This window comes from Bubalus kerabau, chromosome 2, assembly GCF_029407905.1.
Source record: "Bubalus kerabau isolate K-KA32 ecotype Philippines breed swamp buffalo chromosome 2, PCC_UOA_SB_1v2, whole genome shotgun sequence".
Classification (NCBI taxonomy): Eukaryota; Metazoa; Chordata; class Mammalia; order Artiodactyla; family Bovidae; genus Bubalus; species Bubalus kerabau.
The window spans coordinates 48,509,156-48,611,006 of record NC_073625.1 but is presented as its reverse complement, the minus strand read 5'-3'; the positions used below and the strand labels follow the sequence as shown (position 1 = coordinate 48,611,006).

The window sequence follows — 101,851 nt, the reverse complement described above, 5'->3', positions numbered from 1 at the left end:
GGACTGGGGCTTTTGGTAGAAGTAGAAATGGAGAAGGTGTCAGCTTTCTATTCACATTACGCTCTATCTTAACTGGATTCCCCCCAGAAGAAGATCCTAAGGTGATGATTGACAGCATGTAGTTTTCCTGGCAGGTGCAAAGACAAGAGCAGTGAGAACATGACACAGGGAAATGAAGATTTTCAATGAACCAGCTTTCAAAGTGGATGAGCAAATCTTAATCCCATGGAGAAGCTCAAGAAAATGGTGTAGAACACATTCCTCAGAAGTATCCTGTCTAAGGGATTAGGGAGCTGGGGTATTTGTACCCCCATGTATCATTCCTGACAACTTCTAGACTGGATCCAACAAAGGTATAGATGCGTTTCCCAATAGTAGATGTACACAGACAGGTAAAAGGATCCCCAAGGGTCATGGTTTACCAACAGCATCAGTATACTCAAGGCCAGGCAATAATGTCCGGTCCCAACTCTAAGATGGAAAAATAGGACTCAGGCCCTCTTAGGATGGAGTGCTATTTTAGTTTATTCCTGAAGCAGCAAATAAGCATTGCAAATGATCGAAATAAAAAACAGGTGGGTACACATGGCTCTCAGTGGCTTCCCTTATGAATCACTTTCATAATTCTGTGGTCTCAGCAGTTGCACTGAAAAGGGCCTACTGTTGTGGATTCATAACCTTTTATTACCTCCAACCCAGACACAACATATTCTATTAAATAACACATCAGTTATAATGCTCAACAACCATTTTTGGTGCGTTTTGAAAGAAAAAAACAACTTTTGATCAGTTAAATATATGCCCAAAGATTACCAGACAATGAGAAAAGCTAGTGGCATAAAAGAAAAGTATAAAGATAAGCAAATAGAGCAAATTGACTCGCGACAAAACAGACTATTGGAACAGAAAAGAATGTCACAAAAACCCAAGTTCAAAAGATTTGAGATGCTTGTGGATCCATAAAACAAGAAAAGGTGCTACTTAAAAAAAAAAAATCAGAATAATAACGTGCTTTTAAAGTTAAACACACAATTGCAGAAATAAAAATTTCATTAGAAGTCAAATAAGTCCTCCAAAATCAAGCACAGAAGTACAAAGAAATTTAAAAATAGATAGAACGAGCAGATTGAGAGACACTAAGGGTCAATGAAGAAAGTAAAATGTCCTAATAATAAGAAAGCAGAGAAAATGGAGAGGAGAAAGTAGCTGAAAAACAGTACAATGGTGGGACTTCCGGTTCTGATGATCACAGAACTTCTGGTTCTGATCACAGTCAGGACAGCGATCCTTGAGAGAAGAGAAACAACTGAGATAAGCTCTGTGATTGCCCAAGCTGATTTTCCAGAGAGAACTGCCAGGCATCAGCAAAGAGAGGAGGAAGAGGAACCCAAAGCCCCTATGGGTTGAAGAGATGGAACTAGGAGCCCACAAAGACTGAGGCAGCTGGATTTCACAGGGCAGGATAACAGGGAGGAGAATTCTGACAGAGAGAAAGCTCTAGATATCTGCAAAGGGGCTCCCTCAGATGTTTCCTTAAGTATTGATCAGAGCATGTGTTATGAGAAAACTTGAGGCTATGGGAAGACCCACCCAAAGAAACAGTGAGGTCAATACCTCGGACTCGTACAGAGTAGGGATAGTTCTCCCACCAGAGCGGAAAACCTCATGACTCATGGGACATCAGGCAGTCGGGCAAATTTAGGACATACTGAATACTTCTCCACTCCCACCTAACAAAACCAAGCCTCAGAACAACCAAGCTCTTTCAAAATGCCTCAACTGCATCTCAGAAGAAAACTCAAGCATACTTACAGGAACACAGAAATTTCAAGCACCAAACAATATAAAATTTACAATCTATGTCATCTGATCAAAAATTACCAGGCATGCAAAGAAGCAGGAAAATATAACCCATAATGAGGAAGGAAATCAATTTTTTAAAAAGCATGAATAGAATTCATAGGTTGCAACATTAAAACCATTCAAGAAAGTAGAAGGAAGCATTCTTATGTTAAAAAAAAAAAAGAGAGATATGAAAGCTATAAAAATTCAGACTCATGATGATGAAAAATACAATGTCTGAGATGAAAAATATACTAAATTAATATTAACAGCATATTAGACTCTGCAGAAAAAAAAAAAAGATCTGTGAACTTGATGACATAGCAACAGAAACTATCTAAAATGAGAGAGAGAGAGAGAAAAGATTGGAAGAAAAGTGAAAAGAATATCAGTATACTGTGGCACAACTTCAAGCAACCTAATATATGTGTGTTTAGAAAGAGGGAGCAGTAAAGAAAAAAAAATCTTTGAAAAAAATCATGCCAAATAATTTCCCAGGCTTGACAAAAATTATAAATACACAAAGACCTAGAAACTCAACAACTCTATTTCCTTAAGCCAAAGAGAGATACAGTTTTCAAATCGAAAGGGCCCAGTGAATGATGTCAAGCAATCAAAGTGTCCAGGTAGTCCATTAGGGCAAGAGCCAAACTGAAAGTGACAAGCAAGCCTTTAATCATTTAATTCTATGAGCCTGCCAGAGAGGCACCATGGAGGCTCTCCTGTGTTCCCTTTCCCCACAGCACTGCTCAGGCCAGTCAGTTTCCTGACCCAGGGATCGAACCCAGGTCTCCTGCATGGCAGGTGGATTCTCTACCATCTAAGCCACCAGGGAAGTCCCAGATACAGCACAGACAGGAGAAATGTCTCACTGCCAAGGACCCCTGAACAAAGGAGGTCAGGGAGGGAGAGAAGGTCTGGGAGAGAAAAGGTACTAAATCAAAGCAGAGAAAAGCTGACTTCCCAGGTGGTCCAGGGGCTAAGACTCCACACTCCCATGGGGGCCCAGGTTCAATGCCTGGTCAGGGAACTAGATCCCGCATGTCGCTACTCAGAGTTCCAGTGCTGCAACTAAAGATCGCGCGTGTCACAACTAAAAAGACCCACGTGCCGTAACTAAAGAACCTGCATACTGACACAAAGGTCAAAGATCCATGTGCCAAAACTAAGACCCAGCACAGCCAAATCAATCAAACAAACAAAGTAGACAGAAGTACCTCAGCTGAGACCTCTGAACAGACATCCCTAGAATGTAGATATGCCTTTGAACTCAGCTAGCCTTGCTGGAGGTGGGGGGCTGGTATATGGGACTTAGCTTCCCTTTACTGAGGACCCCTGCCAGGCAAAGCTTTATTCTTGCCTGTGGTCTGGACTGAAAAGTCACACAAGGATTTTGGCCTGGAAGCAGAATCCTCAAATGGGACGCAGAACGACTGAGAAATATTTCTGATACGCTGCTGGGTATCAAATCTGGAAATCAGGAGAGAGATCTAAGCTAATGACAATTTGGGGAGCTATAAGTGTATATGACAGTCAATAAACTCATGGAGGGGAAGAGATCATGAGGGGAGATCGTTTAAAATGAGTAAAAGAAGGCCCAGGACAAAGCAGTTGAGGACATTTATATTAAGTAAAAAGCAGTGGTGTGAGTTTGCAATGGAGATTGAGAGTGGCCAGAGGGATGGAAGAAACAACAAAAGAGTGTGAAATAAAATGAGGCCTGAGAAGAAGGGAAGAGGGAAAGATAGACAATGCTATTGAGAAGTCAGATAAGATAAAGCCTGGAAAGAGTCTTAATAGGTTTGAAGAAACTAGCTGGGTGATCTTGCTGAGAACAAGGTAAGCACAATGGTAGGAAGGGAAAGCCAGACTTAGCACATGGAGGAATACATGGGAAGTAAGGAAACAAAGAGAGTGTGGATAAACGTATCTAAGTTCAGTTCAGCCACTCAGTCAAGTCTGACTCTTTGCGACCATGGATTGCAGCACACCAGGCATTCCCTGTCTATCATCAACTTCCAGAGCCTGCTCAAACTCATGTCCATCCAGTCGGTGATGCCATCCAACCATCTCATCCTCTGTTGTCCCCTTCTCCTCTCACCTTCAATCTTTCCCAGCATCAGGGTCTTTTCCAATGAGTCAGCCCTTCACATCAGGTGGCCAAAGTATTGGAGTTTCAGCTTCAGCATCAGTCCTTCCAATGAACACTCAGGACTGATTTCCTTTAGGATGGACTGATTGGATCTCCTTGCAGTCCAAGGGACCCTCAAGAGTCTTCTCCAACACCACGGTTCAAAAGCATCAATTCTTCAGTGCTCAGCTTTCTTCATGGTCCAACTCTCACATCCATACATGACTACTAGAAAAACCATAGCCTTGACTAGATGGACCTTTGTTGGTAAAGTAATGTCTCTGCTTTTTAATATGCTGTCTGGTTGGTCATAAGTTTTCTTCCAAGGAGCAAGTGTCTTAATTTTATGGCTGCAGTCACCATCTGCAGTGATTTTGGAGTCCAAGAAAATAAAGTCTGTCACTGTTTCCATCTTTTCCCCATCTGTTTGCCATGAAGTGATGGGATCGGATGCCATGATCTTTGGTTTTTGAACGCTGAGTTTTAAGCCAGCTTTTTTACTCTCCTCTTTCACTTTCATCAAGAGGCTATTCAATTACTCTTCATTTTCTTCCATAAGGGTTGTGTCATCTGCATATCTGAGGTTATTGATATTTCTCCTAGAAATCTTGATTCTAGCTTGTGCTTCATCCAGCCCAGTGTTTCTCATGATGCACTCTGCATATAAGTTAAACAAGCAGGGTGAAAATATACAGCTTTGCCCTACTCCTTTCCCAATTTGGAACCAGTCCATGATACCATGTCTGGTTCTAACTGCTGCTTCCTGACCTGTGTACAGATTTCTCAAGAGGCAGGTAAGGTAGTCCGGTATTGCCATCTCTTGAAGAATTTCCCACAGTTTTTTGTGATCCACACAGTCACAGGCTTTGGCATAGTCAATAAGGCAGAAGTAGATGTTTTTCTGGAACTCTCTTGCTTTTTTAATGATCCAACGGATGCTGGCAATTTGATCTCTGGTTCCTCTGCCTTTCCTAAATCCAGCTTGCACATCTGGAAGTTCTTGGTTCACGTACTGTTGAAGTCTAGCTTGGAGAATTTTGAACATCACTTAGCTTGCATGTGAGATGAGTGCAATTGTGCAGTAGTCTGAACATTCTTTGGCATTGACTTTCTTTGGGATTGGAATGAAAACTGACCTTTTCCAGTCCTGTGGCCACTGCTGACTTTCCCAAATTTGCTGGCATATTGAGTGCAACACTTTCACAGCATCATCTTCCAGGATTTCAAATAGCTCAACTGGAATTCCATCACCTCCACTAGCTTTGTTCATAATGGTACTTCCTGAGGCCCACTTGACTTTGCATTCCAGGATGTCTGGCTCTGACTGAGTGATCACACCATTGTGGTTATCTGGGTCATGAAGATTTTTTTTTGTATAGTTCTTCTGTATATTCTTGCCATCCCTTCTTAATATCTTCTGCTTCTGTTAGGTCCATACCATTTCTGTCCTTTATTGTGCCCATCTTTGCATGAAATATTGCCTTGGTATCTCTAATTTTCTTGAAGAGATCTCTAGTCTTTCCCATTCTATTGTTTTCCTCTTTGCATTGATCACTGAGGAAGGCTTTCTTATCTCTCCTTGCTATTCTTTGGAACTCTGCATTCCAATGGGTATAGCTTTCCTTTTCTCCTTTGCCTTTAGCTTCTCTTCTTTTCTCAGCTATTTGTAAGGCCTCCTCGGACAACTATTTTGCCTTCTTGCATTTCTTTTTCTTGGGGATGCTCTTGACCCCTGCCTCCGGTACAATGTCACGAACCTCTGTCCATAGTTTTTCAGGCACTCTGTCTATCAAATCTAATCCTTTATATCTATTTGTCACTTCTACTGTATAATCTTAAGGGATTTGATTTAGGTTATACCTGAATGAAAACCCCGTAGTTTTCCCTACTTTCTTCAATGTAAGTCTGAATTTGGCAATAAGGAGTTCATGATCTGAGCTACAGTCAGCTCGCGGTCTTGTTTTTGCTTTATAGAGCTTCTCCATCTTCAGCTGCAAATAATGTAATCAGTCTGATTTTAGTGTTAACCATCTGGTGATGTCCATGTGTAGAGTCTTCTCTTGTGTTGTTGGAAGAGGGTGTTTGCTATGACCAGTGTGTTCTCTTGGCAAAACTCTGTTAGCCTTTGCCCTGCTTCATTTTGTACTCCAAGGCCAAATTTGCCTGTTACTCCAAGTGTCTCTTGACTTCCTACTTTTGCATTCCAGTCCCCTATGATGAAAATGACATCTTTTTTGGGTGTTAGTTCTAGAAGGTCTTGTAGATCATCATAGAACCATTCAACTTCAGCTTCTTCAGCATTAGTGGTTGGGGCATAGACTTGGATTACTGTGATATTGAATGGTTTGCCTTGAAAACAGAGATCATTCTGTCATTTTTGAGATTGCATCCAAGCACTGTATTTCTGACTTTTTTGTTGACTATGAGGGCTACTCCATTTCTTTTAAGTGATTCTTGCCCACAATAGTAGATATAATGGTAATCTGAATTAAATTCACCCATTCCGTTCCATTTTAGTTCACTGATTCCTAAAATATTGATATTCACTCTTGCCATCTCCTGTTTGACCACTTCCAATTTACGCTGATTCATGGACCTAACATTCCAGGTTTCTATGCAGTATTGTTTTTTACAGCATAAGACTTTACTTCTATCACCAGTCACATCCACAGCTGGGCATTGTTTTCACTTTGGCTCAGTCTCTTCATTCTTCTCTGAGCTACTTCTCCAGTCTTCTCCAGTAGCATATTGGGCACCTACCCATCTGCGGAATTCATCTTTCAGTGTCACATCTTTTTGCCTTTTCATACTGTTCATAGGTAGCTAAACTTGGCTGTAAATGACAGGAAAGAAAAACAACTTCTGGGGAAGTAAAGGATACATACTTTTTGAAGATGAGAGAGACTTGGGAACAGTTTTACTGTTGATGAGAAGGAGTCAAGGAGAGAAAATGGAAGTCATGGAACTGCTGTTGTTCAGTTGTTATGTTGTGTCTGACTCTTTGTGACCTCATGGATGGTAGCATATTGGGCTCCTCTGTCCACCTGTCTCCTGGAGTTTGCTCAAATTCATGTCCACTGAGCCAGTGATGCTATCTAACCATCTCATCCTCTCAGATAAGCCCCAAATTTCTTACTTTTCTTACTAGAAACTCAGCCTGATTTAAATTTATTTGAGGAAGATAAATCTTGAAAATATATCCAAGTTATTCTCTGGGCCATACATGCAAATAAAGTTGGATTAATACTCAGTGCAGACATGAAAATATGCTCAACATTGCTAAATATTAGGGAAAATGCAAATTAAAATTATAATGAGGTTTTTCCCCTCACACCAGTCAGAATGGCCATGATTTAAAGCTCTTCAAATAACAAGTACTAGAGCTTATGTGGAGAAAAGAGAACTCTCCTACAGTATTGGTGGAGATTAATTTGGTACAGCCAGCATGGAAAACAGTATGGGGTTTCCTCAGAAAACTAAAAATGCCAATCCCACTTCTGGGCATATCCAGACAAAACTATTGGGCTGGTCACAACGTTCATTTTTCACTAAGACTAATCTTATGGAAAAACCTGAACAAACTTTTTGGCTGATGTTGGGAAATATTGAAGGCAGGAGGAGGAGGGGACAACTGAGGATGAGATGGCTGGGTGGCATCACCAACTCAATGGACATGAGTTTGAGCAAGCTCAGGAGTTGGTGATGGACAGGGAAACCTGGTATGCTGCAGTCCATGGGGTCTCAAAGAGTGGGACATGACTGAGTGAGTGAACTGAACTGAATATAATCCCAAAAGATTCCTGCACCCCTATGTTTATAAATGTGAGGTAGAAATTACTAGGCAGTTAGTGTAGAACTCTGAGTCTTTTCAGTAAGCATCCTGCTCCATTGTCCTGAATTCCTGGAAAGTGTCTTTCAGTTCATTTCAGTTCAGTTCAGTCGCTCAGTCATGTCCGACTCTCTGTGACCCCATGAATTGCAGCACGCCAGGCCTCCCTGTCCATCACCAACTCCCGGAGTTCACTCAGACTCACGTCCATCGAGTCAGTGATGCCATCTAACCATCTCATCCTCTGTCGTCGCCTTCTCCTCCTGCCCCCAATCCTGACAGCATCAGAATCTTTTCCAATGAGTCAACTCTTCTCATGAGGTGGCCAAAGTACTGGAGTTTCAGCTTTAGCATCATTCCTTCCAAAGAAATCCCAGGGCTGATCTCCTTCAGAATGGACTGGTTTGATCTCCTTGCAGTCCAAGGGACTCTCAAGAGTCTTCTCCAACACCACAGTTCAAAAGCATCAATTCTTCAGTGCTCAGCTTTCTTCACAGTCCAACTCTCACATCCATACATGACCACTGGAAAAACCATAGCCTTGACTAGACGGACCTTTGTTCGCAAAGTAATGTCTCTGCTTTTCAATATGCTATCTGGGAAAGTGTCTTTAGTCTGATAAATTATCAGCACTCAGATCCAGGGAAGGGCAGTAATTAAATTCTGTCCCACATGCTTGAGGGAAAAACAACTGATGATCATTAACCTTAAACCCATACATGGGTTCATGGCAAAATGGCCAGAGATCATGAAAAAAGGTGGTGACTTAATCCAAGGATCAAGATAAAATGTTAAGTATCTTGACCTTTAAAAAACTGATTGGTTAGGAATAATGTGATTTAAGGAAGGATATAAAAACTGCTGTAAGTCCCACCATGGGGGGACCCTTTACCCCCTCTCAGCGTCTATGCTGAGAGTTTTGTACTTTCCTCCCCTTCAATAAATCCTATTCACTTGCTACTGTGAGTGTTTGCATGTTCATGGATTCCATTCTTCAGCTCCTCAGACAAGATCTCGGATTCCCGTCTCAACAGCATTATTCACAATAGCTAAGACAGCCTAAATGTCCATCAACAGAGGAATGGGTAAAGAAGATGTGGCATGTACATACAATGGAATGTTACTCAGCCATAAAAAATAAATAAATAATGCCATTTGCAGCAATGCGGATGGACCTAAAGATTAGCGCACTAAGTGAACCAAGTCAGAGGAAGACAAATATTGTATATCACTCATATGTGGAATAAAATTTTTTTAATTATGCAAATGAACTTATTTACAAAAATAGAAACAGACTTACACATGCAGAAAACAAACTTATGGAGACATGGTGGGAAGGGATGAATCAGGAGCTTGGGATAAATGTGCACACACTGCTGTACAGAAGATAGAAAACTAACGAGGACCTACAGTATAGCAGGGAATCCTACTCAGGATTCTGTGGTAGCCTATATGGGGAAAGAAAATGAAAAAGAATGAATGTATGTTTATGTATAACTGAATCACTTTGCCATACACCTGAAACTAACATATTGTTAAAAATTGTTCATCTGAAGCATATAACATTCTACATCAACTATACCTCAATTTTTTAAAAAATTTAACAAATAAGTAAAAAGAAAGAAAGACTATGCCACTCCCTTGGTTTCTCTTTTTTCTCTGGATGGCCCTTCGGGGACACATTTGCAGATTTTCTTTTCCTTTCTGATTTTACATGCCTGTTCCTCAGTTTTCTGTCATTCTCATTCTATGAGCCTTCCCTCTTAGGGACCTCATACACATGCATGGATTCATTTAATAAAATATAAGGCGGATGACTATGAAATCTATTTTTCCAACTCAGACTTCTATATACAGCCGTTACCTGCTCTAACAGGTCTCAACATAAACTCATGCTTTCCACCTTTTTCTTTATTCCTTTTCTATTTTATGTCTTGGTTATGGGCTCACCATCAAGTCATTCCTCAAGGTGGAAACTTAGGAGTCATCCTTATTGACAGAAATAAACAGTCTATAATTGGAATAGAAAATAGTTTTATTTGAGCCAAACTGAGAACTGGACATGGAACAACAGACTGGTTCCAAATAGAAAAATGAGTACATCAAGGCTGTATATGGTCACCCTGCTTATTTAACTTATATGCAAAGTACATCGTGAGAAACACTGGGCTGGAGGAAGCACAAGCTGGAATCAAGATTTCCAGGAGAAATATCAATAACCTCAGATATGCAGATGACACCACCCTTATGGCAGAAAGTGAAGAAGAACTAAAGAGCCTCTTGATGAAAGTGAAAGAGAAGAGTGAAAAAGTTGGCTTAAAGCTCAACATTCAGAAAACTAAGATCATGGCATCTGGTCCCATCACTTCATGGCAAATAGATGGGGAAACAGTGGCTGACTTTATTTTGGGAGGCTCCAAAATCACTGCAGATGGTGATTGCAGCCATGAAATTAAAAGATGCTTACTCCTTGGAAAGAAAGTTATGACCAACCTAGATGGCATATTTAAAAGCAGAGACATTACTTTGCCAACAAAGGTCCGTCTAGTCAAGGCTATGGTTTTTCCAGTGGTCATGTATGGAAGTGAGAGTTGGACTGTGAAGAAAGCTGAGCGCCAAAGAATTGATGCTTTTGAACTGTGGTGTTGGAGAAGACTCTTGAGAGTCCCTTGGACTGCAAGGAGATCAAACCAGTCCATCCTAAAGGAAATCAGTCCTGGGTGTTCATTGGAAAGACTGATGTTGAAGCTGGAACTCCAATACCTTGGCCACCTGATGTGAAGAGCTGACTCATTTGAAGAGACTCTGATGCTATGAAAGATTGCGGGCAGGAGGAGAAGGGGAAGACAGAGGATGAGATGGTTGGATGGCATCACCGACTCAATGGACATGGGTTTGGGTAGACTCCGGGAGTTGGTGATGGACAGGGAGACCTGGTGTGCTGCGGTTCATGGGATCACAAAGAGTCGGACACGACTGAGCGAGTGAACTGAACTGACTGAGGACTATAGCCTGGAAGATGCAGATTCAAGAAGCACTTGAACTGTGCTCTGCTGGATGACAAGATAGGGGAGGCTTACAGAGGCAAAACCCACAAAATTATATAAGTTTGTCAAGAATTATAATTGGAACTGACAAGAAATATGGGTGCTTGTCAAGCAAGGATTGGTTGGGTCTGAAACGGTTGCCTGGTTACAGGAGAAGAAGTTGAGACCAGAAGGCTCCAGCTGGCAGCTGCTGGCAGATAATTGTTTTGAGAATGGTCTGATGGTGTCTTCAAGTTAAGAAAATTCAAGTTCCCAGTAATGCTGGAACATGTCTGAAACCACATCCACAGGGACTAACCAGTTCCATTTTCAATGCTTGAAGTACAGCTATTCCATATTGAGTTTTAAATGCATTCTTTTCTTTAATGGTTAAAGCAGATGTACAATGCATGTTTAATAGGCCACAAAACAAGCTGTTCTGGTTAGCATAAAGTTAAATCATGTGTAAGCTAGAATGACTTCCGCATTCCTCAATATGTGAACATTTCTTCCATCATCCTCAACTACAACCTCTTCTACAACTAATTAGCAAAAGATAGATGCTACTCCATGATATTCACTAGCTCCTTCCCTTATCCATGACTCCAGTTCTGCCTTTAAAGGCCAACCCTTTCATCCAAGCCTTATTGTAACTGTATTTTTTTGAACTCTTTATTTTATATTGGAACAAAGCTCACTCACAATGTTGTGATAGCTACAGGCTCTGGTTTCTCTTCAGATCCTCTAAATCTTTCAGCTTTTTAACAATGTTGTGATAGTTTCAGGTGTACAGCAAAGTGATTCAGTTATACATATACACATATCCATTCTTTTTCAAATTGTATTCCCGTTTAGGTTGTTACATATGGAGAGCAGTATGGAGGTCCCCTAAGAACCTACAAATAGAGCTACCATATGATCCTGCAATCCCACTCCTGGGCATATATCTGAAGAAGAACATGGTCCAAAAGGATGCATGCAATCATACTTTAAGAAACCTTTCCTTCTCCCACTGTTCTCTCTAACTCACTCTCCACCCTGCTGCCAGAATGTTTCTACGTGGAAAGTTGGAGCAAGTTATTTCTCTTTTTGAAGAATGCCTTTCAGATAATTTCCATAGCCTTCAGTCTAAAAATTAAACCTCTCAACTTAATAAAGGGCTAAAAAGAGAGAGAGAGAGAAGGGCTGCAGTTTCAGGAGTGTGTGAGATTTTGGTGGTGAGAAACTGCAGTCTGATCTGTTGGCTGCTTGAATTTTCGAAGAAGGTAGGAGTTGGGTGGGACATCTGTTGGAAATGGGAAGCAGTGGGGCAGAGATGTGCAGTGAGGGCAGAAGGTTTAAATTTCAGCCCAGCTGAGGTTAGACAAAGAAGTTTCGATCTCTGGGGCTATGTGATCCTTCAGAATAGCAGACTTAGATGCAGCCCCTGAGCCAAAAGAGAGGTAGCCAATGCAAGAAAAAACTGACCCTCCTCTGTCCCCTTGAAAAGCAAGAAATAAGTCTCCCATGTGAAAAGCAGAAGTAGGACACCTTTATCAGGAGAGATGGGGAATTCAGAAGACAGGGAATCCAAGAAGCCTATACAAACCAACCTTGTTATTTCTTTAATTTACTACCCAAGCCCAAATTCTGTTTAGATTTGTCACTAACTAAGCACCTAAAACTAAGTTTCTTTGTCCTGTTATTCCTCAGAGATTTATTATTTCTTTATTATTGAAAAAGTACAGAAGCTGCCTGCTTTGGCCACTTCTTAGAGTACATTTCTATGAGAACTCTGTGTGCATGAATTTATGTTTGTTTCTCTTCTCCTGTTAACCTGTCTGTGTCTATTTCATTAGTAATCCACCTGCGAGAACTCAAGAGGAGGATGTTTCCTCCTCCCTGACAGTTGGTAAGCCAGCCAGGAGACTGGCCAGACTGCCACCCTAAGACTGCTACAGCTGAGAATCCTGGGACACATAACAAAGACCAGCTTGTGGCTCAGAGGGTAAAGAATCTGCCCAAAAGGCAGGAGACCTGGGTTCAATTCCTGGGTTGGGAAGATATCCTGGGGGAGGAAATGGCAACCCTCTCCAGTATTCTTGCCTGGAGAATTCCATGGACAGAGGAGCCTGGCTACAGTCTGTGGGATCATGAAGAGTCAGACACACTGAGCAACTCACACACACACACACCCAGGTCTCTGCCTACAAGGTCTGGTTGAGGGGAAAGTGGTGGGAGTTCCCTTTCTCTCTTCTGTTTAGATTTACAGGAGGTTTTGGAGCCAGTTCCTTATGACATAGTGCCTCCACCATTTGGTAAATGAGTATTCTTGCTTTATATTGATTCCTTCCTCCCAGATGGTCACTGTTTTCCCTTGTCTCTCTCTGTTGTGTCATTTGTCAGAAGGAAGAAGAACTACCGGCCAGAACATATGCATAGGACCCGTAAGTCTGCTGTTCAAGCAATACTAGAGGTCTTTCCCCCAGAATTACTTGGTCTGAGGTGGAATTATACACTCAGAAGAATGGAGAGCATCCAAAGCGTTTGTTAAATGTTTTATACAAACTTTTCAAGGGCACACAGCACTGAAGCTGAAAGCCCTAGGACACAGGGATCTCCTCACGTCTGCTTTAGTGGGAAATGTTTTCCCTATTATTAAAAGCAAATTAAAAATAGTGTGGTCAGGGACTTCCCTGGTGGTCCTTTGGCTAAGACGCCACCTTCTCAATGCAGGGGACCCAGGTTCCATTCCTGGTCAGGGAATGAGAACTCTGCAACTAAGGGTTCACATTCCACAACTAAAGATCCCGCAAGCCTCCAAGGAAGATAGCAGATCCCACATGCCACAGCCAAACAAATAAATAAATAAAATGTATTTAAAAAAAAAAAACACATGGCACTAAAAAAAGATGGTGTGATTGGTTTGTCTGGGCAACCGCTAAGCTAATAATAGAAGCTGCAGCCAATTCTTTGAAAATAGTCTGCAGGAATAAATGCTGCAGGGGGAAAAGAGTTATTAATTAGAAAAAACAGTTCTTGCTTTGCAACTGGAATCTTCAGAAAAACAAAAGCAAGACTCCAAGAGCAACTCCAAGACTACTCAGAGATCTTCCTATTTGCCTCCAGACAATTGCAGATATTGTAAGAAATCCAGACATTGGAAGAGAAATTGTCCTGCACTTAAGAGGAAGGAAGGTTTAAGACCCCTCTAGGCCCCAGTACTCCCACGTTCATTTTTCTCCTCCTGAGGGACAAAAATTCCCTCAAATGACAATGTCAGCTGATCCTCAATTCAACCCCAAAAGCCTACCATTAAGCTTAGAATAGAGGCTCCTAATTGGATTTCTTAATTGACACTGGTGAGACTTTCTCCCATCCACTCAAAGGCCTTCTCTCTGAACCTGTCACTTCTGAATCTATTCAGCAGCTGGAGTCTGCGAGCATTGTCTCATCGCCCATGTCTCAGCCCACCCTAATATCTTCAGGGCCTCTTAACACCCACCATGCCTTTCCAGTTTCAACCTCCTCACCAGCAAGCCTTTTGCTACTTCTCTGGCAGCCTCCAGATAGACTGTGGCTACACCTCCAGCTATTGGCTTACCTCCTTTTGACAGACCTTTTCATCATGCTGCCATGAAAGCAAGAGTGGCTACAGGCATTACAGGCCAGCCTTTTGCCTCTTGGATGAGTCTGTAGCTTATCTCTCATGCCAAATAGACCCTGTAGCATTAGGTAAGGCCCCACGCTGACCTGCGTGGGCACAGCTGCCACCTGGATTGCCAAAGCTAGTACTCTAACCCTGCCAGGCTCCTCTGTCCATGGGATTCTCCAGGCAAGAACAGTGGAGCGGCTTGCCATGCCCTCCTCCAGGGGATCTTCCCAACCCAGGGAAGATCAGACACAGACACACAGGTTCAATGCGTCTCTTACATCTCTTATGTTGGCAGGCAGGTTCTTATGACTAGCGCCCCCTGGGAAGCCCCAGTACTCTAAGAAGAGGCTCCCAAATGCAGGTTTCTGTTGCCCACTCTGTGTCATCTACCTCACAGTTCATAGTGCGCAGCATCTCCCTACAAAGGGAACAAACCACCCATGAGCAGGCTCTTTTAACTACCCGCTCCTTCATCTTCCATCTTCGTAATACTCTAAATTCAGCTATTTCATGCCCCTCCCTGGTGACGGAGAGCCCAGTTCATTCCACATGATTGCCTTGCAGCCATGAAACAGACTCAAAGCCACAAGAAGACCTCTCAGACATCCCTCCAGACAACCCAGACTTCTCTTTTGTGATGCCTCGTACAAGTGAAATTTTCACAGAAACATAATAGCTAGTTATGCCATAGTTTCTCCACAAGAAACACTTGAAGCCACTGTAAAGCCAGTCCAGGCTGCTGAACTCATAGCCTTTACTAGAGTGTGTGCATTAGCAAAAGGAAACCGCCACTTTCATCAGAGTCTGCCCTGCTGTTGGCTCAACTTGGAAATCCCCCGGATTCTTAATCTGTGCAGGCACTCCTACTGCTAAAGGGCATGTAATTGCTGCCCTACGACAAACCACCCACTTCCCTTCTAAAACTGCTACCAGTCACTGTTCAGCCCATACTAAGAAAACAGATTCTACATCTTTAGGGAACAGTTGAAGAAGGAAATGACAACCCACTCCAGTGTTCTCGCCTGGAGAATCCCAGGGATGGGGGAGCCTGGTGGGCTGCCGTCTATGGGGTCGCACAGAGTCGGACACAACTGAAGCGACTTAGCAGCAGCAGCAGAGTCCACCTGCAATGCAGGAGACATGGGTTTGATCCCTGGGTCGGGATGGTCCCCTGGAGAAATATGGCAACCCACTCCAGTATTCTTGCCTGGGAAATTCCATGGACAGAGGAGCCTCATGGGCTACAGTCCACGGGGTCTCAAGACTCAGACATGACTTAGCGACTAAACTAGCACAGAGTTGACAGAGTACAATGGACCTCCTTATCCTTTATCCACCCAATTTTTAAGCCTACCTTTATCCTTGACTGACATTATTATCAGTCAAATGTTCCACAGTCTGGAAAAAAAAAAAAAAAGAAACAAATGCTGCTAAATGGTTATCTGCTGGATTAGACACTAGGCCAAACAGACTTCCTTAGCTCATTTTCTTTTGACTTTATGATTTGCATTTCTGTAATTAAAACCAAAGTTTCAGTGCCCTGATCTTGGTTTCTAAATACTATAACCCACTAAAAGAAGCCTGGGTCCCTTGGAGAGATGGCTAATTTCAGGGCTGGGGCAGGAAAAGTATAAGATGAGCCTAGAACATCTTATGCCTGAAAGTAAAGAAATGATTTTTTTTTAAAAAAAGAGGTAGAAAAAAGGTAGGTTGTATCAAAAGGAACAGAAGCCAGCTTGAAATGGCTCCCACTGGTCAAAACTGGGACAATCTGAGCACTAAAAATGAAGAGGGTGAAGGGATTTCCCTGGTGGTCCAGTGGTTAAGCATCTGTCTTCCAATGCAGGGTATGTGGGTTCGATCCCTGGTCAAGGGAAGTAGATCCCACATGCTGCAACAAAAGAGCCCACGTGCCACAACTAAGACCCAATGCAGCCAAAAAAAAGAAAAACAAAAAGCTTTCTTCATGTAAAAAATAAATAAATAAAGAGGGTGAATAGCTGGAGTACAGGGGATTTCTGGAGCAGTAAAACTATTCTGTATATTACTGCAGTAGTGGATAAATGACATTAACCATTTGGCAAAGCCCATGAAACTATACAATACAGAAAGAGAATCCAAATATAAATGATGCACTTTAGTTAATAATAATGTGTCAATGGCTTCCCAGGTGGCTCAGATGGTAAAGAATCTCCCTGCAATGCTGGAGACCTGGGTTTGATCCCTGGGTCAGGAAGATTGCCCTGGAGTAGGGAATGGCAACCCACTCCAGTATTCTTGCTTGGAGAATCCCATGGATAGAGAAGCCTGGTTGGGCTACAGTCCATGGGGTTGCAAAGAGTCAGACACGACTGAGCAACTAACACTTTACTTTATCTTGTAGAATCATTATTTGTAACAAGTGTACCATACAAGATATTAGCAACAAGGGAAACTGAGGTGGGATGGAAGGGGATGGAAGGGAACTGCCAGTACTTTCTGCTCAATTTTTCCATAAATCTAAAACTGCTCCAAAGAGTGAAGTCTAATCAATTTTTAAAGTTTTTAAATAAATAAGGATAGTAATAAACTATAAACATTAAATAAAATAAGAATCTATAAATCCATGTTGTTGCTGCTGTTGTTGTTCAAGTCATGTCCGACTCTTCACTACCCCATGGATGGCAGCACACCAAGCCTCCCTGTCCACTATCTCCCAGAGTCAGCTCAAGTTCATGTCCATTGAGTCAATGATGCTATCTAACCATATCGTCCTCTGCCACTCTCTTCTTTTGCCTTCAATCTTCCCCAGCATCAGGATCTTTTCCAATAAGTTGGCTCTTTGCACCAGGTGGCCAAATTATTGGAGCTTCAGCATCAGTCCTTCCAATGAATATTCAGGATTGATTTCCTTTAGGGTTGCCTGGTATGATCTTCCTGCAGTCCAAGGGACTCTCAAGAGTATTCTCCAGCACCACAGTTTGAAAGCATCAATTCTTTGGCACTCAGCCTTCTTTAAGGGCCAACTCTCCCATCCATACATGATTACTGGAAAAACCATAGCTTTGACTATCCAGACCTTTGTTGGGAAAGTGATATCTTTGTTTTTTATACACTATCTAGGCTTGTCATAGCTTTCCTTCCAAGAAGCAAGTGTCTTCTAATTTCATGGCTACAGTCACCATCCACAGTGATTTTGGAGCCCAAGAAAAGACAAGCTGTCACTGCTTCTACTTTTCCCCCATCTATTCGCCATGAAGTGATAGGACCAGACACCATGATGTTAGTTTTCTGAATGTTGAGTTTTAACCAGCTTTGCCACTCTACTCTTTCACCTTCATCAAGAGACTCTTTAGTTCCTTTTCACTTTCTACCATTAGAAAGTGAAGTATCATCTGCTTGAATGAGATGGTTGGATGGCATCACCAACTCAATGGACATGAGTTTGAGCAAACTCTGGGAGATGGTTAACGACAGGGAAGCCTGGCGTGCTGTAGTCCATGGGGTCGAAAAGAGTCAGACATGACTTAGCAACTGAACAACAACAATCGGCATATCTGAGGTTGTTGATATTTCTCCAGGCAATCTTGATTCCAGCTTGTGAGTCATCCAGCCTGGCATTTCTCATGATATACTCTGCATATAAGTTAAATAGGGTGACAATGTACAACCTTGCTGTACTCTTTTCCCAGTGAATCCATACTGATAATAAATGGAAAGAAGAGAAATCTCTCTCCGACAATGTGTCAACCAGTACTTGCATTTGGAGAGACAGTTGAAAACGACCATTTCCCAGCCATCAGAGTAGACTGGTTCAGGCAGAGATCATCAAAGGATGTTCTTTCTAGATGTAAAAATTTGCTAAGAGCTGAGTATTTGCAGGCTCTCAGGGTATCTCTCCACAGATTATTGTGAGGAGGCAATAGGACATCGGATAGCACCTTGACCATCTGCTCAAAATTAGCATCACCAAATAGGCACTAAGGAACACAGTGTGGCTTCAGGTGGAATATCAGAGGACACAACACAATTTATGCAGTATTCCATTCAGGAATGCGTTGTTATTACCGTTTAGTTGCTAAGTCATATCCGACTCATAACCCACCAGGCTCCTCTGGAGTGAGTTGCCATATACTTCTCCAGGAGACCTTCCCAACCTAGTGACTAAGCAACAGATAAAATAATTAGTTGTATTTAAAAAAGTAAAGTAGGCATTGTGAAAGACCAAGACCAGGTAACTGCTCCAGATTAAAGAAAGCTAAAGAAGTTCAAGGAAAAAGAAGTTTGTATGCGTACTTGTGTGTGGCCAGAGATAACAAATACAGCAAAATATCAATTTGGTGAATCTGAGTAAAGGGTGTACAGGAGTTCTTTTATTATTTTTGCAACTTTTCTCCAAGGTTGAAATTATTTCAGAAGTTAAAAAGACCATGCATGCATGCTAAGTCACTTCAATTGTGTCCAACTCTTTGCAACTCTATGGACTGTAACCCACCAGGCTCCTCTGTCCATGGGATTCTCCAGCCAAGAATACTCAAGTGGGTTGCCATGCCCTTCTCCAGAGGATCTTCCCAACTTAGGGATTGAACTGGAGTCTCTTAAGTCTCCTGCATTGGCAGACACATTCTTTACCATTAGAGCCACCTGGGAAGCTCCAAAATACCATGCTTTATAGAAAAACTGCAAGTTTCACTGATGCCAAATCTCAGCCTCTGTATACACTGGCACTGGATTACATTCTGGAGACAGAGTTTGCAATGAAATAGAAAGAAAGGGCTTTATTGCTTTGCAGGGCAAAGGGGGCCACAAAGACCTAAAGCCCTCAAGACTCTGTGCCCTCCCTGGTGGAGGGAGATGGTGAGGAGTCTTATGGTGTTCTAGGAGCAGGGTGTAATTGTGGACATTCTTCTGACTGGTTGGTGGTGAGGAAATGGGGGGTCAGCATCATCAATATTCAGTTCCAAAAGGTCTGTAGTCTGTGTGCTTGTGGGCAGCTTACGGTTAACTTCTTCCACCCAGTGGGGCTTTCAGTATCTGCAAAACAGCTCCAAGGACATGGCTCAGAATATTGTCTATAGTCTCTGAGGAAGAACTAAAGGTCTTTGACTTTAATGGCTAAAGTATTAATACTACTATTTTGTCTTGCTTGACTGTTTTCCTTTCTTTCTGCATTTTCTCACTTCTCTGGCCAATTTTATTCTTTGATCAAAGTTTTTCTACAGACAAAGGGCAGGTGGAGAACACAGATGTGGGGGCTGTATTCTGGGAAGGCCTCACAGGGTCCTGCTCAGTTATCTAACCTCAGATGGATTGTTTTGACTTGAATAAAAGGGGTAAGAGAGGTTCTGGGCTAAGGTTACAGAGCTGGCACCACACAGGAAATTAGTTCATGCTTCACCCAGAGACAAACTTTTACAGCAAGTGAGGAGAAAATGAAGTGCACAAAGTAATACAGGGTGTCATGCCTGTGGTCATGTTTTTTAATTCAATTTTATTAAAATACAATTCAAACTTTACAGTTATTGTATTAAGATGGGAAAGACCATGAAAGTCTTCTGTGCCATGCAAATACTGTCAACTTAAAGGTGAATTGTGGTTTTATAAAATATGATTGACCTTTCTTTAACAAGTGGAAAACATTAGCATGTCATGTGGCAATACTGAAAAACAAAGCATTAAATCCCCTAAAATTGTTTTTATTGTATAAAAATGAAAATCAAAAGAAACTCTATAGGTATTCACCAAATATAATTCTTGCATTTAAAAATGTATCTGGAAATATTTCCATTTGAATGTGATTCTCATTGCCAAATGTTATGTGCATCTAAAAAACCTCTATCAGTTCAGTCACTCAGTTTTGCCCAACTTTGCGACCCCATGGACTGCAGCACACCAGCCTTCCCTGTCCATCACCAACTCCTGAAGCTCGCTCAAACTCATGTCCATAGAGTCGGTGATGCCACCCAACCATCTCATCCTCTGTGGTCCCCTTCTCCTCCCACCTTCAGTCTTTCCTAGCAACAGGCTCTCTTCCAAGGAGTCAGTTCTTCACATCAGGTGGCCAAAGTATTGGAGTTTCAGCTTCAGCATCAGTCCTTCCAATGAATATTCAGGACTGATCTCCTTGCAGTCCAAGGGACTCTCAAGAGTCTTCCCCAACATCACAGTTCAAAAGCATCAATTCTTCAGTGCTTAGCTTTCTTTATAGCTTTATAAAAACCTCTAGCTGCCCACAAAAGTGGAGGGAAATTTTTCAACATATTTTAAAAGACTTCAAATGAAATATTTCCGTTCATGAGATGTTTTGGGCCCACTGTTCTATTCCAACTAGTTTGTAAAAACAACTTTTGAACAGCAGGAAATAAAAATTTTAACATAAACTGTAAGTCAAAGAGTCATTGTCATAGATTTTAATGAGAGTATGATTAATAAATGCAACCAAGAACTTCCTTCTTCCATTTAGATCCACATGTTCTCACCAGGTATTTTTCCATCTACGACCTCACTGAAGCAACACTGACATACTTGGAATCAAATCTAAAAATTAATGAATCACAAAGTACTAATACGAAGTTTTTAAAAAATAGGGCTAACAAGCAGACAGATTTACTAAAAATCACTTTGCACTTGGAATGAGTGAATTTCATGGTATTTAAATTCTGTGTTAGGACTTCCCAGGCAAGCATACTGGAGTGGCAGCCATTCCCTTCTCCTGGGTATCCTCTCAACCCATGGCTTGAACCCAGGTCTCCTGCATTGCTGGTGGTCTCCTAACTCTGAGTCACTAGGGAAGCCCCTCTAAATTATACCTGTTGTTTACAAAGCCACACTCAAGAGCAATGTTCTTTACAAAAACTCATTTTACCTTACAGTTGATAATTAAATGGATTGTTATAATTAACAGTTACATCTTTGACTGCTTATTTCATCACTCATCCTTTATATTTTCCCTTTTATTTTTATAATGTGCATAATCTATTATTAAGGTACTTAATCTTGGATTAAAAGTTTGGTGCTGCAGTCCATGGGATCGCAACAAGCGGGACACGACTTATGGACTGAACTACGAGGGCAGACGACCAAAAGAGCTTACAGACCTCTGTTCCAGACAGCATCCCAAGGCCATCCTCTGGATCCTCGCCAGCAGGTGACCACGTTCGCACCCAGGTCGCCCCCCCAAAAATGAGCTCTTTACATCAGTTCAGTCGCTCAGTAGTGTCCGACTCTGTGACCCCATGGACTGCAGCACGCCAGGCCTCCCTGTCCATCACCAAATCCCAGAGTTTACTCAAACTCATGTCCATCCAGTAGGTGATGCCATCCAACCATCTCATCCTCTGTCATCCCCTTCTCCTCCCGCCTTCAATCTTTCCTAGCATCAGGGTCTTTGCAAATGAGTCAGCTCTCTACGTGCCTAGGCTTAATTCTGGACACACCTACCCAGATGGCAAACGACTCCAGTAATTCTTGCTTGGGAAATCCCATGGACAGAGGAAGGAGCCTGGTGGGCTACAGACCATGGGGTCGCTGAAGAGCTGGACACGACTTAGCAACTAAATATCAACAAGCCTTGGCTCACAGAAAGAGAAAGTGAAGTCACTCAGTCGTGTCCGACTCTTTGCGGCCCCATGGACTGTACCATCCTACCAGGCTCCTCCATCCACGGAATTTTCCAAAGCAAGAGCACGGGAGTGGGTAGCCGTTCCCTTCTCCAGAGGATCTTCCCGACCTGGAGATCGAACCCCGGTCTCCCGCATTGGAGGCAGACGCTTTCCCGTCTGCGCCACCAGGGAAGCTCTGCACAAAGGAAATGGCTTGACCCGCTCGGAGCGTCTTCATTCCTTCCCCACTTAGCCTCCCAGACACCGTTACCCCAGGCTCCCCATTCCACGACGTGGCCTCCCAGCCTCCCGCCCCGCCCCCAGGGCCAAGAGCGCCCAGTGTGCCCTCCCACCGCCACTATCCGGAAGGGCGGACAGCGGGCCTCGAGGTTTGCGCAGGCGCACTGGCGACCTCCGCGTTCCCGCCCGGGGTCAAGGCCTCCAGTGAGGCGCGGTCTTCCCGGAACCCGATGTTGCACGGCTTAGTAAGCAGTCTCTGCCGAGAACTAGGGGGCGGGCGGCGGAGGCGGGGCCGCCCCTCCCTCCCGACACCCCACCCGACACCACCCGCCTCCGACACCACCCCGCCCCACCCCGCTGTCCCGCGCGCGTGCGCTGACAGGGACACGGGGGGGGGGGGGGGGGGGGGTGAAGGCACGGCGCGTGCGCAGGTCGGAGGGCTGAGGGAAGGGCCGACGCGGAGTGGGCGGGGCCGGAGCGGCTGGAGGGGACGCGGCGAACGTGGGGCGCTGGCCTTCGCGGGGCGGCCTGGGTGCCTCAATCTCCGCCGCGCCGCCGCGCGGTGCCTGCCGCAGTAGTGGGTGGCCGAAGGATGTGACTGGAGGGCTGCCGGCGGCCGCGGACGATGCTCGCTCTCCTGGGCGCGACGACCCTGATGCTGGTCGCTGGGAGATGGGTGCTGCCCGCTGCCTCAGGTGAGAGAGAGAGGGATCCCGGCGCTGCCTCGTCAGCTGGACTGAGGTGGCGGCGCGGGAAACGTCGGCCCCGGGGACGGGGGTGGAGGGACAGACGCCCTCGTTGGGAGACCTCTGGTTGTCCGCGGTCGCAGCGCCTCATTAAAACGGACTCAAATCAAACTTCAGTTTCAGTCGCTCATTCGTGTCCGACTCTCTACGACCCCATGGACCGCAGCACACCAGGCCTCCCTGTCCATCACCAACTCCCGGAGCTTACTCAAACTCTTGTCCATTGAGTCGGTGATGCCATCCAACCATCTCATCCTCTGTCGTCCCCTTCTCCTCCAGCCCTCAATCTTTCCCAGCATCAGGGTCTTTTCCAAGGAGTCAGGTGGCCAAAGGATTGGAGTTTCAGCGTCGGTCCTTCCAAAGATGAAACAACAGAAAGTGATGTTCGAGATTCTTCCCCAGACGCTTGCTCGGGGGCGCCCTCGCCTGTGCCTGCTGCCTGCCCCCACCTTCCACCCGCGCAGGGCTGGGTGTGCACTGCTTTGGTGACCAGTTTGTTTCCTTCCGAAAAGTCAGGCAGCTCCACTGCACAGTTAAATAATAAACAAGGCTTAGAGCTGTGCTGCTGGTTTCGTCTATTCAGTAGAGAGTTCTTGATCCCACGGGTAAATGCCCAGTAAGGTGTGCAAGGATTTCTGTGCCCTCAGGATTCAATGAGTCTAATAATATTAGAAAGACCAAGTGAAGTCTCTCAGTCGTGTCCGACTCTTTGCGACCCCATGGACTGTAGCCTACCACGCTCCTCCATCCATGGGATTTTCCAGGCAAGAGTACTGGAGTGGATTGCCATTTCCTTCTCCAGAGGACCTTCCCGACCCAGGGATCGAACCCGGGTTTTCTGCATTTGTAGGCAGACGCTTTACCGTCTGCGCCGCTAGCGAAGTCCTAACAACAAAATCCCCCAACCAGAGATGGAACCCTCCTCCCCTGCATTGCAAGGCAGACTCTTAACCACCGGACCACCAGGCAGGGCCAAATAGGAAGGCTGGGAGCCACCAAGCTAATTTGCCACCTTTCTTAATTTAGGGGGGATACATGGGGGAAATATCAGCTATTGTAAGATTGACGTTGTAGTGAGAAGATATACCAAAGACAAACAGGGCCTCGCAACAGAGCAGAAATCCGGGAGTTGGTGAGGCCACCTGCGTGGTTGCTCAGTCACTTCAGTCCTGTTTGACTCTTTGCAACCCCATGGACTGTAGCCCACCAGGCTCCTCTGTCTCTGGGTTTCTCCAGGCAAGAATACTGGCATGGGTTGCCATGCCCTCCTCCAGGGGATCTTCCCAACTCAGTACATTTACCTACATTGGCAGGTAGGTTCTTTACCACTAGTGACACCTGGTAAGCCTAGTGGCTTAAATACTTATTTGCTTTGAAAATCATACTCTGATTTTCTGGGGTACATGATATCCTATCTATCTAGTCCTAAAAATATATTGTTTTTACCAACAAAATGGGTTTCTTCCAGAATAGCAGAGGAATTGCAATTTAGGGCAACCAAGCTTATAGCAAGGGCTTCCCAGAGAGCTCACTGGTAAAGAATCCACTTGCCAGTACAGGAGACATGAGTTTGATCCCTGGGTGGAGAAGATTCCCTGGAGAAGGAAATGGCAACCCTCTCCAGTGTTCTTGCCTGGGAAATCCCATGGACAGATGAGCCTGGTGGGCTACAGTCCATCTAATCGCCAAGAGTCAGACACAACTTAGTGACTAAAACAACAAGCTACAGCAAAAACCATAGCCAAGTCCAACAAGGAAAGGAGAACATTACTTTATAGAGCAAAAGAAGGAAGTTGGGTGGGGTTTCAAAAGAAATTCCGTTGATTGAAGGGGAGAGTTCGGGGTGGTGCTACTCTTCGCATTGTCTGTGTTGGTTTTCTGGGAGAGGAGAATTTTTCCTTTTGGGGTCTGGAATTGCTGGTGAGTGAACATACATGAGGGCTCCGGCTTCTGGCCTCCTGACTTCATTTTATTTTATTTTATTTTTTTAATATAAACAATTTAATGAGCTTGGGCATATGCATACACTCATATCACCATGGTAATAAACATATCCATCACCTCTAAAATTTTAGCTACATCCCTTTAGGACTGACTTCATTTTAAATGAGGTTTCCTTTATTATGTTTCACACCTATTTCTCAGACTGTCCCACAAACATAGTATATAATATATGGGTACTAGGGTCCTGGTGTAACCCCTAATAATTTCTTTGGAGTCTTTTGTTCATGAAAATTTTGCATTAACTTATGTTTGCTTTCATATCAAAAGAATTTCCCCAGAATTTTCATGTAAAATTAACATTCCAGGAAGCTGTTCATTAAGATAATAATTGTAATCTATATTAGAGGAGAGCTAAAATAAACTTCATACACAACTGGCATTTTTTGCCCTCTTAACTACGTACCAGACACTACTCTGAGTGTTTTAAAGGTACAAACTCATTTAGCTTTGAAAATAAAGCTGAGCACCGTTATCCTCATTTTATAGAGGAGCAGGCTGAGGCCATATAGCTAGCCTGTGCTTTAGGGGGAAATCAGACCCTGAAATCTGGCCCCAAAGCCCTGGGGCTTACGGGCTAGTTGTTTTCTGAAGACCACACAATTTAGTTCTTGATTATCCACCTATATGTTAAGGACTTAGTTCTCTTTCAATTAACTAATCTAGTTTTTTTCACAAAGGAAGAGTAATGTTCAAAACTAAATGTAATGTTAACCCTGACCTGAGATCATAATATTGCTCTGTGTTTCAAAGTAATCAAAATGTTTGTACTTTCAAACCTAGTAAATGCAGCTCTGAGATCCTAGTCTAAGAAAACTGTCCAAAATATGGTAGGAAATTTATATTTGTATAGATGTTATGTGTTTGGGTTTACTTCAGACTTGAAAATACAGTAAACTGTTTCTAGTCATCATTATGAATCTGAAGGGCTGGAAACAACCAATTGTATAAAAAGTATTGGATTACATACCCATTTAGGGCTTCCCTGGTAGCTCAGTACATAAAGAATCTGCCTGCAGTTCGGGAAGCTCAGACTTGAGTTCGATTCCTGGGTCAGAAAGATCCCCTGGAGCAGGGCGTGGCAACCCACTCCAGTCTTCTTGCCTGGGAAATTCCATGGACAGAGGAGCCTAGCAGACTGCATGGGGTCACAAAGAGTCAAACACAACTGAAGCAATTGAGCACACACGCATGCAGCTACCCATTAATATATTTTACATGCTAAAGCTTGAAGTAAATTATTATTAAAGGGCTATTGCTAATACTTTACTGTCTGAGCTACCAGGGAAGTCCAATAGAACAAAATCTATGAACTCTAAAATCTTATTTAATAACTATTTCCAAGTCCCTGTCCACGCCTGATAGCTCAGCTGGTAAAGAATCTGCCTGTAGTACAGGAGACCCCAGGTCGATTCCTGGGTTGGGAAGATCCTCTGGAGAAGGGAATGGCTACCCGCTCCAGTATTCTTCACTGGAGAATCCCATGGACATTTGTTGGTCTCGTAAAAGCCAAGATGCCTGTAACTCCAGGGTCTCCTTCCATTAGAACAGAAGGATTTCATCCCAAAGGAAATGCCTGGCTGTACCCTGGGTATCAGATTTCCTTATCCTCTCTCAAGGCCGAGAACTACTAGAATTAGAGTATTCTAGGCTGCAGACTAAAAATGCCATCAAACCTTTTATTAATGCCATAAACCCAGTCGCTCTCTTTTGGCTGCATAGAATCTAAAATTCCAACAGCTTGGCGTGGGAATTAAGTTTAGAGTGGGATAAAGGGAAGTAATTCTATTTGGTAATGAAGTCTCAGAGAATACAAGTGTAAAATAGGTAATTGAGGGTGGGGAGACTCAATAAATACCTCCCCAAATTAAAAAAAATTCAGAAAATGTTTTCTCAGGCATCTCCCTCTTTGACTCCGTACCATAATATCTCTAAATGGAAACCAGAGGCAGCAATCCATTTTTTTAAAGTTCTTTTTTTCAGTTCACTTAACTTGCTCAATCACATCCAACTCTTGGCAACCCCATGGACTGCAGCACACCAGGCCTCCCTGTCTATCACCAACTCCCGGAGTTTACTCAAACTCAAGCCCATTGAGTCGGTGATGCCATCCAACCATCTCATCCTCTATTGCCCCTTCTCCTCCTGCCCTCAATCTTTCCCAGCATCTGGGTCTTTTCCAATGAGTCAGTTCTTCGCATCAGGTGGCCAAAGTATTGGAGTTTCAGCTTCAGCATCAGTCCTTCCAATGAACATTCAGGACTGATCTCCTCTGGGATGAACTGGTTGGAACTCCTTGCAGTCCAAGGGACTCTCAAGAGTCTTCTCCAACACCACAGTTCAAAAGCATCAATTCTTCAGCGCTCAGCTTTCTTTATAGTCCAACTCTCACATCCGTACATGACTGGAACAATGTATTTCTGTATGTATATATTTATTTTCATGTTTAACACCAGAAACATTTTATATTAGAGTGTAGCCGATTAACAGTGTTGTGATAGTTTCAGGTGAACAGCGAAGGCATTCAGCCGTACATATTCCCGTTCTTCCCTAAATGCGCCCCCCCCACCCCCCTCATCCAGGCCGCCACGTAACATTGAGCAGTGTTCCGTGTGCTATACAATAGATCTTTGTTGGTTATCCACCCCTATAGTAGAAAGTCTGTAAGGAGATAGCATCCTTGTCCTATGGCAGAACTACCGTAGGAAAAAGAATAAACTTAAAAGCTGGTCTTTTAAAAATAGCAATTTATCATAGTGAAAGATCAGTCTTCTCTGATGAGGAAAAAGTTCTGAACTCAGCATTAGTCTGAGGACACTGAGAAATGCTGATTAAGTTTAAAGCTGTACGGACCCTGCTTTAAGGAACGTGTGTTCTGGTTGGAGGTTGTATTTAACATAAGCAATTTTTTAAAAGATGTCTTTACCTTCACACATCAAGTTTTTAAGCCTACTAGATGTCAGTACCGTGCTGAGTACATCTGCTTCAGTGTAAAATTGAGTGGTGCAGATTCATGGTGCAGAGTGTGAAAAGAGAGCAAGGTTGCATTTGCTGCAATATTTGAGAAAGGTTTTCTCTTGGAGGGCAAGCTTGAGCTGGGTCTTGGAAGGTTTGAGTGGTCAGGAAGAGAAACGCTTTTTGGGTGGGGGGCCAAAAAGGAAGAATCAGAAGAGACAGAGAGAGCATCCAGCTGGTGGAAGATTTGTACTAGAAGTATAAATATAAATATGTACATATCACCAAATCACTTTGCTGTACACCTGAAACTAACACAATACGGTAAATCAACTATACTTCACATTTTTTAACAGTATAGGAAATGAAATAGGTCTCTAGATGGAAGTCTGTAGATGGAAGTCTGTAAAATAAACAGAAGGGCTCAGACTTCATATGTTGAGCAGTCAAGACCTCTTCAGGGTGCTATAGGACCTGGCTGACATAATGAACTTTCATATCTTTTATCAATTTTGTATGTGAATGTTTGGCTTCTATAAATAGTTGTCAGTTCTGAAACCACATCTATTCAGTTCTGTGTCAGAGTATATCCCTGTCTGAACACAGTATATGAGAAAAACCAAGTTGAGGGTGTTAAACAGCCGAGCCCATGTCCTTTACGTCAGTATCACTTCTAAGACAAAAGAAAAATACTATTTTTATACACAGACTTTTCTTCCCAGTTAAAAGACAAGTACCTTTTTACAGTTCGTTTTTTCCACCTTTATGGAGCTATAATTGACATATAATATTTGCTTTTTATAGATTTTAAAAACCTCAACCATTTTCCAGTTCTCTTGAATGCAGAGATAGAGGTAATTAGCAGTCTTCCCATGCTGAGAACAAGCACTAGGTGTTTTTTTAGATTTTTTTTATTAATTTTGTTATATTTAAATGTATTCACTGTCCAGTCAGTGATATCAAGGAAAGAATGATTTTTTTAAATGTCTATAGCATGTATATACATATAACTGTATAGTATGTCTGTATAACTGTCTTCTGTCTTATTATCTTGACAGGGGAAGCAAATCTGAAGCCTGAAAATGTCAAGATCCACATCATTGATGACAATTTTTTCCTGAAGTGGAACAGCAGCAGTGAGTCTGTCAAGAATGTGACTTTTTCAGCAGATTATCAAATGTACGTTACTCTATACTCAGGGATCTGCTGAATAATTTTTATCACTTTAACACCATAAATTTTCAAATTTGGGAAACATTTGGTGTTTCCTCTTTTTTTAAAGAAAATATATGGCAGTTTTGCATACTAAGTATAACTTCTTTGCTACAGTTAGAGACTTAGTCTAAGAGTAAGAGTTCAGATTTCATCTTTGGGTTTTGAAGCAAAAGACTTGGGGGATTGTGCTAGCCATATACTCTCTGTTCTGGACGCTCCAGCTTCTTCAAGCAGAAATTAGGGTCTGACCTAGAGCATACCCTGAGAATATGGGAGACTGTCCCTAAAAGCCTAGCCACTGTCTTGGAATCAGCCACCAGGTCTTCTGTGGTCAGGTTTTCCTCTTTCCTCCATCACGCACAGTCTTAGTTCTAGACACCGTGGCTGAGTATCAGTGTGCTGGGCCCTGAACTTCGACAGTGTTTCTGGAGGTTCTGCCTCCTCCCTAGGGCTAACATTCCACCTAATGATTGCCAAGAGGGTAGGCAGACTGGGAGTTGACAGCGGAAAGGATTTCCGAAGCAAAGAGGAAGTATAGCACTTTGTTTTGGGTCCTAAGACCCTGTCTGCTCACTGTGACCCCTGTCCCAAGCGTAGGCAGGGAGTCAGGCATGAAGAAACAGGGTGTGGGGTCTCTAGAACCAGGGTTCCGCTGCTGAAACCACAGCCCTGCTGTTCTCTGCATGTGTGCGTGCTCAGTCGCTCAGTCCTATCCGACTCTTTGCAACTCCATGGCCTGTAACCTGCCAGGCTCCTCTCTCCATGGGGTTTTTGTAGGCAAGAAGACTGGAGTGGGTTGCCATTTCCTTCTCCAGAGGATCTCCTTGACCCAGGAATTGAGCCCGCATCTCCTTTCTCCTGCATGGGCAGACAGATTCTTTACCGCTGAGCCACCTGGGAAGCCCCAGTTGTTCTCTAGTTGATTGTGAATAAGCTGTTAGTGTGTGTGTGGGTGTACAGCTGACCCTTGAGCAATGGCGGGAATAGGGGTGCCTAACCCGCTGCTCCTACCCGCTGCCCCTGCTGGCTGCAGTCAGAAATCTGAGTATAACTTCACAGTAGACCCTTCATATCTGCATCCATGGATTCACCCACCCCAAGATCTTATAATACTGTAAAGTGTGTATTTACTGAAAGAAATCTGTATGTAAGTGGGCTCACATAGTTCAGACCCATGTTGTTCAAGGGTATATATATGTATACACACACTATATATTGTTTTCCTCAGAACTGATGGTGTAAAATTTTTCATCTTTTTCTTTAAATTGAACTTTGAGTTTTGTTACCAGTTTTGTTCTTTGCCTTAGTTCTTATTAAACAACTATTTTTTAGGCATAATAGAGATTATTTCATATTCCTTTATTTTAAATGACTGTTGTATTAAAAGAGCAGAGCCATAGACAGTGGTCTCATGTTCTTCTTCCTTCACACATTCTGTTGCTTTTACTAACTTCTCCAATTCATGACAATCTCTTACTCTTTGTTCTAACTTTGGTCCAAGGCACTGTTTCAGTGTGTTCTTAGTCTGTCCTTTCTCTATTCTGTTCTGCTAGCTTTATAAGCACTTGCCTTGTAAGAATATGCCAGGTTACAAGTTTGGAGAGCCAGTTCAGCAGTTAGTATGGGATAGTATAGTATGGACTTGAGCCAGGCTTGTTGTTGAGTCGCTCAGTCAAGTCCAACTTTTTGCAGCCCCATGGACTGCAGCACACCAGGCTTCCCGGTCCTTCACTATCTCCCAGAGTTTGCTCAAACTCATGTCCATTGAGTCAGTGATGCCGTCCAGCCATCTCATCCTCTGTCACCCACTTCTCCTCCTGCCCTCAGTCTTTCCCAGAATCAGGGTCTTTTCCGATGAGTCGGTTCTGCTTGGGTTTTAGTCCATCCTCTGCTACTTACTCTATCAGTTTCGTTATCTGTGAAGTAAAGATAAAAAACTAATATGACCACATGTAATTTATCTTTCAAACCAAGATACTTCTGAGAGTGAACAGAAGCACTTGATCTTAGATAAGCTGCAACAACAAATTTAAAGCAGGACAGTGCCAGGCAGACTGGTCTGGGACGCCTCAGTGATGAAGCATCTAAGACAGAAGCCTGTTGCAAGTGTTGCTAATTGTGTATAAAGTGCACAGAACAGTGGTACAGAGTATGTGATCAACAAAAGTGAGGTTAATAGCAGCAGCAGACACATTTTTCAGTACAGTATTTCTCAGAACATAAGACACATCACTGGTGATGAATGATGCACAGACACATGAATAAGCTACTGGGATGCTAGTGCCTGTAGAATACACACCACCTAAGCTGCATCATGGAAAAAGCAAGAGAGTTCCAGAAAAACATCTATTTCTGCTTTATTGACTATGCCAAAGCCTTTGACTGTGTGGATCACAATAAACTGTGGGAAATTCTGAAAGAGATGGGAACACCAGACCACCTGACCTGCCTCTTGAGAAACCTGTATACACGTCAGGAAGCGACAGTTAGAACAGGATATGGAACAACAGACTGGTTCCAAATAGGAAAAGGAATACGTCAAGGCTGTATATTGTTACCCTGCTTATTTAACTTCTATGCAGAGTACACCATGAGAAACGCTGGGCTGGAAGAAGCACAAGCTGGAATCAAGATTGCCGGGAGAAACATCAATAACCTCAGATATGCAGATGACACCACCCTTATGGCAGACGGTGAAGAGGAACTAAAAAGCCTCTTGATGAAAGTGAAAGAGGAGAGTGAAAAAGTTGGCTTAAAGCTCAACATTCAGAAAACGAAGATCATGGCATGTGGTCCCATCACTTCATGGGAAATAGATGGGGAAACAGTGTCAGACTTTATTTTTTGGGGCTCCAAAATCACTGCAGATGGTGATTGCAGCCATGAAATTAAAAGACGCTTACTCCTTGGAAGGAAAGTTATGACCAACCTAGATAGCATATTCAAAAGCAGAGACATTACTTTGCCAACAAAGGTCCGTCTAGTCAAGGCTATGGTTTTTCCAGTGGTCATGTATGGATGTGAGAGTTGGACTATGAAGAAAGCTGAGCGCCAAAGAATTGATGCTTTTGAACTGTGGTGTTGGAGAAGACTCTTGAGAGTCCCTTGAACTGCAAAGAGATCCAACCAGTCCATTCTAAAGGAGATCAGCCCTGGGTGTTCTTTGGAAGGACTAATGCTAAAGCTGAAACTCCAGTACTTTGGCCACCTCATGCGAAGAGTTGACTCATTGGAAAAGACTCTGATGCGGGGAGGGATTGGGGGCAGGAGGAGAAGGGGACAACAGAGGGTGAGATGGTTGGATGGCATCACCGACTCGATGGACATGAGTTTGAGTGAATTCCAGGAGTTGGTGATGGACAGGGAGGCTTGGCGTGCTGCGATTCATGGGGTCGCAAAGAGTCGGACACGACTGAGTGACTGAACTGAATTGAACTGAAGACATCAGTGTTTGCATTGTTATTTAGTTGCTCCGTCATGTCTGACTCTTTGTGACCGCCTGGACTCTAGCCTGCCAGGCTCCTCTGTCCATGGGATTCTCCAGGCAAGAATACTGGAGTGGGTTGCCATGCCCTCCTCTAGGGGGTCTTCCAACCCAAGGTTCAAATCCATGTCTCCCGCATTGTGGGGGGCAGATTCTTTACTGTTGAGCCCCCTGGAAGCCCTCAGTGTTTGTGACTGACATCTAAAATGTATAATGGCGGGGCTTCCCTGGCGGTCCAGTGGTTAAGAGCCCACCTGCAGTGCAGGGGACACTGGTTTGGTCCCTGGTCTGGGAAGATCCCACACGCTGTGAGCAGCAGGGTCCATGGACCACCACCGAGCCCACACTCTAGGGCCCGAGAGCCGCAACTGCTGAAGCCCACGGGCCAGAGCCTGTGTTCCACAGCGAGAGAGCCACGGCAGTGAGAAGCCCGTGCCCCGCAGCTGGAGGGCAGCCCCCGTTCTCCACAGCTAGACAGAGCCCACGTGCAGCAGCAAAGAGCTGGCACAGCCAAAACTTGTAAAAAGCTTTTTTAATTATAAAATGTATTATAGGTAGTGTGGAGTTTTCATTCAACAAATACCGATTGCCTTTTATGCCGAATGCTTTCCTCAGTACTTGGGATTATGTTAGTGATAGGAGAGACAAAGATGGCATGAAGTTTTATTATGACACTGGTTTCATGAAATGAATTTTCTGTTGATTGCATATTTATTTTCAAATTATATTTCTGCTCTGATCTAAGTACTGTATATGATAAAGTTTTTTTTAAAAGAAAATGCAAAAGAAGCTGCAATAGCCCCCTTACGTGCAAAAGCAATTATAATAGAGCGAGTAGCTGTGTCTCCCGAGCAGAAACGACGGACGTGGAGTGAGGGTGGGTGGAAACCATATCAAGGCTTAGTGACAAACTTTTTATAACGTTTTTCTGCTTATAATAAGAGCTCTCCAGCTAACAGGAGAAGAGATGCATTACTGGGTTTTTGCCTGGAGCTCATTTTATTTCGACCCTCTGTGCCCCTGAGTGAAAGAAGTCTGTGTACCCTTCCCACTTCCCAGACGTCCTTATATCTCCTGATTTCTCTAGAACTGTATTTTCTAATAAATGACATGGGGGGAGGACTGAATTTTGGTTTAGATGTTTAAAATCTGAATTTTAAAAAATAGATTCTAATGTGGAGGAGTTTCTCAGGAAGATTTGCATGTGAATTAAGGTGTTAATACTGCTTGTGAAAGGGAAGTCACAGCTGCTTGACGCAGGTCATTCTGTTTGGGAGCACTTCTCATCACTGTGGTTTTTCTGACTAAATCCAGACTTGTCCACATGTTACATATACAGTCTCAGGAAACAGATGTTTCTGGGCAAAGAATGTCCTGAGTGAGGGAATATCATGTATGCCACATACGCAAACAACTGGCAGTCAGGGTGCCAGTCATGATTTCCAGAAGCTTCATGAAGGATTTCTATCCAGACGAGTTATCTTTCTGAACAGAATTGTAGAAATGCCACAGCACTTTCGTGGACTCCACTGTTGTGCTGTTATTTGTGAGTTATTTTTGATAATTTAATAAAAGGTTGTGAACATTAATAAATAAATAAACAAAGGTGTTATTAATGCCAAGTCTACTCTCAGGGTTCAAGCAGGTAAAGTTAGAAGAGCAGACTGGCCAGGAATGAAGTGTGCCCATAGGGTAGCTTTTATTATTGGCACCTTTTTTAAAATGCTTCTTTTTTTGAAAAATAAGGTAGAGTTGACTTGGAGTCAGCACAAAAATTATTTAGATATCACTCCTAGTTTCTATTGCTTTTAGTAAAGAATATCCTTAGCTTTTTAAACAATTTTTATTTATTTTTGGCTGCACTGGGTCTTTATTGCTGCACACGGGTTTCTCTAGTTGCGGCCAGTTGGAGCTATTGTTTTTCCAGAGCACAGGCTCTAGGTGCGAGGTCCTCAGTCGTTGTGGTGCATAGGCCCAATTGCCTTGGAAACTTCCCAGACTAGGGATCAAACCCATGTCCCCTCCACTGGCAGACAGACTCCTAATCACTGGACCACCAGCGAAGTCCATCCTTTAGTTCTTTATTAAAGACACTTTGCTGCTGCTGCTGCTGCTAAGTTGCTTCAGTCATGTCCGACTCTGTGCTACCCCACAGACGGCAGCCCACCAGGCTCCCCCGCCCCTGGGATTCTCTAGGCAAGAACACTGGAGTGGGTTGCCATTTCCTTCTCCAATGCATGAAAGTGAAAAGTGAAAGAGAAGTCACTCAGTTGTGTCTGACTGTTAGCGACCCCATGGACTGCAGCCTACCAGGCTCCTCCGTCCATGGGATTTTCCAGGCAAGACTACTGGAGTGGGGTGCCATTGCCTTCTCCAAAAGACACTTTAGCATCTTTAAAATGAGGTCTATAATATATAAACATGAGCTTATGCTAGAACTATGCATTAGGCTTAACAAAAATGTCTTCTCAGAGGTTAGTTTCCCTGTTTGATACGAGGCAGACAGGGCTTTCCAGAGGCAAACATTTTGGAATCTAGTATTTGTTTTCTGTTGCTCACCTTCACTTCAGCCTCCTCTCCTCTTTGTGGCAGCATGGCCTTTTTGTTTTAGGCACCCTGTGTCAACTTGATTTCTTCATGTGCTTTAAAAAAAAGTCTAGTATCAGTCACTTAAGCTTGCTTCATGATGGACTGAGTCCATATGGAGAAGTTTGTTAGCTTATGTTAACATGTTAAGTTCTTTGTTTCTGGTGTGTAATAGAAGGAATTACAGACATCAGTATGCAGAAGGGATGGTTTGGTTTTAAGGAGAGCAGAGGAAGTTCTCAAACCATACTGATTCTGAGGTCTTGCTTAGGGCTAGTAAATCTCTTCCTAGGATCAGAAGGGAATCAAATCCACTTTCCAAATTTTCAGTAGGGAAGAGAGGATCTAGAATAGAAAGCAGTTGGCCGAAAGTGACACAACTGTTTTTACCAAAGCCAACACTAAGTTCTCTTTCGTCTTAGGGGTTCTTTCTCTGCTTCTTTGAAATCCTAATGCAACCACCGACAGAATTACAGAACTTTATTAAGTTGACTGTATGTTAGAATGATTCCACTGTATAAATAATAACTTGGCTGTATATGCAATGAAAAAGAGTAGTAGAATGTTACACACAAAAATATTATCAAAACATTAACTGAAGTAGAGTTACTAGAAGAAATAACTACTTGCCTTAGCTTAGAGGCTTCCCTAGTGGCTCCAATGGTAAAGAACCCGCCTGCCAGAGCAGGAGACACAGTAGACGTAGGTTGCATCCCTGGGTCAGGAAGATCTCCTGGAGGAGGAAATGGCAACCCACTCCCTTATTCCTGCCTGGAGAATCCCACAGACAGAGGAGCCTGGTGGGCTACCGTCCATGGGATTGAAAGAGTCAGTCACGACTGAGAGACTCACACACACACTGGCTTTATAATGTTAATGTCAATAGAAAACATGTTTGTCACTCTTGTATTTATAATGTTCATTCATTCCTTTGCTTTTTTATCTTGAAGACTAGGGACGGATAACTGGAAGAAATTGTCTGGGTGTCAACATATTACTAGTACCAAATGCAACTTTTCTTCAGTCGAGCTTGAAAATGTTTTTGAAAAAATTGAATTGCGCATAAGAGCAGAAGAAGGAAACAACACTTCCACATGGTATGAGGTTGAGCCATTTGTACCATTTCTAGAAGGTAAGAAAAAGTTGCCAGCTGAATTATATTGAATTATTTATTAAATATTACCAGCACAGCTCACTTCCCAAGCCCATTCATTTGCATAATATAAAATCTCCCATCTTTAAAAAAATAAAAAATAACAAAGATTCCCTTAAACTGGTATCTCCTTCCTGCTATGATTTCATTTTCCTGCTTTCCTTCTAGTGGTGGTTCTCAGAGTGTGGTCTCCAAGAGATCTATCAAGTCAAAACCATTTTCCTAATGGAAACTTACTTAATAAAACTTACTTGCCTTTTTCATCTTCATTCTGTCGTGGGTGTACCCTGGAGTTTTCTAGAGGCTGTTTGATGTGAGATAGCAACTGACTGGTGATGCAGAAGTAGGTGTGAGACACAGCTGTCTTCCTTATTAGGCCAGACATTAAAGAGATTTGAACAAAATGTGAGGTGAACACCGCTCTTTAAGTTTTTTGGCTTGTTTGTTTTGGACAATACAGTCATTTTTTATCATGCAATAGGTTTCATCATTACTGTTTTTTAATGAATTGATAGATATTTTACATTTTTATCAATTTTGACATCTGATATGCTGAACATTGAAAGACACAGCCCATGTAAACAAGAGCTCTTTAGGACCCTCAATTTCTCTTAAGAGTGTAACGGATCCCAAGACCAGAAAGTTCAAGAACCACCACCCTATTCCATAACTCACACAAGGATGATCCGTATCCCTTCTCTGTACACTTTCCCTCCCACTCCCTCTCCAGCCCTCCCCGTTGGAGCTTTGTTCCCCATCACTACACTAAAACCACTTGCCAAGGTCACCGTGACCTCGACAGTGCCGGGTGGATTCCCAGGGAGTGAATGTCACTCCCGTCTGAAACCCTTCCCTCTCAGTTCTCGAGGGCACTGCGCTTTCCAGGCTCTCTTCCTGCTCCTTGGTTGCTCCTTTGCCAATTTCTTCTTGTCTCCCAGACCTTAAAATGTTGGGTGGCAGCAGGCCTCAGTCTGCAGGGCTCTGCCATTGAACCTCTTCTCTCAATGCAGCCTCCACCAGGAATAATAAGGCTTTCAATACCCTCCGTGCTCTCAACTCCTCAGTTTATGTCCCTAGCGCCGTCCTTTTCCTTACCTTAGAGAGCTGCATCACCAGCTCTCTAGTCAGCATCTCCACTTAGAGATCCGAAAGTCATCTCAAAAAACTCTTTTTAAATTTTATTTATTTATAGCTGGCCGGCCATGCTGGATCTTCGTTGCTTCTCATGGGCAGGTGGGGGTACTCTTCAGTCGCAGTGCTTGGGCTCCTCATTGCGGTGGCTTCTCTTGTCGCAGAGCACAGGCTCTAGATGCTCAGGCTTCAGTAGTTGCAGCACACGCACTTAGTTGCTCCAAGGCATCTAGAATTGTCCCGGACCAGGGATCAAACCTACATCCCCTGCTTTGGAAGGCGGATTTTCAACTACCAGCCCCAGGGAAGTCCCTCGTCTCAAATTTAAAATGGCCAGAGTTCTAGCTTTCCCCCCTCCAGACCCACTCTTCTTGCAGTTTTTTCCATCTCTGTTAATGACGTCACCTATCATTTGCTCAGGCCAGGAGCCCTGGCATCACCTTTGATACCTCTGTCTCATCTTCCATCCAGTCCATCAACAGATTCCGAGCCATCAGATCACTTCTCACTTCCAGCCCAGCTATCAGCCCTCCCCGGCTGCTCTCATCTGCCCAGAAGCTTTCCTGCTTCCTGACATGCTACCTGGGGTGGTCTTTCACAAATGTAAATCAGGTTCTGGCGACCCTACAGTCCCAGACTACAAGTTCTGCCTATTACCCAGAGTCTAGCTGCATCTCGCATCTCATTTTGTACCACCCAGGCACTCGAGCGCCCCCTAGTGTCTCTTGAAAACGGTGAGCACGTTCCGGAGCCCATGGGGTGCTCTCATCCTGCCTTGCTTGACCTCACCGTATTCAGACCTCACCTCTATCAGGCCTCAGCTCAAACATCTCAGGGAGCCTTCTCCTCGCTGACTCACCTAAAACAGTCGTTGCCACCCTTCTCTGTCCCTTTATATTGCTTCATTTTTTCTTACAGCATGCATGACATTGTAACATTATATATATATATTTATTTGGGATTTTTGGCCACACTTCTCAGTAAAGTGTAAGCTCCATGAGGGATTTTCTCCTTTTTTAGATGCCGGGCACATATTTAAGTGCTTAGAATTATTTATTGTTATGAATGTTTTGACTTGTATTAGTGAACTTACATAGTAAATGTTTTGATTTTCACAGCTCAGATTGGTCCCCCAGATGTGCATTTAGAAGCTGAAGATAAGGCAATAATACTGAGTATCTCTCCCCCTGGAACAAAAGATAGTATCATGTGGGCTATGGATCGTTCAAGCTTTAGGTATAGCGTCGTTATCTGGAAAAACTCTTCAAGTCTAGAAGTAAGCATTATTTTTATCTTTGTTTGATGTGAGAGAAGAATGACATGAATTAACTGTAAAATTTGACTTTTTTTAAAGAACAGACTTCTCTTTTTTAAAATTATAGGAAAGAACGGAAACTGTTTATCCCGAAGATAAAATTTATAAACTGTCACCAGAGATTACTTACTGTTTAAAAGTTAAAGCAGAACTGCGTTTACAAAGTAGAGTTGGTTGCTATAGTCCAGTGTATTGTATAAATACCACAGGTAAGAAGGAAGTTTTGCTTTCAGTTCAGTAACTGTATATATAAGTTGTTTGTTGTTGTTCAGTTACTAAGTTGTGTCTGACTCTTTGCAACCACATGGACTGTAGCCCACCAAGCTCCTCTGCCCTCCACTACCTCCCTAAGTTTGCTCAAATTCATGTCCATTGAGTTGGTGACTCTATCCAACCATCTCATCCTCTGCCGCCCTCTTCACCTTTTGCCTTCAGTCTTTCCCAGCATCAGGGTCTTTTCCAGTGAGTCAGCTCTTTGCATCAGGTGGCCAAAGTGTTGGAGCTTCAGCTTCAGCAACAGTCCTTCCAATGAATATTCAAGGCTGATTTCCTTTAGGATTGACTGGTTTGATCTCCTTGTAATCTATTAATTAATTGGCAACCTTTTAATTTTGGCATTTTTCCCATAATTGCTGAATTTTTTATGTTGGTTTAGTAGACATCAGAACAAAAACATTCTCATGTTGATGTAGGCAGAATCCAAAGCAATATTGTAAAGCTATTATCCTCCAATTAAAAAGAAATACCTTTAAAAAAAACACACATTTTAACAGCATTTACACAAGCAACAATGTTATTTGGGATTTTTGTCTCAAGTAAACAGTAATGAAAATTCTGTGTAAAAGTCCAAGTATTTTCTAATGACAGAAATTGTTTTTACTTGTTCAGAATCCATGAGAAGGGGAGATAGTCACTAGAAAAGCAGTTAGTATTCCAAAAAGCATACGTTTATAGGTGAAATGTTAAATTATGAAAGCATCCTGATACATTTTATCCATGGCATCTTGCCAACAATTAAGGTTTAGGGTAGGAACTTGAATTTATTGTTTTAATTATAAATTTAGTATGCTTTGTTCTTAAAATCAAGCAGTGTAGAAGGGAGTTAAAAGAAAGATCTCCTCTCCTGCTTCCTGACCCCACTCTGACCCCACCAGAGACAAGCATCCCCAGCAGTGTGCACACAGCCTTCTCTGCGTTTCCTCAAGGCTTATATTAGCATATACTCAGACTTACAGTTTCAGGGTGTTTTATCTTTTAAATTAAGGAATAAAGTTCTGTGTACACTCTGCTGTATTTAAAATGGATAACCAACAAGGACCTACTGTACAGCACATGGAGCTCTGCTCAGTGTTACGTGGCAGCCTTGATGGGAGGAGAGTTTGGGGGAGAATAAATACATGTGCATGTATCTCTAAGTCCCTTCACTGTTCACCTGAAACTATCATAGCATTATTAATCTGCCATACCCCAAACAAAATAAAAAGTTTAAAAAAATAAATAAAGTCCTGTCAGATATATTTTAAACTTGCTTGCTTAACCCATTATATTGAGGTTCTCTTTTTATGTCAATACATATAGATCTATCACATTCTTTTAAATGGCTGTATAGTATTACCTTGTGTGAATACACACCATTATTTAGCTATCCATTTCTCTTCTTGCCCATGCTGTTCAGAATTCTTGCTGTCTGTTCTCTCACTAGAGTAAATGTGTGTGCTTTCTTGTGTGTTCCTTGTCTTCTAGAGAGACATAAAGTGCCTTCACCAGAAAATATACAAATCAATGCTGACAACCAGATCTATGTTCTTAAGTGGGATTACCCATATGAAAACGCAACTTTTCAAGCTCAGTGGCTCCGGTGAGTTCTTTTCCATAAATGTCCTTTTGCAGTTTATTTTTGCCCAGTGTGTTAGGTTTCTTTTCACTCTGCTTCAGCCACCTGTTGTTCTTTGCACACATTCGGCCTGATGGAAAGGTGGTTATGATGCATTGGAACTGGGGTGTTTAATTCTAGTCCCAGCTCTGCCAGTAACCGTCTGGAGTGTCAGTGAGACCCAGTCACTTCTTTTGGCCTCAGTTTCTTCACTTGTGAAATGGGTGTATTATAATATCTAGTGTTCTTAGTAATGTTAGTTGTTCAGTCATGCCCAATTCTTTGTAACCCCATAGACTGTAGCCCGCCAGCCTCCTCTGTCCATGGAATTCTCCAGGCAAGGATACTGGGGTGGGTGGCCATTCCCTTCTCCAGGGGATCTTCCCGACCCAGGAAATGAGCCCATGTCTCCTGCATTGCAGGCAGCTTCTTTACCGTCTGAGCCACCAGGGACTTACTGGCTTTTTTTTTTAAGGTGTGATTCTAATTACATGTGTTATTTCCTCAGTCTGGAATACTTGACAGATGACCAAGATATTTTCTTCAAAACCCACTCCTTCCATGAGTCTTTGAAATTATCTCAGTCCAGTCACTCTAGTTCTAGTTCAAGTTCAGTTCAAGGTCTAGTTCAGGTCTAGTTCAGTTCAAGTCAGTCCTCCTACTGTCTTGATTGTTGTGGTGACTTTGGCAGATTCCTTAGTGATTAGTGGGAAACTGAGGAAGTTGGAGAGAACTGTGCTCTCTGTGCTTGAGTAGAGACCAGCCAGCCAGGAACAAAGCTCAGCACGACATGAGTGGATGAGGACTGGGTGTCGTTTATATTGATTGGAAAACTGGAGAGGATAAATGGAGAGGGGGAAGAGAAGAGGGTCATCAAGCGGAAGGTGAAGTGAACTCTGGGGGAAAAGGGGGCCACAAAGACAGAGTTACCGAGGGCAGAGGAACTGTGGGACCAAAGGCGAGTGTAGGTCAGGTAGGGAAGAAAGAGTGAGAAGAAAGAGACTAGAAAGACAGAGAAAAGGTGAGGGAGAAGGGAAGTCGATACTGCTGCAATTGATTCCTCTCCACTCTTCGGTGTTAGTTTTGAAGCAAGAACAGTCTGGATAATAAATGCATTCGTGTGTGGAGTACAGACAACAAAGGTTGCAGAGGTCAGAAAAGTAGAGGTGAGTGCAGGACCGGAGAGTCTGCAGAAGCCATTTGGAAGGAGAGGTTTCGTGAAGGAGGTTTTTCAATGACGAGACGGCATTCCAGGCTGGGGCTACACATATATGGGAAAGCTCGGATATGAAGAGACAAAATCAGATCAGGGTAACGAGGAGGTATCCATTTCCCTTTGCTCTGTAGTAAACTAGCACAAACTCAGCAGCTTAAAAAACACGCCTTATTATCTCTCAGTGACTTCGGATCAGGAATTCAGGTGTGGCTTAGTGGGGTCCTCTGCTCGAGGTCTCACAAGGCTGCGGTCAGGGTGTCAGCCGGGTCTGCTGTCTCATCCAGGCTGTCTCATGGTGTCTCCTAAGCTCACGTGGTGGTTGGTAGAATCCATTTCTGGCAGCTATAGAATGCATGGTGGCCTGCTGCCTCAGAGGCCGTCAACAGAGACAATCTCTGCCCCATAGACCTTCCTTTAAAGGCTCATCTGATCAGGTCAGGCCCAACCAGGATAGGCTCTCATGTGATTAACTCAAAGTCCACTGGCTTGGGACCTTGATTTCATTTGTAAAATCCCTTCACCTTTCAAGTAATGTAACCTAATCAGGAGTTCATGGATTCTGCCTGCCCGCAGTCAGGGGGAGGGGATGATGTCGGGCTCATGCACCAGAGGGTAGGAATCTTGGGGGCCAGTTTGGAATTTTGCCTACAAGAGGGGAAGACCTGCTTCGAGAATAGCAGAACACTGGGCCTGGGAGAGCAACGAGAGGGAGCCTTGAGTTAACAGGATGGAGTCAGGCTTTGCCTTAGACTCTACTACAGGCATTCGAGAGCCACTGGGAGTCTGGTGTTGAGCGATGGGTAACAAGAGGCCTGTGTTCGAGGAGCATGACGATGGCCATATGGTGTGTGGTGCGGGGGACTGAAGACAAGGGAGCCCGCTCGCAGGCTGCCATGGTTCCGGGCTTGAACTGACAGGCTTGGAGCTGTTGGTCTCAGAGCAGTCCGTTAACCTATCCAGACCCGCTCTGACTGTTCAGACTCACTCTGAGAACCCTGGTGTATGTCTTAGCACTGACCCATGGGTATGCTGGTACACGTCTAGCAGCTGGCCTTCCAGAAGGGAAAAGTTTTACTTTAGTGTTTGCCGGGTTTTATAACACAGCTAATCCTGCTGTGGCCACTTTCAGGCTCCCAGCAGCATATCTGTCCACTGGACATGGAGTCGGGAAGAGGCACAGTAAGCCCGCCACCATATTCCACTGTTCAGACACGATAGATGTAAATAGCATTGAGCATAGATAAAATGTAGGGAAAACAATTAGGAGAAGATGAGTTTTATATTTTTATCACTTTAGTTTTTAATACAACATATTTATGTATAAGTTTATGTAACTTTTAACAGTGGCTGCATTTAACAGCTAGCTGGTCGCATTCCTGAACATTTAGCAGTTGTTTTTGTGCACCGGCATGAGCCAGCCCTTCACACTGCTTCCTGATTGCACGCTTGAGCAGGGTCTTCGGTTTTCTTTTGTGAACACATCCTTTCCAGTGTCCTGTGAGTTTCCCAAGGGTGAGGAGCGTTTACCTCTGTGACTTTGGCCTCTAACAGAATGTCTGGCCTATTACAGGTGCTCAGTAGATGTTTACTGAACTAATGTGTTTAGAATGAAAAACATCTTTTTGTCTTAAAGTGCCTTTTTTAAAAAGATTCCTGGGAATCATTCAGACAAATGGAAACAAATACCGAACTGTGAAAATGTCACAAGTACCCACTGTGTTTTTCCTCGAGAGGTTTCCTCAAGGGGAATTTACTATGTCCGTGTACGAGCATCTAATGGAAATGGTACCTCTTTTTGGTCTGAAGAGAAGGAATTTAATACTGAAATGAAAAGTAAGCCAGTAGTTTTTATTTTACTTTGTGATTCTCCAATTATGAATTCTTAGGATTGTTTTGTAGTCTGATTTGAACTTTGTGTCTTTCCACGTTTTTTTTCCCTAGCTATCATATTTCCTCCAGTCATCAGCATGAAGTCCGTTACTGATGATTCACTGCATGTCAGTGTCGGTGCTTCAGAAGAGTCTGAAAACATGTCTGTGAATCAGCTCTACCCGCTAATTTATGAAGTAATTTTTTGGGAAAACACTTCAAATGCTGAGGTAAAAAGACTGTGTAGTATAGGTTTATAACTTAGAGTTGTGACTATGATTTGGGTAGCAAAGCTTGAAGTTAAAATTGCAGGGAAATTTTTAAACTTTTAGGCTATATGATTAACTCAGATATTTTCCATTGGAAGAAATTGGCATTTCATGTTTTACTTGGTAAGAGTTACGGTCATCTGCATCTGGGTCCCAGTTAGTTGCTGTTGGTTTGGGGGAGTTTCTTGGCCTCTCCAAGTGGCATGCAGAATCTTAGTTCCCTGATCAGGGAAGGGAACTCGCCTGCCCTGCAGTGGAAGCACGAGGTCCTAACCACTGGACCACCAGGAAAGTGCCCCCAGCTAGTTTCTAAACCTCAGATCCTGAGTTCATTTGTACTCAGTCAGAACTTCTGAGGGTAGAGCTTAGGAGTTTTTATCATGATCCTCAGGGATTCATGAACCAGAGTTTCTCAACACTGCCGACATTTGGGTTGGACGGTCAGTTGCAGGAGCTGCCTTGCGCATTATAGGATGGCTGGTAATGCCCCTCCCCACTCCTTACTAGGTGCTGGTGCCCTCCCTCCCAGGTGTGACAACCCAGCCTACCTCCCTGCAGTGCCAGACCCTGGGGCACCTCCGCGAGGCAAAGACTGGCTTTTAGGGGACAAAAGACTCTTAGCTGTTATCATGCTTTGTCAGACCCTAAAATTCAGAAACCCTGACAGGCTAATGCACATCAGATAATCCACATTATTCCTAGATCACTTTTCCCTGTAGAATTACCATCAGGGAATCAGCCTTTAAAAATCTGGTACAGTTAAGTTGGTGAATTTTGTAACTTCATTTTCTGTTGAAAATCTAAGAAAAGTCCGGTGATGTGGATACTTTGATTTTAACTATTTGAAGACTCTGCACAGTTTAGCCTTGTTGAGTATTGTGGTTAGTTCTAAGTCCTCCCTAGATCTGGAAAACCTAAATTTTGTCTCAGACTACCAAATGGTGTAAGCTTAGGCAAGCTGCTTATCCACTGACACTCGTTTCCTCTTCTCTAAAGTGGCGGGGGTCATAGCAACTTAATTTTTTTTTAAACAGACGTTTTTAAGGTTTAAAATGAGGTAGTATTTATGGAAATACCTACCGCATTGCTTGACAAATAGAGATTCAATAACCTTTGTTTGCCATCCTGTCTTATGCTGGGCAAGACATCAATAATTACAGTCATAATAACAGCTCATATTTATTGGATACTCATTATGTATTGGGTGCCGGGGCTAAGTATGAATTGTCTCAATCAGTCTTCCAAACAACCCTGCCAGACAGTTGGATCGATTAAATTACTCTTCAGCAAATACTTGGGATGAAGTATCCGTTACTGCTTCGCTGATGCTGGGCCGTAGGCAGTGAAACCTGAGTGGATGTGGTATGACTGAGGCCCTAAGTGCGCCTGTGGAGTTTGGCTTGGCTCTTGCACTTCTCACATTTGCCAAGAGGAAAGCAAGCTCCAAAGAATGCTCAAATTACTGCACAATTGCACTCATCTCACACGCTAGTAAAGTAATGCTCAAAATTCTCCAAGCCAGGCTTCAGCAATACGTGAACCGTGAACTTCCAGATATTCAAACTGGTTTTAGAAAAGGCCGAGGAACCAGAGATCAAATTGCCAACATCCACTGGATCATGGAAAAAGCAAGAGAGTTCCAGAAAAACATCTATTTCTGCTTTATTGACTATGCCAAAACCTTTGACTGTGTGGATCACAATAAACTGTGGAAAATTCTGAAAGAGATGGTAATACCAGAACACCTGACCTGCCTCTTGAGAAACCTATATGCAGGTCAGGAAGAAACAGTTAGAACTGGACATGGAACAACAGACTGGACCCAAATAGGAAAAGGAGTACGTCAAGGCTGTATATTGTCATCCTGCTTATTTAACTTCTATGCAGAGTACATCATGAGAAACGCTGGGCTGGAAGAAACACAAGCTGGAATCAAGATTACTGGGAGAAATATCAATAATCTCTGATATGCAGATGACACCACCTTTATGGCATAAAGTGAAGAGGAACTAAAAAGCCTCTTGATGAATGTGAAAGAGGAGAGTGAAAAAGTTGGCTTAAAACTCAACATTCAGAAAACGAAGATCATGGCATGTGGTCCCATCACTTCATGGGAAATAGATGGGGAAACAGTGTCAGACTTTATTTTTTGGGGCTCCAAAATCACTGCAGATGGTGACTGCAGCTGTGAAATTAAAAGACACTCCTTGGAAGGAAAGTTATGACCAACCTAGACAGCATATTGAAAAGCAGACATTACTTTGCCAACAGAGGTCCGTCTAGTCAAGGCTATGGTTTTTCCTGTGGTCGTGTATGGATGTGAGAGTTAGACTGTGAGGAAAGCTGAGTGCCGAAGAATTGATGCTTTTGAACTGTGGTGTTGGAGAAGACTCTTGAGAGTCCCTTGGACTGCAAGGAGATCCAACCAGTCCATTCTGAAGGAGATCAGCCCTGGGTGTTCTTTGGAAGAAATGATGCTGAAGCTGAAACTCCAATACTTTGGCCACCTCATGCGAAGAGCTGACTCATTGGGAAAGACCCTGATGCTGGGAGGGATTGGGGGCAGGCAGAGAAGGGGACAACAGAGGATGAGATGGCTGGATGGCATCACCGACTCGATGGACGTGAGTGAGTGAACTCCGGGAGTTGGTGATGGACAGGGAGGCCTGGTGTGCTGCGATTCATGAGGTTGCAAAGAGTTGGACACGACTGAGCGACTGAACTGAACTGAACTGAAGCAGGCTCCACGTGGTCTGTGGGCCAAGGCGGATGAGAGGCTGTAGAGCACACCTGAACGTGGTCCACGGCCTCAGAGAGAGCTCCCCTGGCCGATGCGCGCATCATCTGCTCATGAGTGACAAAAAACAAATACGTCTGTGTACGTGTATATGCGTGGCTGAGTCCCTTTGCTGTCCACCTGAAACTCTCACAGGACTGTTAATTGGCTATACCCCAATACAAAATAAAAAATTTAATTCTTTTAAAAAAAAGAAAAATATGTTTTGAGCCACAGCTGTTTTGTTACACTGCGTTGCAGTGTTATTTTGCTGTGCTTGCTGTGTTTTGTTATACCACAGTAACAAAACAATAGCAATAGCTAGCTGATTAATGCAAATAGGAGCAGCAATTGTCCTCACTTTATAGATCTGGGAATAGGGCCCGGGAAATTAAATAACTTGCCTAAGGCTACATAGCTATAAGTAACGTCTTGATACAGGCAGTTTGAGGCCAGAACCTCCCCCGCCGCCCCGCAGTTAATTGTTCTGCCTCTAACCAGAGGTAACACAATGGTAATTCAGCCAAATCGGTATTAACTGATAAAATAACTTCGAGTTGTCTTAGGACTATATGGTATCCTTTTGGCAGGAGCATGTTTCACTTTTGAGTTTGGTAATGGTGTGTTGTCCAAAATAAATTTATATTTCTTAAAGTATACCAACCAAGTGTTTGGGAGAGGTTAATCTTAGAATGAATATTTAAGGAATTCAGAAAACAGATATTCCCTCTATGATTTCTTGGGGTTCTAAATTTTATCAATGATTTACTAATTTTTTTTATAGAGAAAAGTTCTAGAGAAAAGAACCAATTTTATCTTTCCTGACTTGAAACCGCTGACTGTGTATTGTGTCAAAGCCAGAGCGCTCATTGAAAATGACAGGCAGAATAAAGGGAGCAGTTTTACTGATACTGTGTGTGAGAAAACAAAACCAGGTCAGGATCTTTTATTATACTTTTTCTTTTTTAATGTCGCTAGATTTAATTAAAAAATAACCAATTCATTGAAAACTGTAGAATATTTGTGTTTTACTGCAAAAATATAGAGAATATTTTCTTAATGGACTATGTAAGTCAAAATCAGACCTTAACACTGACTTTCACAAAACTTCACACTGAGTTGTAGAAAATATTTTTAATACTCAACTTAGTTCAGTGGTTTTTGCATGCTTTATATTTCATGCATAGCCACATAATTCATTACTCTTAGAATTTAATGAGACTGCTATTTTTATATAACCTTTGATATAATTATCATGTGGAAATCCCTTAGTTGTGAATTTTTTATGTTATTGATATTATTTAACAATGTAAATTTCCTTTCACATGGCTGTATTTCTTTCACACAAACTGTCAGCAGTCTTAATGTATTTGTGTGTCAAAACCTATATTGATGCTAAAGACCATTTATTTCTTTTCAGGAAACACTTCCAAAACCTGGCTTATAGTTGGAATTTGCACTGCATTGTTTTCTATTCCTGTGGTCATTTATGTTGTGAGCGTCTTCTTGAGATGTGTCAAGTATGTGTTCTTTCCATCAAGTAAACCTCCTTCCTCTGTTGACGAGGTAGGTTACTTTTCTTGGTCAACAGCTAGCTGGATTTTTCTGAAAATGAAAGGGAAATACATTTGATTGCAACAGAATAGAAATGTGTTCCTGATATTCAAAAAATAATACAGACGGACCTGGGTTTTTTTCTTCCGAGTTTTAGAAAACTGGCTTCAGAAGCAGCCCTGTAACAGAGTAAGGAGGAATAGAAGGCTGTGCCCTCAATCCCGTGTTTCTCTGGCAGTTTGGCAGCTGTGGCGCTTGTTTTCCCATCTATATCCCAGAAAGGTTAGAACAGCGCCACCAGTGCAGAACCTTTATTCCTGGATGAAATCACAGAAAATGAGATGGAGAAACGCGTTTCCTCTCGCAGCGCTCGGTGTTTAGGCTGGCACGTCTGTGTGGTTGGCACAGTTAGTGGAAGCACGAAGCAGTGCCCGTCAGCGTGGACGCTGCAGGGCGGCGTCTGCGCCTGGAGTGGCCCCACGCCGCCTGCCTTGCTGCGGGCTCTCAGGCTGCGCAGCTGGAGGCCAGGAGGCGGCTCACTAACGGGCTGTTGTGTGCTTGCACTGACTGGCTGTGAACCTGCGCAGCTCAGTTGTGAGCACTTGCACAAGTGCCCATAGCTATAAAGCAGCTCCAGCAGCGCCATCCCGTAGAACTGAGGAGCGAGGGCGGGAGACCAGAAAGACTCGCCGCTGCGCCAGCACTCTGTCCACATGAGCTGCTTCACCCTCTTATCCCTGAGTTTTCTAGTGTCATTTCTATGTGCTCTTCTATTCAGAGCTGTTACTTAAAGAACTTTAAGACTAGCAAGTTACTCTTAGCGGAACTGGGAAAAAGTTAACTCTCCCTGTGCCTCTTCTGGATGTTTGCGGAGTCGATACCAACATTTTATTATTTCACAACAAAATGTCCCCAGTCCCAGTGCCCTCCCGTTCCTTCCTTACCCACCACGCTCTTCCACCCCCGACCCCTCGCAGCACAGTGGACTTTCTTAGAGACTGTTTGGATAATTTCCCCAAAACAGGACTGAGATGTACGTGACCTCACTGGTGGTGGTTTTATTCTAAACACGATAGTGCAGTGGATATGCTCTTAGCGCGCTTTTAATGTGCGTGTCAAAAGATTGGATTTCTAGATAAAGGATTTAAGAAACTGAAGCTTATTGGAACTTGAAAACCACTTTTTGTTCTTTTAAATAATCTGTTTCTGTTCTTTCCCTTTTGAATTAGTATTTCTCTGATCAGCCACTAAGGAATCTACTCCTTTCCACTTCTGAGGAACAAACGGAAAGATGTTTTATAATTGAAAATTCAAGCATTATTACTGAAATAGAAGAGACTGATGAAATTGATGAAGTTCACAAAAAGTACAGTTCCCAAACTAGTCAAGATTCAGGAAACTATTCAAACGAAGATGAAAACAGTGGAAGCAAAATAAGTGAAGAGTTTCCGCAACAGGACAGTGTGTGACCAGGAATGACCCTGAAACATTAGGGAGTCTTGCAAGAGTCAGAGTGGGAGCCTGGGCTTTTTGCTCTTCTCAGTAACTGTCAAAAGAAGATTGCCCGTGTCGGGGAAGAAAAAGCGTCTTCAGATCGCAGGTCCTAAAAATACAGGCAAGCACTTCACTATTTAAAATGAATTTCAAGGAGTTTTCTGTGTCCTTTGCCACGTGTCAAGTCTTGAAAGGCCTGTCGTTGGACCTGCCTCGGATGAGAGGCGTTAAGTCCAGAAGACACCCTCTGTCTCCCTCACGCTACTGTAAGCGCCCCTGTGCTGCCGTGTGGTTTGGGGGCGCTTGTGTTCCCATCAGCTGGTGCTGTCGCTGTGTAACGCTGTGTTGCTCCTTCTCCCTCACAGCATTACAGTTCACTATTTTTCAGGAGATATTCAGAACATTTGGTCTTGTTCAAAGAAGAACCTGAATACCACCATCACTTGATTTTCTGAAAAAGTAGCTTACTCTGGAAAACAGCTGCAGATGCCAGAAACGAGGTTCTTATAGATATTCAGGGGGATTCTCTCTGTTTATACCAATCACATTTATACCAGTTGGAAGAAATGTGGGTTCAGTCCTTGGGTCGGGAAGATCCTCTAGAGGAGGGCATGGCAACTCACTCCAGTATTCATGCCTGGAAAATCCCATAGCCGGAGGAGCCTGGCAGGCTGCAGTCCACGAGGTCACAGAGAGTCGGACACTGAAGCGACTGAGCATGCGCACACGTGTACCAATTACATTGGCCTCTGCATCACAGTTACCCATCCCTTCCACAGTTTAGGATTAAAGCCATGTCATCTTTTACTATATGTACATTAAGGCTTCCTGTTTCAGAACATTAGGACGCTAGCTTCTGATTAGAAGGCATAATCCCTAAAATTACAGAGAAATGGGGAACAGGCTGAGTAGAGAAGTTACTGTTATCTCTTAGGATATGGGAGTGTGGGACGTTAGTGACAGTGTATGTAGAGTCTTGGGATCAGAAAATGCTACTGAGAAACAGTAAGTAGTGTGAGTCAGTGGGAAAGAAGCAGGTGGCTTTAGTGAAAAATAAGAATAATGTGCATCGTCAATTTCTGATTGCTAACATCCTGAGGGGTGGCATTTGTTTTCACGGCTCATCTGTGTCACTTCTTAACATAAGCAGGCCAGCTTCTGTCCACTGTGGGGCAATATTCACAGGCATGCAGGTGTCGCTTCCGCTCAGCCTGCATGCACTCAAGGAAATGCAAGTTATTTATCATCAGAGTGTGGGAGGAAATGAACTAGGAAGGAAACCTAAGTTTTTAAAATTATGTAATACCTCTCAAAGGCATCTATAACTTATGTTTAAATGATTTTGCTATTTGGGCGTATTCATGGAGTTCCTGCAGAGAAAGGAAGTGTAGGAATTCTGGCTACCTCTGAGGCCAAGTTTTCAGCTTCAGTCGTTGCAGCAGGACTGAGGGAAGAGAGATGGCACCACCCAGCACATCAAGTCCGGCTGGGCTCATTTAGAGCGGTCCGCAGGGTCTTCTGGGTGGAAGAGGTTGAAAGCAGCTGCACTGGGAAGGGCCTTGGCGCCCCGCCTGTCCTCCCCAGAGCACTTTGGGCTCCGCTGGGCCTCCATCCAGTCCCTTGGGGAGCGCACGGTCAGGAGGCCCCAACCAGGGCAGTTCTCTGCTGCAGAATCCTTCCAGAGTCCCAAACGCACTTCAGATCCTCTGACCAGAGGCATTTGGTTTAAAGCAGATCAGGACTCGCCCTTCGCTGGGAAAGGCCCCGTCAGTCCGTGGGAACTTGTCACTGACGAGAGGACCCTGCCCCCGCCGGCTTCCGCGCTGGGTCAGGGCGGCTGGCCTGCCCTGCAGTCGGGCCTGGGATTTTCCACAGGAAAAACGCTGCTTCGGACTGGGAACAGTGCCTTTGTGGGACGTGGCAGAGGGAAAACTCGGGCATTATAAGGCAGAGACGCTGCTGAAGTCGCTAGGTCCCTGGATGTAGGAGTATGTGTGTCTCTGGGGTTTAAGATCCCCTGTGGTTTTCAATGAACAAGCATCTGAGCAGCCTCGAACAAAAACCCCTCCGTTTTGCCGCGTCTTGCAGACCTGAAAATGCATTCTATCCCATTCTTCATTGTGGTCCACATGTAGCTTAATCAAGATGTGCTTACTTGTAAGATGGTAAGTATTTTTTCTGAAAAAATAGTTTGCTTGCAAATACCATATACTTGAGAGCAGCCATAAAGTTCCTCAGATCTGTGATACCGATAGCTCTTGGAGAGGCTGGATATAATCTAAGCATTGATGTAGAGGGTCTGTGTCACTGCAGCCAGAAATCATGTATTCACATGTCATGTAGATTAATATACACATAGTGACACGGCTCTATAAACGTACATGTTCACACATGATGCTGGCTACTGTGCCGCTGCTGCTGCTGCTAAGGCGCTCAGTCGTGTCCGGCTCTGCGACCCCATGGACGGCAGCCCCCCAGGCTCCCCCGTCCCTGGGCTTCTCCAGGCAAGAACACTGGTGTGAGCAGCCATTTCCTTCTCCAATGCAGGAAAGTGAAAAGGGAAAGTGAAGGCACTCAGTCGTGTCCGGCTCTGCGACCCCATGGACGGCAGCCCCCCAGGCTCGCCCGTCCCTGGGCTTCTCCAGGCAGGAGCGCCGTGGGCGCCACCGCCTTCTCCCACTGTGCCACTAGCACATCCGTAAACACTTAGCATAGGTTCTGGTTAGAAAAGGGTAAATGCTGCTCTAGAACCATGAGCTAAATCTTGACCAGAAATTTGCAACATATAAAGTTATTTCTATATATTTAGGGACTTCTTGGTGGTCCAGTGGCTAAGACTCTGAGCTCCCAATGCAGGGGCCCCGGGTTTGATCCCTGTTCAGGGAAACTAGATTCTACATGCCACAACTAAGACTCAGCACTGTCCAATAAATTTTTTAAGTGTGTATATATATATATATATATATATATATATATATATAGTTTGTATAACATCTTTTCCCCAAACCTACCTTCAAAGCAGCCTCAGATTGCTGCTAGGAATTTGGAAGTGCCCAGCGTTTCCTCCCTCCTCCCCATCCCCGCAGCCCTTGTACTACCTGACACGTCTGTGTCCGTTTCAGCTGGTGTCCGTCTGCCCCTCCCAGGGGACCAGAAGCACTGTGAGCTCAGGAATATACACGTAGCACTGTACCCCCAGTACCTACCAGGGTGCGGTGCTCGCGCGGAAGGATTGCATAGGGAATAATTGTCAAGTGAGGGAAACCTAGAATTTGAACCAAGTGGGTGTTTCCATTTGTCTGTCTTATTGAGGCAGAGGACACGGCCATGTTTCCAGTGTTTCTATGAAAACACAGCCAGTGTTGCCAGTGTTCGTGTCTTATTTCGTGGGTACTTTGTCTTAACGCCCACTGCCATTGTTTTTTAAACGTTTTTAACAGTTTCTGTAATAAACACTGAAGCCAAAAGTCTTGGGTCCCATGGTGCTCTTGATTGAACGTAAGCTTCCCGGGTGCTATGGCTGCTGCCTTGGTGAGGTGATCATAACAGAGGGGCTGGCCCCGCACGGGGGCCGCGCCCGGCATTGGTGTCCTCAAGGGGCCACCCCGGCGGGGAGCTCTCGCACAGTCTTTGCTTTATTCTCACAACCTTGTGTTCAGACTTGGCCGGACACAGCCTTGAGCCAGTGGGCCTGCAGTCGTCATGCAGACCCTGCCCCCTCAAAGCATGCTGTTGCCTTTGGCCAACGTTTCTTCTCCAGATACGCTCTTGAAGGAGACTCCGCAGTCCCACATGTAAATTGATCCGAAGTTAAACACCATTGACATTCAAGCTGAGATCCCTCATCGTGTGTTTTTAGTAAGCGTCCTCAAATACTTTCCCAAAATGTACAGGGAAGTGAATGTTAATAATTTCATCTCTGATGCACAAGAGACGCCCTGTTACTTAACACTAGTGACAAATACCGGTAACATCCAGTTGTTTTTTCTTCTGCATGGTAGCTCATGTCAACAGCTCGTGGTAGTTGACCAACCGTGAGAAGAAAGAGTGGGCAGAGTCGATATTCTGGCTTAGGAAAAGGTCTTGGGAAGAGGGAGAAAATGGAAAAATTATGTCTCTCAGTAGCACTTTTAAATTAAACATTTCTCAGTCTTCCCTGGTGGTCCAGTGGTTAAGACTCCAAGCTCCCAGTGCAGGGGGCAGGGGTTCAGTCCCTGGTTGGGAAAGATCCTGCATGGCATAGCCCAAAAAAAGTTACTCAATATTCTCCTCAAAGTGACTTGCCAATCCTGCCACAGTCCTACTTCCCCAAATTTCCTGGGTCCATCAGAAGGAGCAGAGGAAAAAGTGAATGACTGAATAAGAAGAAAACATTTTCCTATCTCTCCACTAGAAAGATGGACCATTTTTCCAAAAAACTGGATTTAGGCCTTAAATGTATGATAAAATAGCAAAGTGTCTTTTTGTGTACCACTGTCTGATCCAGATTTTATAATGCTTTAATCCTCTGGAATTTAACTTTTAAAAAGACATGGAGAATTTCCTGGTGGTCCAGTGGTTAGGACTCCGAACTTCCCACAGCTGTGGGCCCAGGTTCAATCCCTGGTCAGGGAACTAAGATCCCTCATGCTGTGGTGGAGCAGCCAAAAAGATGATTCTGAGTGTTTCAGAATAAAGGGGCACCATCCAGTCTGAAATCTTCCTGGAAGACCTCCACGATGTGCATACATGGAAGTCACCTTTGTGCCCACCTGTCCCTTCAGGTCTGTCGGAGACACTGCCTTAGGAGAGATTTTATAGCATCCCCCAGAATACATCCCCTTCTCTAGGCAGCAAGCTCCATAAATGCAAGGACCTTTTTTTTTTTTTTTTTTTCACACTTTGCAGCTGACAGTAAGTGTTTAATTAAAGTGATTAAGTGTGACCTTGAATTACCACTTGACTGGATTCACCACTAGGGGAAGACAAGTCACCTTCTTTAGGTTCACAATTAGCTGGTATTTTCAAAACAGGTTCCTAAATGGTTGTATCATGAGGAAACGTGAAGAAAGTGGTATGTATCTTAAGACTGTATACTGTTTAGGGTTGCTACATTTAACAAAAACACAGGACACCCAGTGAAACGGAGTTTTCATTTCAGTGAATAATGAATAATTCATAAACAGTGAATAATTGTTTAGTATAAGTGTGTTTCAAATAGTGCGTGGGACATTACTAAAAATTTTTTGTTGCTACACAATGCTTTGAATACTCTGGCATTTTACTTATGGAAAGAGATGATTATGAATTTTTATAAAACTTTTGAGGGACTTCCCTGGCAGTCCAGCAGTTAAGACTCCACTTCCAATGCTGGGGGTATGAGTTTGATCCATGGGCGGGGAACTATGGTCCCAAATGCCACATAACATGGCAAAAAAAAGAATACCTAGGTCACTATGTCACTCACAATGGCTCTGCTTCTCTGATTGAATCCTGATACATGCCGCAAACCAGGGGCTCCATTTTATGTCAAAATGGGCACAGCAATGGGCACGTGACCATGGGATCCAGTGATCCTGCTGTGTAGAACATCACCTAGAAGTTACCAGTTTGATTCAACATTGTGATGGCCTGAAATGGCACAACGAAGGCACCCGTTGGTAGGTGAATCCTGAGGGATAGGGGTAATGGATTCCAATTGGTAGAATCCCCAAAGTTCTGGGAACCAAGGGATGGATGTCTAGTGGCATCTCTCATCACCACTCCCAGGGTCCCCCCTGAGGAATCTGCACTTCAGGTTTGGCTGGACTAGAAGTCTCACTCTTCTGATGGGGGATAAGGAGGTGTTCTGCAAAAGGATAAAGGACTCCACTATGTGGCTAAAACCTGGTTATTCTGAGCTCCTCATGCCAATAGGGGCTTCCCTGGTGGCTCAGCAATAAAGAATCCACTGTGATGCAGGAGATGTGGGTTCAATCCCTTAGTTGGGAAGATCCCCTGGAGAAGGAAATGGCAACCCACTCCAGTATTCTCGCCTGGGGAATCCCATGGACAGAGGAGCCTGGTGGGCTACAGTCCGTGGGGTCTCAAAAGAGTCTGATACAACTTGGCAACTAAGCAACATGCCAATAAACCAGAAGACAGAAAAGGGAAGTACTGTAGGCCAGAGTAATTCATCTCCAATTATTATGAGGAGATACAGTCACGTCTACATAATGAGGTAAGAAGGAGTGTTTGCAGAGCACAGGGAATTCCCTGGGGCGTGTCTTCATGCTTTCCCGTCAAGTCATGACTGGGAGTGGATAATTACCATGACAGCCTGGTAAGGCCCCAGTTATGGGGGCACAGTCTGGGTCACCCCCCCAAGTGAGCAGCCCAGACCAGAAGTGCTAGATGAGGGCTGCCCTGGTGGTCCAGTTAAAATAACTCTGGAGGCTACAATTCCTGTCCTTCTATCGCAGGGGGAACAGATTCCATCCCCAGTCATGGAAGTTCCGCAGGTCGCATGTTGTGGCCAAAAAGAAAAAAATTGCTCACCAAGAGTGAGGAGAATCTCATATGGGTGGAAGAAGAGGGAGAAGATGAGTGTCTAATATGGCCTTAAGACCATCTTAAGAAACAGGAAATATAGCTGTCCCCCTAATCTCTCTATCATGATGATTTTTTAAATTCTTTTTCAATCGTGAGCAGCCATCACCTGGAAGAACCAGTACAGCATGAAGTGAGTTAATGTAGGACAAAATGGTTCTGAGTGCTGTGTGTGTGTGCTCAGTCATGTCTGACTCTTCGCAACCCCATGGACTGTACCCTGCCAGGTTCCTCTGTCCATGGAGTTTTTCAGGCAAAAATACTGGAGTGGGTTGCCACTTCCTTCTCCAGGGGACCTTCCCGATCCAGGGATCGAACCCTTGATTTTCGTGTCTCCTGCTCTGCCAGGCAGATCCTTTTACCGCCGGTGCTACCTGGGAAGCCCATCTGAGTGCTCTAGGGGTTAACTGTAGCAGATGCTACTGGTGCCTCCCCACACCTCCTTGGCATATAATGCTTCCAAGCCTGAGGGAAATTCCAAATCTCTAGTTTCCAAAGCCCATTTTACCCAAGAGTTGATGAGAATTGGCATCAAGCAAGTAGAAACCAGTTGCTGTTCAGTCGCTCGGTCATGCCTGATGCTTTGTGACCCCATGGACTGCAGCACGCCAGGCCTCCCTGTCCATCACTACTTCCCTGAGTCTACTAAAACTCATGTCCATTGAGTCGGTGATGCCATCCAACCATCTCATTCTCTGTCACCCCTCTTCTTCTCCTGCCTTTAATTGTTCCCAACATCAGGGTCTTTTCCAATAAGTCAGCTCTTCGCATCAGGTAGCCAAAGGATCAGAGCTTAAGCTTCCGCTTCAGTCCTTCCAGTGAATGTTCAGGGTTGACTTCCTTTAGGGTGGACTGGTTTGATCTCCTAGCTGTCCAACGGACTCTCAAGAGTACAGGTCAAAGGACTCCAAGGTAGAGGCTAGAGATGCTGCTAACTATTCTACAAAGCACAGGACGACAAAGAATAAATTTTAGGATCAGCTTTTCAATTTCTACAAAAGAACCAGCTAGATTTGACAGAAACTGAACTGAATCTCTAGACCAAGTTAGGGGAATAGTGCCATATTGACAATATTAAGTCTTCCAATCCATGAATACGGGTAGCTTTCGGTTTAGTTTTCTTTTAATTTCTTTCAATCTCTTTTAGTTTTCAGTATGATAACCTTGTACTTCTTTACTTACATTTATTCCTAATTGTTTTATTCTTTTTGATGCTTTGAAGTAAATGGAATTATTTTCTTAATTTAAATATCAAATTATTCATTGCTAGTATACAGAAACAAAATTAGTTTTACATTTATCTTGTTGCCTCTGTGTGTGTGTGCGTGCTCAGTCACTCAGTCAGGTCTGACTCTTTGCGACCCCATGGCCGCTCCTCTGTCCATGAAATTTTCCAGGCAAGAATATTGGAAAGGGTTGCCATTTCCTACTCTAGGGGATCTTCCCGACCCAGGGATCAAACCCATGTCTCTTGCATCTGCTGCATTGGCAAGCGAGTTCTTTACCACTGCGTGACCTGGGAATGCCCTGTATCCTGCAATATCACTGAATTTGTTTATTATCTCATACAGGTGTTTTGTTTTCATGGTGAATTCCTTAGAAGGAATCTATATACAAGATTATGTCATCTGTAAATAGAGACAGTTTTACTTCTTCCTTTCTAATCCAGATGCCTTTTATTTGTTTTTCTTGCCTCATTGCCTCAACTAGAACCTCTAATACAATGTTGAATAGAAACGAAAGAGTGTGCTGTTCATGAGCTTGGTGAGAAAGCTTTCGGTCTTGCACCATTAACTAAGATGTTAGCTGGGGTGTGGGTTGTAGATGTCCTTTATTAGATTGAGGAAGTTCCCTTCTATTCCTCGTTTCTTTTCTGTTTTTATCTTGAACAAGTGTTAGACTTTTGTCACAGGCTTTTTCTGTGTCTACTGAGATCATTTCTCCCCCTTATACTATTAAGATGGCACATCACATTGGTTGGTTTTAGTATGTTAAACCGACCTGCAGTTCTGGAGTAACTCTCACTTGATCATGGTGTATAATGATCTTTCTACATATTGCTGAATTCAGTTGCTAGTATTCTGTTGAGGATTTTTGCATTTGTACTCATAAAGGATATTGATTTGTAGCTTTCTTCTGATGCCATTGTCCAGTTTTGGAATCAGGTTTTGGTCTCATGGAATGAGCTACGAAAGATTTCCCTCTCTTCTATTTTTTGGAAGAGCTTATGAAGAATTATGTCAATTTTTAAAAATGTTTTGTAAAATACAGCAGTGAAACCACGTTGATTTGAGCTTTTCTTTGTGGAAAGCTGGATGATAATTGGATTCTTCGGCATCTCCCAAAATTGACAATTTTGAAATTATAACGTTCCTTAAATATGTGTGAATTTAAAACCAAATGTAGGGTCTTCCCTGGCAGGTCCAATGATTAAGACTCTGCCCTTCCCCTCCAAGGGGTACTGGTTGGAGAACTAAGATCCCTCATGCCATGCAGTCAAAAGGTAAAAAAACTAATGCATAAAATAAAAAATAAATAAAACCAAATATAATCTTCAATTTGTAGCTCTCATACAACCACAAAACTAAATCAAATTTATAAATGACTTCTAATCAAAACTCTAGAGGGCTTCCCAGGTGGCACAGTGGTAAAGAATCTGCCAGCTAATGCAGTAGACATAAGAGATGTACGTTCGATCCCTGGGTTGTCAAGATCCTCTGGAGGAGGAAATAGTAACCCACTCCTGTATTCTTGCCTGAAAAATCACATGGACAGAGGAGCCTGGAGGGCTACAGTCCATGGGGTCACACAGAGTCAGACATGACTGAAGCAACTTAGCGCAGGCACAATCAAAACTACAAGATGATAATATTGAAGCAAAAGCATTAATTCAATATTTAGAATAATGTTACTTTGATGAAATTCAGTTGCCACTGACAGAATGAATCTGGTCAGGATGAAGGTTCTTCTGAGTTCAGCATGGTTTGTCTCCCCTGTATTGTTAGTTGTAACTAACCAATTTAGCACTTACTTTTTTATGATCAAACTGTGATGACTCTCTGTTTATGCAATACATGGTTAATACAATTTGACTACACTTGGCTGGGGATTCCCTGGTAGCTCAGCTGATAAAGACTCCATCTGCAATGCAGGAGATCTGGATTCAATCCCTGAGTTAGGAAGATCCCCTGGAGAAGGGAAAGGCTCCCCACTCCAGTATTCTGGCCTGGAGAATTCCATGGACTATATAGATCAGGAGGTCTCAAAGAGACACGGACACGACTGAGCAACTTTCATTTTCACATTTGGCTGGAATAGAATATATTAAGCCTGTCTCTCTTTAGGTCCCATTATCTGGAAATTATCAGAATAGTGCTGGTATATCTAATGGACTGTAGCCTGCCAGGTTCCTCCACCCATGGAATTCTCTAGGTAGGGATACTGGAGTGGGTAGCCATTCCCATCTCCAGGGGATTGTCCCAGACCAGGATGGAGCCCTGGTCTCCTGCATTGCAGCCAGATTCTTTACCATCTGAGCCCCCAGGGAAGCCCAGTACATCTTAAGGAGACCCTAAACACAAACACATTCTGATGTTCATTCTGATGATTTCAGAATATGCTTGTATTAGTTTTTTTAAAGATTACCACCAAAGTGCAAACAAATTCTTAAATTTCTGGAAGAGAGTTAGTATACCCTACCTGCTGAAAAACACTGGCTTAAAACTTTTCTTAAATGGTATGCCTCAATCCTTTCTACCCCTTAGAGGTAGCTCAGTGGTAAAGAATCTGCCTGCTAATGCAGGAGACTTGGGTTCGAACCCTGGGTCAGGAAGATCCCTGCAGAAAGAAATGCAATCCACTCCAATATTCTTGCCTGGGAAACCCCATGGACAGAGGAAACTGGTGGGCTAGAGTCCATGAAGTCACAAAGAGTGGGACATGACTTAGCAACTGAACATGCACAATCCTTTCCAAAGGGCTCCATGGGAATCCTTAGGTGTTGTTACCCTCAGAAGATAGTCAGTCAAAGTGTGGTTACGCAGGGAGCTTCTTGAAGTTCTTCTATTTGTAAATATCTCCTCTTAAACAATGAGGGAAGGAAAGAAAAAGTAAGCATCTTGTGTTGGTCACCGTGACCTGACCCAGAAATGGTTTGGTTATTGGTTCTGCTAAACAAGATAAAGCAAATGGGTAGAGATCCATAGCCACAACCTCCTCTACTACAACCACCTTTGTCTTTTAATAACTAGGACTTTGCAGTAAATGAATCATTGAGAAGGAAGCCCCACATCTGTAGAAATACCCTTGGGGAGGATGGGAAGAAGTAGACCCTGCTTCAGAGCTGAGTTGGACTTGAAAGGAGACGCCTTGGCCCCTCCTGCACCCCTCCTGGCTGAGTTGCCTCTGACTCATCTCTTTCACCTTTTGAACAAGCTACTGAGGATGGAGTGGTACAGAACCGTCAGAGCTGCTACCCAAGACAGATAACCAACACTGTAGCTTCTCCTGCCCTATCCCCACCCCCAGGGAGAGGCCAGGCCACAGTGGTACCAGTGTGAGTTTGAGCGTAGAGTACAACGTGCAGACAGAGTCTGGTATCACTCCTTCCTTCTTTGTCAACTGAGCTCACTAAAAATTTTGATGGTACATATCCTCCAATACTTTGGCCACCTGATTCAAAGAACCGACTTATTGGAAAAGACCCTGATGCTGGGAAAGATTGAAGGCAGGAGGAGAAGGGGACAACAAGGATGAAATGGTTGAATGGTATCACCGACTCAGGGGACATGAGTCTGGGTAAACTCCAGGAGTTGGTGATGGACAGGGAAGCCTGGCATGCTGCAGTCCATGGGGTTGCAAACAGTCAGACATAACTGAGCAACTGAACTGAACTAAACTGGTCCTCCAATAAACTTTGAGAAGGGTACCAAGACCACACAATGGGGAAAGGACAGCCTTTTGGAAAAAAAAAAATGATATTGGGAAAACTTTATATCCACAAGCAAAGAAATGAATTTGGACACTTACCTTATACCATCTATTAACTCAAAATATATAAAAGGCCTAATCGTAAGACCTAACTGTAAAACTCCAAGAAGAAAACATAAGAGAAGCGCTTTATGACACTGAATTTGTCAGTGTTATTTTTTGGATATGACACCAAAAGCACAAGCAACCAAAAGAAAAATAGACAACACAGGTGAGATAAAACTCAAAAATGGCTGCATATCAAAGGAGAAAATCAACGGAGTAGAAGGCAGCCCATGGAAAGAAAATATTTGCAAATCACGTATCCGTTAAGGGGTGAGTGTCCAGAACATGTAAGGAACTCCTACAACTCAAAAACAACAACAACAAAATATTTAGAAATGGACAAAGGATGAGATACTTCTCAAACAAAGATGTACGAATGACCGTAAGCACATGAAAGATGCACAGCGTCACCAGCCCTCAGGGAAATGCAAGTCAGAACCACAATGTGATATCACCTCACAGCCATTAGGATGACCATCATCAAAACAAAACAGAAAAACATCGGTGAGAATGTGGAGAAACTGGAACTCTGTGCACTATTTTTGGGAATGTGAATGGTGCAGTTGCTATGGAAACCATACAGATGTTCCTCAAAAAATTAAAACTAGAACTACCATATGATCCAATAATCCCACTTCTGTTTCTATATCCAAAAGAACTGAAAGCATGATCTGGGAGCGAGAATAGCACATCCATGTTCATCACAGCATTATTTACAACAGCTAAGACATGGAAGCAACCCAAATGTCCAATGATGAGTGGATGGATAAAGAAAATATATTTACATAGGGTGCGCCTCCTGACAGAGTAGTCTACCCCAAAAAAGAAATCCTGATCTGATCAAGCCTTGGGGCCAATTACCAACTTACAGGAAGTACAGGGGACAAAGAACAATCCTACATACCGATGCAATTAGCAAACTCCAGACTCTGAGCAAGTCTCCGAGACAAATGGTCTAGTTTCATTAAAAATCAAGTTCATGAGAAAAGAGAGAGTTCATCTAGTCTCAATTTTGATTTAAACAAGCAAACTTGAGAGAAATAGCAGGAGAGGAGGAAGGAGTCATGACATTTAGGAGACAATTTAAAAACTGGGGGCTTCCCTGGGATTCTGGTGGTTAAGAATCCGCCATGCAATGCAAGGGACACCGGTTCAATCCCTGGTCTGGGAAGACCCCACATGCCACAACTAAGCCTGTGAGCCACGATGACTGAGCCTGCATGCTGGAACTACCGAAGCCTGCTGGCCCTAGAGCCAGGACTCTGCAACAAGAGAGGCCACTACAGTGAGGAGCCCCCACACCACAGCTAGAGAGCAGCTTTTTTATTTTTTTTATTTTTTTCCCCACTGAAATGTAACATTTATTCTTTTTTCTCTTGCTGCCCTGCCTGAAATCTTTACAGCAGTGATTCGCAGCAGGATAATTTTGCAGCCCCCCTCACCCCCAGGGGACATTTGGAAAAGGGGACGACAGAGGATGAGATGGCTGGATGGCATCACCGACTCAATGGACGTGAGTCTGAGTGAACTCCGGGAGTTGGTGATGGACAGGGAGGCCTGGAGTGCTGCCATTCATGGGGTTGCAAAGAGTCAGACACGACTGAGCAACTGAACTGAACTGAACTGAAAGACATTTTTGGTTGTTCTGACTGGAGGGGAAGGGTACCACTGACATCTGGTAGAGGCCAGGGCTGCTGTTAAACATACTATAGTGCACAGAACAACGCCCCCCACAACAAAGAATTGTCAAGTACAAAAATGTCAATAGCCCCAACGTTGAGAAACCCTGCTCTAAAGCAATGTGGACTAACAGTAGCAGGAAGAGGCTTCCTTGCCTAGTTCCTAACTTAATGGACACACAGATAGGATTTTATCATTACAATGTGTTCACTGTTGATTTCTGATAACACTTTTCAATCATGTTAAAGAAAACTCCTCTGTTCCTAGTATACTAAGTTTCCCTTTCAGAATACGACGTTGAATTTCATCAAATGCCTTTCCCACATCTGTGTGAAACGAACTTACTGTTTTTTCTACCTTTTTTTTCAAGCCACGTGGCAGGTGGGATCTTAGCTCCCCAAAGACCAGGGATCAGGGATCGAACTGGTGACCCCTGGAGTGGAAGCAGGGAGTCTTAACTGCTGGACTGCCAAAGAAGTCCTTCCCTCCCTTAACTTTTTAAATACAATGACTCATACTTAGAGGTTTCATAATATGGAAACACCTTTAATTCCCTGAAATGAACCTGACTTTGTGACAGTGTTACTCCCTTAATATGCCACTGTGTTTGTTTTGCAACTATGTTATTAGAAACTTTTACATCTCTGTTCAGAAGCAAAATTAACCTATACTTTCCTCTTTTTTTTTTGGCTGAACCATGGGGTTGCAGGATCTTAGTTCCCTGACCAGGGACTGAATTCAGGCCACAGCAATGAAAGCCCTGAATCCTAACCACTAGGTCACCAGGGAGCTCCCTACTTTCTTACATTATCCTTGTGACCATTTTCAGATGCCCTTATAAAATGAAATATCAAACATTTTATCTTTCCCTATGCTCAGAAAAAGCATAAGAATTACCTAGTCCATGAGGATCTGATAAAATTAGCCATAAAACCATCTAGTGCCTTCTGGGGGAGGGACTATTGACAATCTTTTCTAGTTCTTTGACGGTGACCAATTTTCCATCTATTCTCCAACTAAAGGAAGTGATAGAGGTTGTGGCCAGTTCAGGGGAAGGATCTGAAGAGGCAGGGTCAATGGGGATGTCATGGGGTGACTGGTGGGGGCATGGGGAGCTCCAGGGTTTGGAGGGCTCTCACAGGTCGTGATGTCTGGGGGAGCATAGCTGTCACTCAGGTAAGCATTGCTGGGCTTGGCCACCTTTAGGTAGACCACATCGTACGTGTTCTTCAGGGCTGCCACGGCATCCTCATGCATGACGTCCTCCAGCCCCACGCTGTTGACCGCTAGGATCTTGTCTCCGATCTGTAACCTCCCGTCCTTGTGGGCAGCACCCCCTTCGATAATCTTGGTCACATAGATGCTGTTATCTCCAGGGATATGTTGGTTCCCGACACCTCCAGCGATGCTGAAGCCAAGACCTTTAGGCCCCTTGATGAGCTTGATCTCCATGAGCTTCTCAGTCAGGGGCTTCCGGCGCATGACATAGAGGCGGACAATAGAGCCTGCCTCTTTGAGGGCCTCCACCACCGCTGAGTGGATCACCTCCCGCACGTCCACTTCATTGACAAACAAGATGCTTTCGTTGACCCTGAGATGGCCGTCCTGGGCTGCAGCCCCACCAGGGATGATCTTGGTGATGAAGATGGAAGGGTCATCGCCGATGTGGGGGTTATCAGTGCCACCTGCGATGCTGAAGCCCAGACCTGAGTTACCCCTTTCCAATGTGATCTCCTCATATTCCATTTCCCCCTCTGTCCCGTTCACATATCCCGGGGCTTCTAGGGTATCTGTGTTGACAATCACAGGGGGAGAATTGGCCTTGATGGGGGAGAAGTGGGCGTGGCCCACGACCCCTTGGACGGCCTCGAGGTGGGACAAGTTCCTCTCCGCCACGTGCACCAGCTCCGAGAGCAGGTTTTTTAAAACATTTTTTAAAATAATAAAGATAATCGTGGTTTTTAAAAATTAGCACTAACTGCATTCTTATAATATGAATTATTAATGTATTTTGGATGAGATCATGAGATCATGGTTTCTAGTATTTCAAAGACATGCTGAAAATGTTTGTAGATGAAATAAGACTGAAATGTTTACTGATGAAGGCATGTGGTGTACCACTCCACTATCCTTCCTGCAAGAACCCCATGAACAGTAGGAAAAAGCAAAAAGATATGACACCAGAAGACAAGCCCCAGGGTCAGAAGGTGTACAATATGCTGCTGGGGAAGAGCAGAGGGCGATTACTAACAACTCCAGAAAGAATGAAGCGGAAATGACAACTGACTGTGGATGTGCCTGGTGATGGAAGTGAAGTCTGATGCTGTAAAGAACAATATTGCACAGGAACCAGGAATGTTAGGTCCATGAATCAAGATAAATTGGACATGGTCAAGCAGGAAATGGCAAGAGTGAACATCAACATTTCAAAAATCAGCAAGCTAAAATGGCCTGGTATGGGTGAATTTAATTAAGAAGACCATTGCATCTACTACTGTGGGCAAAAATCTCTTAGAAGAAATGGAGTAGCCCTCATAGTCAACAAAAAATGCAGTACTTGGGTGCAATCTCAAAAATGACAGAATGAGCTCGGTTCATTTCCGAGGTAAACCATTCAATATCACAGTGATCCAAGTCTATGCCCCAACCACTAATGCCGAAGAAGCTGAAGTTGAATGATTCTATGATGACCTACAAGACCTTTTGGAACTAACACCAAAAGAAGATGTCATTTTCACCATAGGGGACTGGGATGCAAAAGTAGGAAGTCAAGAGATACCTGGAGTAACAGGCAAGTTTGACCTTGGAGTATAAAATGAAACAGGGCAAAGGCTAACAGAGTATTATCAAGAGAACACATTGGCCATAGCAAACACCCTCTTCCAACAACACAAGAGACAACTCTACACATGGACATCACCAGATGGTCAATACCAAAATCAGACTGATTATATTCTTTGCAGCTGAAGACAGAGAAACTATACAGTCAGCAAAAATAAGACCAGGAGCTGACTGTGGCTCAGATCATCAGCTCCTTATTGCAAAATTTAGACTTAAATTGAGGAAAGTAGGAGAAACCACTAGACCATTCAGGTATAGTCTAAATCAAATCCCTTTTGATTATACCATGGAAGTGATGAATAGATTCAAGGGATTAGATCTGATAGACAGAGTGCCTGAAGAACTATGGATGGAGGTTCATAACATTATTCAGGAGGTGGTGATCAAAATCATCTCCAAGGAAAAGAAATGCAAGAAGGCAAAGCAGTTGTCTGAGGAAGCCTTACAAATAGCTGAGAAAAGAACAAAATCAAAAAGCAAGGGAGAAAGGGAAAGATATACCCAACTGAATGCAGACTTTCAGAGAATAGCAAGAAGAGATAAGAAGGCCTTCTTCAATGAACAATGCAAAAAAGCAATAGAATGGGAAAATTTTTCTCTTCTAGAAAATTGGAAATATCAAGGGAAAATTTCATGCAAAGATGGGCAAAATAAAGGAGAGAAATGGTGTGGACCTAATAGAAGCAGAAGAAATTAAAAAGAGGTGGCAAGAATATACAGAAGAACTGTACAAAAAAGGTCTTAATGACTGGATAACCACGATGGTGTGGTCACTCACCTAAGCTAAACATCCTGGAGTGTGAAGTCAAGTGAGCCTTAGGAAGCATCACTACAAACAAAGCTACTGGAGGTGATGGAATTCATCTGAGCTATTTCAAATTTTGAAAGATGATGGGGTTAAAGTGCTGCACTCAATACGCCAGCAAATTTGGAAAACTCAGCAGTGGCCACAGGACTGGAAAATATAAGTTTTCATTCCAATCCCAAAAAAGGGCAGCGTCAAAGAATGTTCAGACTACCAGACAATTGCACTCATTTCACATGCTAGTAAGGTTATGCTCAAAATCCTTCAAGTTAGTCTTCAACAGTATGTGAACTGAGAACTTCCAGATGTACATGTTATGTTTAGAAAAGGCAGAGGAACCAGAGATCAAATTACCAACATTCATTGTATCATTGAAAAAGCAAGAGAATTCCAGAAAAGCATCTACTTCTGCTTCATGGACTATGGGACAGCCGTTGACTGTGTGAATCAGAAAAAATTGTGGAAAATTCTTCAAGAGATGGGAATACCAGACCACCTGACCTGTCTCCTAAGAAACCTGTACGCAGGTCAAGAAGCAACAGTTAGAATCTTATATGGAACAACAGACTGGTTTCAAATTGGGAAAGGAGTATGACAAGGTTTTATATCGTCTCCTTGTGTATTTAATGTATATACAGTGTTGTTGTTGGTCTTCAGTCATTAACTCAGGTCCAACTCTTTGCGACCCCATGGACTGCAGCACACCAGGCTTTCCTGTCCTCCACAGAGTACATCATGCAAAATGCTGGGCTGGATGAATCATAATCTGGAATCAAGATTGCCAGGAGAAATATCAACAATTTCAGATATGCAAATGATACCACCCTTATGGCAGAAAATGAAGAACTAAAGAGCCTCTTGGTGAAGGTGAAAGAGGAGAGTGAAAAAGCTGGCTTAAAACTCAACATTCAAAAAACAAAGATCATCGCATCCAGTCCTATTCAGTCAGTTCAGTTCAGTCACTCAGTCGTGTCCGACTCTCTGCGACCCCATGGACTGCAGCACACCAGGCCTCCCTGTCTATCACCAACTCCCGGAGTTTACTCAAACTCCTGTCCATTGAGTCAGTGATACCATCCAACCATCTCATCCTCTGTTGTCCCCTACTTCTCCAGGCTTTAATCTTTCCCAGCATCAGGGTCTTTTCCAATGAGTCAGCTCTTCACATCAGGTGGCCAAAATGTTGGAAGTTTCAGCTTTAGCACCAGTCCTTCCAATGAATATTCAGGACTGATTTCCTTTAGGATGGACTGGTTGGATCTCCTTGCAGTCCAAGGGACTCTCAAGAGTCTTCTCCAACACCACAGTTCAAAAGCATCAATTCTTCAGTGCTCAGCTTTCTTTATAGTCCAACTCTCACATCCACACATGACCACTGGAAAAACCATAGCCTTGACTAGACGGAACTTTGTTGGCAAAGTAATGTCTCTGCTTTTCAATATGCTATCTAGGTTGGTCATAACTTTCCTTCCAAGGAATAAGCGTCTTTTAATTTCATGGCTGCAGTCACCATCTGCAGTGATTTTGGAGCCCCCCAAAATAAAGTCAGCCACTATTTCCACTGTTTCCCCATCTATTTGCCATGAAGTGATGGGACTGGATGCCATGATCTCAGTTTTCTGAATGTTGAGCTTTTTAAGCCAACTTCTTCACTCTCCTCTTTCACTTTCATCAAAAGGCTCTTTAGTTCTTCTTCATTTTCTACCATAAGGATGGTATCATCTGAATATCTGAGGTTATTGATATTTCTCCCACCAATCTTGATTCCAGCTTGTGCGTTTCTCATGATGTACTCTGCATATAAGTTAATTACCAGTCCCATTACTTCTTGGCAAATAGAAGGGGAAAAGGTAGAAGTAGTGACAGATTTTGTTTTCTTGGGCTCCAAAATCTCTGTGGATGGTGATTACAGCCATGAAATTAAAACATGCTTGCTCCTTGGAAGGAAAGCTCCTAGACAGCATATTAAAAAGCAAAGACATCACTTTGCCAACAAAGGTCCGTATAGTCAAAGCTGTGGTTTTTCCTGTAGTCATGTACAGTTGTGAATTGAACCATAAAGAAGGCTGAGAGCCGAAGAATTGATGCTTTTAATTTGTGGTACTGGAGAAGTTCTTGAGAGTCCCTCAGACAGCAAGGAAATCAAACCAGTCAATCCTAAAGGAAATCAACCCTGAATATTCACTGGAAGGACTGAAGCTGAAGCTTACCCAATACCATCTGATGCGAAGAGCTGACTCATTGGAAAAGACCTTGATTCTGGGAAAGACTGAAGGCAAAGGAGAAGAGGGCAGCAGCGAATGAGATGGTTAGATAGCATCACTGATTCTCAACGAACATGAGTTTGAGCAAACTCCTGGAGATAGGGAGGGACAGGGAAGCCTGGTGTGCTGCAGTCCATGGGGTCACAAAGAATCAGACACGACTGATCAACTGAACAACAGCAACAAGCTAGCTAACCTTCATCTCGGGGAGCTGATTCTACAAGAGGAAACAACTTTGACGGAATTCAAAGAGGGTGCCCAAGATCCCCACACCTGGTATAAACATCCTGCATGATCCCCAGGGCTGTGAGTATAATGGGTTTTACGCTCGTGATTAACAAGTTAGAGTATAGAACACAGCTGACTTTGGGAGAGGGAGATTATCCTGATGGGCGTGACTTAGGAACCCTTTAAAAGCTGAGCCTTTTCTCTGGTTCATCACAGAAGAGGAAGTCAGAAATTTGAAGCATTGAGATTTGACACACTGCTGCTAAAGGGTGGGAGCCTCATGGCTGGGAATTCAGGTGGCCTGGAGTCACTGGCTGACATTCAGCATGGAAATAAGGTGCAAGTCCTCAGTCCTATACCTCAAGGGATGGAATTCGGCCAACAAGAACAACCTTCAAGGAGGGTTTTTTCCGCAGAGCCTCCCGACAAGCATTCAGTCCAGCAAACACTCTGATTTTCCTGCCTTATGGTGTGTTGAGCAGAGCACCTTGCTGTGCCTACATGGTGTGGTTAACAAACCTGCAGCCCTAGGAACTGGGAGAATTCATCTGAAATGACCACTGACTTATGGGATTTGAATACATATTTACCCAGAATGAGAACTGTTCATTTGATTTTATTAAAATCATAACCATAGGGAAAATAATAGATGCATGTAGATTTTTTTTTTTGAAAAGATTTGGCAAAATGAAACATTTGTCTTGTGTATATGTTTTCCTCAGAAACTATACTGAGGTTGTACCCAAAAGCTTTCTTCCGTACTTGGGCCTGTACCAGCTGGTATCTGCTTCCTGTAGTTCACATTTGATGATGATAACCATCAACAGTAAATAAGTCAACTGAAGCCTGGGTCTTCCTAGTTCCGTTGCTGTCTGTCATTTCAGGGAAAGGAAGTTGGAAAAAAAAAAGAAGAAGAAGGCCGAGAGCATTCATTCACCCTACAAACCTTGATCGTGTACTGTATTACACACCATGCCGGTCTCTTCATTACCGCGTTCAAGGATCATCAGCTCCGACTGCTTACAAGTTCAGGATGTTTACTGCTTCTGCATTGTCCATTCAGTCTTCAACAATTATCATGGAGAAGTGTGGATTTCTCTGATTCTTTGTTGGCCTCTTGCCCAGGCCTCTTGACTTCTTTTTGGCATGTTAACCCACTTCCTCAAATGTGTACTGTCTTTTATTTCAAAAATTTCCCCTTGACTAAGCTTGCAGTTATCTAGTTACACTTCCTCTAATGCAGGGAAGCTCATATTTTTCAAGGGTGGGACTTGAGCAAAAACTCAACTGCCGCAAGAACAAATAACCTACTGAATTCACTGTTCTCGAGCATGAGGATGGATAATTCAGGATGTTTTCAAGCCCTTCTTTCTGATGGGGCACGATATTCAGTTTTGCAATTACACAGATTGACACCAATCTGTGTCAGAGGGGCAGGCGCTTCAAGGTCCAGCAAACAGGTCCCAGCTCTGCCAAAAACCGACTAGATAAGCTTGGGTAAACCTCTGCCTGAAGCCCAAGAAGTGCTTGCTAAGCATGAGTGACCATTAATTACAGCACAACAAATACATCATACAGCAATGAACCAAAATTTGGCAAGTCGCACCATGTCACATGGATGAGCTAAGATAAGCAGTTATTGAGCTAAGCAGTGATGCGTGTGTGGTTCTTGGGACAATTCATGGTTGCAGATTATCTAGAAGATTCTAGAATTGTGTGCCTCAGATACAGTATCTTTTTTTCAAAAGTTGTCTGTTATTAAATAAGAGATGCTGATGCTGACTTGAAACCAAATCAAACTTCCCGCCCCCTCAGGCTTCTCCATCACAATAAATAGCAACTCCCTTCTCCCAATTTTCGAGGCCAAAGAATTTGTGCTGCTTTTGACTCCTGGCTTACATTCTATCTGCTGGGAGATTCCACTAAAACATCTCGAATCTGACTACTTTCACACACTCTTCAATTACCACCTCATCTTAGCCACCATCATCTCCTGGAAAGTGATTGCATTGTTTCCTGGCTGATCTTCCTTCCTCCTTAGCCCTTGCCCCTCTTCCATCATTTTAGGTAACTATTCAGCATTGTAAGCCAATCACACTGCTCATTGACCCCACGCCCTCCTGTGGCTTCCTTCTTACAGTAAAACCTCCAAGCCTTCAGTGACCTCCAGGGCACTTCATCAGCATTCTGACATCACCTCCACCTTGACCCTCGCTCCAGCCACCTCAGCCTCCTGCTGCTCCTCAGGCACAGCAGGCCTGCCCCTGCCTCGGGGCCTTTGCACTTACAACTGCTCTCCCTAGTTCTGCTCTTCTACCATGCTGGGCCCCGTGACTCCTATGTTGATTTCAAGTTTGGACTTCAGTGTTATTTTTTCAGGGTGGCCTGTTCTGCTCCCTCTCCTTAAATTGCAACCCCCCCGACCCTGCACACACACACACACACACACACACACACCACATATTTCCTAAGTCCCTTCCATGACTTATTTTCTCTCTTTAGGAAAAAAAAAAAAAGCATCTTTTATCTCTTGAATATTTTCTGTCTCTCCCACTAGAATGTAAGTTCTAGTTGGGGAGAACTTTTGTGCTTTTTGTTTTCTTCTTTTAATGTTGATCACTGCAAAAGAGATTAGAGAGTACCCAGCACATCTACACAGTAGACGCTCAAGAATCTAAATGGTGAATGAACAGATAAATGATTTATTCACCAAGTGTTAAGGAAAGCTGAAAGAGTTAAGCCCTATTTATTGACTTAACCTGAAGTGACTTGTAGGAGAGGAAATCAGGCAGAGCTCAACCTTCTTTACAGATTTCGATTTACTCTACACTTTTGAAAACTTGAGCAAACACAAACCACCATGGCTGCTGTCATTCTCCAGACATCATCACTTTGACAAGAATGTTAAGTTAAACCCTTAATGAGCTCAGAGGATTGAAAATTAAAATTGGGTGTTGTGGACTGGAGTGTTTATGTCTCCTGAAAACTCATCTGTTGAAACCCTACCTGCCACAGTGCTATTAGGAGATGGAGCTTTGGGGAGGTTATTAAGATTAGATGTGGTCTCGAGGGTGGAGCTCTCATGAGTGGGATCGGTGCCCCTATAACGGTCGTCAGAGAACTCACTTCCCCTCTTTGCTCTCATCAGAGTGAGGACAAAAGAGGAAGTCACCAATCTGCTACCCGGAAAAGGGCTTCCACCAAAAATCAACCCTGCCTACACCCTGATCTCAGACTTCCAGCCTCTAAAACCGTGAGAAATAAATTTCTGTCTATAAGCCACCAGTCTGTGGTGTTGTGCTATATCAACCCAAACTGACTTTGAAATTCTTATTTTCAATTGAGTGTCTCAAGAGGAAAAATAATTTTTTAAAGTTTAAAGGAAGTTAGTCAAGTAGATTAGCCTTCCGTGGGCTTAACTGTGTTTCTTTCTTCTCATCCCCTGTAAATTTTCACATTGAAGTGGTAACACCCAGTAGCTCAGAATGACTGTCTTTGGAGACATGGTCTTTGAAGAGGTGATTGAGGTAAAATAAAGTCAATATGGTAGGCCCTAATCTCATACAACTACTGTCTTCATGATAAAAAAAAGACTGGGACACATCTAAAAAATACTTTCACAGAAACATCTAGAACAGTGACCAAATATCTGGGTGGCTCAGCCAAGCCAGGCTGACACACAAAATGAGCCATTAAGTTGAAACAGAGCAGAAGACCGCTACAGTCCCTGCCCTCCCCCACACCGGCACTGCCGTGCCCTCTGCCTGCCTCTTGTCTGTGGAAAACCTTAGTCAACGATAAGTTTAGTCAGAGAAATGAGAACTGCAGAATCAAAGAAAAACAGTCAAAGGAGACTAAATGAAAATGTAGTCATTAAGCGCAGTCAAGGACCTTTAGTTCTCTCTCAAGGGCTGTAGATAATATTCTGCGCCACATCCTGGGAGCTGTCTTAGAGACACCAAAACACCGGTGGAGAAGCTAACTACATGACGACCAGACGGTACCCAGGAGAGGAGCTGCCCCGATTCCGAGAACTGATCGCATCGTAAAGAAATGGGGACAAGTGCACCCTGGAACTGAAGATTAGCTGCACCTGAAACGAGCTGATGCTGGTGAGACCACTGGTGACCGATTTAAAGATGACTGCTAGAGACGACTGTGTGTTTCTGCACATACCCCCCTGCCCCCTCTGTCTATAAGAGCTCTCGCTTCCTGCTTGTCAGGATGGGGCAGTGGGCCTTTGGACAGACATCCCCCTGCCTCAGTTGCCAGCGTCTGAAATAAAGCAAACCTTCCTTTCCACCAGCCTGACCTCTTTATGGGCCTTTGAGCCGTGAGCAGCCAGACTCACCACATACAGAACTCTCGGTAACGATGTGATGCTTGATAAATTTTTCCAGATTTATTTTTGGCTGTGGTGCGTCTTCATTACTGCACGTGGGCTTTCTCTCGTTGGCTTCTCTCTAGTTGTGGTACGTGGGCTTCTCATTGCGGTGGATTCTCTTACTGTCACATGTAACTTTCTCTCTCAGTTGCCCCGTGCGTGGTATGTGGAATCTTCCCAGTCCAGGGATCAAACCTGTGTCCCCTGCATTAGCAAGTGGATTCTTACCCACTGAATCACCAAGGAAGTCCTTAATAAAGTATTTAATAATTGACTGACATTAAAATGAGTTCAGTTGGCTTAGTTTAAGTCATAGTCACTGAAGGAAAAAACACTACTTTAAAATACTTTCAAATTTCAGGGGTTTTTTTGTTTTAAAGTAGACATCTATATTTTCTCTAATGCTAATTGTACTTAAGATATTTTAAAGAGTCAAACAAAAATAAGCAAATATTTTGGACAGTGGTGATGGTTGCCCAATTCTATAAAATTATGAAGAGTTATTGAACTGTAATGAATGTTTTATGGTATGTAAATTACAGCTCAAAATAATAATGAATAATAAATGAACTGTTAGTCATATAAAAGCATTTCTGTTTCATGAAAAACATCTGAACAACAGAATTCCAGGGCTGAGACAAAACTAGACGCTGCAGTATTTCAACATAATTAGAATAAAGTCTTGGGGATACTTGAAAATTAGTACCATGAACAAAATTCTGACAGGCACAAAAAATAATAATTTAAAAAAGCTTTTTTTTCTGTTTACAAAGGAAAGAAGCTTTTTCGTTATCAATTTGAATGACCGTGAAAATGTCCACTGCTTTAGGATAAGGAGACTAATAAGCATCTTTTAGATTTAACCATAAGAAGTCATGGATCTCCTGGAAACGGCTGGGGACCATCCTGTCTGCCCTTTAATTCCATCTGGGAGCCCTAGAAGGAAAGACTAGGAAAAAGGAACCTCTGAAAAGCCTCAACTGCCAGCATCATGAGCCATGGATTGCTGAGATTCCAGATTTTCTATAAAGGTGATACAGTGGACACAAACACACACACACACAGTGTGGAGCCTAGGACATTCTAGAGATGCTGGTAAATGGGAAAGTAACTTGTCTGCATATATTTATCATGATCACTGATTCAATGGACATGAACTCGGGTGAGGGACAGGGAAGCCTGGCATGCAGCAGTCCATGGGGTTGCAAAGAGTCAAACACCACTTGGCGACTGAACAAACAAACAATTATCATTTATCCAGTCACTCTGGCAAGCTAACAGATGCTAGTAAAACTTTGAGCTGAGTCTCCTGAGTATTCCAGAACAGTGGCTCTCAAAGTATAGCCTCAGAAACCCTTTCAGGAGGTCGGCAAAGTCAAAACTATTTTCAAAATAGAGAAGGGGAGGGTGGGATGATTTGGGAGAATGGCACTGAAACATGTATATTACCATATGTGAAATAGATCGTCAGTCCAGGTTCGATGCATGAGACAGGGCGCTCAGGGCTGGTGCACTGGGATGACCCTGAGGGACGGGATGGGAGGGAGGCGGGAGGGGGTTCAGGACGGGAAACACATGTACACCCGTGGCTGATTCATGTCAATGTCTGGCAAAACCACTACAGTATTGTAAAGTAATTAGCCTCCAATGAAAATAAATAAGTTAATTTTAAAAAACTATTTTCAAAATAATAACCAAGAGGTTATTTGCATCTTTCACTTTCATTCTCTGATGAGTGTGAAGTGGAATTTCCCACCAACTGCATTACGCGTGGCCGCCAACCTACCGTGTGCAGAGCTGCCAGAGGACCCAGCTACGCCCCAGAAGCTACTGTCCAGAGCTTAAAGAGATCTGTGAAGCTATGAAAGAGTAGCCATAGGACCCAGCTACGCCCCAGAAGCTACTGTCCAGAACTTAAAGAGATCTGTGGAGCTATGAAAGAGTAGCATGGTTCTTAGCAAATGCTTTTTGTTTGGGAAAATATCATAATTTTTCTTAAGGATTTGTTGCATTCACATGTAACTGGCTTTTTTCTACTTCTGAATGACTTGATAAGTAATTTTTGTTGATGTATTTACTTTTGGCTGCGCTGGGTCCTTGTTGCTGAGTGCGGGTTTTCCTCTAGTTGCGGTGAGCAGGGGCTGCTCTTCCTCATGTCATGTCGACTTCTCACTGAGATGGCTCCTGCTGTTGAGAAGCACAGGCTCTAGGCCCAGGGGCTTCAGTAGGTGCAACTCATAGGCTTAGGTACTCTGCCTCAGGTGGGACCTTCCCGGACCAGGGATTGAACCTGTGTCCCCCGCATTGGCAGGCAGATTCTTAACTGCTGGACAGCCAGGGAACTCCTGATAAGTAAATATTTTGAAGTTTTCTTTCCCAGTCTTAATTTCTAATATAATAAATGACCATCGTATTCTAGAAAAGGTATTATACTGTACGCAAATAATGGTGATTTTGTATTCTTATTTCTAGCAATTATACTTCTTTTTTAGTTTTTATCGTTGTTAGCCAGAACCTCCAGAGCATGACGAGGCTTCCCAGGTGGCACCAGTGGTAAAAAACAAACAAAAAAAACCCCGCCCGTCAATGAGGAGACATGAGACGCAGGTTCAATCCTTGGGTCAGGAAGATCCCCTGGAGGACAGCATGGCAACCTACTCCAGTATTCTTGCCTGGAGAATCCCCATGGACAGAGGAGCCTGGAGGGCTGCGATCCATAGGGTCAAAAAGAGTAGGACACGGCTGAAGTGAGTTAGAAAGCACGAACCCACGCTGGGGCAGTGGCCATGAGAGAGTGGGGAGCCAGTTTCACTCCTGGATGAAACAAAAAGGCTTCTAATGTTTCTGAAAACCTGGTTGTATTTTGCAAGCCAGGCCCTGTTCTGGGAAATGTTGACAGGAATTCTAAAAGAACAACAGCTTGGGATGCACGACTCTGGTGTTTCAAAATTTTTCAAGGGAAAGATTTTTCTTTTGGTATCAAAACACACACACACACACACACACAGCCTTTGATTGCTAGTTCTTGTGTGATTTTCAGCAAATCTTTATACCTCCACAAACCTCGGTTTTTCTCATCTATAAATGAATAGATTTTATCGGTGCTTCCAAATCATAGTTGGTTGACATTAAAATTATCTGTGAAATCAATGAAGGAAAGCTTTCTTCATAGAAGAATTCCAGCCAACAAAAGCAGAATAAGTGAAGGAATCAGATAATTAGCATTATTGCAACTCCCAGTGATATAACTGATTCAGGAAAGGCTCATCAATGTTTGTTAAAACCGTGCAGTGATAAGTCAGGGGGTGCAGTATCTGCACATAGACAACATACCACTCCACTGACTGCTTAGTAACTGCAGTGGGGCGAATGGACCTCTACAGTGGACAGATCTAGCTGTCAAGCCACCGCCTGAACTGAGTGCTCACTTGAATTGAAATACACAGACAACCTGGGAGAACTGATGTGATGTATAAGTATGAGGGCTTCCCTGGTAGCTCAGCTGGTAAAGAATCTGCTTGCAATGCAGAAGACCTGGGTTTGATCCCTGGGTTGGGAAGATCCCTTGAAGAAGAAAAGGGCTACCCACTCCAGTATTCTGGCCTGGAGAATTCCATGGACTGTATAATCCATGGGTTGCAAAGAGTCGGACACAACTGAGCGACTTTAACTTTCACTATAAGTATGAAATATTCTTTCCCAAATGTTAAACTTGAACCTACGTGAACCTTTAGACAAGATACATGCTAAGTCACTTCAGTTGTGCCTGACTCTTTGCGACCCCATGGACCGTAGCCTGCCAGGCTCCTCTGTCTATGAGATTTTCCAGGCAAGAATACTGGAGTGGGTTGCCACTTCCTTCTTCAGGGGATCTTCCAGCCTCAGGGATTGAACCCGTGTCTCTTCCCTCTCTTGCACTGGCAGGCAGATTTTTTACCACCAATGGCCACCTTTAGACAAGAAAGTTAGTGAAAGTTAAAGACTCTTTGCACCCCCATGGACTATACAGTTCATGGAATTCTCCAGGCCAGAATACTGGGGTGGGTAGCCCTTTCCTTTTCCAGGTGATCTTCCCAACCCAGGGATCAAACCCAGGTCTCCTGCATTACGGGCAGATTCTTTATCAGCTGAGACACCAGGGAAGCCCTCAGACAAGAGGCAGATCCCAAATGTTTGGGAGCATAAAGCTCATAGAATCCTGGGAGTCCATCTTTAAGAAAAGAAAACAAAATTAGATGCAAAAGTGAATGTTTGTGTACAATGAGAAAATAAAATCACAAGTTACAAATCTCAAAAAGGAATCAATTATGGATATCACAAAACCCCAGAAAATAACACCGAATTTGTATTAATCAACTGCTGGAGACATCTCTATAATATTTATTTTCCCCCCTCTGTTTTTGCCTGCATGCACTTTGATCTATTGTGCAATATTTTCTGCAGAACAAGGGTTCTTTTCCTGGCTGAAGAGTCAAAGGTGTGGGTCCCCACCATGCACCTCAATTGACTCAGACCTGGGGGACAAGCCTGGGTGTGGCCAATGTTGAAACAGACCCAGAGATCTCTAAGGTGTGGGCAGAACTGAGAACCCTTAGCCTCCCACGCCCGAAGTGATGACTTGCTCTAACTCACACAACAGGATGGCAAGCAGAAGCTTGGCAAGAGACAGGAAATGGAAACCTCAAAGCCACCAGCAGCTCTGTGCCCCAGAAACCCACATTTGAGCGAAAGAGACTAAGGGCGCTGAGAGCACGTGGGCCGCGTTGTCCTCACTCTGGCTGGGCCCGCCTGAACTCACCCTCCTCACCATCCCCAGGCATCAGAGACTCCCTCATGAAGCTGGTCTTGGCTTTCCTGGCAGCCCAGCGATGAAGATGCTGCCTTGCCGTGCAAGGGACATGGGCTCTAGCACCCACGAGCCACAGCCACGGATCTGCACACCACGCTTAAGGAAGTCCACATGCCTAGAGCCTGCGGTCTGCAACAGTGAGAAGCCTGCACACCGCCATGGAGAGTAGGCCCTGCTTGGCGCAGCTGGGGAAAGGCTGTGTGCAGCCACGAAGACCCAGCACAGACAAAAGATAAAAATAAAAACAGCAATCTATAAAGAAGCAACAGTAACCAAGAGCTGGTCTTGAAGCATAAACAGACCCCAGAGATGATGGCGCCACAGGAGGTAAACGGCATGGTCCCAGAAGCACACAGGGGGGATGTGTGGACCCCAAGTTGATCTTCTGAACCCCCCACCAATGTCCCTTCTCATCCCCTTTCCTCCCATCCCCTGGCCTCTCTGCTCTGTCCATGGATTTCCCTAGCTGCTACATTTCATGCAAAGAGAATCATACGCGTGACCTGTGACTAGTCTCTTTCATTTAACGCAAGGTTGTCAAGGCCCATACATCCTGTAATATATGAGCCCTTGGGATCTCCCCTGACCAGGAATCAAACGTGTGTCCCCTGCACTGAAGGTGTAGAGTTTTAACCACTGGACCACTAGGAAAATTCTTTTTTTAATTGCTGAAAAGTTTTCCTTACACGGATAGACCAGAGTTTGTTTATCCACTCATAAGCTGATGGATATTTAAGTTGTTGCCACTTTGGGGCTGTGACAAAGGGTGTGTTAGTCCCCACTTTCAATTCACAAGCATCCACTTCCCATAATGCACAGCGGCCGTGTCCCTCACAGGCTGACCCAGACGAATGCTCCTTCCAAATGCCTTAGGCTCTGGAACCACCATTCAGATCGCCTGAGTCCTAACCTCTTCAGACCCCTGGCCCTTATGGTGAATCAAGGCCCCCAGTGTTCTTTCTTCCATCAGCCTCAGTCCAGCCCCCATGCATCAGAAGGCTCTAATAACACTGGACATCAAAACAAAACAGTAGAGAGTCCCAGTTACTCTATCTCAGAGTCTCCTTGGCATCACTTATAAATTTGCATCTCCCAGGTTGAGGCACCTCAGAATTTCCCCCACTGCATCTAAGTCCCAGATCCTTGCCCAATCTGAAGGGTCCTGTCAAGCTCCCCCTACCCACTACCATCAGCATAATCCGTGGGAGGTTGCCTTGCATCTCTGTCCCCTCTTTCATCCTGGCTGCAAAGTGGACCTCAGAAAAAATTCCAGTTTCCATTATGAAAGGAGAAGTTACTCCAGCCCATAATCTAGTGCTGGTCCAGCTTCACTAGTCTTGAGATGCCGACTTCTGGGAATTCCCCAGTGGTTCAGTGGTAAGGACTCCCTGCTGCCACTGCCAAAGCCCCAGGTTCAGTTCCTGGTCAGGGAACTAAGACCCCACCAGCCACATAGCCAAAAATAAAATCCTGCCCTGGCCCTTGGGAGCCCTGTAATATGTCTCTGTAATGTGACCACCATGAGTTGGGGGAAGGCCATTTCAGGGTGAGAGAAGTTGGGACTGTCCCCCAAAATTGGAGCGATTATACCCTTGACGTCTGCAAAACACTGGAGCAGAGCACATGATAGGGCAAACCTCCTCACCCCGGTTTCAGGGCTGAAAGTCCCTCATCTGAGGAAACGCTCCATCCCAGCTTAGCCAGGACCATGAGGCACCCTGCAGAGCCTGGTACATTTCAGTCACAATGTCAGCTACAGACTGAGGTGCAGTTAAGCTCTAGGAAGACGCACCCATTCACGCTGAGGGGAGGAGAGCAGGAAGCCTGCTGGGATCGTGGGGAGGCAGGCGGTTAACCAGCCCGATCACTGTGAGGACCCTCATTTCGGAGACAAGCAAACTGTGGTCTGCGGTGACTTGTCCGCATAGCAAGGCTGTTTTTTAATCCCTAAGTCATGGCCGACTCTTTGCGACCCCATGAATCGCAGCACACCAGGCCTCCCTGTCCATCACCAACTCCTGGAGCTTGCTCAAACTCACGTCCATCAAGTCCATGGTGCCATACAACCATCTCATCCACTGTCGACCCCTTCTCCTCCTGCCTTCAATTTTTCCCAGAATCAGGGTCTTTTCAAATGAGTCAGTAATTCGCATCAGGTGGCCAAAGGACTGGAGTTTCAGCTTCAGCATCAGTTCTTCCAATGAATATTCAGGACTGATTTCCTTTAAGATGGACTGGTTGGATCTCCTTGCAGTCCAAGGGACTCTCAAGGTCTTCTCCAATACCACAGTTCAAAAGCATCAATTCCCTGGTGCTCAGCTTTCTTTATAGTCCAACTCTCACATCCATACATAACCACTGGAAAAACCATAGCCTTGACTAGATGGAACTTTGTTGGCAAAGTAATGTCTCTGCTTTTTAATATGCCTTATAGGTTGGTCATAACTTTTCTTCCAAGGATTAAGTGTCTTTTAATTTCATGGCTGCAGCCACCATTTGCAGTGATTTTGCAGCCAAAAAAAAATAAACTCTCACTGTTTCTGCTGTTTCCCCATCTATTTCCCATGAAGTGATGGGACCAGATGGCCATGATCTTAGTTTTCTGAATGTTGAGCTTTAGGCCAACATTTCAGTATCCTCTTTCACTTTCATCAAGAGGCACTTTAGTTCTTCTTTGCTTTCTGCCAAAAAGGTGGTGTCATCTGCATATCTGAGGTTATTGATATTTCTCCCGGCAATCTTGATTCCAGCTTGTGCTTCCTCCAACCCAACATTTCTTATGATGTACTCTGCATAGAAGTTAAATAAGCAGGGTGACAATATATAGCCTTGACATACTCCCTTTTCCTATTTGGAACCAGTCTGTTGTTCCATGTCCAGTTCTAACTGTTGCTTCTTGACCTGCATACAGATTTCTCAAGAGGCAGGTGAGGTGATCTGGTATTCCCATCTCTTTAAAAATTTTGCACAGTTTGTAGTCATCCACACAGTCAAAGGCCTTGGCATAGTCAATAAAGCAAAAATAGATATTTTTCTGGAACTCGCTTGCTTTTTCGATAATCCAATGGATGTTGGCAATTTGATCTCTGGTTCCTCTGCCTTTTCTAAAACCAGCTTGAACATCTGGAAGTTCATGGTTCATGTACTGTTGAAGCCTTGGAGAATTTTGAGCATTATTTTGCTAGCGTGTGAGATGAGTGCAATTGTGCGGTAGTTTGAGCATTCTTTGGCATTGCCTTTCTTTGGGATTGGAATGAAAACTGACCTTTTCCAGTCCTGTGGCCACTGCTGAGTTTTCCAAATTTGCTGACCTATGAAACAAGGTAGACCTCAGCAAACACATCTTCTGGCTCTTGTTTCTAACCTCACAAATATTCATAGCTTCCCATTGTAAGACAAACAAAAATCAAAACAATGCTCATCAAGTGATGAAACACTTGTGCTCTGAATGTGTTCCAGCAGTTAAGAAGCACGGCTAGGTCTGCACACAGGGCATGGAGAGGGCTTGGTGATCTTTGTCATGTGTTCTGTACCTTTAATCCCTCCTCCACCGATGCCTCCTCCCCATCTGTAAACATCCCCAGGTCTCCCTCTACTTAAAAAAAAAAAAAAAACAAACACAAATTTCTGAGCCTTACCACTTCCTGGGTTCACCACCGTGCCCCATCACCACACTTTTCTCAACATCCTCACACCCACTCACTGATGAGTCCCTCTCTATTTGGCTTCTTTGCAGGTGGCTCTCTGAAAGCTGCTGCTCTTCCCGGCAGCCACACCCCACGCCTTGGTCCAACCTCTCCCATCTTTTCGCTCTTCAGCAGTGACCAGCCCCCTCGTTCTAAGAACTCCTTTGCCATCTTCTTCCTCTGTCTTCTTTGTGTTCCCATCTAGTTGTCCTATGTTATTGCAAGACCCTGGAGGCATAGTCTATGTTATCATTTTACACCCTCTGGAATATCATGTGCCTGATCAGTTCGTCCATATTGGTTGGTTTGACATCACTTGAGTTCTTTATTTACATTTACTTCCGGAAGGAAACCAGGTCCACCTCTCCCACTCTAAACTCCCCTGTGTCTCAACAAAATGATCAAGAACCTCTCAATTGCTTTTCTCTGGGACCTTAGAAAGTACAGCATACACATATACAATGGAATACTACTCAGCCATGAAACAGAAAGAAATAATGCCTTTTGCAGCAACATAGATGGACCTAGAGATTATCAGACTAAGTGAAGTAAGCAGAAAGAGAAAGAGAAATACCATGTGATATCACTTCTATGTGGAATCTAAGGTATTGCGGAAATGAACCAATCTACAAAACGGACATAGACTCACAGACATCGAGAACAGACTGATGATTGCCAAGGCGGAGATGGGGAGATGGGAGTTCGGGATTAGTAGATGCAAACTATTGCATATAGACTGGATAAACAACGAGGTCCTACTGAATAGCACCGGGAACTATAGCCAGTCTCCTGAAATAAACCATAATGGAAAATAATCTAAAAAAGAACCTATATATGTGTGTAACTGAGTCACTTTGCTGTACAGCAGAAATTAACACAACATTATAAATCAACTACACTTCAACTAAAAAATTAAAAAAAAAAATGTACAAAGGAGACTGTTTCACCAAGGTCTGATTTCTCAGCACCCTGGGAGGGGGCTTTAGCACCTGATCTTGACCTGAGAAGAACCTATTTGATTTCTACCCAGTACTGGATGTATTCAGACGGCTTCGAGGAATAGTTTCCTGAGTTTCTTGATGTTTGCAGTGCTTACGATGACTTTCACACTTAGCTAAGCAACCTTTGATACTGTGTGGTTATAACATAATAACCACATGTCGCTTTGTCTTCAACGGTGAAAAATCCGAAGGGCTTTAACCACTGGTAAAAGTGTCTTCTCACGTCAACCACATAGCAGCACATAGTGTGATGTGAGCCAGATGGCTATTTTCATGAAGCAGGTTGAGCACAACTGACAAGGCGGTTGCATAACCACCTGGGCTCCGCGCAGTGTGGGCTTGCCAAAACCCGTGCCTTGGGAGAGACAAATCCCTGCGTTCTCTTTCTGCCAGCTCTTCACCAGCTCTGGGGCTGACTGATGACGCATTCCAAGGTCTGTGTGAGGCTGCCATGGGGAGAATCCAAGCTCTGTTTAGCTAAGCGTGTTCAGGGCCCTTCAGCTGCCATCACACCTCCTTCCTTTGCCATCTGAACTTTCTCCAGCTTTAGTGGAACATGCTCCCAGGAGGGCAGGTCCTGCCCAGTGCGTGTGTGGGGCAGCGACTGGCCACCAGGATCAAGGGTCTGGGCTTACCTCCTGGCCACGGTTCCCCTCTCTCCTCCCCAAGGAGGAGCCCAGACCCTCCCTGCCCTGAGAGTCTACCTTCCCTGAGGGACCCAGCAGTTCAGGCGCCTTCACTGCCCCCTCTGGGTAACTGGCTGTCCTATTTCTCTGGCCCCAAAGGTGGAGGGGGACGCCCCTGAGGGAACCACCAGCTGAGAAACCCAAGTCCCCTCCTTAATGAGTCATCTCTCCCCTTCGACTCCTAGGGAGTTGCTGAAATTCTCAAGAATTTCCAGTCCTTGCTCTGCCATTTTGGATGGTGAAACTGACCCCAGAGTTAAACGGTAAAGTCTATCCTAGGGGTCCCCCATCCTCCAGCCCCCAGCACCTTTTTAGGGCCCACCTCCTTCCAGGCAAGAGTAAGACTCTTCAGAATCCTACTGCTCCAGACTTCCCCAGTGGTACAGTAGCTAAGACTTTGCACTCCCAATGCAGAGGGGCCAGGGTTCAATCCCTGGTCAGGGAGCTAGAGCCCACATGTTGCGACTAAAGATCTCCCGGGCCACAACAAAGGTCGGAGGTTCCAAGTGCCACAACTAAGACTCTGCGTAGCCAAATAAATAAATAAATATTAAAAAAAACAAAAAACAAAAAAAAACAAAGAATCCTACTGCTCACATACCACTCTCCTTTGGGGTGGCCCTGCCAGCATGCTAAGGGGAGATGCATTAAATAACCAGTGCCGTACACTGGCCGCCGAGCCACCCAGTCTAAGTCCTGTCCAGAGCTTGGAGACAGAAGAGCAGCTATCTATTTGTTCACAAGCAGGCTGGGCAAGAGGGCAAAATCACAAATGCCAACCATCCGAAGCCTCATGCCTGGACCCCTAGCCAGCTGAGGCCGTGCCGCTGTTTGGAAACACCAAAGTGCCATTCAGGTCTGTGCGTTTTTAGGTCTCTGGAAACATCACATAAGAACATGGGCTTCATCCGAATGTTACGTGATGGCAGGTGAAAGAGGAGGCCAAGTCATTCCCACTGAAGACGATGTGAGAGTGAAGGAGAGGAACTGAAGACAATCAGCAAGAAAAGAATCAGAAACAGTCAGGACATTCAATCATGGAACGCATTGCAAAAGTAATCTATAACACGCACGTTTCCGGCAGAGAAACAAGAACCAGTTCAAATCGATACCATGGCTGCAATAGAGTATTGTTCATCCATAAAAAAAGGTGAGCCTGCCAGCTACAACATCGATGAACTCTGAGGGCATCATGCTAAGTCAGATGCACCATGAGATGAGTCAGACAGAGAAAGACAAATACTGTATGATCTCACTCAGCATGGAATCTAAAACAAAATAAAGGAACCACCTCCTAGACACTGAAAGGAGACTGGTGGTTGCCAGAGACAGAGGATAAGGTTCGGAGCAAAACGGGTGACAGGCAGTCCAAAGGTCCACACTTCCAGCAATGAGATGAGTAAGTCCTGGGGATATCATATACAGCGTGGTGACTAGGAGTTAGCAACCTTGTACATTTGAAAAGTACTAAGAGAGTTACTCTGAAAATTTTTCATCATACACACAAACAAAAAGTTGTAGTGATGAGTGTGAACTAAACCTGTTGTGGTGATCGTCTTATAATACATACATATATCAAATCGTTGTGTTGCACACCTAAAACTAACAGTATGTTATATGTCAATTACCTCTCGGTTTTTAAAAAGCTGCACATGTATTACTTCCAATACCTACACCTTCTTTCAGCAGGACAAAAACATTAAAAAGCACTCCCTAGTAATTAGCCTCCAATTAAAATAAATAAATTTATATTTTAAAAAATATTATAAAATAAGAATTAGGCCTTAAAAAAAAAAAGGCACTCCGTATTAGAAAAACAAATAAACATAATGGAAGGGGAGATCTCTTCTACAGTCATTGTAACAGCACATCAAAAGATGAAATGCTGAGGCATAAACTCAGCAAGAACTGTAAGGGATTATTTTGAGGAAAACAAAAGAAGACTTAAATAAATAGAAAGATCCCCCTTGGTTCTTCTAATACACATCAATTCTCACCAAATGACTTTCTATATGCAGGAGTATCTCAATTAAAATGCCGAAAGGAAAAACAGGACGGAGATCCTAACTTTATTCTTTACATAACTATGAATTACAATTAAATAAACACAAAACAATGAAAGTCTTAGAAGAAAGCATGAATGGATCTGCTAACAATGTTAAACTACAGAATCCATTTCTTTCTGAGGAAACAAAAAATTCAGAAGCAGAACGGGAAGGAGTTATCACTTTAATTGCATTAAATGATTGATCTTTTTTTAGAAGGTAATATATCCACAGATCATGAAATTAAAAAAATGTTTGTCTAAAGGGTATATAAGCATACAGAAACAATGCTCTGTAGTATTTTCTTGTATGTCTTTACAGGATATCCAGTACATGCAAAACCATATTCTTTTATCTATTAATGGGATTTGCTATACACACCCCCCTGCCCATGAGATTTTTCACTTGCTCCAACCAAGACATCAGTCTCTATCTGCCAACTTGGCTCTGACTCATTCATTTCCAGTTATACAGTATTTTATTGTTCTAAAATCATTAACTTAAAAAATTACTCATTTCTATATTGGAAAAATTGTCACAGACCAATTCAAAAGACAAAATATGATCTGGGGGACATATTTGCCACACATCTGACTGAAGAGGCTAATATCACTAATACAAATCAAAAAACTTGTCAGATTTGTATCTTTCGACTATATATGGGATTGACTAAATTTTGTTAAGAACATTTGAGCTTCCTTTTTGGAGTTTTCCAAAAAAAGGTTAAAGATGTGATCAGAGAGTTCATAGAAAAGGAAACTCAAACGTTGCTAGACAAAAGATAGTCAACCTCATTCATGGTTAAAGGATACAAATCTGACAAGTTTTTTTTTTCCCTACCACAAGAGCAAAAATCACCCAGTTTACCACGTCGAGGTGGTAGGAAAAGAACAGCGAGGCTTTAGGAAAAGAGCGTGTCCAGTAGAATGCCCAGAGTGACCATGAAGTACCCCAGATCTGGTTTCTGCCTCTTCAAGGATTCTGCTTCCTAACACCCTTTCAGACACTTGTTTTCCATCTGATCTAGCTAGGATGGGTTCTGTTGTTTCCAATGTAGACTCTGACTTCTGATGAAGAGCCTCAAGTAAGAAGGGGAAGCCAAGTTCGTCTTTACAAGGTGACTGAGAAGATTCCCCAAGATCCATCACGTACAGATGTGTAATCAATGGGAGTGGCCACCAGCACAGACACACAACCTTTTACCTGGAAACCGCAGGTCAGTCATGTTTTGCAATTTGGGGTTTTAGAGATGTGCCCTGACCTTTATATATATAGCACAGGGAACTCTGCTCAGTGATATGTGGCAGCCTGGATGGGAGGGGAGTTTGGAGGAGAATGGATACATGTTTATGTGTGGCTGAGTCCCCTGGCTGTTCACCTGAAACTATCACAGCCTTGTTAATTGGTTATAGTCCAATATAAAAATTAAAAGTTTTTTTAAAAACCTAATTAAGGGGGAAAAAAGTGACCTGCTGCAGGTGATACCACGTATTACCTACAGCAGTGTAGGGTACACGTACCTACATCAACGATAGTCATACCATCTATCATTCTCAAGGGAAATGCATGCCTTTCACACTGCGTGGCATAATTAAAAACTATATAGCCTTGTGTTAACTCAGGTCGCGAGTTATGAAAGTCTGCAATCTTCAAAGCTCTTTGGATTTTGGATTTGTGGATTAGAATTGCACACCTGTATTTTGAGTCTTCCCTAGTGGCTCAGACAGTAAAGAACCCGCTTGCCAATGCAGGAGACATAAAATACACAGGTTTGATCCCTGCCTGGGTCAGGAAGAGGCCCTGGAGAAGGAAATAGCAACTCACTCCAACTTTCTTGCCTGGAGAATCCCATGGACAGAGGAGTCTGGTGGGCTACAGTCCATGGGGTCACAAAGAGTTGGACTAAGCACACACACACACACATACACATTATATCTACTGCATTTTCCCATGACCTAATTATTTTATTCTATTTGTTTTTTTTAAATCCTTCAACATGAGCCTGAAATGTGACATATCCAATTCTCAGTGGAGATGGCTTCGGCTTCTTGGCACATTGCCATTTCTTATCAGCCCCAGTGACCTTTGGCCAGGCAGGTAGGGTGAGCCCCAGTTTGCATATGACATCACTGGGTTGTTGGTATTGCCAAACTCAAAGAGACGCTGGAGTTTCCCCAGTTCTTGGAAACACCTTAAGGGATCAGAGCCACTAGGGTTAAATTGGGATCATTTTTCATATGAGTCCAGGTCTGATTTCCAAGGGAGAAACTCCTAATTCACGTTAAAGATAGAATATCTTTAGAGTTAAAATGTCCTCTCTCTGAGGTTTTATAAAAGGTAGAATTTGACCTCTGGAATATGTAGAATAATCTGATGCCTTGGTAATCATTGACAAAGCATTTTGCAACCCTATCTTAAGATCTTCAGCATGACACGCAATTCTTTTGTTTATTTGCAGCTTGGTTGCAGTATAACTTGTATACATGAAGCTGTGCACATTTGAAGTGTACCTTCGAATGAGTTTTGAAGTTTTAAAATGTATTTATTTTTGGTTGTGCTGGGTCTTCACTGCTGTGAGGGCTTTTTCTCTTGTTGCAGCATCCGGGGGTCACTCTCTAGTTGGGGTACTCGAGCTCCTCATTGCAGAGCGTGGATTCTAGGCTGCTCGGGATTCAGCAGTTACAGCACACAGGCTCCATAGTTGCGGCTCCTGGACTCAAGAGCACAGGCTCAGTCGTGTGGCACACTGGCTTAGCTGCTCCACGGCGGGAGGGATCTTCTCGGACCAGGGATCGAACTCGTGTCTCGTGTGTTGGCAGGAGGATTCTTTATCACTGAGCCACCAGGGAAGCCCCCGGATGCGTTTTTACACATGTGAAACCATCCCCACGATAAAAATAATGAGTGTCCATCACCCCCAAAGTTTCTTCATTGAGCACAACTTTAAAGTAAAGCCTGTTGAGATTATAAGAAATTTAATTTCTCCCCTTAGGTAGTTCCCTGGTGGTCCAGCGGCTAAGACTCCATGTTCCCAATGCAGAGGGCCCAGGTTTGATCCCTGGTGAGCGAACTAGATCCCACATGCCACAGCTAAGAGTTTGAACATCCCAACTAAGACCTGGAACAGCCAAATAAATAAATAAAACTAAGTATTAAAAATAAAACTGTGCACTGTGCTTAGTCACTCAGTCGTGTCCACCTCTCTGCGACCCTATGGACTGCAGCCTGCAAGGCTCCTCTGTCCATGGGGATTCTCCAGGTAAGAATACTGGAGCAGGTTGCCATTTCCTTCTCCAGAGGATCATCCCAATCCGGGTCTCCCACATTGCAGGTGGATTCTTTGACATCTGAGCCCCCAGGACAGCCACTAAATATAAAAAAATAAAAATAAATTTTCCCCTCTTTGAAATAGCTTGCTTGTAAGGGACAAATCCAGGTGTTTGTCTTTGATCTCGTTTATTTTCAAAAAGCAAACCGCAGTCAACAAGAAATGTGTCCAAATTTCAATACCAACAAGAAAACATATAATTAATTCTACCCTTTATGTAATCCTACATCTGCCACTTCAAAAAGAATCCAGTGTAATGTAATGTGGTACCCTGAACTGACTCCTGGTACAGAAAAAGGATGTTAATGTGGAAACTGATGAAATCCAAATAAAGTGTGGAGTTTAGTTAATAATGAGGTGTCAGTTTGGTTTCCAGGTTTTGACAAATATAAGATGTTAACTTTAGGAGAAACTGAAGCTGGATGAGGGACGTACAGAACCCTCTGCACTGTCTGTGCGGAGGCTTCTGCACAGACAGAACCTATAAATCTATAATTTTATAATTCTATAAATCTAAGATCATGGCATCTGGTCCCATCACTTCATGGGAAATAGATGGGGAAACAGTGGAAACAGTGTCAGACTTTATTTTTCTGGGCTCCAAAATCACTACAGATGGTGACTGCAGCCATGAAATTAAAAGACGCTCACTCTTTGGAAGGAAAGTTTTGTCCAACCTAGATAGCATATTCAAAAGCAGAGACATTACTTTGCCAACAAAGGTCCGTCTAGTCAAGGCTATGGTTTTTCCTGTGGTCATGTATGGATGTGAGAGTTGGACTGTGAAGAAGGCTGAGTGCCGAAGAATTGATGCTTTTGAACTGTGGTGTTGGAGAAGACTCTTGAGAGTCCCTTGGACTGCAAGGAGATCCAGCCAGTCCATTCTGAAGAAGATCAGCCCTGGGATTTCTTTGGAGGGAATGATGCTGAAGCTGAAACTCCAATACTTTGGCCACCTCATGCGAAAGAGTTGACTCATTGGAAAAGACTCTGATGCTGGGAGGGATTGGGGGCAGGAGGAGAAAGGGACGACAGAGGATGAGATGGCTGGATGGCATCACTGACTCGATGGACGTGAGTCTGGGTGAACTCCGGGAGTTGGTGATGGACAGGGAGGCCTGGCGTGCTGTGATACATGGGGTCGCAAAGAGTTGGACACGACTGAACTGAATTGAAAATTATCCAAAATATACACTTTGCATGTAAAAAAAGGACCCAATGATAGTTACTCAAGGAAAACCACATTTTATCACAGGTGCTGTGCTTTAAATTAAAAAAAAACAACTATTATCCCTCTAAATAATGGGCAAGCAACTAAATCTATGTTGTTTAAGAGTAGCAACAAAACAGATGTCACGTTCTGGCGCCGCCTTCCCCTATCATAGGCTGTATCATCTCTCCTCAGGCTTTCCATTGTCGCCTGTGGGGCCCTTTCCTTTTCCATCACGGCGATTTCTAAACGCAAGGTTGAACAGAAGGCCGGTATTTTTAATTCTCGGAAATAAGACTAAACTGTTTCACAGAGGGCACTAAAGAGGAATTTCATTCGTGGGCTAGAAACGGTCTCTTCTGCTCTGTGTTTGCCCTGATGTTGCTGTAGTTTGGGGTGGAAGATGGGTGCAGGAAACGTTTGTGCAAGGACTGTCTGTAGAGAGACCAGGGCCCCTCCCTTGCCGCTGGTGAGGAGCATGGGGAGCGGGGTTCAGGAGCAGTGAGGCCCTGGATGTGGACGCCCGGGTTTGCTAGGGATGTTTGGAGGGAGCACAACGGATGAGGATTCACAGGCTTTGAACGGACCAGTGAGCATCTTAGCTGTGTACCCAGCAGGTTGAATGCCAGCCGGCTCTCCTCACATTTCCTGGGCTTTGTCCAACTCTTTTGTTGTTCAGGCTCCAAGTCGTGTCCGACTCTTTGTGACCCTATGGACTGTAGCCTGCCAGGCTCTCCTGTCCTTCACTGTCCCCCTGAGTTTGCTCAGATTCATGTCCATTGAGTGATGCGATCTAACTATCTCATCCTCTGCTGCACTCTTCTCCTTTTGCTGTCTTGCCCAACTTTGCTGCTGCTGCTACTGCTAAGTCGCTTCAGTCGTGTCCGACTCTGTGTGACCCCATAGACGGCAGCCCACCAGGGTCCCCTGTCCCTGGGATTCTCCAGGCAAGAACACTGGAGTGGGTTGCCATTTCCTTCTCCAATGCATGAAAGTGAAAAGTCAACGTGAAGTCGTTCAGTCGTATCCGGCTCTTAGCGACCCCGTGGACTGCAGCCTACCAGGCTCCTCCGTCCATGGGATTTTCCAGGCGAGAGTACAGGAGTGGGGTGCCATTGCCTTCTCCGACTTTGCCGTCTTGCCCAACTCTAGAGCCCTGGAAAGTTGGGCATAGACTGGATTGGACTGACATAGCAAAAGTGATGCGATGGTTCTGTTTCTGGGTGTGGCCGAACGAGCACATAGCAGTGCTCACTTTTCTAACAGATGCATTCTTTCGGCTGATGGAGAGATTTCTGTAGGTCAGGAAGTGCAGATTATTTTCACTAATTTGTTTTGCCCACTAGTATTCCTATTTAAATGACAATTTCTTGTAGCAGGTCAGAGGCTATGTTGATGTTTCCATTTAGCTACAGTGCCTGGTCTCAAGTCTCTGGAATAATGCCTGTCGCACAGGGAGTGCTGATAAATATTTGCTGAGGAATTAATAGGTAAATAGATTCCTTTCTATGGAAACTTGAGTAAGTCAACACTTCAGGGTTAGTTGACTTCGTCGGAATCAAAGTTCTTTAGGACTGTTTGCTTCCTGGGGCAGTGTAATGTCTGAAAAAAACAAGAGCTTCCCTTGGTCTTGAGTGACGTCGTCCAGGAAGGTTCTGAGGCTTCATCTGCATAGGTGCCCGCGTGCCATCTAGGGGGAGGCAGTATGGAAGAGTTTACGGCTGTACCCAGGTCCCTGGGTATTAGGCAAGGACAATAACAGCAGAGAAGGGTGGCCCCCCCACCACATACCCTGGAAAAGCCAAGGTTGTCAGGCAAGAGGTCTTCCCCCAAGTCAGGGAAGGTGGTGGGAATGTGAGCTCGTGGTGAGACCCTTTGAACTGACCTTTGGGGAACACCTCCCAAGCACCTGAGTTAGTTGCTTAGTCGCTCAGTCGTGTCCAATTATTTTGCAACACCACAGACTGTAGCCCGCCAGGCTCCTCTGTCCATGGGATTCTCCAGGCAAGAAGACTGGAGTGGGTTGCCATGCCCTCCTCCAAGAGATCATCCCGACCCAGGGATTGAACCTGCATCTCCTGCACTGGCAGGTGGATTCTGTACCACTGAGCCACCTGGGAAGCCCTTCAAGCTATAGTAGGCAACTATGAAAAGCTGTGTGGGGCGCTACCTCTCTCAAGGGGTCCCTCAGGGCTCCTACCTGGGGTTCCCCATCCCAGACACACACACACAGAGGGTCCAGAGAACTGGGGCCCGGCCACCAGCGCTGGAACAGAGGGAGAGAAGGGATTCCCGCATCATCCGCTCTGCAGACCCCGAGGTCACCTGGGACGGAGTCCAGTCAGACCCACCATCCTCTGGATCCCAGGTCCAGCGCCATCCGAGACACGGGGCGCTGCGTTTGGGGGTTGCCCGGGGCGCCCTCTGTCACCTCTGCGAAAATGTAAACTCCACCAACTCAGAGTCTTTGTTGTGTTCAGAACAGGGCCTGGCGTGGAGTAGGTGCTTAAAAAATGTTAAATGAATAAGAGAAGGAAGGAAGAACTGGCATGAGGAAGGAAGGAGCATGGGAAGGAGGGGGAAAGACACACGGTTGAAACCTCGTGCTTTCTGAGCATCACCTCCTGGGCCCTTTCTGGTCTTGCCGTCACTAACAAATGTACTGAAGGGAGTTTGCGCTTGTTTTGCTCTGATTTGTTTTCTACGTAGATCACCTAAGTATGGTGTTTGAGGTTTCAAGGGGAAAAGGAAAGGAAATCTCACGATGGCAATCTTTCTTTTTTTTATGATATCGCTTATATGTGGACTCTAAAGAAATGGTACAAATGAACTTACAAAGCAGAAGTAGAGTCACAGATGTAGAAAACAAACTTTCAGTTACCAACAGGGGAAAGGGCAGGGGAAGGGATAAACTGGGAGATTGGGATTGACACAGTGCTAAACATAAAATAGATAACTGATGAGAACCTACTGTATGGCACAGGGAACTCTACTCAACACTCTGCAATGGCCTATATGTGAATAGCATGCTTAAAAAAAGTGGATATATGTGTCTATGTAACTGATTCACTTTGCTACACAGCAGAAACTAACAAAACATTGTAAACCAACTCTACTCCAATGAAAATGTTTTAAGAAAAAATGAAAATAGTTTGAGTCCACCACAGAAGTTCACAGGCATGTAACACCATGAAACGTAGGCTGACCCCCAGGTCTCGGCTTGCGGCACAAATGCCCACGACTTTGCATGGCCATGCCCGAAAGGAGTCAGCTGACCAAAGGCTTAAGTTCGAAGGTTGCTGAAGAGTGATCGATGCCTTGAAGGGCTTCCCTGGTGGCTCAGTGGTTAAGAATCTGCTGCCAATACAGGAGACGTGGTTCACACGGCCCAAGACATGGGTGGGACTTTGCAGAGTCAGAACTATCTGTATAATCTCGTAAAAGCATAAGCAGCCTGATTTTTGCACAGTCACGAAAAAAAAGCATGTGAGAAACAAAAGATTCCTTTCTATTCCATCCTGATGCGGTTTCTCCAGTCTTCTCAAAAATGGTGAAATAATGTCGCCTTCTTGCTTTTTAATGGTGCTCAAGAATTTAGACATTTCAAGATGTAAACTGTGGTTATCTCTGGGTTGTAAGACTACGGGGGAGTATTTTCTCTTCTTTATTATTTTTCAGCATTTTATAGATTCATGAGAGTGATTAAATATTATTATAAAAGGGAAAACAGTGATAAGAGCTTGTGTGTATTTGTTAAATTTAAAAGTTTCGAATCAATTAAAATTCCAGGGTAAGTTAGCTAAACTAAGGGCCCTTGCATTCGTCCTGCATGCATGCTCAGTCACGTCCAACTCTTTGGCAACCCCATGGACCGTAGCCCGCCAGGCTTCTCTGTCTGTGGAATTTTCTAGGCAAGAATACTGGAGTGGGGTGCCATGCCCTTCTCCAGGGGTCAAACCCACCTCTCCTGAGTCTCCTGCATTCTTTCCCGCTGAGCACTAAGGGCCCAACAAATGCCAAAGTTGTCCTTGTCTGGAGCAGAAATCCAATTGGATTGCTTTTTCCTCAGATACTTTATCACATCTTTGGACATTGAGCAACCTGGTTTTTATGTTAGTTGCAAGGAAGCTGATTTTGGTGAATGTGTAGGACTTTTTGACTGCATGTGGGCATACACTCCACCCCTCACCACAGCACAGTCTCTGACTTAATGTCCTAGACATACGTTTTCCATAGGCCTATAATTTCTGAGGGCTTCCCAGGTGGCTCAGTGGTGAAGAATCTGCCTGGCAATGCAGGAGATGCAGGTTCAATCCCTCTGTAGGAAAGAGCCCCTGGAGAAGGAAATGGCAACCCACTCCAGCATTCTTGCCTGGAGAACTCCATGGACAGAGGAGCCTAGCAGACTATAGTCAAGGGACTGCAAAAGAGTCAGAGACGACTTAGTGGCTCAACAACATCAACACATAATTTCTTAACCTAATATTTTATACCATGTATTCTTTTTGATTTACAAATCTTTACATTAAAAACACATCATATGAGGGAAGGATACATTGGGAGCATGGGAGTAACAGAAGCACACTACCACATATAAAACAGATAGAGACTTTCCTGGTGTTCCAGTGGCTAAGACCCTAAGCTCCCAATGCAGTGGGGCTGGGGTTCGATCCCTGGTCGGGAACTAGATCCCATGTGCCTTAGCTAAAGATCCAGCTTGCAGCAATTAAGACCTGGTGCAGCCAAATACATACATATTTTTTTAAATAATAAACAACGGCTTAACTATATGACACATGGAGCTATATTAAATATCTTGTAATAAACTGTAATGGAGAAGAATTGAAAACATATGTATATAGATAAATATATACATATAACCAAATCAGTTTGCTATATACCTGAAAATAACACAGTATCGTAAGTCAACTGTATGTCATTTTAAAAAAATACATGCATTTGTTATAAATTGTGATATAGTGTATTTATTACTCTAGGTGCCTTAACATTCTAGAGAATGAGGTATGGCATTTTTTTCTTATTAAGTTCAAGAAATCAGCTGATGTTTAATAGTTCCTGCCCAAGCTAAACCAGAGTACTGATCTGGGTGACTGGCATTATCACATCAAACCCCAGCTTTTCCTGGAAGTAAGTCTCAACTCTGGCACGAGCCCTTTCAAGAGGAATGTGTACCCAGAACGAATTGTTGGCGGTGAGGGAGGAATTAAATGAAGACGCCTGCTGTTCCCAATAAGCCTTTGTCTTCCCTGCCAGCAGACAGAATGACTGGCCAGCACCGCTCTCGTCTTGGCCCAACAAGTGCACTTTTGCAACCAGAAAGTCAGAGTCTTGTTTGCAAATGAGTATATACAGGTTACTAGGAAGTGCCACAAATCCTTTCCACCCTCACATGTCCCAACTCCAAGCTCCAGTTGTTGTTTAGTTGCTAAGTCGTGTCCAGCTTTTTGCAACCCTGTGGACTATAGCCTGCCATGCTCCTCTATCTGTGGGATTTCCCAGGCAAGAATACTGGAGTGGGTTGCCAAGCTCCAGAAAATGAGGTTAATTCTTCTATCCCCTCTTTTTTTTTAAGGTAAGCTTTTACACCCGCCAAGCTAATGCTGCACTGAGTTTAACAAGAAAAGGATGAATGCCAGCCCCAGGAAGAACAGCCCTGCAAGGGTCGCAGCCTTCAGATTTTGAAAGACAGGGGGGTGTTGGTATACTGGCCAACCTGGGGATGCCAGACTGTAGAGGTGTGGGTGTGCTGGGTTGCAGGTGCCATGCAAAACTGAATTGGTGGAAGAGGCCAAAGCAGAGATGCTGAGAGTGTCTACCAACCTGTCTGGTATCATTCTGTGCAGCCCCTGTGGTGGGCTGAATAATGGTCCCCAAATTTGCCCACATCCTAATCCCCACAGCCTATGTATATGTTATCTTACTTGGCAAAATGGACTTTGCAGATGTGATTAGGTTAAGGATCTTGAGATGGGGAGATTTTCCTCAATTATGTATGGGTATCCAATGTATGCAGAGTACATCATGAGAAACGCTGGGCGGGAAGAAGCACAAGCTGGAATCAAGACTGCCTGGAGAAGTATCAATAACAGATATGCAGATGACACCACCCTTATGGCAGAAAGTGAAGAAGAACTCAAGAGCCTCTTGATGAAAGTGAAAGAGGAGAGTGAAAAAGTTGGCTTAAAGCTCAACATTCAGAAAATTGAGATCATGGCATCCGGTCCCATCACTTCATGGCAAATGGATGGGGAAACAGTGGAAACAGTGGCTGACTTTATTTTTGGGGCTCCAAAATCACTGCAGATGGTGACTGGAGCCATGAAATTAAAAGACGCTTGCTCTTTGGAAGGAAAGTTATGACCAACCTAGACAGCATATTGAAAAGCAGAGACATTACTTTGCCAACAAAGGTCCGTCTATCAAGGCTATGGTTTTGCCAGTTGTCATGTATGGATGTGAGAGTTGGACTGTGAAGAAAGCTGAGCGCTGAAGAACTGATGCTTTTGAACTGTGGTGTTGGAGAAGACTCTTGAGAGTCCCTTGGATTGCAAGGAGGTCCAACGAGTCCATCCTAAAAGAGATCAGTCCTGGGTGTTCATTGGAAGGACTGATGTTGAAGCTGAAGCTCCAATACTCTGGCCACCTGATGCGAAGAGCTGACTCATTGGAAAAGACTCTGATGCTGGGAAAGATTGAGGGCAGGAGGAGAAGGGGACAACAAAGGATGAGATGGTTGGATGGCATCACCGACTTGATGGACATGGGTTTGGGTGAACTCCAGGAGTTGGTGATGGACAGGGAGGCCTGGCATGCTGCGATTCATGGGGTCACAAAGAGTCAGAGACAACTGAGCGTGAACTGAACTGAATCCAATGTAATCATAAGGATCCTTATAAGGAATGGGGTGGGGCAGGAGTGTCAGAAAAGGATCTGTGTTCATTGATGGAGGTATGAATAAAGAAAATGTGGTATACATACAACGGAATATTATTCAGCTGTAAAAAAAAAAGGAGATCCTCCCATGTGTGACAACCTGGATGGGCCTTGAAGGTACCATGTCAAGTGAAAAAAGTCAAACATAGAAAGACAGACACCATATGATCTCAATTATATATAAAATCTTCAAAAAGAAGAAGAAGAAAGAAAAAACTGAACCCATAAGTACAGAGAACAGATTGGTGGTTTTCAGAGGCAGGGGGTGGGGTGAAACTTGTGAGGGTGATCAGAAGGTACAAACATCCAGTTTTAAAACAATTAAGTCTTCAGGACATAATGTGCAGGTAGCTATAGTTAATAATATGGTATTACATCCTCACAAGTTGCTGAGAGTAGATCTTAAAAGTTCTCATCACAAGAAAGAAATTCTGTAACTGTGTGGTGATGGATATTAAGTAGACTTACTGTAGAGGTCATTTTGCAACGTATACAAATATTGACTATTATGTTGAATGCCTATCCTAATATATGAAAAGCCTTAACAAATAGATCTATGATGGTATTGCTGTTGTTGTCAGTCGTGTCTGGCTCTTTGCGACCCCACGGACTGCAGCACGCCATGCCTCCCTGTCCTTCACCAGCTCCCGGAGCTTGCTCAAACTCATGTCCCTTGAGCCGGTGATGACATCCAACCATCTCATCCTCTGCCGCCCCCTTCTCCTTCTGCCTTCAGTCTTTCCCAGCATCAGGGTCTTTTCCAATGAGCCAGCTCTTTGCATCAGGTGGCCAAAGGATTGGCGCTTCAGCTCCAGCACCAGAGACTGGAGAGAGTTGCAGACACTACAACGCTGGCTTTAAAGACAGAGGAAGAGGCTACAAGCCAAGGAATGCAGGCAGCCTCTAGAAGTGGGAAAAGGCAAGGAAACTGGTTTCCCCTAGAATCTCCAGAAGGAAGGCAGCCCTGTTAACCTGTTGTGGACTTCCAGCTTCTGTTGTTGTTGTTCAGTCACTAAGTCCGTTTGCGACCCCATGGACTGCAGCATGCCAGGCTTCCCTGTCCTTCACAGTCTTTTGAAATTTGCTTGATTTCATGTCCAGTAAGCCACTAAGTTTGGGAAAATTTCTTACCACATCAATAAGAAAGTCATGCAGCTCCCAAGAAGAGGGGATCCCAGGCAGGATTCCACATGGAGAGGAGGGGCTCTTGGGTCAACCATCTGAGAGCTCAGAGGTCCCAGCCTGGGTCCATGCATCACTGGAATCATCGATGGAAGGAATGAAAGCCCCTAGAACGGACTCACCAATTCACAAAGCCCCAGGGGAATCATTCATTTGCCCTCAGGAAGGCTTCCCAGATGGGTTAAAACATCAGGTTTCTTTACTTGTGGCTGGAATTGTATTCCCTCCATGTGGCAACGCGGTTCTGACCCAGAAATGCTGACTGGCAACTTCTGAGTGACTTGTAGAACAGGAACTGCATTATCTGGGACTTAGTTCTTGAGAGGAGATTATATCCTGACAGCCCAAGCACTGACTTCCAAAAACGTGCCTATTGCTGTTCCCTAAATAATCTGTGTAAAGTGAGAGGGGCATCCACTGAACAGAAGCCAGGTGACGTATTCACCTGAGTTCCTGACACCTGTTTTATGAGCTCTTCTATACACATTGTCATAGCCAGAGATCAAGACCCTTTGTCTTGGGACTTCCCTGGTGGTTCAGTGGTTAAGACTTTGCCTTCCATTGCAGGGGTTATGGGTTCACTCCCTGGTTGGGGGCCACATGCTTTGTGGCCAAAAAACCCAAAAACATTTTAAAAAAGAAGCAATGTTGTAACAAATTCAGTGAAGACTTTAAAAATGGTTCACATCAAAAACAATTTTTTTTAAAGACCCTTTGTCTTAGCCCAGGCCACCATAACAAAATACCATAAGACTAGGTAGTTCCTAAAGGAAATCAATCTTGAATATTCATTGGAAGGACTAATGCTGAAGCTGAAGCTCCAATACTTTGGCCACCTGATGAGAGGAGTGCCTCACTGGGAAAAAAACCCCAATGCTGGGAATGATTGATGGCAGGAGAAGGGGGCAACAGAGGATGAGATGGTTGGATGGCATCACCGACTCAATGGGCACGAGTTTGAGCAAACTCCAGGAGGTAGTGAAGGACAGGGCAGCCTGGCGTGCTGCAGTGCTTGGGGTCGCAAAGAGTAGGATGTGACTTGGCAACTGAACAGCAACAGGTGGTTTAAACAACTGAAACTGTCCCGGCTGTGGGGGCTGGAAATCTGTGACCAGGGTATCAGCATGGTTGGGTTCTGGTTAGAGCTCTCTTCCTGGTATGAAATGTGAAATAAAATGAAGTTATGTCAAGAGGTTTTTTAAAAGGAAACTAGGAGGCCATTAAAGAGGTTGACCTTTACACTCGTCTGCACCAGGTGGAATCATGAACTTTTGAACTGGGAAACCATAAATATTCCAAGCATTCTGCAAGAACACCCGCAACTTGTCACAGGAAGCAACCCTTACTCCGTTGAGTGAGAGCCTTGGCACTCACTGTTGTTTAGCCAAGACTAGCTTCTGCTTCCAACTCTTAATTAAAATTCTTTGTAATTCAAACTTCTTCCTTTGCCTTTAAAAGCTCCTGACTTTTAGTCTCTAGTAAGACACTGTTTGGAGAAGGCAATGGCACCCCACTCCAGCACTCTTGCCTGGAAAATCCCATGGACTGAAGAGCCTGGTGGGCCGCAGTCCATGTGGTCGCGAAGAGTCGGACACAACTGAGCAACTTCACTTTCATGTTTCACTTTCATGCATTGGAGAAGGAAATGGCAACCCATTCCAGTGTTCTTGCCTAGAGAATCCCAGGGACGGGGGAGCCTGGTGGGCTGCCGTCTATGGGGTCACACAGAGTTGGACACGACTGAAGCGACTTAGCAGCAGCAGCAGCAGCAGCAAGACACTGTTTAAAAATGCTGCTGGAATCTGTGTGCTCTGAATTGCAAGTCTTTGATCCCAAATAAACATTTTTTGCTTGATTAATGCCTGATAGGTTTATTTAGGTTGACACTGGCTTATAGAAAAGTCATTAGTCTCACCATAGGCGCCCCCCATCCTGAGGGCCCCACCTAACCCTAATTACTTTCCACAGGCCCCGCCTCCAAATTCTATCCTGGGGTGGGTTGGGTGGAGAGGATGGAGGGTTGGGGTTTTTACATATGAATTTGGAAAGGATACATTCAGTCCATAACACCTCTCTAAAAACAGACACAAACAGAAGAAAGGTCTTTGTTTCTCCCAGACAAACAAACAGTATACATCTGACAAGAGGTTCCAGTATTTTTGTTGTTCAGTTGATAAGTCCTGGGAGTGGCTAAGTTCAACGTTCAGTGGCTAAGTCCTTTCAACCCCATAGACAGCAGCACGCCAGGCTGCCCTGTCCTTCATTATCTCCCAGAGTTTGCTCAGACTCATGTGCAGGAAGTCAGTGATGCTATCTAACCCTCTCATCCTCTGCCTCTCCCTTCTCCTCCTGCCCTCAATCTTTCCCAGCATCAGGGTCTTTTCCAATGAGTCAGTTCTTCACATCAGGTGGCCAAAGTACTGGAGCTTCAGTCCTTCCCATGAATATTCAGGACTGATTTCCTTTAGGATTGATTGGTTTGATCTCCTTGCTGTCCAAGGAAACATCAAGAGTCTTCTCCAGCACCACAATTTGAAAGCATCAATTCTTTGGTGCTCAACCTTCTTTATGGTCCAATCCTCACATCCATACATAACTACTGGAAAAACCATAGCTTTGACTATATGGACCTTTTTTGGCAAAGTGATGTTTTTGCTTTTTAATACACTGTCTAGCTTCCCTTCCAAGGAGCAAGCATCTTTTAATCTCAGTAGTTCCAGTATACATTTTCCAAACACAAAGAGTAACAGTATCAAATTAGAATACATGTCTGAAAAAAAAAAACAAATATATGTTTTAAAACAAAAGGAATCAGTGAACAAGGTAAAGAATATATCTGAAAGGATATTCATATAAATGTTTACAGAGAAAGAGAATTAGAATAATATGTTTTTTTTTCTCCTTAGTTTTCATTTTAAAGCTTTAGTTATAAATTAGGTACAATAGAAAACTCACTAGTTTATAAAAGTCAGTTGAAATAAATCGTTTACTCATTTGGACGACTAAAGCCTTTCAGTATTTGTTCAAGTCTTTCAAAATCTGTATTTGCCTTTGGCAAGCAATTTTAAGGAGGCTGATTATTAGAATTTGGGCTAGAGAGACCTTTTAGCAGTTTGTGTTTCCAAAGACTTCTTTCCCGTTTTTTTTTTCAGTCTTTTTTCCCCAAAAGATTTATTACAATGAAAATA

The 101,851-nt window shown here is 43.8% G+C and overlaps 2 protein-coding genes across 2 annotated transcripts; one reads left to right on the top strand and one right to left on the bottom strand.

Moving 5' to 3' along the window:
- Nucleotides 1–22,714: 22,714 nt before the first annotated feature.
- IFNAR1 (interferon alpha and beta receptor subunit 1) lies at nt 22,715–53,394 on the top strand. The gene is made up of 11 exons (XM_055567669.1): nt 22,715–22,977; nt 29,043–29,163; nt 36,220–36,401; nt 38,672–38,829; nt 38,936–39,077; nt 40,612–40,726; nt 43,591–43,790; nt 43,899–44,056; nt 47,656–47,806; nt 48,292–48,437; nt 49,655–53,394. Exons 1-11 carry the CDS (start codon nt 22,908–22,910, stop codon nt 49,892–49,894), a joined length of 1,683 nt encoding a protein of 560 aa, XP_055423644.1. The 5' UTR covers nt 22,715–22,907; the 3' UTR covers nt 49,895–53,394.
- A 10,696-nt stretch (nt 53,395–64,090) lies between these two features.
- On the bottom strand, nt 64,091–78,909 carry LOC129644413 (disks large homolog 4-like). The gene is made up of 2 exons (XM_055570060.1): nt 78,874–78,909; nt 64,091–65,105 (listed from the first exon to the last, which is right to left on the bottom strand). The coding sequence occupies exons 1-2, from the start codon at nt 78,907–78,909 to the stop codon at nt 64,206–64,208; spliced, it is 936 nt and encodes a 311-aa protein (XP_055426035.1). The 3' UTR covers nt 64,091–64,205.
- Between the last annotated feature and the right edge of the window lie 22,942 nt (nt 78,910–101,851).

Excerpts from the sequence above, each read along its gene's own strand:
- IFNAR1 (XM_055567669.1), top strand. The coding sequence starts at position 22,908 with ATGCTCGCTCTCCTGGGCGCGACGACCCTGATGCTGGTCGCTGGGAGA. Across the intron at positions 43,791-43,898 it reads ATTTAATACTGAAATGAAAA|CTATCATATTTCCTCCAGTC; the intron begins GTAAGCCAGTAG and ends TTTTTTCCCTAG. Across the intron at positions 44,057-47,655 it reads AAAACACTTCAAATGCTGAG|AGAAAAGTTCTAGAGAAAAG; the intron begins GTAAAAAGACTG and ends TTTTTTTTATAG.
- LOC129644413 (XM_055570060.1), bottom strand. The coding sequence starts at position 78,909 with ATGCCGTTTACCTCCTGTGGCGCCATCATCTCTGGG. Across the intron at positions 65,106-78,873 it reads GTGGCGCCATCATCTCTGGG|CTGGTGCACGTGGCGGAGAG; the intron begins GTCTGTTTATGC and ends CTGCTCTCGGAG.